The sequence below is a fragment of the Lissotriton helveticus genome, chromosome 1_2 (assembly GCF_964261635.1).
Source record: "Lissotriton helveticus chromosome 1_2, aLisHel1.1, whole genome shotgun sequence".
Classification (NCBI taxonomy): domain Eukaryota; kingdom Metazoa; phylum Chordata; class Amphibia; order Caudata; family Salamandridae; genus Lissotriton; species Lissotriton helveticus.
Window position 1 is genome coordinate 136,475,689 of NC_136058.1, and position 144,179 is coordinate 136,619,867.

General features: G+C 42.5%; 1 long non-coding RNA gene across 1 annotated transcript; it reads left to right on the forward strand.

The window, feature by feature from the left end:
- The first annotated feature begins 25,436 nt into the window (after window positions 1–25,436).
- Window positions 25,437–92,960, forward strand: LOC144807791 (uncharacterized). The gene is made up of 3 exons (XR_013606448.1): window positions 25,437–25,571; window positions 67,383–67,488; window positions 92,435–92,960. It is a non-coding gene; the product is annotated as an uncharacterized LOC144807791 (long non-coding RNA).
- Window positions 92,961–144,179: the final 51,219 nt, after the last annotated feature.

A 144,179-nucleotide genomic window follows, 5' to 3' on the forward strand; every position in this document is an offset into this window, starting at 1 on the left:
CGTCGGCCCAAAGCTCAAGGGAGCCATTATTCGAACTCTTCAATGAAAATATCACTAACTATTACCTTTAACCTCATCTTTTCATTACATAGCTTATGTAGTCAAATCAACCATCCGATAATGCTACCAGATAACTGCTGCAGCGGAAGAAACTATATTTTCCTTACATGGATATTTACATGGTATTTCATACTATATATCTCAGCTACCATTACACAACAATTTCCTAGAGTTTGGCCCATAAAAACTCTACAACATCCTTCTTAACTAAAAAAAAACTTCACAAACTATGTAGGTCCTCCAATGGATCTTTTGATCGAGCTAATAGGGACTCAGGTAATTCAAAGACGAAATGACCACTTCTCCTGAGGACCTCGACTAGAGAAGAAGTTTCCTAATATACATAAACATTATATCATATTCAATGACACACCTTTATATAATTTAAAAAAAGTAATCTTTATCTAAACTTCAAATTTGAAGGGTCAGAAACAGAATTACATTTAGAATTATTTAATTTCGATTATTACAGGTAATATCACAATTCAAAGTCAAATACATTTAAATCAGATACCTGGTAAGAATAATAGAGAGAGAGAGAGAGAGAGAGAGAGAGAGAGAGAGATAGAGAGAGACATAAACACAATTTCTGAATACAGAATAAAGGTCATACAAACCAAGAATCGGCTGTAGATAATCAGGAATACCAGAAACTCAAAGTGAGACCAAAGAGACGCTAGATAATAACATGCAGTAGCCGGAGTCTTTCAACCCTTCAGCCGAAAGGTTTTGCAAGCCCTACCTCACCAGGCCACAAGGTGCAGGTAATCAGGAAAGTTCTGTTCAAGAAATATCAAAGTTCAGTTCGACAGCATGCCAGGTATAGGAAATTTCAAAGACTGTCAGCCGCAAGCCCTCTTTCTCACGGGGCAGTTATACTTCCAAGAATGCATAGTTCCTTCCCACAAATGTATTCTTTAAGCAATTTGCACAATTTCTATTGGTCAAAGTCTATGGTGTGTCCATGGGGTGATCATAACCTTTACCCAAATGATCCAGAAATTATACGTAATACCATTCATCCGATGACCATCCTTTTTTAAAAATTAAGCGCTCACTTCTGAGCTTGCAACAAAGTCGATACAGTTTTGTGCTAGCAGAAAGAGTGTCCTTTATTTGAAACAAGAGAAAGGAAACTTTAGGAAAAGTTCTCATGACTGATACATCAGGTTTGATTAAATACAGTTTCATTTGTGATCAAATACTTTTCTCCATGAAATTAATAACCAAAACATCATGTTATATTTCTTCAACCATTAACTTTTTGCGAAAATTATTATTAGTGAAGAAGCACATTTTCTCCCAACATTTTGAAATTGCAAGGTTTTCATGACAGTACTGCTACATAAACAGAATTAATTTTCTTATTTTCACCTTTAGTTTATCCATTTTATCTACTAAATGAACATATACTTTAACATTTTTACACTCATCTGGTTAAGTCTATCTCATTACTTCACACATTTTAGCATTTATATGTTTTTATAGCACTTATGTATTGTGAATTTATTAATATTACAAATTCTCTTCTCTCATGATTAATTTTCATCTCAAACAGGTTTGCGATCATACTGCATGCTTTTACAATGCAGACTGAACTCCTTATGTGCATAATGTTAGTTAGTGTCACACTAACTAATGAGCAGGAATTGACTGAGACAAATCATATTAACCCCTTCACTGCGGCGGCTATTCCGCCGCAGTGCTAAGGGGGCGGGGCGGAAGAGCGGCGGGCGCATGCTAGTGACGGAACCGCTCCGTCACCAGCGTCGGTTGCGCTGTGCTTATGACGGAGCGGTTCCGTCATGGCCCGCCCCGCTCAATAGAACGCTCAGCGCAGGCGCAGAATCTGCGCCGCGCAGGCGTGCCGGGCAGGCCATGACGGAACCGCTCCGTCATCTGCACAGCGCGACCGCGGCTGATGACGGAGCGGTTCCGTCATCAGCAGGGGAGGGGTTAAGATGAGAGAACGACAACAATACCTGGGTTATCAGTGAGTAACGATAGAAGCGATGTAAATTGTAACTGTAACTGAAATTGAATATATTTTTTTTTTTTAAAGTTGTATTTAGTTGAATGTGTTTAATGGTTGTTAAGGTCTGGGAAGGCTTTATTACTCAAGCTTCAGGGCACCGAGGCTTTCAGCCTTCTGCCCCAGGCTCGATGGTTATGTCGGTGAGCGGTCTAGTTCTTGGCCTGTGAGTCAGCTGCTGCACAGCAGAGCTGATTGGAGGGGTGCGGGAGTGCGACGATGGCGTACCGAAAGCAAGCCAAATGCAAGCCTGTCTGCGGCCCTCTGCATCTGACCGGATGCAGGGGCCAGGACCCCGGATCAAAGGCGGGTTTACACGGCAGAGAAACTTTGGAACCTGAAAACCATGGACAGGTCTCTACATGAACTGGTAGGAAAATTAAGGGCAGATAATCTGTTACTCAATAAGGAGGTGACTGAGAGGAGTTAATGTTAATGTTAATGAAACTTGTACAGTGCACAAATACCCTCGGGTGTCTTGGCGCTTCCAGTGCAAACATACTGTGCTAAGTGCTACCATTGCTGAAAAAGCCAGGTCTTCAGCTGATTCCTGAATTACAGAAGGGAGGGAACTTTTCTAAGATGTAAGGGAAGAGAGTTTCATTCCTTGATAGTGTTGAAAGTAAGACTCCCCCCCCAATTAATTTTTTTGATCTTGATTGACTGCATCAAATATGCATTAGCTGAATGTAGAGTTCTGTTTGGTGAATACAGCTCCTCTAAAAACTTCGGTCCTTCTTTATGTAATGCCTTAAAGGCTACGCAGATAGTATTAAACTATATCCGCTGGCAGACTGGCAGCCAGTGGAGTTGTCGAAATGCTGATCTGACCAACTGATACTTTGGAATATCCCGAAACAGACTTGCGACAGCGTTTTGCACTGCCTGTAGCTTCCTAAGAAGGGTGAATTGCACCCTAATGTGTAGTCCATACAATAGTCAAGTTTAGACAAGACTAAGGAAGTTACTACTGACTTTCTGCAAGTTTTCAGGATAAAAGACAACATTTTCCTATTAGTCTTAATCATAAAGTACGAAGAAGACACAACCTTAGAGACTTGAGCTTTGAAGCTGAGCTTTTCATCTATAATGACCCCTGTTTTTTGCTTTGTCAACCGGGGTAGGGGGAGGGCCAAGATTATCTGGCCACCAAGCTGATGACCAAGGAGGAAAGAGATTACCGAACATAATCACCTCGGTTTTGCTTGAGTTTAATTTCAAGCAATGAGTGCTCATCCAGTGACTTTAGGAGAGCATGCAATCATGGAACTTTAATGAGTGATTAATATCCTTATCCACTGTCGAGATCACCAGCTGGGTGTCATCGGCATAGGATGATGGGATCAGATTAAAACTTCTTATCAGCGGTGCTAATTCCGCTACATAGATATTAAAAAGTGTAGGGCTCATCGACGAGCCCTGAGGAACACCACATGGGGGAGAAAAAGGTGCTGACTTAAATTTGCCCAAATGGACTGATTGGATCCTCTCTGCTAGGAACGATGTCAATAAGGAGATGGCTTTACCTCCTATCCCAGCTTCTTGTAGACGATGAGTCAGTAACCTATTATCTACCGTATCAAATGCAGCGGATAGGTCAAGCAGCACCAACGCTGCTGACCCACCGCTGTCTAGCGAAGTACGGATTTCTTCTGTGGTCTTTTTTAGAGCTGATTCTGTACTGTGGTTAGCTCTAAAGCCAAACTGGCTGTGGTCTAAAATTTGATTTGTTGCAACAAAATTAGAGAGTTCCGTATTCATGGTCTTCTCAATTATCTTTGCCAGAAGTGGAATTCTCGAAATAGGACGATAGTGAGCTGTATCTGATGCATCCACATTTTTTTTTAAGCAGAGGCAGAATACAAGCCTGCTTCCACACAGTGGGAAAATATGCTTGTTCAATCATCTGGTTGAATATCTGTGAAAGGTGGCGTCCTACAAGATGGCAAATGTTTTGTAAACTTTTCGGGGGGGAAAGGGTCTTCAGGAGAGCTTGACTTAGCCATGGAGATAAGCTTGGTAATTTGAAAAGGGGAAGTCAGAGAGAATTTGAGCAACAAAGGATTTTTCGCTGATTTCTTGTTCAGATTTATTAGCTTTTAGTGTGGAATGAGTAAATTGATCATAAATTTGATCTATCTTTGTTCAAGCAAGAGCATCACAGAATTCCTGAATAAAATTGGTGGAGTCATCTTTTTCTATAGTGGTTAGATTTTTAACAGTGCAAAATAGTTCTTTACTAGAACCACTAGCATTTTCTATCTTTGCTGTATAGTAATGAATTTTCTCTCCAATCAGCTCTTTTTTTTTTTATCAGAAAGCATGAATTTATATCTGTTCTGTTCTAGAAGTTCATAATTTTTGTCCCAAATCCTTTCTTGCCTTCTGCAAGCCTCTTTCTCTATTCTCAAGGCTTCAGAGAACCAAGGCGCTGATGGTGATTTCCTGTTTTTATTAATCTGCTTACTAGGAACTAGGTTTGCAAAGTTGGTCTCAAGCCAGAGGGTGTATTTTTTAGCTGAGATTTCTACATCCTTCTCTACCTCCCGTTCGCTTTTTACCAGCTTGTTGACCAAAGTTGTATGGTCAATTTTTTGTCATGCTCTGCCAATAGTCTTTGAATTCATATTGTTTCGACTATTAGTTCGTGGGAGCTTATATTTAAAAAGGATTGCATGATGGTCCGACCAAATTAGTGGGAGAGTAGTTGGATTAGAGATGGCCGGGTTATTGGAAAACATGCCATCCAAGGTGTGACCTGCCGTATGCGTGGCACCCCAGATCATAATATAAGTGGGACATTGCTTAACCAATCATCCAGTAAGGAGTATGTGAGGACTTTCCATAATGTGACCTCAAATGTGAGTCTTGAAGCCCACATAGTAGTATTGGACACAGATAGATGAAAAGAACTGTGAATATGAGATGTGCCCAAACCATGCATGTTTTGGTGATATATATGAAGAATAGTAAAGAACCCTTGGTCCTGTGTACTCACTAAGAGAAAAAGTGTAAGCCTATAGATATGCCAACGGTAAAAAGATGCAATCTAAGAATGTGAATCTGTGGTCTTTGTAAAAATACTGACTCGAATATGTTTACCAACAGGATTCTCATGTATGAGGCAACCACCCAGTGCCGCAAAATAGGAGAGACTCAATTTTCAGTCTTGAGAAAGATGGCATATTATTGAAAAAAGGCATCAAAACGCGTCGACGCCCAAAAAACTGCACAATTGAGAAATCGAGCTCATCCTTTGAATAACACGAATTAAGCGAGTCTAAGAATGAGTTTTGAATTATGGTCTTGATGTGCAAACCTTCATGACAAATTGTACTGTCTATGTTTGTCTCTCCCTTCCCCTTTTCTAATCAATAACTCTTTCATGTTATTGTTTTAATTTAGTTGATACTTTGTGCTTGCAATAAGAGGTGTATCATGAGAATTTGTGAATCATAGAACAATTTTAGATGAACTGCGACTGTGATGATACTGTATAAGATGAATTTTGTTTTTAATTTGTTTTTAATGTGTTACTAGCCTTGTTTTTAATATACAAATACATTTCAAATATTTTATATATAAAAATGTTTTGTTTATGATTAATTAACAGTAGTGTCCATTACTAACATTTGGGCTGAATTTCTCAGTCATTTCGCCAAGGGAATTTTCTGTTTTCACCCCAGATCATCTGACTGAGGCCATATTCTGATGTTATATCTAACATTTCCTCAGTATCTCTATCATCAGTAATTTCTAAGTGGAAATTCATATAACCTAGTATTGTAAAAAAATTTGAGTGAAGACTAAGCTCTAACAGAGAGTGAAAGTTAACTAAAAAGTCGGATCTTTGGCCTGGAGGGCGATAGATCAAAAGACCTTTAAAGGAGTCTTGGACAGAGAAGGTGATTTTAAAAGACTGTTTCTGAACTAAAGGCACTTAATTCGGCCTTGTAGATCAAAGGCAGTCAACAGCCCCTTTTTTGTCGCCTGTCTAATCTGAAGGTACTGTAACCTTGTGGCATCGCTATCTTAAAATCGGAATCTGATGAATCATCCCCCCAAGTTTCTATGACAAATAATACATCAATTTTATAGTCTGTAATAAAATCTGTGATTTCGAATTTATGTCTGACCAGAGATTTAGCATTAATGAGTGCGAGCTGTAGATCAGTATGTTTTCAATCTTGAGTCGTTGGCCATTTCAGTGGATTAAGTGGTAAATCCAGAAAATCCGGTATTTTGATATCACATCCAGGGCATTGGGGGTGATCAGGTTCTTTTACATGTTTACAGTTTAACTGATAGCATTTCTTATACAATGGCAGACATAGAAGAAAAAGGCTGTTACCGGAATATGAAATCATAGGTTTATTTCCCGCATGAGAGCCAGAATTTCTGGCCCTGCGCCCATTCCAGGCGCGGACGGGCCCAGACGGGCTTGCCGTTGACGGGCCGGCTGGGCGCGTCCACTGCGCGGCCTTTCCAGGGTGTCCCTAAATAGGAAAATCCAGGAGAACTGGAGCGCTAACCACCGGAAGTGGGTGCGCGGTAGTAAGTGCCTCGCAATTAATCTAAATGAGATTCTTCCCTCCGCAGCAATCGGTATAGACCATGGCGGACCGGGGAAGCCTCCTTAGTGAATTACAAATAACTCAGGAGCACAGTTTTAAAAACACAATAATCAAAGATTTAAAAGTCTTATCAGAAAGTAATGGCCAAACTGAAGTTAAAAACTTTATCAGGACAGAGTATGTGCAAAATAAGCAGGTAATACGTTCCAGCGCTAAAGCGAATCAGAAGAAGCCCTGTGCACGTAGCAGCATGTCATGGCTTAAGCAGCAGCAGTATGAGACCGCTGCATGGCCTTTCCAGCGTGTCCCTAAATAGGAAAATCCAGGAGAACTGGACCGCTAACCACCGGAAGTGGGTGCGCGGTAGTAAGTGCCTCGCAATTAATCTTTTTAAATGAGATTCTTCACTCCGCAGCAATCGGTATAGACCATGGCGGACCGGGGAAGCCTCCTTAGTGAATTACAAATAACTCAGGAGCACAGTTTTAAAAACACAATAATCAAAGATTTAAAGGTCTTATCATAAAGTAATGGCTAAACTGAAGTTAAAAACGTTATCAGGAGAGAGTATGTGCAAAATAAGCAGGTAATACGTTCCAGCACTTAAGCGAATCAGAAGAAGTCCTGTGCACGTAGCAGCATGTCATGGCTTAAGCAGCAGCAGTGGGAGACCACTGCGTGTCCCCTAAATAGGAAATTCCAGGAGAACTGGAGCGCTAACCGCCGGAAGTGGGTGCGCGGTAGCAAGTGACCTCCGTATCTTCAAGAAACTCTTCAAAACTCATCTTTTCAACCCTCTTAGTTAATTTCATTGGTGCCCTCTCTGCCTACGTCCATCCGCGCCAGGATACTCCTGAGTAGTTTTGCGCGTTACAAATCATATATAACATAACATATAACAAGTGCCTTGCAATGAATCTAAATGTGGTTCTTCCCTCCGCAGCAATCGGTACAGAAAACACATTTTTAAAAACACAATAATCAAAGATTTAAAAGCCTTATCATATCATAATTGCTAAACTGAAGTCAAAAACTTTAGCAGGACAGAGTATGTGCAAAATAAACAGGTAATACGTTCCTGCCCAAAGCGAATCAGAAGAAGCCCTGTGCACGTAGCAGCATGTCATGGCTTAAGCAGCAGCAGTATGAGACCGCTGGTCCAGATTCCAAAGGGTGTGGCGAAGGGCGACCCCCCAGGTCTAAGGTCCTGGTATTGAACACACGGTTCCTTCAGAAACATAACCTGGAAGTCTTCTCACTCCTGCAGGAAGAAGTGCCGGACAGCCTAGCAGTAACAGAATCCTGTGTGGAGGATGGCTCAGGGTCAAATATAGTGGCAGCCCTCCCCACTGACTATGATGTCTTGATGCACAATAGGCAGTAGGGGAAAAGAGGGGGTTGGCATTGTTTGGCCACAGGCAGCTGGTGATGGAAGGGCTCGTAGCAGAAAGCCTGGACATAGCAGAGCTCCTTGGAGCAAAGATAAGCTCAAAATATTTCTGCCTGGTAGTGGTGGTGGGATACCGCCTCCCCGGCTGACCCCCCCTTGTTAATGATCTGTTTAAAGAAGGGGTCAACGACTTACGTTCACAATATCAACAGATCCTGGTGGTGGGGGATTTCAACTACCACTGGGATCAGGTGCCAAGTCAGCTTGGAGAGGCGATGACCACGCTGGGGCTGCAACAAGTTGTGGAATCTCCCACCCATGATAGGGGACAAACACTAGACCTTATCTGGATTACTCAGCCCCCGACTAATCTGACAGAAATTAGACCATGTAGTTGGTCGGACCACCACTTGATCAGTCTCACGATTCCACTGCCCAGTTGGCCTACGCACTTACCCCCATAGTGGAGGATAGTATGGAAGCGGAGCAAAATTGAGGAAGCCAGTTTAGGGGAGGCACTAAAAGAGACATTCATTCACGTTCATAGGGAGACAGCTTGAAGAACTTGACCAGGAAAGTAAGAGGGTTACAAATAGGCTGAGAAAAGCTAACAACAAAGTGGCTCCTGCACGGAGGGAAAGGATAAGGAACAAAGGAAAGGGTGACCACTGGTTCACGGACGAATTAAGAGGAAACAAACAACCTTATGCCAGTACGAAAGGCAGTAGCGAAAGTCATATGACCCAGAGGATCTCAAGGAATGGAATATAAAGCCATGTCAGCCCTCTACAAGAAAACCATCATCATAAGGAAGGCTGAGTTTTATGAGGTCAGGATTAGGGAGGTGACCAACACGCAGAAGGAGACCTTTAAAGTACTGAGAGACCTAAGCCAAAGGCAGGAACTGAAGGCTACTGCCAATTCAGAGGACTGTAACAGGATTCAGACCTTTTTTCTAAATAAGGTCAAGGACATTTTAACTGACATAAGTAACACCCATATCAGTCCAAGGCCGCTTGGTAGTGGAAGAACCACCATGAAACCATTGGTGAAAGTGCGCGGTATAAATAATTTTAACGTAACGTAACGTTTAACGTAACGTAACCACCGATCGCTCAGGTCAAGAAGCTCCCCACATTTCGGACGCTAGACCTAGAATCTCTATCTCACGTTATGGCAAGATTTAAGTCTGGGTCACCAGAGGACCCCTGTCCACCAAGGTGACACTCCCAGTGATGGGGAGGGATCTGCTATCCTTCATGAACCAATCCCTGACAACTGGGAAGGTCCAACTCAATCTCAAGGAAGCTATTGTAATCCTGGCTCGTATTCAGAAGTTGGAAATCTTTGGTGTGGCGTATGAATGGATTTCCTCTTTCTATAAGGATCGGACACAAAGGGTTCAGCTAGGGGGCTGTGTGTCTAGTAAAGGTGCACTATCATGCGGAGTTCCACAGGGTTCTGCATTGTCCCCACTTCTTTTTAACATCTACCTCCAGCCAGTGGTGGCAGCCTTGGCACAAATAGACTATCGAGTGTTCAATTACGAGGAGGACACTCAATTGATTCTTCGGATCGACAGTTCCCTTCAAGCGCAATCTTGTGTAGAGAACATCTTACGGTATACAGTGTACTGGATAAACACCAACTCGCTTAAAGTAAACCCTGACAAATCAGAGGTACTAGCCATGACCACGGGAGGCATCCCCTGGTCTAATCTCTTTTGGTCACAAGAGCTGGGTACTACACCCACACCGGTTTCTGTCGTGAAGAGCTTAGGCATTAAATGAGATGCTAAGCTTACAGTGTCAAACCAAGTGACCACCGTGGTAGGGACCAGTGTGGGGATTTTGAGGCAACTCAGGAAACTGGTACCCCTCCTATTACTCTCAACTATGTGCACTGTGGTGATGGCACTGATTGTGTCGCAATTGGGCTACGGCAATGCATTATATATTGGTCAACCAGACAAGCTGTTAGGTAAGCTGCAAGTAGTAATGGACGACGGAGCGAGATTCATTTTTAAGCTCTCAAGACATTCACATGTCACACCACAACTGCAGCAGCTTCACTGGCTCCCAATTGAGCAGAGGGTTGGGTTTAAAGGCCTAAGCATTGCACACAAAGCTCTCTTTGGCAGGGCACCGGAATACATCAAGGACTGCCTAAGGAGATACATTCTGGGACGTGACCTCCGCTCGTCCAAGGCAGGTCTGTTGCCCTGCCCACAGTTTGACAAAGCTACCATGGGCAGACAAGCTTTTTCAGTTCTGATCCCCCAACTGTGGGAATAAGATGCTGGAAAGTCTGCGTAGGGAAGCCTCTCTCCTTTCATTCAGGAAAAAAAAAAACTTTGTTGTTCACACAGGCTTGGGGACAAGATGTGCTTTGACCGGGTAGGTGTGGTGATAGGTAACTGCTGGTAGGTTTCTGCAATTCTCTTATGAGCGCTAAGAGATCGTTGGTGATTATGCGCTATACAAATGCCATGTAACATTAACATATTTGCGCTCCATCACGAGAGACAAGGAAAGGGAAGGGCAAAAAAGTGTGTTTCCCGTGTTAATTCAGATAGGAATTTTAGGCACGACAACAGCCCGAACCTCTGAACAGAATTTAAATCAAATTTGTCAGAAAGGTAGATGTTGGTCCAGAAAGCGACCTTTTCATAAATTGGTGTAAATCTGTTCAGTAGTTTTGGAGCTATTAAAATAAACAAATTTGGATATCTATGGATGTGAAGGCTCTGTGACCCCCACCCCCCATCAAGTGCTGAGATCTGATTGGCTGCCTACACTTCAACCAGGAAGTGTTGGCAGCCATCTTGGGACTTAGCTTCAGCCAAGTCCCAGAAAATTCTTTTTTTTTTTTTAAAAAGCGGCATGGTAAGAATACCCTTACCCCTTCGCTCTGGTCAAGGGGACCCAGAGGGACCCCGACAGGGCCAAAAAGCAAATTAAAAACAATTATGCTGCGAAAACGCAATGGAGATTCAAATCCATGGCAAAAAGGTGAAGAAAAAAAAACCAAGCACAGGCTTCCGCTCTTGTTTTGAATACAGCCCCCGGGAAGTCCATGTCCCAGGGGCATTTTAAACAAGCATTTACAATGCAATAGGTCTCGCATTATTAAAGTTTGAGCCGTTGGCATTGTAAATGACAATGCCTTTTATTCATTAGCATCGGTGCATAAACAAGCACTTTGCACTTATAGTCCATGCTTATGAGAAGCATGGCTGGCAGTCTCTTTTAATGCCAGCCCTGCTAATCTTAAGCAAGGACTATACGTTCAAAGTGCGTGTTTATGCACCGATTGCAGGTTTTAAAAACATATGAATAAAAGACATTGTCATTTACAATGCCAATAGCTGGTTTCAAGTTCTGTGTTTATGGATCTGCGGCAGACATCTTTATGAAAACCTGCAAGGTGCAAGTTTAATTCTGTCGAGTTGGGGAGTAATTATCACTTTGTAGTACATACATTGCATTAATTAATAAATGAAATTAATCTATACAATACATACAAATATATACAAAAAATCTGTAATGTGTACAATAAAATGGCCATGGCTGGGGTAATTACACGCACAGACCAAGATGCCTCACATAAATACAGGGCACACAGAGCCCTATATATACAGAAGCTAAAAAAGTAAAACTCCTAAATGTGCAATTCTTTTGGCCAGCTTTTGAAGGGATGGCGGTTTTATCTTTGTTCCTCCTGATGGCCGTTTGATTCTGGAGGAATTGAGAGGCAAAGTGACCAGTTAATCTGTATTTAACTTCAAACACCTGCTCCCAACTTGAAAAAAAAGCATTTGCAATGCAATAGGTCTCGCATTTACGCGAGTTTAAGCTATTGGCATTGTAAATGACAATGCGTTTTATTTCTGTTTCAAAAAACAAAACAAATAAAAGGCTTTGTCATTTAGAATGCCAATATCTCAAACTCGCATAAATGCGAGACCTGTTGCATTGCAAATGCTTTTTTTTGGTAGGCATGGAGAGATTAAGTGATTTGCCAAGGATCACAGGATGTTGAGCCCACAACGAGACTAACCTGGTTCCACAGCTCCAAAGGCAGCAACTCTGGCCGTTAGGCCACATCCTGTACCCCACTGGTGGGAGTGGGGATAGCATTCCTTTGATGGTTCATGTCCTTTGTGCAGGTTAAGCTGCTCTGTTGCCAGTTCTTTTTGATGTGAATTAGTAAGCTGTTGACAAATCAGGTAGTTCATGGAGAGTGGAGTGTGCATTTTAGGTGAGGTAGGCCTCTGGTAAAAGGTAGTGTGGTGGTCCATTAACACCCATGGGATTTAAAAGATCTATCTTGCACTTAAGTGTTGACATACAAACCGTAGGTAACAATTGATTGAGTCTGAAAACGTTCTGCACTGATGGATTGATCAGCTCTTCCAGGTAAAATATGGCCTTCATGTTTGCTGTGTCATGTCTGGTCGAGGGTGATTGTTTGGGTAGCACCAGGGCGCGTCCTAAAGACAATTGTGAGGGTACTAATTAGCTTATGTAATTACATCATATGCAGTGACCTGTGGAAAATGCAACTAGAAGTGATGCTGCAACCCTTTACTATTCCTTATGTAAACGGAATTAACCTACTTTACAGCCGAAGCTGTTAGAACTTAGATAGTATACGTATAAGAATGTAAAATGTATGCAAATCTAAATCAAACATATATGTAATATATGAACGCAAGACATGCTTTCTAAACCTTTATTCATGTGCTTATTATGAATTAATGTGCCTCGTGGAAATAAATTCTTGACGCACAAATACAAATTATAAATACAGATACTGACCAAGGATTTATGCATTTTTATCACTATCATGTAATTTAATGATGTTACAACATTAATGCTGTATTTAATTTGGGCCTGTGGTAGCCGGTACTTTTTTTGAGGAATAGGAATTTCGAATGTTTGTCCCACAAGAAGTCCCGATCCTGAGTAAACAAATGTCTCTGGCTTGGTGCTGCCTATCTTTATCCCATTGGAGGCCTGTCCAGGCCCTGGAATTTGGCAGACTATATCAAGGGATGGGGGACAAGTCATTGGTGCCCCTTTTATATTTATTATTATGAAACACATCAAAATCTGATATTTTGCAGGCAAAACAGACATTGGACAGTGGGATTAATGGAGATTAGGGAGAGAAGTAGGTGGACAAATGAAAAGTGAGAGAAGGTGTTTCAGAGAGAAAAAGGAGGAGAGAATCCTGGACAAAGGAGGGATGAAAGAGAGAACAACATATGGACAGTGGACAAGAGAGCAAGAACGAGATGCAAGCATGGTTAAATGGAGGGAGAAAGATAGGGCTCGACGAGAAAAGAGAAGACAAGTACTCTTGACCGTCTGTGGACAGTAAAGTTCAATTTAAAAAAACTACCATTGAAGTGACTAAATTAGCATCGTGGTACTGCTTTTCACAAATAGCCTGCATACCTTCTGAGGAAATTCTATCCGATAACAAATCACCAGTTCCGGCAGTTTATGTCAATGTAGGAGTCACAACAGGTTGATTCTGTACGAAAAACCGGCATCCCTTTCATCAGTTATCTAGCCAGATACGGGTGGACTTTTGGTTAATTGCAGTCATGCTGTTCTTACTTATGCACGACAAACCATCATTTTATTAAAAAGACTTGTCAAGTCGCTTGGCCGTCTACTTCCAAACTCCTGAATTATGCCTCCCGTTCTGAAAAGTAATAAAAGTGCGCGTCATGTTCCGACCACGCATGACTGGCATCTCTTTACACGATTTTACACCCCGTCAAAGACACGTTTTAACTGAGTGGGGAACTTAGTTATGCTGGACATACCTTTATGAAACTCGGCGTATCAAATACTGAAGCTATTACCGTCTACTTCTCGAAGCCACTTTATTTATCGATTCCTGCAACGTAATGACATTACAGGTCATATTGGGAACCATATGTTTATCACTGTGCCTCTTTTGCTCTAAAGCATAGATTAACGCTCAAATGCTCACCTCCAGTTCTTTTGGGTCAGAGCTGCCATATCTCCTCAACTTGCCAAGTGGTTCCGTGACAGGAAACACTATCTGGCGTGTCCTTCCGGCATTAAGTTGTGTCACGCTCGCGCTTCTGGGAATTGTAGTCTAAATTCGTGTCACGTGATTTTAACGTCATGCTGCCAGTTTTTTACATTCGAAAAGAGACTATTATACTTATAATCCTCAAATGCTATTTAGCCTGTCTGCCTACCAAACATTAATACAAGTGTGCGGCTAATATTGCGACCAGTTAGTTTATTAAACAACCAGAATTATTGCCCACCACTATAGTTTTATTCATAAAAATTACTGGAGACCGGTGGAGTCGGATAGTCACACCCCGGCAGGCAGTTGATATTTTCAATCTAAGAGTTTTCAAGTGTAAATCAACAAGGACAAAATCACCGTTGCGGGCGGGGGCCAAACAAGGAAGTCAGGCATACTTGCCCGTGACATGGGCGGAGCCTGTGACGCGGCCGGAAGAGGCTGGTGTTGCTCGTTAATGCGGGGCTCCCATGAGGAAGGGAGAGCCCCGCAGTACCGGTGAAAATGCAGAGAAGTCCCGGGGGCCCGGGTGAAGTGGAGAGCCCGGTGAGCGCCGGGGGGGGAGGGGAGGAGGAGAAAGAGAAGAGCTCCGGACCTTGCCACAGTGCCACCGAGCGGCCCCACCTGGTCAGCAGGGCCGCTCCAACGAGGCCCCAAGAAAACGCTGTATTGCCCTTGCAGGCCGGTCCTGGCCTGCAAGGCATTATGGGCTGCGCCGCATATTAAATGAGCGGCTCTCCCGCTGCTCCGGGGAGAGCCACGCTGGCGCTTCGCCGCTTCCTGGGCCCTAGGTGGGGGGTCTCTGTGTGTGTGTGTAGGTGCGGCGGCGACGGGGGTGTGTGTGCCTGTGTATGGCTGTGTATGTGCGCATGCGTGAGTGGCGGTGTGGCTGTGTATGTGCGCATGCGTGAGTGGCGGTGCGCGTGCACGCAGTGAAATCCAGCCGGAGAGAAGCTCGTGGCAGTTTCTTGTCCTTCATTCCCCCGAGTCAGCTAGCTATAGTTCTCCACCTGGACCCGCATCCTACGGATGCGTGTATTCCAGGCTCGACCTAAAAAAAGGAGGGGGGTGCACCAGCCCCCTTCCTCAGGCTTATTGAGCCCCAGGGACCACCACATCCCAGGAGCTTTACTGGTAAAAAAGGAGGGAGGAAAACAGGCCCCCCTCCATGGGCTCTCTAAGCCCCGGAGATTACCACCTCCTGGGGGCAATTTAAACATTGATGGGGGTGGGTTGCATGGACTCCGCCCAATCCCGGGGGACCACCACCTCTACAGGGCTAAAAAACACCTAATGTGAGGCCCCGCAGACCCCCCCGGACCCTGGGGACCACCACCTCCCTGGGGTCAAATATTTTATCCTGGGAACCACAAACAAAAACTCTAAAAAGACAAGGGGCCTCATTTATGAGAAATGACGCATCGCTGCGTGAAAGCAGCGATGCGTCACTTCTCAGTGCGCACTCCTTGCAACATACCTGATGTGTCATGTTTACTGTATGACGCATCATGTCGCAAGGAGTTACAGATACGTCAGTATTTCTGACGAATCTGTATGACGCAAAAGTGACGCATTGCTGGAGTGTGTCACAAAAGTGACGCAACTCCAGCACTGCGTCCTTTCACATGGGGCAAAGGGCCTGCATCAGTCTTACGCCTGCTGTGAGGCAGGCGTAAGATTTTAATGCAACAGCATTCTAGAAGTGATGCAGTGAAATGTCATAGATTTCACTGCATCACTTCTACAAGGCTTTTTGCGGGGGAACGCCCCCCCCCTGCATACATTATAACTGACGCAGGTATAATGTAGAGCAGGAGTTTACAATGTGACGCATCTGCTAAGATGCGTCACTTTGTAAATAGTGTGCAACAGGAGGCATGTTTTACGCCGCCGATGCGTCACAAAAAGTGACGCATCGGAAGCGCAAAACTGACGCAAGGCCTCATAAATGAGGCCCAAGGTCATTAGTGCCTCTATAATGCCAACCAAGTAACAAAAAAAATGCAGCAAATTGATAAACGCAATTAACAGGTGCAAAAGATGGAATCACCCATTGAGGAGGTGCACGGACACCCCTGAAAAGGTAATGAGGGAAGTTGAAATAGCAAAATTAAACACAACGGGAAAATACCATGCTTCTATGAAACACTAACAAATTGTTAAATGTTACGAGGAGCACTTTTAAATGCTGTGGAGGAAGACTATCACACATTCTTGGAGAAAGAAAAGTATGGCTAGAAGGAGCTTCTACAGTGTTCCACGTGAAATTATGAAAACCACAGAGGCATGTTGAGCTACAAACATTTCTACCATATTACGTATCCTTGGCAGGGCTCTGTGTGTTACAGAATGATACGCACACAAACCTTTTCTGTACGCACTTGACATTTTAAATGACTTTTCTTTTCACAGAACAAGCTGACCTGGCAGAGTACGCACCATCCCTCCCTTTATAAACACATGCTGACTACTTCACCTTGATAATTATCTATCTCATTGGTAACATTTCTTTCATACCTGCTTCCCCCACCGAGTGATAAAGATGTTGCAATCATACAAAGGTTCCTAACTGGAACATTATTTAGCACAAATGCGCATTATCAGAACAGCATCATAGTGTTTTGGAACTAGTGACGTACCCTATCCCAATGCCAACACATTTTGACAAAAAAAGGGATGTATATGAACTCGTAGACGTTCAATTATTGCTGAGCACGTAGGTCGCGGTGGCCGCTCTGAGCTCTATCTATAGCGTCCTTCTAAAAAAAAACTAAATCTAGTGAATTAATGATGGCAAAAAAGGCACACCACAAGCTAATTCTCCCTGCCTCAAAGACAGCTTCACTAGTGAGGAACTCTGGCAAAGAGCAATCATGGAGTATAGCCAAGCAGGCCCGCCCACACTGGGTTTGCCAGTGCTGTATGCTTTTAAAATGCACCAGCAATGCCTACAGAAGTAACCATGCATTCTAAAAGTATAGACAACATTCTTGTCTATACTTCCAAGATGGCTGCCACTTTGTGAGTATCTTGAGATTCTGACAGAGACCGGAAGCAATCTTTCCTGTTTGTTAAAGGAAGAATCTATTTTGCAAAGCTGTGAAAAACATTGTCCCTAAAGAATTTCAACGCAGCACCAGTCGGTTAGCTAAGCACCATAGTGTATATATGCGATGCAGATGGGGCACTAAGGGACGATGATGCCCAGGCACCATCACCCTTGAAGGATTGCAAACTCGAGAAATTGCATGGGCCTCTAAAAAATAGCAAAGCAGCAGCATCCTGCCATAGCTGCATTGCCAAAAAAAATTGTTGAAGGTGAACTAGAAGTCATCTGAACAACATCAGTGGGACAGTAAAGGCCGTTTATCATTGTATTTTTTATTTTTTCATCTCTGTTATGTTATGTTAAAATTATTTTTAGAGCGCACATAGACCAGGCAGTTTCTTGGTGCTGGATACAGGAAAGAGCTTGCAACTCATCAACTTATTCATATACCTAAGAGAACAGCCAGGTTTTCAAGAGTCATCTGAATCTAGATAGCACAATGATGATCTAATATTAGGTGAAAGTGAGATCCAGAAACGAGGGGCCAGAATAGAAAATCTAGCTCCACCCGGACTCTTCTTCCTAAAGGTGGGAATGACCAAGAGGTCAAAGTATGAGGACCTCAGGTTACGAGCAGGGGTATACCTGTAGATGCGTGACAAAATAAACTCAGGGCAGGGCTGTGCAAGGATTTGAAAATAATACACCCGATCTTAAAGACAGTGCGCTGTTTCCGTCGTAACCAGTGGAATGTCCTTATCAGGGGAGTGATGTGACACCTTCTTAGCTGTTGGTAGATCAGTCTGGCTGCCTGATTTTGTACCAGATGTAATCTCTTTATTAGGTATGCCGGAAGACCGCAATAAAAGAGTTTGCATAGTCGATATGAGAAATGACTTGTGCGAGAACAACCTGAACAAGAGCTTCAAAGGTTAAGAATCTTCCAATGCTTCTAATCTTCCAAAGATGGAAGAAGCAGGATGAAACTACGGACCCAACCTGAGGCTTCATAGAAAGATTATTATCTATAAGGACTCCCAGGCTCTTTGCTGAGCTAGAGGGCTCTGGGGGCATGCCCAGGTCAGTGGGCCAAAAGTTGGCATTACATGGGTTTTGGAAGCCTCCAACCAGGACAAGTTCTGTCTTGTCTGGGTTTAATTTTAAATGATTGCTGTTCATCTAGTTACTGATGAACAGCATGTTTGTTTGAAATTAGAATTCGAGTCCGGAGTATTGTTGATTGCAAAAATAAGTTACATCTCATCAGCATAGTTAAAGGTGCACACATTCATTTTCCTTAAGGACTGTATCAGTGGAAGAATATACAAGTTAAACAGGTGGGAGGGTCACTTTGACTTTAGGAGATCTGTATTGGGAGAGTCGGACCGATTGGGAGAGTTCATCCAGAAAGGACACAAACCATTCCAGTTATGTTCCCTGAACACCCGCCGCCTCAAAACTATCCACCAGAAGTTCATGGTTGATGGTGTCAAAGTCCTCGGATAGATCGAGAAGGACTAGTGCCTGTGAAGTGTCTCTGTCAACCTCTTTCCATATTTCATCCAGCATGGTCAGAATTACTAGCTCAGTTGAGTAATAAGGGCTGAAGCCAGCTTGGTGTAGAACGAGAAAGGGAGATTGCTCAATAAAAGAACAGAAGCAGTTGGCGACATAGGCTTTCAGCGCTTTGGTAAAAAAAAAAAAGAACCAGTGAGATGGGCCAATAATTTGTCAAAACCAATGGGTCTGCACCAGTTTTCATAGGAAGTGGAACTATAATTGGTACTTTAAAGGCTCTAGGAACAATGCAGTATGTTAGTGGGAAATTAAATAAAGATAGAGCAGGGTCAGGGAGTGCAAGAAATGCTTTCTATAAGACTATGAGAGGTAGAGCCAGATTTTGTTTTGGTCAGCAGGTTAAAGAAGAGTTCCTTGCTTATAATTAGGGCTCCTGGTTTTCCGTTTAAACTAATTTTTACATATAAACACAGATGGAAAACAAGTTTTCCTTTATCTGTATTTATATATAAAAACAGGAAAATACTAGTACATTTTGCTGCCCTGCGCTACACCCCTCAAGTAAGGTCTTCATTGACATCAATAGAATCACACCCCCAACCATCTGGTGTCTTCCCCTCCTTAGAGGGTTAAGAGTGTTAAGAGGTGTCAGCCGGGGCTGAGACAGCTTCCCGGGCACACACACAGCCGCACCCGAGTACTTCACAGGTTAATGAGGCTTTGCTCTAAGAGTCTATCCTCTCACCTCTCTAATCGTTTTCCAGTGACTTGATACTCATACTTGTAGCACATCAGCTGCAAACAGCTCATTCTTAAATAAGTACAGATAAATCCCGGCACAAAACACACAATGCACGTTATTCTGAAGCCCGAATACTCAGTTTAAACTCTTCTATCTGGTTAAGGAAGGGAAAAAATACCTGTGCACATAGCAGGGCAATGCAAATCAACAAATAAAGAGACAACAGCATAAACACAGAGGAACTTGAATGACAAATTTAGACGGGGAAGATCCATGACAACGCGGTCAAAACACCGAGCTGCCATTACCACGCGTCTTTAACGACTTGCGCTAGAGGGCGCTCTAGACTAAGGAATAGTAGATTTACTATTCCAACACCTTCCTTACTGTACGTAGGCTGGTGTTGGAATAGTAAATCTAACTATTCCTAAGTCCAGCACTCTACAGCGCAAGTCGTGGTAACGACTTGCGTTGTAAAACCTGTGTTGTGATGTACCGCGATCTAAAAGATCGCGTTGTAACATCATACAACCATTTAGACACAGCTGCGTGTGGACGCTGTCGACTTTGGGACTTGGGAGCCAGGTTCGAGTCTCGGCGTCGGGTCAACTTCCTGTGATTTTGTGCAAGTCAATTAATCTCTCAGTGCTTGCAAAATTATTGTGTCCTTTTGTAATGTAACTGGTGCTCTTGTTAAGCGCTCCAGTACTTTCAGGTCCAGTTCATGTTACATAAAACTGGCCCAAAAATGTGCTGTGAAAAATGGTACTCCTGGGAGCTGTTCCATTCAGCAGGGTGCCCCCATCATTTGAGTTACGCCACTGATGTTCCTATCCAGGTGCCCTTAACCAGCTGGGCAAACAGACGAGTTCCAAAATGTTGCCTTAAAACCAATTTCTTGAGGTGCGCCAGAAGCGGGATTTTAAATGTTATAAAAACCGCCCTGGTCTTAACGCGGTATTATTAACAGTTTCCACAGAATGCCCCGATTCTAGGACTGCCACTGTGGAGGGGCACGGCAGGTGAACAATGATCGCCTGCGTGCGTCATTGTGTAATTTATGTTTTTACGGTTCTTACTGGGCAATTTATTACGCAAGAGTTACTTCCTGGGCAAAGAACAGGCAGACGGGTTAAACGGCTTACAAATGGGCAAATGCTTCCAAAGTGAGAAAACAAGGCGCTTTGTGAGCCCTGCAAAGCTAGAGAGAGAGAGAAAGAAAAAAACGTACCTCACACTTCATTCAAAACCCCTTCTTACCTTTCTTTGATTCAGACACAGTACTGAGGTATGGCTGGTCACTGGTGCTCTGTGTAGACACCAGGGCCGGACTGGGAACTGAAAGCAGCCCTGGCAAATTTCTGCAGACCAGCACCCGTCCGTCGCGATAGCGAGCGAGCGAGCCTGACCGCTACTAGGGGGGTTTTGGAAAACAACAGACCAAAATGGTGAATTTTACAGCAAATTTGTCATTACATATTCAATAGTATCAACTTTCAAAGCACAGTAAATAGTAGATGATGACCTTAAAGAGCACCAAGTTTACCCACCCAGTCATATGTACCCATAGACATTCTTTCAGAGAGCACCAAAAATAGTCACAAGTAGTGGAAGTCGGATCCTGTGCTTGATATTAAGGGACTGAGGCATCACATGCTAGGGATGAGTGTGTGTCTGTCTCGTGTCTCTCTCCTCTTCTCACTCTTACAATTTGTTCGGGCTAGCTGAGACTTTGGGTCTGATTGGAGCTACTATCCAAGATGGCAATATACGACCATATTACACATATTACCTGTTACGTATTTTGGAGTAAGTTGAATTGAAAAGGGGCTTTGTTGAAGCGGCTATCTTAAAGAGCCTTTGCCCCAGGAACTCCTTTGATGTTGTGTTTTTAAACTGTTTTCGCATTAGTTATTGTGTACCTCAGTCTGTGTCTGACAGGCCTTCAGAGATTAACCAGCAGTGTATCACTTTTCTTTTGCATTTGATATCTACCTCCAAACGCAATTGTTACATTTACACCTCCATATTAACTACAGGGATGTAATCCATCCAGCAGCCATGTTGCATATGGGCTGAAAGATTCCAGCTTGTGTGACCTTATGCACATAAATGGGAATCGCAGCTTTTACTGTACAGATCAAGTTTCATCTGACTATTAATTGATATTTATGTTATGACTTTGCTATAGCACACCCCTAGCTCCAAGGGGACCTCAAGAGCTTTTAGAGGGCCTTTCTGTTGTCAGGATTAACACCAGCTGCTATCAATTAAACTGGGATCTGTGTCTGTGGGTTTTGCTTCAGACTAGATTACAGAAATTCAGAATGTGAGTGGCAGGTGAATGGGAATATTTTATTCCAAACTACTTCATACCTTCAAAGGTGGTCGTCTTGGATGTGCTTGCAACCGTGGTTTGTCATCTTTAAACACTTTTTAATTTTTTTTTACAAATTCTGTTTAAAGAATGCTACCGTGGATGCATGCACATCCACAGTGGCCATCTTTGCACTGGTTTTGTACACCTGAAACAAATCCATTTAAAGATGCCGGATGTAAATGCTTCTGCAGGAGGCCATCTTAAAATGATGAAACATTTTACCAGCCACCAATAGTGTGGTGGGCGACATAAAATTAGGTGGGGCGGGGCAGGTAAAGTGGAAGCATAGTGAAAAAGGAGAGGGAATGTTAAAAGAAAAAGTGCAGGCACTGAGGCTAGGAAGAAGAGAGGAGAGAGAGAGAGAGAGAGAGAGAGAGAGAGAGAGAGAGAGAGAGAGAGAGAGAGAGAGAGAGACGGGGAATCAAAATAGACCCTCATGTGCACTGCAATAAAAGGTCTGATGTCAGCAGTGGAACACCACATCAACCAAACAAAAAGCTGTGAGACCGAATGCTTTCCGGTAGGACAAACAGAAGACCAGACAAAAACTACTGAAACCAGAGGAAAGAAGTGAGCTTGAATACAAAACTTCCAGTCACAAGAAAGGGGCTGACCCAAACTCTACCCAATCTCTACAATGTGTAGGAGTCAGACTCCAAAAGAGCCTGTAGCCGAGGCTTAAAATTATTGAATCCTGACAAGTATTAGTAAAGTTACTAATGACACTAAAGTCCCACAGCCTTGAAATATCGCTGATCAATCTGAGCTGACTCTAATAATTATTGCCACATTGCAGGACTCCTAAAATGCCAAACTCCAGGAAAAAAATAATTCTTGCTCAACTTCAAGACCACAAGTCCTAAACACAAGCCAATCTGGTTTCCACTTCAGACAAAGAATACTACATTGATATCAGTAGGGGACAACCTACTGGAAGAAGCAGACCTGAGCCTTCCTCCTGCCCCCATGTTGAAATCAGTAGCTTTTTTATCTCAGACCATTCCACCAAGTGTTTCAAATCATTCATCTCGGACTGCAGCCAACACGTGGGAGATGATATCCCCCAACTCCAGCCTACATGCATATGAAGTTCCTTGACACCCCTTCTAAATTAACATAATACATCTCACAGACCAAACTTTCTCTCACATCTTTATCAGAGACTTAGAGTAAGGAAACTTGGTGCTGTATGGAATGCAGACCTCTACTTCCAAAGTGGAGATTTAGTCAAATGTACCCAGTTAATGGAATCTCATTAAAAAATTGCCTTGCATCACTCCATAAAATCACCACGTGGTATGGGGCACTAGTCAAGTCGTAAGTGAACAATGGGTGCACTATCCTGGCCTTCTAGTATACCAAGTAATTTACTAGGGAGGTTGCAAGTGCCAGTGGCAACACCAGTGGCCAGTGAAAAACAAAACATTTATGTAAAAAAAACACTAGAAAGCCCTGTTGTCTGTTTAAAATATATATTTTAAGAAGACTTGCTGACCCCAACCTTTGCCCTAGTTACAGCCTCCAAGAGTTATGTAGCACAGCACAGCGCCACCAAAGGGAGCACACGAGTCACAACATGTATCCTGCCTGCTGGCTCGGAACATTTCATCTGGCCTGGACCTGCTCGTAGTCGGAGACTCGACTCAGACACACACACACGAACAACAGACAATACCTGACGGCTGACCCTGACGAAAAGAAAACCCATCATTTTTACAGAATCTGACCTGAGCAGCTGAGCTCAACAGGGTTTGAGCCTTAGGTTAGTGCTGCACTGCTGGGGGCGGCAGGCGGCCCGTGGCAGAAGGAACCAAAGCAGGAAGGCCTGCTCACAAATAAATACACACTCAAGGGCCAGGGGCCATGCCGATGCGGGAGGCTGTGCAGAAAAAGCCACCTTGTTTTAGCGCTATGTTCATCACAGCACATAAACAGCATTCCTGATGTAATGTCATGTTACAAAGGCAATGGCAAACAATAAAAACGTGCAGGCACGCTTTGAAATTATCTCTCCAATAAGCTGCCTGCCCCCCATAAATGACAATCGATTATGGAGCTAATACAAACATAAATGCACGCTTCCTGTCCCACTGCGGTGGCCCTCTGGTCTTCAGCTGCATGACGAATAACTATGCAGCGGTATGAAAGAAAGACGCAGAACTCCCAAACACAGATCATACTCGGTTTAGTGCAAACATCACCAGAGAAACGCCTATCATTCTAAACGAGAACAGGGTTTACTTTTCAAGAGAGTATATTAATAATTAAAGGTATAATTTAAGATGGCAGAATTCAAAGAAATTATGCACACGTTACATTTTTGAGAATTCCTGCACATCTGTCTGTACTGTTACTTTAGCTGTCATGGCCCAGTCTATCAGGACCCATTCATTTGCAACTGAGAATTACATGATGTGTTGATCTCTCTTTATTTACTGGAAGATCAAATGACTTGTCACGTGGATTTATGTAATATGTGATAAGGAATTGAGCAGATGATAATGACAGCATAATACAGCTATCCGAATACAACACACAATTATTACCCATAGTGTTTGTTTCCAACCTGCTTGGATTGAATTTCAGCTCAAGCCCAAACAATGGTGGACACCACAGATGTTCCTTTAAAGTTGCCCTTGCCAATTCAGGTTGTAAAGTGTCTGTCCTGGTAGAGTACAGTTATCAGTGAAAGCCTTTGGTATGCTCCATTTGTTTACTTTTGCCTTGACTTGAAATTCTCTTTAGTAATTGACTTACTAAAGAGGCCTTGCTGGTATACCTGACTGCATCAACTTTAGTAATTTTTAAAACCGTTTCTCAGTTTACAGCTGACTAACAGGCAAGATCGAAGGAAATTAATGCAATAAACTGCTTGGTATGCAATGAAATGCAGCATACATCTGTTCCCGTGGTCTCAGGTGTTTGGAACAGATCCAATTTAAATTAACCTATATCTCTGGGAATAAAATGTTCACTTTATCAAAATGAACGTTATAGGACGGAACAATGCATACAGTTGCTCATATGTCGTGTTCACCGAGCTCAGGTTTGTAAATGTAAGTTACGTAACAGTAGAGTAAAAGTAATATCCAGATTCTTCTTTTGCTCCGTTACGTTATGTAACTTACATATACAAACCTGAGCTCGGTGAACACGACAATCAGAGAATACCAGGTCGATCCCTACCCGTTGAGCCCCGCTCCTACTGCTGTGCATCATCTGATTACAAATGCAATTAGAAAAAATGCAAAAACAACACTCACCTGGCGGCGGGCAGCATTGGCAGACATTCGGGGCAGGCGGGGGCCAGGCCTAGGCTAGGGGGGCTAGAAATAATTAAATCACGGGTGGCGACAGAGGGCCTCTCGTCAAGGCCTCAGTCTCTGCTGGGTTTTGGAATCAGGGGTTCACGCGCACTTTTTATTGCGCGAGCCCCCAATGCGCATGTGTCACCTCACCACTAACAGCTGTGCCCGCCCCACCCCCCTAATGTGGGTGAACGAGTCTGCGACTAGGAGCAGGCCGCGCAGACGCGGCAGTGGAGACTTCAGCGCGCCGTGCGTGACCCCACCCACCTCCGAAAATGGCACTGCTCCGCCTCCAATAAATAATTATTTATCCAGCACTGACCAGCACTGACCAGCAGTCAGCAGATTAAATACATTCTTAAGTTGTGCTTTTTTCCTCGCACCGAGCGAGGGAGATGCAGTCACGCAGCAGATGCAGCAGAGACAGTACAGAGCAAACAGTAAGTAAGTGACAGTGTAAAAAAAAATCGCCCCCACCCAGCAGCAAAACCGGCCCCCGGCCAAAAAACCGGCCCCCACCCCTGGCAGCCCACCGGGGGATTGCCCGGTGCCCGGCGTTGCCAGTCCGGGCCTGGTAGACACTGTACCGAAGGACGGCTGATGCTCGGTGTCTGTGCAGACACAGTGCCGAAGCATGGCTGGTGCTCTCTTTAGGCACCTGTTATACTGTTCTCTGAGTCTGCCAGCGCCAGGATGCCTGTTAGGTGACTGTCCGCTCTACAAATAAAGGAAATAAAAAAATAATTTGCAGACTTTGGGTGGTACCTGGCCCATTGCTTTATGCTTCTCCATATATCTACACAGAGTTAGGTCATTTTGTTTACTTGGACTCGGTGTTGCATGTTGATGCAGTGCTGGTGCTGACACTTGGATGCCTCTCGACTTGCTTCTAGGAGCTTCTCTGAAGAACACACGCTTTTCTTTCTACGTACATTTCATAGTTACTTATTTCACATCCTGAGTCCTCCGATGTTGCCTTCGAAGTCCGATGTTGGCAGTTGTATAATTGGAGCAGAGGGAGGCAAAAACATACCTCTTGGTGCTCTTCAGAGGTCTGTGGTGCTATATTATTTAAGGCTCATAGTGTGTGGGCATGCCACTGGGAGATAATGTACTGCATTGCTAAACACTTATAAGGTCCCAAAGGCGAGACCTATTGGCTATGCCAATGCTTGTTCTCTGTCCGGTCCTCTACATCCTTTCCTTCTATCTTTTCTCTTCTTATTGCTCCCTTCTTCACATCATGTCTGCTTTCTCTTTGTCTCTGATTTGCCCTCCTCCTTTTCTTCTATTTTAGCTCTCTCCTCTCTTGTTTTTATTTCTCCTCTTTACTCTTGCTCTCGCTCATGTAGAACACTGCTGCTGTCACCCCTGTCTCCAACCTGTACATGTCCCTGCAATTGTGAACACTGCGTTTTCTTGTTGCCAGTCCTTAAGAAGAGGGAGTTGACCAATAACAACCGAGCGCATGTGTGCATTGTCAATTTAAATAAATGTGGAAAAATACTAGCTGTAGCGTCGTCTTTTTTCTTGTGGCAAAAATAAATGTGGATGAATACAGAAAAAATGCCCAAAAAATTAATATGGATAAATACAGGCGGAAATGGCAACAAAATAAATACCATAAAACAAGGAGCCCTACTTATAATAGGTAGTTCAATCAAAAAGTGTGGGTTCCTGGCTGTGACCAGTTGGTTACCAGGAAATGAACTTGAAAGAATACTAGCTTTAATGGCAAATATTTTGTTATTAAAGAAAGAATTAAGCATATTACAAAAAGAGTCAGGGGTATTTTTTGTGTCATTGGTCAGGATTAGATAGCTCAGAAACAATAGCAAATATATTTTTAGATTTGTTGGTTGAGTTCAAAATCTTGCCAGAAAAGTAGGTAGCCTTAGTTTGTAAGATGGAATTTTTATATTGCTTTAGTTGGTCCTGGTAGAGATCCTTTGTGGCTGGAGAGTAATTTCTTCTCGAATTGCGTTCAGTACAGCGTAGAGCTAGTTTTGCTAGTTTAAGGTCTTCCGAGAACCATCTCTCTGAATCGATCGTGGCACCAGGCCATCCTGACTTTCCTAGGAGGAGTATAAAAGCTGCTGGCGTCTGCTAGCCATGCAGTGATGTTTTCTTCATTTTGTTGATGTTAGAGCATTTCGTAGGCAGAGCGGTCGCTAGGGACTTGCAGAAAGCATAAATGTTTATATGAATCCAGTTCTTAGCCAGTAGAACCACACTGGCTGGAAGTTTGGCAAAGGCCAAATTACTAAGGATAAACATTATTAAGAAATGATTGGACCAAGTACAGGGGCTGGCCATTAGTAGGCACAGTAAAGTTAGAGATCCAGACTTGGTCGAGGGTATGTCCTTTTCTATGAGATGGGATGTCAGATGCCATTCAAATTTCAGCCAATTCAATAATTATTTTAGTTCCAGGGATCTTGGGCCACCAGTCTCGTCATTAGCCCAATAGTTGAAATCTCCAATTAGCAAAATGTTAGCATGGTTGATTACCAGGTGGGATATTTGTTCCCCCAGAGAGTGGGGGGAATGTGGCATATGATGAGGGAGTCTACAGACCAGCATGCAGATTAAGGGAGTAAGGATAGAGTCAACTTTGATGATCAAACTCTCGACAGAAGTGATGTCCAAGGCGGTTTGGGTAGTGAACTTCAAGTCCTTATGCATAATAGCAGCCACGCCTTCATCCATCTTGCCTGTGGACTGATTAGCCTGAGGTATGTAGTATATTGGGGTAGGACTCAGGGGAAAGCCAGGTTTTTGTTTGTAGTAGCACGTCCGGCTTTACAGAGTCTAACAGATGAAACATTTCTAATTGGTGTTTCGCCAGTGACTGTGTGTTGAAATTAATGTTGTTAATTGGGTAGTCCTATAGTTTGCATGCTTGGGAGAAGTGTCTTCAATGATAAGGGGTAGATTAAGTTCGGGATAGAATACCTATTGTTTAGAATCCCTAAATCAGCTAATTGAGACAAAGTAGTGATTTCAGCAAATAGCTTGTTAAGCGACATTGTCTCAGTTGGAGTTTAAGTAAGAATCTCGAAAGCTCGTATATATGCCAGGACTTGCATTTATTATATGTTTTGTTTTTGTGGTAAACATGAAAAAACATGAACACATTTTGAAACCAACGCATCTGTTTCAATGTCTACTTAGTTATTTTGATTCAAGAGAAACAATTACCTTAAATGTAATTGTTTGGGATGCCTGTGTGTTTCCTTCTTCTGCGACTTCTGCTTGTTGTCCATGCGGTGAAGGAGAGCCTGCTGCATCTTGTCCGTGCGGTGAAGGAGGGGGCGGTCATCATCATTTGACTCAGGATCTTCAGGCAATGTTTGTACACCTTTCCATGTAGCAATTCTGTGTAGCATAGCACATTGGGCTATTATTTGCCAGGATGTTTCTGGGTTGTATTGAAGTCCACTCTTATGGCTGTATATAAATCTTCCTTTCAAAGGTGTGCTTAATAGCAGATCGTGTTCTCTTGTGTGCTTTGTTGTATCTGTGCTCAATTGGGATGGTGGACCTTAGTTATGGTGGGAGTAGCTATGGACAGAGGGTATATATATGCACTGTCACCTACAACAGAAAAGCATTTAGCTCTCATATGTATATGTATGAGAAATATGAGTATCAAACATAGGATTTTCACATTTTCATATACCAGAAAAAGGCATTATCAACGTGTCCTCTTGCTTGGCAGTTGTATATCCAATTATGCTTGAAACTGGTTAAGAGTTGTGGGTGGAGCCTGGAAAACAGGCAACAAGGTCTGTGATCAGACACTGCATAATCCTCTACCAGTTCATTGAGTGATTTTTTATTTTTATGTTTATGGCATAGAAACTCTCTTGCAGATGGTAGCTTGTTGGTATATGTGTTTCATAAATACAGTCAATTTCCTTGGGAAATTGTGCATTCCTATTGAATTGTATTTTGATATTCTGTATTTCCTAAGGGATTTAAGGTAACACAGTGCTGTAGTTAATTCACCAAACCACGGCTTTAAGGAAAGTTTGAAAAACCTTTCCTAAAGCATATTGCAGCACCCCACCAACTGCAGCTATGAGACCCCGGTGGCTACTGAAGGCCAGGAGGTGTAGTAAGTGCAATATTGTACAAGTATCCACGTGGTCTGGCATCTGAGCATGCTTCTTCATGTCTCTGGGTGCAACTCATCAATGAGTTCTAATATTACCTGACAAATTAATATACATTTAAAACAAATCTCATCTGTCTGATCAAAAATAAATAGGTTTTTCTAAAAACTCCTTTCCTGTCTCCTTCTTCTCTTCTGCTGTCTCGTCAGTATGTATATCCTCCTCACTACTACATACAAAGCTATCATTGTATTTAGACACCCTTGCATTCTGGGGCCATATAGGTTGCAACTGATTACCACATGCTGCTACTTGGCAATACATTTCACACATAAAATATAATTTCTGTGACTAAAAGATCATTTTGAATGTTTAGTACACATAAATAAGGGAATATTACCAGCTATATCAAACGTGGAGTCACGATTTAGATTTGTGAAACTCAGGGACTGCACTTTGTTCAGTTCCCAAATGAAAGTCAGAATGACATTTTATACATAGCAAAAGGACCTTTTAGTGATCACCAATCAGTTTGCAGACAAATATTCAAATTTCTTCTGTCACTGCAGTTCGTCTCAGGTGTGGGATTTGAATTATGATATAGGGCATTGTAAGAAATTGGGCTACTGGTTGGGGGAGGGTTGAACCCCTACTCAAGCAGGAATCACAATACTTTTCAGGGTAAGGCACAAGCAAACACCAAAATAACCTGGGCTCAACCGTCTTGTAGCTGTACACAGGACTGTCAGGCTTAACTCAAGAAGCAATGTGTCCATTAGATTTCACTGCGTCACTTCAAGGACCCAAATGCGTCAATATATTACGCCTGCCTCACAGCCGGCATACGACTGAAAGCCGGCACATATGTAATGGAACTTGCCCATGTGAAATGACCCATTGATGGAGGTGCGTCACTTTCGTGACACACTCCAGAAGTGCATCATTTTTGCGCCTACAAGTATGTCAGAAATACAGACGTATCTGTAACTCCTTGCAACATGATGCATTATACTGTAAATATGATGCATCCAGCATGTCGCAAGGAGGGCGCAATGAAAAGTGATGCATCGCTGTTTTCACGCAGCGTGCGTCACTTTTCATAATTGAGGGCTCCAACGGTTAGGATAATAAGATGACAACTTTGTAAAAGTGGCATTTTCAGAATTGTGATTAAAAATCTGATGTTACCATTAAAGGGGGGTTTTAATTACAATTCTTTAGAGGCCAAACTCGAGCTGTCTACTTGCTTCCAATTGAAAGTTATAGCTTATTACATGTAACAATGTTATCCTATGGGAAAGGTAGATCTTGCATTAGTGAAAAACGAATTGAGGAGTTTTTTTCCTGCTAAGACATGCAACACTTAAAAGTACATGTCCAGCTTTTTTAATGCGCTAACCCTGCTTCATGGGCTGTTCAGGGCCTACCCTAGGGATTACCTATATGTATTAAAAAGGTAGGTTTTGGCCTGGCAAAAGGCTTCTTTTGCCAGGTTGAAATGGCAGTTTAAAACTGCGCACACAGGCTGCAGTAGTAGACCTGTGCTATGTTTAATGGGCTACTTAAGTCGATGGCACAATCAGGGCTGCATGTCATCGGGCGCATGTAGTACCACTTCACTAGGGATTTAAAATTAAATCAAATATTACACTAGGGTGTAAGCCGGATCTACAATGTTTAATGGGAAGAGCACAAGCACCTCAGCACTAGTTAGCAGTGGTAATGTGTGCAGAGTCCTAAAGCCAGCAAATCGAGTCAGCAAAAACAGGAGGATTGAAGAGTAAGGGGGAGAGCCCCCCCCCCCTCCAAGGATGCCAGTTCTAATGGGCTTGCATATTTAATCAATCTTTCAATCTGGTGATGAAGGAGATCAGCAAACTGTTGACTACATTTAGGTTTTGAATTTGGAGATTTTCTAAAGAACATTTGTTGCGTGTTTAGCACCATTTTAGGCGACATAGCACAGAAAAACATGGCGTGTGGCTCCATGCCATTCAACGTCTCTAACAATGCTTATCTTTTAACTGTAACTTTAATGCAATCCAAAATAATACATATGTGTATTTCACAAAATGAATTTATTTTGAAAAAGCTTATTATTTGTACTCTCATTAATCAATGTCACTGATATAAATGGACAAGGTCAAGTTTATGTTATCAGGTATAGCTGCTGAATAGGTTTCCTGTGCGTCAGACCCAGATAACACATTGACTCTGCTCTTCCTTTCCCTAGAGAGGCGAATACTGAGAACTCATCCAATCTTATCCCACAGTCATTTATTTTGGAAATATCAAACTGGAAATGAATTATTCCTAGCAGTGTGCACAGCCTTTTCCTGAGGTCACCTCCTGCGTTTTTTGTTTAAAGCAAACAGGATAGCACCTAAGAATGGACTAGCAAACATCTGAGAACCTGAGCTATAAGTAGTTCATTCAGAAAATGCAACATTTCTTCCACGCCAGTAGGACTTTACTTATTTCCTATTTATATATATATAAGGACATTGACATTTAGCTTTTGCTAAAAACACATTTTAACTCCTTGAACTTGACAGTAAGTTATTACTTGTTTTGAGAATTCATCCTATTTGTGCAGAGTTATAAATATGAGTCGTGGAAATTAAGAGTGCCGCAGTGTATTTTGTTACAAAAAAAAGATTAAAATGACAGGTGTACATTAGGGGTTAGTGTGCTACCTTTTCTGTTAGCAGGCTAAGGGGTTCAGTTTTATTTGCTGACAAACTTGAGTAAGAACGGGTATGGGTCCATGCCTACCTAGTATTTTAATTTTAAATAACACCATGTTGTTTCCCTTGTTTCTTTGTGATCGTCTGTTGTCCTTGAAAAACTGTGAGGAAAACAGATTGGCAGCTTGCCTTCTAGCAAGTCACTTTTCTTTCTTTGTGATCAGCTGGAAAACAATCAGACAATGAGATGACCTGTTCTGCATAAAATATCCTTCTGCTTTTTATCGAGGTGATGGCTATATCCAATGTTTATACTCTTGCCCCTTTTTCTGTCTTTTTCTCAAACAATGGCTGGATAGAAATACACAAAACCAATCATCTCATAAAACCTTTGCAATCTGTTTGCCAAATTGGGAGAATTTTAATTTCGCTGGTTTTGAGTTTTTCTTATTGAAAATCAGGGGGCATATTATCAAGAACGGCGATAAAATTATCGCCACTTTAGGAGAACAAATGGGCTTGATAATATGCCCTTGTGAATTCCCATAGAAGCCCAGGTTAACACCAGAACGTGGGCTGCTATGGGAATTCACAAGGACATATTATCAAGCCCATTATCGCCGCTTTAGCGATAATTCTATCGCCGTTCTTGATAATATGCCCGCAGTTCTTCCAAATGAAGAGTTAGAAAACGAATGCGCACTTCTGGAGAAGTGGAGAAGTGTGGCTCAGTGGTTAGAGGCGGCAGACCCGGAAGCTGAGATCAGCCGTGGACCAGGGTTCGATTCCCCGCCTCGGCGGGTCTCGGGCTCAAAAATTCCACGGACTTGACAATTCTCGCTCCGGTGCCTACTCAACTCACAGGGTCACACTCTGCGACTCTGGGCAATAGTGTCGCAGGGTTTCTGTTCTCACACAGAACTGTGCACAGAGGAGTGGAACCTCGGCAAATTAGGGTGTCCCAAAACTCACCTTAGCAACCAACTCACCCCTTACCGAGCTAGCTACAGTGTCTCATTGGACATATCAAACTCCCAATGTTTAGACAAACCAGAACATGAACTTACAGTACCTCAGGGTACGTGGGACTCATGAACACTCTTTCGTTTTATTATCATTACAAACCAGAACATGGAGTAAAGAAGACACATGTGCATTTGAAATGTTTATTTACTAATGCCGTCTTCTCAGGCGCAGTATCTTAGATAATACAAGTATACTTATTATCAGTAGCAAAATTATCAGCATAGTTACTAAGACATAAAAAGCGAATGGTGACAGCATGTTAACATACTGTAATGAATAAGAGTTAACAACACTTATATCTCACCCTCCCTAACACATATATTATATTATTAGCTAAGAAGGTCTCTTTGGGTTGTTTCAGGGCGGGCCCATACCTTAGTGTCCTAGCATGAAGGAATCACATCAGCATACACCAGCTCTCTCTGCATGTGCACCGCATCAAGTGTGTTCTATGTGCCTCGTGCAAAGCAATATCAATCCCGCCTGAAGCCAGAGTTGGCAAAGGCTGCACTTGTGTTATGACTATGAAGGCGTGGAGATCAGACCTCATAACAATTCCATATCGTGTTGTTCCTGAAACTTCAGCACTCTTCGTGCAGACATAGTTTATTAAGCAAAGCTGATATCAGAGCAATAACATATTATTCTCACATACACCACGGCAAACTACTAGGTTGAAAGCTAAGTCAACAATTAAGTGTCGTGTGCAGAAGTTGCAAGAAAGAAAAATGGCGTTTAAACCTCAAATGTACCTATGCTAACTTAACACGATATAAGGATATACAGGAGCTATATGACACCCCCCCATGATCCGAGAACGGACTAAATATGATAACAGAAGTGCCATCTCATGAGAGCAGAACTCAACAGTAAACGAGCATGAATTGAAACTAAAGATCAAAAAGGTAATGCTAAAAAATAGCCCAAAAATATAATGTGGCTCAAGCCAATAGGCAAGAAAAATTAAAAATTCATGACAAATAAGTCAACGAAATGCTATAAATCAGCAAGTCAATTCGAAGCAGTGTCTATGACAAAACTGTATATGAAAAATAAGTAGCAACAGCCTCCAATATGAAGTCACTGTCCTCATCCGAAAACAGTTCAGCCATCCAATTTAAAAGATGAAAGGAACATACGTGTTCCTCCAGCACCGGATCCTCTATAACCATCAGAGGACAGCTCGGTGGGTTTTCAAGAAAACTCAGCTCCAAGAAATTCCGTGCTGCCGACAACACATCCCAGGGACCAATTAGTCCATGCGCCACTGCTAAGGCCATAATCCTCTCGTCAGAACAAACCAACTCGTGAGCAATGATAGGACTCATCAGTTGATTAAAATCGACGTCAGGAGAAACCGGTCCGCAGAGACACAAATCAATGGCCCACTGGAAATCACAGGTCAGGCAGTGAAATACAGGCTGGACACAGGTGAAGTAGGAGAATCGAAAAGATAATCCATATGCCGTGCTCAATGTCGCCAACGGCAGTGTGCCATAATATTCAAGCATGCGGTTGCGAAACCGCGTCAGTAGCTGTTGCGCGGGGTCTTGCACAGGATGGACATCCATATTTAAAGAGACAAAAAACCACTAGCGCGCCAGCTGCTAATGCAAGTAAAAAAGGGAACCCTCCAAACAAGGATGAAAAAATAGAATGGAAGAAAGCAGGGATGACTCCAAAAATCTTTTCAAAGGAAGTCACGAGACCACTGCTAACAACTTTAAAAAAATGTGCAAGGCCTTTTGTGGAGGATGCGTTAAAGATAGTTCGAACCATCGCTCCGAAATGCAAAGGCAAATCAGTATTCAAAAGAGCCTGAACCTCTGTACGGGTGTTTGCAATGTGAAGCACGAAAGTTTCACGGGCCGAGCTCAAGGCCACCTCTTTCTGGGACAAAAGAGCCCTTATTCTTGCCATGCCGCTGAATTCTGCTCCCAAGGTCGGTATCTGTGGCCAGATGGAAGACTCCTTATGTTCACGTGTGGGAGGATAAAGCACATTTCTGCAGCAAAAAACCCGCTCACTTACTGTTACTATGAAAGGAATACCTTTAATTAACCCACAACAGTCCTCATTATTGAGCATTAAATAACTACCATTCTCTAATAATTTAAACGTGGGGATGATAGCAGGAACTGGCGTGCCCTGTAAAACGCAAGCCATATTCGGTCGGTCCTTGTTGCATGAACCGTGTAACTGTATATGTCTACACATTAAAGAATGATCTGGCGTCTCAGTGCACTCCTCCCCTGTCAGATAAACTTCCTGGTCATCCTTAAAACATCTGTATGTGTATGGGAGTGACCAGACTTCATGAAGGAAACCGCTACCTAAAAGTTCATAACGACCTATGGGTACATATTTCATGCAATTTGAAAACTTATATAAAGCAAAAGGCAGCGTTATTAAACCGTGGATAAGCCACGTTGCAGCAGTGGCTTCAGCCACGGAAAAAGGTAAAGATTCTAACCTTTCAATATGTAACATAGAAAAGGAAGCATCACGCATTGAAAGTAAGCGTTGTTTGTCAGTCAAATTAAACGGTGCAAATAAAGAAGAAACGTTCATGTACCCCCAGGGAACTATACCCATTTTCAGTGTTTGAAGGGTCCATGCAAACTGCATGATTGATCGTAATTGATTTTGACCATGGTATAATACTGACACTTCATCATGTATAATATCGACGACTGACGACACAATATTATCCAATGTGTAAATTCTAGAGGAAAGCACATTAATGCTATTGTCAACAACTGCAAGCACTTTCTCAAGATTTGCTTGATCAATGGCCCTAAGGCGTGTAGCAGCCTCAATCTGTGATAGCTTCCAAATTTCATTGTAAACCCCATATAACCACCTTTTCGACCTGCCACTAGCCGGGCCTTTAATGAAATCATTCAAGTCCACGTCTGCATTTAGTTTAGAAAGGTGATTCTTAACCGCAGGTAAAGTTGAATGTTTCAGCCAGTTTTGACACAATTTGCCTACAGAATACGATGTGACAGTATGACCTAAGTCAAAACGGGGATCAGATCTAACAGTTTTAAAACCGTCAGTTAAATTCAAAAATCTATGTTGGCAAGAATCAGCACTACGGTGCCAAAGCAGCCAACCCTTAGGATTCACACTGGAAATGTTAAAGGAGGAATTAAGAAGTAGAGTCTGTAATTCTCTAATGGATAACTGAGTAAAATTACTCCAACCATCATATTCCTCTAACTCCGGGAAAGAAGGAGCGTTTAATTTTTTAGAAGTAGCCAATCCAAAGCATGTGGTCTGGGAAATTGTTTCATTCAGAAACAGCATATGATTCGGGATGAGACATGCACGGTGCAAAGCCTCAGTGCCTTGTACCTGCCAGGCCTTTGAACCCCAAACTGATTTAAGGTCTATCGTATCCTTCCATAACTCATAGCCTCCAGTAACTAATTGATCAAGGAAGGACTTGGAATACAACAATTTAGTATCGGTAAGTCTAACCTTGGACATTGGCATTTTTCGAAACTTAAAATAAAAGGACTCGGGATTGGACTGATTAAAGTCAGTGAAGTAAGTATACTTTCTCAGAAATGTTTCAGAACTCCCCTGATGAGGCGCTGGGCAATGTTCCCACTGAGTAAAGTTAACAGCATCCCTTCTGGATGATGTTTTGTGTAAGAAGTGATTGCCATAATGTTGGTAACAGAATAATTCACCATAATTAGCAGATTCTAAATATAAATCCTCAGCATCAAATGCAGCATAGTATTGCAAATCAGAAAATAAACTTTCTACAGCTTTGACATCCCAGTCATCAGAACGAATGTTTTGTTTCACCACATCCCCCATATTCACTCTAAGTACATTAGGGACATTAACGACTTCCGTTGGGCCATGAATCTGAAACCGAACTGCATCCCACACGATTCCATCAAGGACAGGCCATGCTGTGATGTTAACCAAAGTCAAGTCTCTTTTTAATCTGTGTGTAGAATGTGAAGAGGAAAGTGGGGCCAAAGTTCCATTTAAATGAGTAATGCAAGTTCTCTCCTCGACATAGTGTCCATTCATAATTCGAAAAAAATAAAACACAAAACCAATTGACATAAAAAGGTAAACTGAAAAAAGGACCAGCCAAATGTAAGTCCAAGGGGGTATCAAAAAATGTTTTTTACACAGGCTAGCATAAACTGCAATTCGAGAGGGTTTCGTCGAGGCAAGGGAAGCAGAGTCAAATGAAAATCTGGATTCCGTGGCTAAACGAGCTTGCAGGTCAGGCATGGACAAATCAGTGGGGTAGGTATAGTCTATCTCATCAATGTTAGTTCCGGGTAAATTATTTAATAACGGACTGGAAACAGCAGGTAATTCGATGGCCACTTCAGGTTCAATATTAGAAGCAGTGGGCATAACTGAATTCCTCACAATGGAAGGACAGGAAACAGCCGGTGTCATGCTAAGAAGAATCGGCCACTCTGTGTATCTTGACATTGTCAATTGAAATAAACCTGTTTTCCTTACGTCCAGGAAGTGGAGGTAAAATGACAGTTCTTGTGCCTTTCACTCCAAGGACTGGAACCGGAGCTCGATAGGAAGGACCAAATTCTTTCTTGTTATCGATCTTCTCCCGAACCAGTTCTCCAACTTGGGGTAGCCAGCCAACTACCGGGATCTGCAACGCATCATCCGACGTGGAGGGCAAATGTTCCTTTGCAAGACTGTCTCTGGTCTTTTGTAGATTCTGTAATACATTGCAATGTTCATCTGCGTCAAAGGAAGTGGCGCGAACCACATAGTCTAGACCGTCAAGGTCAGGGACGTACATCTTGATGCCAAAGAGCATTTCGTATGGGGTCCGCCCACCCAGAGACCTTCTAGGGAGATTATTAAGAGCACGCTGCACGCCATAGAGGTGAGCCAGCCAGTTTCTGCCAGTGCCCATAACTCGGGCTGTCAAAGATTGCTTTAAATCACGGTTCATTCGCTCAACTACACTGTTACCCTCAGGTCTGTAGGGAGACGAAAACTTGACTTGGACCCCCAACGAAGTCATGGCATCCTTATACGCCTTAGAGGCGAAAGCCGGACCCTGATCCGAATGGAAGGTACCACAGGCAAAAATCCCTATAAAGATATGCAAATCTCTAATGACAGTCCGTGAATCAGCGCTGCGATGTGGCCATACCCACACAAAGCGTGTGCATGAGTCAACTGCTACTAAGATGTACTTATACGCAGTATCAGATGAAAAAGGACCGCAGTGATCCAAATAAACACAACCTAGTGGTTTATTAGAAATGTACAACTGAGTCTGTGGCGGACGCGTAGCAGTTGAAGGTTTAATCTGCTGGCATATGTCACAAAGAAGGACATAATCACGCGTCTGTTTGTACAGTCCCCGCCACCAGAAACGTTGTTGTAATTGAGTTACAGTGGCCGAGACGCCCGCATGCGCAGACGCCACACCTTCATGTGCCGCTGTAATCAAGTCTGCTCTGCGATCCGAGTTGGGAATCAGCCGTTCCCCAACGTCAGGAATTGTCACAAAAGGAACCTTTTCGGGACTTAAGTGGTATTTGTACTTCGAAGGGAATCCCGCAGGATGCTTATTTCCCTTCTCAGAGGCAGCAACTGCTGCCAAGATGTCGCTATCAATCTTGGTTTTTGACCTAGTAACCGCTGCAACTAAGTATGTAGATACTGCTGATTTCGCTGCTTCATCAGCAAGCGAGTTGCCAACAGCGTGAACTCCTACGCGCTGATGACCGAGAGTATGAATCACATAAACGAGTGGCAACATAGCCTTAAGCTCTGCCACTCGAACCCAGATCATTTTATGTTTTATTGTGCTACCTTTGGAATCATGAAATTCATTTTGAATCCAAAAGAACAAGTTCTCATTGTAAGACTGGACACAGTAGAAAGAATCACTTACAATCAGAGTAGTAACACTTGGATCTGCGTACTCCAACGCTAGTAAAAGAGCACGAAGCTCAGCTAATTGTGCAGTGCAATCGCCCAGGGGCAACGTGTGTACCTCCCTGGAAATGAATTCATCGTTCAACATAGCACCAACCACAATAGCGCATGCGGAAACGTAGGCATGTTTAGAGCCATGCGCAACCTGCGCCGACCCATCAGTGTAAATGATGCAATGGAAGTCCTCCAAAGGTCGCATAGCCAGAGGAGCAGGATGAACGAACTCATACTGCAAGTACTCTTGCGACCGTAAAGAGGCGTCAAAAATAAACGTGACATCCGTGGACGTCAATGACGCTGCCCATTGAATCCACCGTGGGTGCAAAGCCTTCGAATTTGGTACACTGGCTTTCGTGACTGCCTCCAAATGAGGACAGGGTGTTACCACTAACATGCGCTTCCCCTGTGACAGAGCTCGTTCTTTAAGAATCGCCATCTGTACAGCAGTTAAAACCTTTTCCACAGTGGGAAATCGCAATTCAGCTGAAGTGTACAAGTGTGACTTGTAAGCAATAGGTACTGTGTCTCCTTCATTAAAAGTGAGGTACGTGAAACCCACTGTCCCAGGAATTATTCTTATTACCAGGTTGGTGTGGTTATCACGAGTCAGTAAGTATTTAGAAGCGAGCAGATCGGCCTGCAAAGATTGCAAAATGGCCGAATGCTCAGGCAGCCAGCATGATTTTGAAAAAGTTGGTTGTATCAAAGCATACAAAGGCTTGATACGCTGGGCATATTCCGGAACATAAGTTCTGCCGAAATTCAAGAAGCCCAGTAAAGACTGTAATTTCTTCAGTGTTGTAGGAGTGCGCAACTGTGCGCATTTCTCCAGGAAGTGGGGAGCCAATCCTCGACCTTCATTGTTCAGCTCATAGCCGAGGAACAACACTGTGTGTTCTGCAATGTGCGATTTTGCAAAATTAAACTTGTAACCCATATCAGCAAAGTTACAAATTATTGAATTCACCCGACACAGATGCATCCAAATTTCGTCGTCTGTGAGATAAATGTCATCCACATAAGAACATGCATCTGGATCGATACTCTCCAATATAGTGACTATTCTTGAGGTGAAGACTCCAGGACTATTTTTGTAGCCCATTGGAAGTTTGCACACCAGCGGACGTAAAACTTGTCCATTGGGAGCTGAAGCTATCCAGTCTGTGTGCATAAAAACCGTTAGATATGTCAAGCGTTGTCTTGAAACGCTTACGCACTAGACTATCCACTAGCGCAGAGCCGTGAGTATTCTGTACCGCACAGTTACGGCAATGCGAGTTCAAATGACGGTAATCCAAAACCAAACGATATGATCCGTCAGGTTTGGTCACAGTAAAAAGGGGATTATTCATCGGTGACACACATGTTTCAATAACTCCCTGATATTCCAATTGTTCAAGGATTTCTGCGACGGCAGCTTTAGCTTCACGCCGTATGGGATATTGAGGCTGAGGCTGAGGCTCAGACCGCAAAGGAATTTCGTGGGAAGGAGACAATTTATCCCAACCACATTGGTTGCGGTACAGAGCCCGAGCCCACTCTTCTGCAAAATGCTGCGCATGCTCAGTCGAGACAGTGTGCGCGAAACTGGGAAGGATTACCTCCTCCCCTCGCGGCGCTGCGAGCACAAAAGGTGGGGGCCAGTCAGCCTCAGAAAGCAATATGTCGTACGTAGACGAAAGGTTCTCCCAAAATACCCCTCTGACAGTATGCTGTATGTCACCTTTAATTAACAGGACAATTTCAAAAAGTCTTTCAGGGGGAGCCAGTCTTGTATCGGCTGTTTCAATTACAACGAACACTTCAGTCGCTGTCACCCTCAGTAGTGGACGCAGCGCCTCTCTGACTATGGTTATCTCCGCCGCGCTGTCCAGCAAGGTCAGAGCCCACGTCAGATTCCGAAGCCGCGTTCTCACTATCTGTGGCATATCGATGCGCTGTTAAGGCTGCGACTTTCTTTTTCGCAAACTGCGGTCTTTTAGGCGTAGAATCCTCCTGCTTCACTGCGCCGTCAGCTTGGCGGGACTGACCACGTCCCTGTTGGCCACCACGTCCACGTCCACCCCCTCCTCCACCGGTCTTCGGGGCCGATGTTTCCTGTAAGGAACGAGGAGAGCGTTGATCAGAACCCTGAAAACGATCAGGTGATTTAATCATCGCGCGATCGCGCAAATCATATACTTTCTCTGTCGGCGCAGGAGCCTGAAGCACAGGAAAAGAATCCTGAGTCTGCTTATATTGCTTCCCCTGTGTCTGTTTTTTAGGCCAATTCTGTTTTTTGGACTTGGGCGGGACATCTGCAACTGCAGATTGTCCCTGAGGTTGTTTTTTCTCCTTTACTGCAAAATATTTCAGACCTCTACTTGTGCGGCCAATTGTCTTATAAGCGGCCACTACAATTTTTGGGTTTGTCGGCATCGGGCAGAGCAGCCAAAGCATTCGACACCTGAAAGTTAACTGCATCTCCTTTAACATTGGAGAGAATGAGATCACATACAATCTCAAAAGAACCACACAGGCGCATACCCAATTCAACCGCTGCCTCTGGACCGTGATCATTCTGAACACGTCTAATGATGTCAGGCAGGGCAGTCATAGACGGGGTGCCGAAGCACCTTGTATAAACTGCCGCAAATGTTTTTCCCCAGCTTTCACAGTCAACAAGTTCAGGAGTTAAATCCTTCGGTAAAGTAATCGTCAACATTCTATGCTTATCAGCAGGAGTAGAATTCGGAAAAACCGCCTCCAGTTGATCAAACTTCTCAGCTAGCCAGAATGGGAAGTCATCGTTGTCAACTGGACGAGCACCAAAAACCGAATTAACCATCACTGGATTGAGACGCATTCCGCCTCGATCCATGGGAACGGCCGCACCCCCCTGGGGACCACCAGGCAGGTGGCAACCGATGTATTGCACTAATGCACGAATCACGGAAATGGAAACAACATGCAGCCTACGAATTTCCTGCAGGGTACAAGCGCCGTGATTCGGGTGCGGGGTAAAGCCACCCAACGCAGGCCAATTTGTACCTGGAATTGAGAGTGGACCTAACCTCGCAGCGGACAAAGAGTGGGGGAGGGCGCCATCAAACCAAACTCGACGCTGCCAATGATCAATAGGTATTTCCAATGCCCTGTACGGTGTATACTCAGCCGGGACAGCCGAGGCGGTGTAGGAGTGGAACAAACCAGAATTAGCGTCCACAGCCGGAAACGTAACCCAAGAGTAAAACAACTCGTGAGGGAACGCCGGATCTGCACATACCACGAAAATCACAGCCATCCCATCCACCGGAACCTGGTACGTCTGAAGATGGTTGCGTACCGCTACGCGACTATGCTGCGCAATGGCCACCGCCGCCATGACAACACTGGAAACAAGAAAACACAAAGAATACTTTGTAGCACAACTGGGTAGTAATTCAAAGAAACCGTTTAAGAAAGAATCAAGCTTGAATAATACCTATCTCAAAAATAGGTAGGTTTCACCGACACCCCGCTTTCCGGAAACGGAGGTGAAGGGGTTAAGGTATGAACGATAAACTACTCGAGTGTCATGATATAAGACCACCGAAACCGTTGGGCGCCATGTCGCAGGGTTTCTGTTCTCACACAGAACTGTGCACAGAGGAGTGGAACCTCGGCAAATTAGGGTGTCCCAAAACTCACCTTAGCAACCAACTCACCCCTTACCGAGCTAGCTACAGTGTCTCATTGGACATATCAAACTCCCAATGTTTAGACAAACCAGAACATGAACTTACAGTACCTCAGGGTACGTGGGACTCATGAACACTCTTTCGTTATATTATCATTACAAACCAGAACATGGAGTAAAGAAGACACATGTGCATTTGAAATGTTTATTTACTAATGCCGTCTTCTCAGGCGCAGTATCTTAGATAATACAGTATACTTATTATCAGTAGCAAAATTATCAGCATAGTTACTAAGACATAAAAAGCGAATGGTGACAGCATGTTAACATACTGTAATGAATAAGAGTTAACAACACTTATATCTCACCCTCCCTAACACATATATTATATTATTAGCTAAGAAGGTCTCTTTGGGTTGTTTCAGGGCGGGCTCATACCTTAGTGTCCTAGCATGAAGGAATCACATCAGCATACACCAGCTCTCTCTGCATGTGCACCGCATCAAGTGTGTTCTATGTGCCTCGTGCAAAGCAATATCAATCCCGCCTGAAGCCAGAGTTGGCAAAGGCTGCACTTGTGTTATGACTATGAAGGCGTGGAGATCAGACCTCATAACAATTCCATATCGTGTTGTTCCTGAAACTTCAGCACTCTTCGTGCAGACATAGTTTATTAAGCAAAGCTGATATCAGAGCAATAACATATTATTCTCACATACACCACGGCAAACTACTAGGTTGAAAGCTAAGTCAACAATTAAGTGTCGTGTGCAGAAGTTGCAAGAAAGAAAAATGGCGTTTAAACCTCAAATGTACCTATGCTAACTTAACACGATATAAGGATATACAGGAGCTATATGACAATAGCTTGCTTAATCTCCACTACGGCCCCTCGCAGCGGGATGCCTGGCTTTCACCTTGTGAATACCCTGCCGGGGTATCTCACAGGGGAATACCAGGACGGGTTCCCTAAGCAAGCGCCTTGAGACCCCTGGGTGATTCGAGCGCTATATAAATCGAAATACATTTACATTTACATTTACATTCTGAAACTGCAAGCCTTTAACCTTGCCTCACATTACCAAACAAGGCAAAAGTATTTCTTTTGCATGATCACTTAGTTCTAAAGTTGGATGTAGATTTATTATAGGGCGTCAAAGGAATCAAGGACTCGAAAAGTGTCTTTCCAAAGAAGCTCACGTCTCAACTTTAACTTGAGAACTATGAATGCTACAGCTGAAATATATGACTCTGTAAAATGTATTATGAAAAGAGAAACCTGGCATAGAGACAATAATTCACTTTTCATGTGCAGTTTGCTTTTTCTACGCCTGGTAAGCAAATGTACCTTGCCTTTGATTTGCAGCTGTGCTCATCTGGACAATCACAAACTTTTTTATTTCCATTGACCCATACCCTAGTGATGTCCCAGCCTCTCATTTCTGCTTTAATGTTCACACTCCTCTTTGCTATCCAGGAAACACATTTCATTGGGTTTGTTTTCTTTCTGATAAAACATAGTTTGTTTGTTGTTCCATCTGACTACCAATGAGCCAATGACAACCTGCTAAAGGGGCATAACATGAAGTCAGCAATGAACCTAATACTATCTTGTGTGAAAAGACTTAAGAGCTGTAGAAAGCTTGAGTTTTTGTTCACAGGATATTTATTTACATAGGAGACTCCGTGCCAGAAACAGGATTGTACATGTTGGGACTCCTCTCTAAACACAGCATAAAGTAGGATTAAAGGAAACATATTGCATCAGATGAATCGTCTCGAAAGGCTTAAATATGTTAAACAGTTAGCATTGGATGTCTGCAGTCACTTTTTATGGAACAATCTCTGCCTCATGAGAAAAGTAGCCTTGACCAATATAGTTTTGCCTTTGTACACTGCATGCACACTGATGCACGCATCATACAGGCACTCATGTATGGTAAGGGAGTATTTGTACAACATGCAGCACTCTCCCACCCCAAACAATGCCTCAATGTGCTATGTTGGTTGTGAACTAAGGCCCAGATGTCGGTAATAGCAATTTACCGAATGGTAAATACTGAATTTTACCGATTCAGTATTCACTATTCGGTAATTGCTATGTAGATAAAAAAATTGGTAAAAATACTGAATCGGTATGATTCGGTATTGATCGATTCTGTAATTACAGAATCGGTATTTGCCATTGATTCCTATGGGCCTTGATTCAATGGCAGATACCGATTCGGTAATTACCGAATCGGTAAAAATACCGATTTTACAAGGGGGACAGGGTGTCACTTTGACACCCTGTTGCACCCCTGTTTCTGGGTTGTGTGCCATGTGACACACAGACATGCCCTTAGGGCGTGTCTGTGTGTCACATGGCACAGGTGTACATGCACAGATGTGCATGTATACAGGAATTCGTTATTTACTAAGGAATAGTATTCCATGGTAAATAACGATTCGGTAAGGGCCTGTGGCACTGAATACAGTGCCACCTACATATTGATTTACAGAATCGGTAATTTTACCGATTCGGTATTTTACTGACTCTGTATATTTACCGAATCGGTAAAATTACCGATTCTGTAAATCAATGGCCCCCTACATGTCAATTCCCAATTACCGGTCGGTAACGGCCGAAATCGGCAGTTACCGACCGGTAATTGGCGAGCTACATCTGGCCTTAAATTGCTAATCTGTTCACTGTGCATGGTTGGTAGAGCATTTTTTTAAGTGTGTGGTACATTGGGGTAAGTAGTTTGGTGTTGTGCATGAGATTAGGAACTATGATGATCTCGGACTTCAGAGATCAGTGCATGAGACTCGACGTGTGGCGATTGCTCCAGCCGTGGGCAGGTGCTGCCTCGGTTTCTTCAGTGGCACAGTGGCGATGCATCAGAAAGGGGTGTGGATTCATCATGCTTCTTTAGTTGCGTCTCTTTTCCAGCTCCCAGCAGCAGGAACAACCTCCAGAGGCCCAACACAGGAACATGCATTTCTTGGCAGGTCAGAATTCCCAGCAAGGAAGTTCAGGGGAGCTGGTGGGGAAGTCTTTGTGTCCCTGGGACTTTAGAACAGGAGGCAAGCTCTACTTCAAGCCCATGGAGATCTTCTTCAAGCAGGATACACATCACACAGAAAAGTCTTTATCCTCTCCTTGGAAGAAACAGCCACTGCAGGCACACAGCAAAGGGGCAGTACTTTGCCTTCATTTTTTCCAGCTCTTCTCCTTGGCAGAGGCTCCTCTTGAGACCAGACGTAATCTAAATCTCTGGGGTCTTGTCCCCAATATTTACATTTCATTTTTCTTTGCCCTCTGGTGGAAAAAGGGGCTCTGTCCTCATTCAAAAACCGATATGTCCTCTCTGGTCCAGCTTCCTTGCAGGAGGTAGAGGAGCATTGCGTAAGGCAGACTAGGCCAATTCAGGACCATAGAAATCTCCCCCTACTCTAAATGCAGCCCAGGTCTATTCAGCCCAGCTCTTACTCATTCAGGAAAGGCAGACACACATCAACACACCCAGTGGCTGTCTGAGAGAATGCACATCCCCAACCCCTGTCACTCAGCCAGACAGTCAATCCACAAACTAGCAGAGGCACCCAGGATGGCTAAGCAAGCAAATACCCACTTTCTAAAAGTGGTATTTTCAAACACACAATATAAATATAATCTTTACTAAAAGATGCATTTTTATATTCTGAGTTGAGGCATACTAAACTCCATCTTTCGATCTTGTACCAAATAAACTCCCATTCTATCCTATATAACAGATAGCCTTTCAATAGTGAAAATATGAAATACACAACATTTCACTATCAAGACACGTCACACACATCAGTACATGCCCTACCTTTCACATACACTGCACTCTGCCCACAGGGGTAACTTGGGCCTACCTTAGGGGTGACTCATATGTAATAAAAGAGAAGGTTAGGGCCTGGCAAGTGGGTGCACTTGCCAGGTCAACATGGCAATGGAGACTGCGTGCAGACACTCCAGTGGCAGGTTTAAGAACCGTTTGAAAGGCTGCTTGTGTGGGTGGCACAGTGCTGCAGGCCCACTAGTAGCATTTGACTTACAGACCCTGGGCACACACAGTGCACTGTACCAGGGACTTAGTAGTAAGTCAAACAAGCCAATCATGGAAATACTAATCCATTATAGCAATTTACACAGAGAACATATGCACTTCAGCACTGATCAGCAGTGGTAAAGTGTCCGGAGTCCCCAAATCAACAAAAACAGGGTTAAACACAGGAGGCCAAATAGCAAAAATTCTCGGGATAAACCCACTGAAAAAGCACGTCTAACAACCACAGATGCACCTCAAGGTGGTACTGTGTGATGGTCACCGAGGTACACATGGTAAAGCACCTGATGGGAGCCCTGGGTCATTTTTGTTTTCTCTTAGGTTCACTGCATATTTGGTGAGCATTTGACATTGTGCACCAGATGATCACTCGGTAATCTACTGTTCAGGGGTATAGAGGTGGTTAAAAATATGGGGGAGCACAGTGACACAGATGTAGGGCACATGGGTAATGTATAACGGAGGCACATTGTCATTATAAGGGTCACACATCACTGTACCGTAGTTGACTTACAACATCATTTTCTGATGCATTAGTGTGATTGCTTATAGGGATTAGAAGAAGCTATGCGTGGGAGTAAAACAACCAGTTTTGTACAATCATCAATGGACCAAGATAACTCGCAAGAATTTGTAAGCCTATACCTAATTTGGAAAACACAACACTACTCTCCCAGGGACAACTTTTTTCACTAAACTGTCGCTCTTTGCTGAAAGTGTCATGCATGGCATTGGCGTTTAAACTCATGGATGGAGGAATGAAAAAATGTAAATGGCAGATATTTCCTCTGAATGAAGATGAAACTTTGGATGCTTTTTCATTTTTTGCCAATATTGTTATTGGCAGCATTTACTTTCAATTCAGGCACCTAATTGAGAGCAAATGTGCGAAAATGTTTAAATTAAATGTGTGAGAATCAAAAGTAAATGCATGAATGGTAAAACACTTTGCCCTTTTGTAGGGCTAGGTTGTCCTGTTGACGCTGGCACCTCGATCAGAGACACATCACAGCTCTGAAGAAAATGTTTCTTTGTGCTCTTTCTGAATTTTGCTCCCAGAATCCTCACATCTTTCTGGACCCTATTTTATATGATATTATGAATCAGTGCACTGTGATATAAAGTTTATACACATGGATGGAGGAATGAAAAAACAAAAAAGGCAGATATTTACTTTGAACGAAGATGACATTTAAGATGTCTTTGCTTTTCATTTTTTGCCAGTATTGTTATTGGCGGCATTTACTTTCAATTCAGGCACCTAATTGAGAGTAAATGTGTGAAAATTAGAATTAAATGTGTGAGAATCAAAAGTAAATGCATGAAAGGTAAAACAAATCACAGTTCATATTAGCTCTGAAGAACATTTTCCTTTTTGCTCCTTCTACATTTTCACCCCAGCTATCTCACATCTTTCTAGACCCTATTTTTTATGATATTACTAGCTTACCCGTCGCGCATTGCTACGATCTCCTTAGAAAGGAAATTCAAGGAAACTCGTTATGATAACATTCAATTTACATTGTGTCATTTTTATTGAAACATATTCATTTTAATATGGAAAACATTTCAAAGTGTTGTTTTAATTCTATTTATTTATTCGAGTGCTTGTGGATACACAATTTTTTGTTTTTCCGTCTGATGCGTACATCAGTATTCGAAAGATTATGAGGGCCCTGAGGGGGCCGATATTTTAAAAAAAAGTATGCCAGAAACATTTGCGGGAGTGTACTCAACAACTTCCCAAAGTTTCCTGGCAATCGGATGAATGCTGTTTTAATTCTATTTATTTATTCGAGTGCTTGTGGATACACGCTTTCTTGTTTTTCCGTCTGGTGCGTACATCAGTATTCGAAAGATTATGAGGGCCCTGGGGGGCCGATATTTAAAAAAAATGTATGCCAGAAACCTTCGCGGGAGTGTACTCAACAACTTCCCAAAGTTTCATGGCGATCGGATGAATGGTGTTTTAATTCTATTTATTTATTCGAGTACTTGTGGATACACGCTTTCTTGTTTTTCCGTCTGGTGCGTACATCAGTATTCGAAAGATTATGAGGGCCCTGGAGGGCCGATATTTAAAAAAAATGTATGCCAGAAACCTTCGCGGGAGTGTACTCAACAACTTCCCAAAGTTTCATGGTGATCGGATGAATGGTGTTTTAAGGCATAAAGGACAAACAGACAGACAGACAGACATACATTTGTTTTTATATATATAGATGAATCTGTGCACTGTGAAACAGCTCTTAAGTGCCACAGTGCTCGTGGCTGGCCCTAAAATGGAACTGGTAAAAATGATTTCACCAGAATGGCCTATTTAGCTGTCCTACAAGTCCAGAGTAGATGGTGCAGAAAATGCACCATTGAATTTAGAATAAACGTAATATGTGGCTGCAATGTGTATTTACACTACCCACAAATTAACAAATATGTGTCTACCAGAATCACCTCTGTGTTCTGGATCACCTGCAGTTTAAAGGCACTGCAGTAACACAGCAAAGATGTGTCTTTTTTATGCAGGAAAAGCTATATTTTATATTTTAATAAGTCATCCCTAAGGTGTACCTTGTAAGCTCACAAGGCATGGCGTTTAATATAGAAAAAAGTAGCACATAATATATTGAAAAGGAGTTCCTTTACAATGGCTCCTAAGTCTAACAGCTATTTAACAATGTGGATCAGTGCTTTTTTCCACAGGACTAGTCTAGGTGTGATTAAAACATTTCATTTCATATCTCCACTTGGGGAAATGTTTGTAAAATCTTTAAAAGTTGTTTCTTATTTACATTTTTAAAATCTGACTCAATTGCCAGGTTTTAAAAAAATGTTAAGGGAAAGGGAAATGTATAAATATGTACTTTAGGCTGCATGAACCAGAACTAGCTTAAAAAACATTTTTGCCACTCATCACACCTCCAGAGGAGGAATATGCATCCGTAACTAGAAGAGCTAATAATCTTGGTTCAGAAGACAATGGACTTCATCTGAATCCAGGAGGAACAGTTAGTAGGAATAGCTAGTTTCTGCTAACTGCTGATCAGTTAGTAGAGATTAGCTTTCATTGAGTGAACAGGAACAGTTGATAGAACAAAGGTAAGTTTCAGCACTACCTTGTTTCACTTGAAGATTCAAGGGATGGCTTCTCCCATTCATTCCCAGAACTACCCAAGTCTGCCAAGCTCCTGCCAGATGGCAGGAGAGCTCCCTGAAGTAGGTATGTAGCCAATGAGATAAGCACAGGCCTACCGAGTTACATAAAGGTTCTGGCACATTGAAATGGGCTCCTGGGTAATTTTACAGGAAGACAAAGAGAAGGTGTTGCAAAGGGTGGTGGTGGACTGAAAAAAATATTTACTACTTAGTTGCAGAGATTCTGTAATAACACCTGACTCCTGCTAGAAGAAGAAATATCACTCAAAGACTCAAGGATTTCTGACTTGGCCCCTGCAGGAGACTTGACGGAAGTGAGACTTTGTATCTAGAAGCTTGCCCTGACAAGCTAGGGGCTGCAGAACTGAGCAGAAGGAACTTTCTCACCATTTGGTGATAAATTGAACTTAGGCGCTTTTTCATCTATGGAGGACCCTGGCAAAGTCTGAGGTGTGCCCAAGAAGATCGAACCAATGGCTGGCAAGAAAACTAGGTTTGTCCCTGCTGAAGCTTTTTGCTGGACTGAAATAGGGTTCAGCTGGATTCTTTAATAAATGTATCAGGCAGCAACTTCCAACATTGCCCCTCAGGAGGATTTTGACTTCCAAAAAGTGATTTTTAATGTAAAGCCTTTGACAGCAACCATATTCAGAGCTTATGCCATCATGACTAATGACTTCAGGGGGAGTTCAACCACAACATATCTGACTTCAAGGGAACCTCACCACAGCCTTGTACTTGACCCTCTAAAAAGTTTGAATTCTACTTCAGAGATTTAGTCAAAAGGTCAACCCGCTTTGTATATCAGATCTCTGCTCGATTGTGGTTGGCTTGAAATTGTGCCTAGATCTCAGCCGACTGCAAACTTGTTTTTTAATTGCTATACGATAATGAGTGTATTTTACCCCAAATTAGTGTGATCCAGTCAGATGCATTTAAGTGCAACTCAAGAACAAGTCCTTCAAAGAAAAAGTATTTTCAAGAAGACAATAGATATTGAATCACACTTTGAGAAAGTCTCTTAAATAGCTGCATAATGTTCAATAGCATTTAACAGTTAAAAGCCTGTGTCAAAATCCCTCATAAGAGTGCTATTATGACTGTAATAACGAGACTTGTCTATTCTATGCTTGGGATATTCAGGACCACAACAAATGGCATTTGCAAGGCATCATGTTATGAGAAATAAAATTTGTTCTTTCTGAACAATATTTAAGAAAGGTTCTCAAAGTATAGATACTGACTACTGAGAGGAGTTTTTGGCCCAGCCCTTCAATGAATGCCATAACCCACCCAAATAGATTTTTCAAGAAACCCAAGAAGGGTATTAGTTAGGGGTTCATGAGTGTGTCGGGCATCTAAAAGGAATTGTTTTCAATTGTGCTTTACTTTTTCTAGGTTCTGTTTTCCTTAACATTTTGAAAATTCATATCTCTTGTTTCCTTAATGATCTTTATGTCTTTTTCACATTATTACTTTTTTGGTGCTGACATTTATTGTGTGATGTTCTTTAACTTAGAATAGTTTGTACTGCACCTAAAACACACCTCTGCGGATTGCCTAGTGCTTGTGCCATAGCTAATAGGGGTTAAGGAGAGATCCTCCCCGAACTTTAGGGCTGATTAGGATGGTAGGCAGACGTACGTCCACCCGTCACCCTATCATAAACAGGACGGCCTGACAGGTTGTCGGTAGTCCAGACAGAGGCATTATGATGCGACCACCACCATGGAGGTCGCAATGCCTATCTTTTGCATTGAGGCGGGTGATGCTGGCTGCAGCACCCGCCGCAATGCAGAAAAGGGACACCTGACATATCCCTACACTACGTGGCATTCACCATGGTGTGCCTGTCACATGGTGCAGGGATATGTAGGGGGGCACCATATGTGTCCTTCAGTTCCCAGGGATAACGGGGCCCCAAAGTCCTTTTCCACCTGCCTCTTCATGGCGGGTTAACTCACCATGCGAGTAAATCATAATCATAATCCCTACAACGGTGCCTGATAGGCACCACCGCCATTGTAGGGATAGGGTTCCCCTCCGATGCACCGGCTGGCTCAAGGAGCCCATCGGATGCATGGCGATAAGTCTTGCCGACCGACAACCATTCGCACGCCATTGAGATATGGCAGGCGGATAAGATGCTTCCAATGGCTGTTGGTGGCGGTCTCACCATCATCACAATCAGCCCCTGTGTTTTGACCTAACCAGATTGTGTTTATTCAACTGGTAGGCGTCACAGCCTCTAATAACCCAATTACTGACCAGCTCCTGTACATTTTTGTATGCAATTATAATAATGTCAAAACCCCTTTCAGAGGGCTGAAGGGCATGCAGGGACAACTGGCCTGAACCGTGGTGTTTGAGGCATTTTACTCCCAGTGTTCCTGAGCTCGATCTACTAAGGATCCTTAGCAACTCAGCCAAGTACCCCTTCTACACTTTACTCTCAGTGGTAGCTGTGGATGAGCAGTCAAAGGCTCCTGTGGGGGTAGAAGTGTAGATACAGTTATGAGAACATCACTCGTAACTCAAAGTGCATACAAGACTGTCACTACATCAATGTCCAGTCAAATCCTCCCTTTTATAAGAAAAAGCAACATTGTTTTTCTATCACTACACATGCAATAGCATAACAACATCCATAAGCAATAATACAAATTCCATGAGATAGGGGCTCTAGAATTTGTCATTTAAATCATTGTCCCACCCTCTACGGTGTAATGTGACTGAGAATATTCCCTATTTACTGGTGGCATGATCACTAGTATGCCATACTCAAAGTTACCCTTTAAGTCTTAGGAATTGGTAAAAATGTCTATGGTGCTGCGACACCTTCACCAATGAATCCCCTGGGGTCTCAAAGGCCCAGTTCAGGTCTTACCTGTTCTGCAGCAAAGAATCTTTCAGGGTTGCAGCAGATGCCCTTAGTGTGGGCACTCGCATGTTCTGATTCTGCACAGAGGAATCAAGCTGCTTGCGGTACAGGTGGAAGCACCTGTCAGGCACAGGCTCACTCTCCTGAGTGGTGCAGCCGACTCTCCCCAGTGATCAGAGCACTATATGGTGTCACCTCTAAGGCGTTCACGAATACTGCCATTCTGGTCACACAACTATTTCTATGGTGGCCCCTTCTGGCATAAGGGGTCACTGCTACAAGGCATTAAAAGCAGTAAAGACTTAGCATTCCTCTACAGTGCTCAATGTGGGGCTCAGCCTATGACAGCCCTCTCCTGGCATACAGGGATCGCCAAAAACAATCATGCGCATGAGCTCTTACCCAATTGTTGCACAGCTGAATCCTCACACCTCGTGCAGGGAGCCCTGAAAGTAGGGCTCCCCACTGTACTTTGCTGCCTCCAGCACTATCCTCTTCTTCACAGGGCACACTGGTATTGACATGCAGGCAGGCACTGGTACTCCAGGTTCCAGGGCATGTGGTCTTGGTTTCCCTGGGTGTCCCAACAAGGAGATAGCCAGGCCTTGGCCCCCAGCCTGGTCATAGGCAGATGTCTGCCAATGCTTCCCCTTCTCACACAGCCTGCCTGGCTGCTTGAAAGATGACAAATGTTGGGGTCTCAACCTCCACTTCTTATAGTCCTTTTTGAGAGGCCAAATGTGATTTAGGTTCTGAGACTTTGAAGTGTTATGTTTTGCTTCTTTTAAAGTGTGCATTTTTCCTTTTCTTCCTTCTCGAAAGTCATCTGTAACAGCAGGAAAAGACTCCAAGTTGATAAACCCACAACTCAGTTTGTGGGAGTGACCAGAGTTCACACCTGGATGTCAGCCACAGTGAAACATGCATCAAAAGATTAATACTGTGATCCTACCCCTACTCTTTCTTATTCCCTTATCAGCACCATTGCTTTCCTGAAATGTGTCCATGCCCCTTCCTTATTATCTATCACTGAATCAAAGAGCACCCATGTTAGAAATTGGGTCTCTCAGGTTGGCAGAGAATTGCCAAGTAGAGGCACAACATTCCTAGTCAGGGATACACACTCTAAATTAACCTGTACTCACCCTCTGGTAGCTTGGCACAGAGCAGTCAGGCTTAACATAAAAGGCAACATGTAAAGTATATGTGCCACACTTTAATTACAGTCACATAGTGAAAACACCACATAAAGACTCCACACCAGTTTTGAAACATAAATATATTATATGAGTAAAACAAGACTAAAATGACAAACATCCAATAAGTAGAACTTGAGATATGAATTTCTAAGGATTTATCTGCAATATAGTGATTAAAAGCAAATAGCACTTAGGGTTTACTTGAGGTTGTGCTTGACCAGGGCAAATCCAAAGTTCAGTCTGACTGCGATGAAGGGCAGGCCAGCTACAGGACCCATGCAGGTCCTGCTTAAAAAGTAAATTTGATGGAGCAAGGGTCAACATCGAAGACTAGATGCATCTTTTCCAATCCATGGAGTCGGGTAGATGCATAGTCGTCGATCCTCACAGTTGGGTCCTGCATCATTGTTGAACCATTTATGATGCAGGCTCTGTGTCAATATTGAGCCTCACAGTCGTGTATTGCATGGTAATCAAGGAGCGCAGGGATATCATCTAAGTAGCAATGGATTGGCGTTGAACGGCACTGCGCCAGTTTGATCAGAGCAAAGTAGCCGCTATGTCAATGTTTGTCGAAACACATCTGCAGGATCCACTTTCAGGGTCTAGGACTGGATTAACACCTCTTGGCAGGGCAGGACTCACATTTGGAAGAGTCCTTCAGCTGAAGCAGTGTTGAAGGAAGTCTGATGGCCCTTAGACTTCAAAACAGGAGGCAAGCCAGCAAGCACTTGACGTCATTTAGGATGTAGAGATGTAGATCCAGATACAGATCCAGTGCCAGGTAAGAGGTAGCAGGCCAACACAGCAAAGCAGTTCAGCTGAGTGACAGTCCCTCCTGGCAGCATAGCAATCCTTCTTCCTAGCAGAATGTCCCCAGATCCAGAGTGTACTGAGTTGTGGTTTCGGGGGTCCAGTACTTATATCCAGTTGTGCCTCTGAAGTCGGGATACTTCAAAGAGGCCTTTGAAGTACACACGTTCCCTTCCTTTCCTGCCCTGGCTGCAGACTCACTACAGGTGGGTATGAAGCTCTTTGTGTGGGGACAGGCAGAGCCCTATTCGGGTGCAAGCAGCAGTTCCTCCCTGCCAATCTAGCTCAGGATGTTAGTGTCTCACCCCAGCTCCATTTGTGTGTGACTGTCTAGAGGGAATGCACAAAGCCTGGCTGTCACCGACCCCAGATGTGTATTCGAAGACCAGCACGGGCACAGAATGGTTAAAGTAAAAAAAGGCCAACTTTCTAAAAGTGCAATTTTCAGGCTTACAATTTAAAATCTGACTTCACTATAAGGTGTGATTTGAAATTGTGAGTCCAAAGACACCAAACTCCAAAATTCTATCTTTTCCCAATTGGAAATCCCAATGCTAACCTGTAGGAGCGATAGGCCTTGCAGTAGTGAAAAATGAATGTAATAATTTTCACTACCAGGACATGTAAAACTTAAAATTACACGTCTTACTTTTTAAATACACTGCACCCTGCCCTCAGGGATGACTAGGGCCTACGTTAGTGGTGACTTAAGTTTAATAAAACAGAAGGTTTGGGCCTAACAAGTAGATGTACTTGCCAGGTCGAAATGCCGGATTAGAACTGCAACAACATGCTCTGCAGTGGCAGGCCTGAGACATGTTTAAAGTGCTTCTGAGGTGGGTGGCGGAATCAGTGCTACAGGCTCACTTGTAGCATTTCATTTACAGGCCTGGGGCACATATAGTGCACTTTACTAGGGACTTATAAGTGCATTACATATGCCAATTGTGGATACGCCAATGTTACCATGTTTAGAGGCCAGAGCACATGCACTTTAGCACTGATTAGTAGTGGTAAAGTGCTCAGAATCTTAAAGCCATCAAAAATGAAGCCAGCAAAACAGGAGGTCAGAAGGTAAAAAGTCAGTGTTAACCACACCAAGGATGTCAGGTCTAACAACCCTTTTGAAGGGTAAATGGTGAGTCTCTTCCTCCCTTCCTATAGTGTGTGTCCAACCCAACTCAAAGGAATACCACAATACACAAATCTGTCCAAGGGGATTAATCTACTTCTAATGCCTTCACTAGCCAGGCAGGCCTGGGCTTCCCAAAATAGAAACCAGGTTCCTCCATGTAATGTACCATTGCAGGCACACTTGCACTAAGTGTACTTTCACAGCACACAGACCCTTGAGTACTGGTACCTCGATGTATTGTGCCATTACAGACCCACATAAATTCAGCACACTCATTCAATGTGACTGCACTGTTCAGAATTGCAGCCTTTCTGTATTGCAGCAGGGAGCGCTGCTTATAAATACACACTCTGTCAGCACACACACTCACCATGTGACTGCTGCACAAGACTTCTCTCAAGCACACATACACCCTACACATACTTTCCTTGGACACACACTGCACAGCACTACATCACTCATTTAATGCATTCCTTGCAGGCATACATACATCCTGGACATGCACTAACCACACATATACTAAACAGTGCTGCTCTAACCCTGTACAATACAGGCACACATGCATCCAGTGTGAGTCACTACTTCTGCACTACACATCACTCTACATCTATCTGGTGTAGGCCAAGGGTGAATTGGGCACACAGCAGTGGAACTTTAAAAAGGTGAGTGAGCATGTATGTCTCTCTTTAATTACACAGGGTAAAAAGGACCTGTTCACTCCTACTGATCACTACATGGTATGTTGCCACTAGCACCTTCATAGCCTTTCAGCACTACGAGGGTAGCACTATGGGTGCCTGTCCCAGTCCAAAGAGACTGCAATCCGTGAGACAGGTGTATGTCATGGCTCACACGTATGATCAGTGCTTCCTTATTATTAAAAATCAATATCCGGGATCCAAACAACAGTACATTTTGGCACTCAGGTCAGGGGTACACGACTTTTACAATGCAGAGAACTTTTCTGGCCCAACAAATGCCAAAAGGTAAAAGCACAGACTTTAAGGGGTTTAAAAATTGGAAACGTGGGGGCGTGGCTTAGGTGCCGCGCAAGATGGACGGCTAGGCGAAGAGCTCCTCCGTACCGCAGCACCTCCCTGTAATTTTCCGACGGTGAGGACGACCGTCTTCGATGAATATCAGCAGTTTCTACCACCGGAGCATGCCCTGAACAGTCGGAGCCCTTCTGCAGCCTTTCCCGACATGTTCTGACGCTTCTTTGTCGGATTGAAGTTCTGAGACGCACGGAACCGCCATTTTGTCTGCTGCCTCGGCTCTGGCGGTTCCTTTGACGAACTTTGCCTCTCCCAATTCCTGCCACAGTGCTCACCGCGCCAACGCTGTCTTCTGCCACATCATCATGCAGGTGAGCCTTTGAGGCCGTTTTTTTGAGGTTATTGGTGCCTTGCAGCCTCTTGTTGAAGCGCTCACGCGTTGCCTATTTGGAGATATGCAGCCACCATTTTCGAGTTCCCGCGCCTGCTGTGGAGATCACGACTTTTAGTTTTTCGCAATTTAGAAGTCTCTCATGCTTTCTTTGTGACTTTCAATGCCTTCTGCCTCATTGTTTTTCGGAACGGAGCTGTTGCAACGTGCTTTATTGTCCCAGGCTTAATACTACGGTGTATGCCCCTGAGGCTTTCCACTCGTTTATGCTGGCAGAATTAAGTCGTAGTCACCATCTGACAGGAATTGAATTGCATAGTCATCTGGCTGGTTTATTCAAATATGTGCAGATGATGTTTTATTTCTCCTCCTCTCTCCTCCAAACTGAATGCAGTCCTATGCTGGTAATGAAGCCTTTCAGGTCAACTCGTCAGTGAACCATTTTATTGCTTCTACCGGCAAACTGACTCGTTAGAACGGAGCTACAGTTTCTTTCAAGATACTTCTGGGTGATTTTCTTGTTTGAAGTTATTCACAGTCACTCGCATGTCTCCTTCAACGCAGTAGTTTCTCCTATAAAGCACAGTTCAATGGCCGGTGCGTGCTGTGGCGAAGCTGGTGTAAACTGTCCCGCATTTCAAAATTTTATTGTCTGGTAGTGTCTCACTACCGGTCTTGTGCAGAACGTTCTAGAGGGAGTGTTCCAACGTAATATAGGTGGCCCGTTGCTCTCTTGCCTTCAGTGGTCAATATCTTTTACATTAGCACTTTGGTCATCTATACTTCTCTGGCCTGGTCTCTTTTATGGTGAATCTACGCAAACCCAAGTTTGTGTTTCGTCCTTCTGCATCTTCTTCTGTGAACTCTTCTAACTTGGGTCCCTCACCACAACCCCCCAAGATGGCGACCTCCTCCTCTCAACGCTCTTCATCGAGCCACTTGCCATTAAATAAATCACCACCATCAACTAAATCACCTCCTGCTGCAGCGTCATCTAACAAGAGGCCAAAGCAAGACTCTCTCTCATCGGAATCACCTCCTCCATCGCATTCTATGGACTTAATTTTAGAAGAAATCCGCGCCTTGCGCCCATTCATTGAGGAAACAAGTAGAGATATGCAACTTTTGAAAGACAAGTGGGAGGTCATGGATACTCGTATTTCCTCTATAGAACAGCAAATTCCGGAGGTCCATTCCAACACACAACGCATTGAAGCTTTAGAAAAGACTGTCCTATCTTTACAACATCACACAGAGGATTTGGAAAATCGAAATAGGAGAAACAACCTTCGTGTTTATGGTTTGGCCGAAACTATTGAGGGTGATGACCCAGTTACCTTCTTCACCTCCTTCTTGCCGAAACTTTTGGATATGCCACCTTCTACATCTATCAGCATTCAGAGAGCACATAGACTGGGATCACGTTCAACCACCTTTACGAAACCTAGAGGTGTCATCATCCTTTTCTTGAAATTCACAGACTTACTGTCCATTCTATCTGCAGCTAGGTCCAAGCGACAACTGTCTTGGCAGGGTCAACGGGTCTACTTATCTCAAGATGTTTCCAATGCCACAGCTTCTAGGCGTAAAGAATTTCTAGCTCTCCGACCATCTCTCCATTCTCTGGGAGCTCGTTATGGTCTATTCCACCCTTGCACCTTCAGAGTTACTTATCAAAACAAATCCTGGTCCTTTCAAGATCCTGGCGAACTTCGTAATTTCCTTCTTCTGCACAACAACGATGGAATGGAATCCTCTCCTTCTAACAGTGGCTAACCAATGTTGCGTTACTCATGCATATGATCTCTAGATGTCTCTTTCTTGTTTTGTTGTGCTGATGTTCTTGCACCTCTTACTGTTTTGTACGGTTTTTCTCCATTTTTCTCATTTTTCTTCTCTCCCTTTCATGTTTCTTCGCTTACTTCAGGCTCCCTGTTGCAAATTCTTCTTCCCTTTCTTTATCCTTCTCTCGAAACATGTTCTCCTTGGCTTTTTATCTTCTCCCTCCTTCTGCTATGATTGTTTACTATTGTTATCATTATTATTTGTAGTGTTTGTCATGTATATTACCATGTCTTTAATCACAATGTATTAATCGTTACTTTTCTCCCCTTATGCAGCTTTGTTTTTGATCGTCTCCCTCATCATCATGTTTCACCCTCTGTACCTTTGTGAGGTCTCGGTGCGGTTGTACCTCTGGCCCTGGTCTACCCGTCTTGTTACGCATCACCACCTCCCCACTTCCCTTTGTGTATCCCCCTTCCAGGTATGTTTTTTACAGTCATCCTTCTGGATTTGTACTGTCTTCTAGACTTTCTTACTTTTCTTTCATTTCCCCCCTTTGCTATACCTCTTCTCTCTACCTTCTTCTATTCCCCCCCTTCTCCCTTTCTCTCCTGCTCCCACCTATTTTTCATTCTACTCCTCCAATAGTTGTGATAATTTTTACCCTCTCTGATTTGATTTATTGCATGTACAGTATATTTTTGCACCTGTTGTTTTTGAACAGTTTTATGCGTTTTCATATTTAAAGTTATTTCATGGAATGTGAAAGGATTTAATCATCCTATTAAGCGGCAGAGAGTACTTTCCCACCTCTCCTCTTACAACCCTGATATTGTCCTCATTCAAGAAACCCATCTTTCTGATGCTGAATCTTTGAAACTAAAAAGACTTTGGGTGGGCAATGTTTTCTTTTCACCTGCCTCTCATAAAAAGAATGGTGTTGCTATCCTAGTTCACAAACGTCTCAAATGTAAAGTACTCCTTGAGGAGAAGGATGAAGAGGGTCGTTGGGTTTTAGTTAAATTACTTATCAATGCTATCCCGATTACTTTATTGAATTTTTATGGTCCTACATGCTTTGACTCTTCCTTTTGGCCCTCGATCACAGCAAAATGTATCCAATACAAAGATGATTCCTTTTTACTAGGCAGAGACTGTAACCAGATTGTTGACCCCTTTTTAGACCGTATGTCTTCTGTTCGTTTCACCCCTCACAAGCCCCACAAGCAGTTCCTTGATACTATCTCTCAGGTTCATCTCGTAGACTCATGGAGGATCACACACCCAGAAACCATAGATTTTTCCTTTTTCTCTCCCCCACATGCTTCCTTTTCCCGCCTGGATTACATCTTCCTCTCTTCCTCCTTATCTCAAAACCTTCTCTCCTCTTCCATTGAACCTATTGTCATTTCTGATCATGCTCCTATTATTACTATCTTTGATCTTCTTCCTCCTGCTCTTAAATCCTCTCGTTGGCGTTTTAACTCCTCTCTTCTCACTGATCCTCTTTTCTCTTCCTCCTTTCGCTCTTTCACCTCAGAATTTTTCCAAATCAACTCTACCCCTGACACCCCTCTGCATATCCTTTGGGATTCCTTTAAAGCCACGGCCCGCGGCTTCATTATCGACTTTGTCTCCAAAAAAAGAAAGCATTCCTTCAAAAACGCAAGGTCGCCCTAACACATATTAAGTCACTAGAACACCAATTTTATACCTCCTCTCCAAATCAGATGTCTCCTGAACTTCTTCGATCTAAAATTGCCTTTAACAAACTCACTACAGATTCAGCCTCTTCCTATCTCCTCCGAAGTAGTGCTCGTTACTATGGCGGTCGTAACAAATCAGGTAAACTGCTTGCTAACTATCTAAAATCACGAAAAGAACGAACTATTATTGATTCTATTTATTCCCCTTCTAACACTCTTTTACATACAGACAAAGACATTTTGGAACAATTTCAATCTTTCTATGAATCTTTATATTCCCCTGAAAATCCCCCTACTCCAGATCTTCTTCAATCATACTTTGATCGTTTACCTTCGCCTGATACCTCCCAGCTCAACTTTTCTACTCTAGACTCTGACCTTAGCCTCTCTGAATTGTCCACTGCGTTGACGTCTCTCACCAAAGGCAAGACCCCCGGCCCCGATGGCTTCCCGGTTGAATTTTATCTGCATTTTTCCGACATTCTCTTACCTCATCTTCTCCTCCTTTTTCAGTCTTTTTGTTCCGACGGCCTGGCTCAAGGCTCCTTCCAAGACGCTACTATATGCCTCATCCCTAAAGAAGGACGGGATCCTAAATTTTGTAAAAATTATCGGCCAATATCTTTAGTCAACGTAGATTATAAACTGTTTGCTAAACTTCTAGCTCTTCGCCTTGATCCCCTTATGCCACACCTCATAGGGAAGGAGCAATGTGGCTTTGTTAAAGGTCGCCTCACTTCGGACAACTCCAGACTACTCCTCAATGTCCTTAGTAAAGCCTCCTCCCTATCTATCCCTCTTGCAGCCATCTCAGTTGATGCTGAAAAGGCTTTTGACCGAGTTGATTGGTCCTTCTTGATAGCTTCACTGAAGTGGCATGGTTTTGGCCCGAAATTCATTTCCTATATTTCCTTAATCTATTCTATGCCCAAAGCAACTGTTTTAGTCAATGGTAAACTTACTTCACCCTTTACACTTAAACGCGGTGTCCACCAGGGTTGTCCTCTTTCCCCTCTTTTGTTTATCCTGGCTCTTGAACCCTTTTTGACCTCCATTCGCAATAATCCTTCCATCTCTGGCTTTCCGTACGGACCCCACCAACTTAAATTATCTGCATATGCTGATGACATACTTCTATTTATTTCTGACCCTACTACCTCGGTCCCTTCCTTATTAGCTGAATTTGAGAACTTTTCTTTGGTCTCCGGTTATAAAATAAATTCGGATAAGACGGAGATTCTTCCCTTAACTAAATTCTGCCTTCCACACTTCTTTTCTTCCACTGGTTTCGCTTGGAATAGTAAGAAAATAAAATATCTTGGTGTCCTTTTTTCCAACTCTATTTCATCTTCTGTCCAGCTTAACATGAACGCAGTTATATCTAGGATAGATGCTCTACTTTCCTCCTGGAATCCCCTTTTCCTCTCTTGGTGGGGTCGTCTTGACTCCATCAAAATGATGATTGCCCCAATCTTAATTTATTTACTTTCCATGCTCCCTATCCATATCCCGGCTCTTTACTTTCGTCGTATTGACTCTGTTTTGTCCAAGTTCCTCTGGAAACAGAAAAAAGCACGAATATCACTCTCATTCCTTCGTAAACCCAAAATTAATGGTGGAACTAATTTCCCGGATTTCCGTCTTTACCACAAATCCTTTTCCCTCCGTCAAGCATCTCGTTGGTTGTCACAGGACATTTCCCTTTTTTCACCTCTTTGGCTTTCTGTTGAACGTGACCTGTTACTCCCTTATTCATTTCAGGAAGTTCTCCATTTTACCGCTAAAGCTCCATGTCTTATCCCCCCTTTATTTAGGCACACTTCCTCTCTTTTACGACCCTTGGTATCAACTGCCCCTATTTCTCGTGAATCCTTTCTGTTATTACCCATCTGGTATAATTCACTCATTCTCATACGAAACAGACCCATTGCCTGGCCTACCTGGAGGTCGAAGGGTATTATCTGGGTCCACCATCTTTTCGATGGTTTATCTCCTCGTTCCTTTCTTCAATTTCAGTCCTTCTTCCACTGTCCTTCCTCCTTTGCAAAGAAATACTTCATTCTTATGGAAACTGTTCTTGACCGGTACTACTCTCTTGAATCGGGCATCTCACCCTCATCATCCTCTTCTCTACTTACACTTCTATCCAATGTTCCTAAGGCCTCTCTTATCTACAGATATTTCTCTGCTCCTGACCCTGATCGCCCCAAATCAAAACTGGAACTCTCTTGGGAAAAAGATCTAGTTTCCACATGGCCGATTTGTCTTTGGGATAAAGTCTGGGCTAAATCTCTGAAAACTTCCCGCAATGCCTCTCTTACTCAATCCCTCTTTTTCTTCTATCATAGACTCTACCTTTCTCCCCTCTCCCTGTCTCGCTTTCTCTCCTCTTCTAGTGCTAATTGCTGGACCTGCAATGCTACCAATGCGGATTCCTTTCATCTTTTCTTTCTCTGCCCTTCAGTTCGTCTTTTTTGGACACAGGTGTGGACTCGGATTTCTCATATCTTTCACCTCTCTATCCCTTTCTCAGCCTCTTTGGTATTTCTGGGGAGTCTTTCAGAATCTCTTGACCTCCCTCCACACTCACGTGGTCTCCTAGCCCTCATGCTTGCCCTTGCACTCCAACACATTTCTTCTAATTGGAAGTCTCTAACCAAACTTTCCATAATATGTTGGTGGAACTTACTTTGTCACTCCCATAGGCTCGACGTTGCCTTTGCAGCCTCTTGCAAACCCTCTCGTAATGTTGATTTGTACTGGTTACCCCTTACTCTCCATTTGGATCAATCTGCCAAAAAGAAACCCTCTACGTTCTCCTCTGCCAATTTTAAACCCCCTTGAGAACTTGTACTCCTGCTTATAAGTACATTCCTTAATCTTTCACTTATGCTGTTTTTATTAGCTTCATGTATATTTTCTCTAATGCCCTTAGGCCATGTATTTGCTGTTATTTGTGCATTTACTGTACTTTATTGTGATTGCTGTTTATGATTATTGCAATTTTTCCATTTATGACTTATTAATAGGTTTTTTCTCATCCCCCCTCCCCCCTTCTCTTAAAATTCAAAATGCTTTGTCCCTCATTTGTGCCATCGGCTTTATTATGATTATCTCCTCATATTTCCTCTTCCTCATTTATTTATGCTGATGTCACCTTGCTGTACTGATTATTTACTTTAATAAAGCTTTCAAACATAAAAAAAAAAAAAATTGGAAACGTGAGGTTTGCCCTACAGCAAGATCAGAGGCATGATTCTGACAGTCTAACCACCATTTAAAATTCGAAATCCACTCGTGCTTATTTATTCATAGTCATGGTGATTCAGAGAAAACATATTCAATGCACATAATTCCCCCACGCCTCATGACCACCCAACTTTGTAAAAAGTTATCTTCTATGACACCTTCCCATTCTCGTAAAAAAATCTATACAATAAAACTAGGCATGTATAGATAGGTAAGACCCAGTTGAACCCTGATTGACGTGTAACAACCCTTACATAACAACAAAAAAGAAGTGAAAGTCATATTTTGTTTAGGTGCAAACTTGCCTACCCATTCTAAAGCTATGCCTGGGGCCTTGTATATTTTTCCATAGGTCAGTCTTTAGGGCCTATTGGTCGCTGTTGATGTGCTGGTGCAATACTGTGAATGACAGAGTAGCACTTTGTAGCTTAGCTCGCGCAAATAGAACATCTTTGGGTAAATTGTTTTTGTGAGTATTTGTCAAGTTCCCGGCAGCATGCAATGTTTGACTGGTGGCTAGAAGAGGCTGTTTGAACATCTGTCAAAATTTAGCAAGTAAGCAAACAGTTCTTTGAACTCAGCCTTCTGAAACATGTGGTATGTCACAATCCAAGCTCAGTTTTGAGCAGGGGGTCATCATTTATTTCAAATTACACTCAGAGAGGCGGACACTCGTCCTTAAATGAAGATTCATAACGCATAGGTCTGGTTCAAGCTTGGACTTTTTTGTACTTTCATAACTTAACAGTTAAGTACATGGAAAGAACTGCACTTAATAAGTTATAATGCACACTTTAGGTAAGTGTCACTAACACAGGAATCCATAGAATGAAAGTGAGAAGGAGAGTGACTTCGAAGAGTTTTACCCCAAAAATGGGAGTTTTAGCTCAGTTTAGTTTTCCTTCCGAAATATGCAGTAAACCGTGAGTTGAAGTGCATCAGTCACTGCTCAAATCACTGGACGAATGTTTGATTTGGTCAAATAAATGGGGAAAAATGTTTTCATAGCGTAAAATAAAAATATAATCGACTTTAAAAAGTAGCTTTTTGCCATTTTCGAGCCGTACACATCTATTTTTTTACATAATGCAGAAATGATGCATGAATAATGTTACTGGAATGTTGTCATATTTATCCACGAAAATTTAGTATAGAAGCACTCATATTTGTGCCATGTATAAATGAATACTTTTCAACTGATGTGCTAATGACAACCTTAGTCATTTATGTATGCGAAACTCAATGTATGTTTTCCTTTATTTATTGTAGCAGCAAATAATAGCTTGATTGTGTCCAATGATTTTTGTTGGGCAGCCGATGAAAAGGGAGGTGTGCCCCCAGGTATTTTGTTTAAACGGAATATCCCAGGCTGCAAATGGTCTCTTTCTGGGCTATATGTCTTTAGTAGGCAGCCCAACATAAATACAGCCATTTTAGGATTAAAGCTGAGGTAGGCCGCATTGATTTGATTGCCCCAGGAGTGCGAGTGATGACATGTGTGCCGCACCGGGCAGCTAGCGGGTTGCCAAGCCAGAGAGGGCTTGTTTGATGCCGGGCGGTGTGGCAGATCATAAGCGCTAACAGGTAGATGCGAGAGGGCGTACTAGAGGGAGGAGAGCAGTATCAGGGTGATTACATGGCAAGCGCAGCGCCTGTAATGCGGTGCACTGGCCCACTTTACTATTTGTGAAAAGAAAAGGAGGGGCCCGGGCAAGCTAGGAGGCGAGTCCTCCAGGGCCGGACTGGCCGTAGCATACACCGGGCGTTTCCCTGGTGGGCGGAAAGGATGGGGGCCGGTTTTGGACCAGTGGGGGCCGGTTTTGTTACTGGGGGCTAGTTTTGAAGCAATGCTGCAAAATCAGCCCGAGTAACAAAAGTGCAGCAGCAGTGTTCCTGCCAGCCCCCGGCCGGTTGGAATTAATTGCCAGGGCTTGTTTGTGATCCCAGTCCGGACCTGGTGTCCATGATGGCAGGTCACAATTTGCTTGGGAGACAAGGAGCAGCGGGGCCTGCAGGAGATGCAGCCTACTAGAGATTGCAGAAGGAGGGGGTCAGAGGCAGTGGGAGGGGCTGGGCCCAATAATAAGGTGGCCGCTGGAACAAAACTGCCTGGAGGAAGGTACGAAAGTGGCATGGAAGGTAGGAGAGGTCAAAGGAGTGGACACCAGGCACTGGCAGGAGCGAAAAGAGGAGGAAGGAGATGGTTGGGAGGAAGGTAGGGAGGGAGGAGTGGAAGAGGGTTGGGCAGCCCCCGGCCCTATCAACAGGTGGTGGAAAGAAGGGGTTGAGGGGGAGGAAGGTTGGCAAGGGGCAGAACGCAGAGGAGGGAAGAAGGGAAAGCAGCCATACCAGCTTTTATTTTGGAGCGGACAGAGGGAGCAGGAGGGAAAGGAGGGTGGTGGGGTAGAGCAGGAAAGGGGTGGGGGGGCCAGATAACTATCTCAGTGGAAGTGGAATGGGGGTATGGACCCAAGTGGACGGGTTGGGGGAAGGCATGGCAGAGTGGTGGTTACTCCCAGGGGCAGTAAATGTGAGGGATAGAGAGAAGGCAGGCAGGAGGTAGTGCGCGCTGGGTGACAGACAACATGTGAGGACAGGAGGGAACCCTTGTCTCCGATACTGCCAGTGAAAGGGCTAGCAGTGATGTACAGTGGAGCAAGGGAGAGGAAGAAACATTACAGGGGGTAGGCAGGTGGGTTTTTGAAGGAGCAGATCGATGGCCAAACAGGTGCTCAGAGCTTATGGCACAAGGGCGGGTAAAGGGGTATGGCACTGACGCAAACAGGGGCCGTTCTGCGATACACGGGAGGGGTGAGCGGGGAGGGGTCATGCAGAGGAGTCACAATGGGGCAGATGTGCCAGACAGGCACGGATACTAACCCTGACACACAGACCTTCCTTTCTCTTACAGGCAACAGTACATGGCTCAGGAGAGCTGGAGATGGCTTGTCCAATCTGAGGTGAAGAGAAGGTAGTCTTTGGTGGCCAGCCAGATGATGGCTCGGGAGGGTACATCCACTGCCTCAAGAAGGTCTGGGGTGATCTTTGCAGTGCGTTGGCCCCGACAAATCGGTGGGGTTCCCAGGGTGGAAGAGTGTATTGTGGACAGGCACAAAGAAAAATTCCAGTCAGCAGGGTGTAATAGGGCTTCCTGGCACAGTCATTACATCACAAGGAGACAGCAGCGTGCAGGATACAAGGGAGAAGATATGCAGGGTGTTTTGCAGGCAGGGCACATGAGTATCAGGGAGGGGGCAATGCAACGGGATTATGATGAAATGAGCTTGGAAGAAGGTGAAGTGGTGGATGACGATCCTCATGGGCAGGGAAAAAAAAGTTGGTGGCCGAGCTGTGCATGTGGGGCAAAGGGGTGAGTGGTGCAGTTAACACAGTTGTCAGTTGTGTTTTGCAGGCACAGGTGACGGATCGGATGGAATGTGATTCTACGGTGCATGGTGATGGCCCATCCCGATTGGTTTGGCGGCTGGAACAGGAGTGGAGGCCAACTTTAATGCCAAGTAAGGGTGACGAAGGTGCAGTCGCAGTGAAGGGGGGAGTAAAAAGAATGTCGACTGGGGTAGTTGCAGGGGGACTGGTATAGTCATGATGTGAGTCTACGGAAAGATTTGTAAGTCAAAGATGCAGGGGTAGGAACAGGGGTACAAACGATCGATGGGAAAAGCAGGGAGCCACAAGGCACATCAAACAAAGTGGGAGGGCAGGGGGAGAGAGCACAGACAGTGACACTGGAAGGGGACAAAAGTGGTCAGGACAAAATGTCAGACAAACTGGAAGGGAAGAGAGAACAGGAGGGACAGACAAGAGATGGGGATTAAGGAAAGGAAAGAACTCCAGATATGCCAGTAAACAAATATGGGGGTGACAAATCCTCTGGGCGCCCACCTAGTGTTAGCAACTAAGTAGTGGATATGGAAGGGGGAGTATGTGGAGAAGATGAAGGTATTACACAGGTAACTCAGAGCTAAAGCATGTTCCATGGAGGAGAAGCACTAGTTGTCGAAACAGCTTTGAGTGCTGATCACAATAGAGAACTGGACTGCAGCGTTTTTGGTTTTCGCAAGCATGTACTGCAAAAAATTCCCAGAAAGGTGTGTGTCATTGTTCAGATATATGGGTGCAATATGCAATATGATAAAGAGTTCTGGGTATGGATGGCATGGGACATGGAGGCAAAGTGGAGGAAATGGATCTGTGGCAATAGATAATGGGCCCAGCCAAGTTTGGAAAATCCATATTTACGGCAAGTGACCTTCCATTAGTGTATTGCCCTTTCAGCCCCATCCCACCGAGGGGAGGTGGGAGCTGAACCACAGAATCAGGGCGGGGCACTCGGGACTTGTGTCAACTCCTTAGCATGACATGCTGCATGCATTTAACCTGCAATTTCAAGAAACCAGACCAAGATAAAATCCAATTAATTTGAAAATTAGTCACCCCGGGTGAACTATTTTCTGAAAAAGTTGAAGGGATACAGAATTGCTGAACCAACATTCGACTTTCGTCCTCAATTCCGAGACCACTGGCCACTCAGGACTTTTTACAGTTGTGCAAGCAATCATTAGAAGCTACTTGTTCACAGTTTGCTGAGGTTATCCCATGCAACTAAGACTGACACGTATATGATTGTGGATCCTTTTACCTCGGTAGTTGCTCTCTGTCTGTGGATATTTCCCACACAATTTAGACTAACATATCTACAGTTGTGGGTCCCTGTACCCTAATCCTTGGCTACTTGCTTAAAGTTGACAAAAGTGCTCCTGCAAAGGAGTGGACAGATCCAGCCAGCACACTCCATGCATTTAACCTGCTATTAAAATAAACCAGACCTAGATAAAATCAAATAAATTTAAAAGTCAGTCAAGTCAGGTGAACTATTTTCAGAAAAATTGAGGGGAAACAGAATTGCTGAACTGACATTCCACTTTCGTCCTCAATTCCGAGACCACCGGCCTTGGAGGACATTTCCAGTAATTGTTGAAAGCTACTTGTTCACAGTCTGCTGAGGTTATCCCATGCAACTAAGACTGATATGTATATGATTGTGGATCCTTTTATTACATTATCTAAGAAAACTTGATAAAAAGTCATTAACTTTCTCAGCATTGTTTGAATTCAATTGCCACAAATGAAAACATTGATTGCATGAAAGAAGTACACTTGATAAAAAGTTCCTTTAAGTTTCTTTATGATAATATTGCAGTGGAGGTTCAGGGCTACAAGGCTACACTTCCCCCATAGGGACCATCTTTTTGACAATAATTATTCCGCCCAGGTTCCTAGGTTACTGAGTGGCCCCATTGTATTAGAATATTGCCAGATCATTTCTACCTCTTCCTCATTTTGACATTGATTAATTGGAGCATATTGTCAGACTTCAGTGTGGTTCATTGTTGGAACTTCAATCAATCAATCAATCATAATACTTGCATAGCGCACTACTCACCCGGAAGGGTCTCAAGGCGCTAGGGGGAAGGGGTCCGCTACTGCTCGAACAGCCAGGTCTTGAGTTGTCTCCTGAAGGCGAGATGGTCCTGGGTCAGCCGAAGGTGGATGGGGAGGGAGTTCCATGTCTTGGCCACCAGGTAGGAGAAGGATCTGCCTCCGGCGTTGGCTCTTCGGATGCGTGGTATGGCGGCGAGGGCGAGGCTAGGCGATCGTAGCTGGCGGGTGGGCGTGTAGAAGGTCAGGGGGTCGTTGAGGTACTTGGGGCCCAGGTCGTGGAGAGACTTGTGTGCGTGGGTGAGGAGCCTGAATGTGATCCTCTTGTTGACGGGGAGCCAGTGCAGGTCCCTCAGGTGGTCGGAGATGTGGCTGCGTCGGGGGATGTCCAGGATGAGTCGGGCGGAGGAGTTCTGGATGCGTTGGAGTCTTTTCTGTAGCTTGGCTGTGGTTCCGGCGTAGAGGGTGTTTCCGTAGTCCAGTCGGCTGGTGACGAGTGCCTGGGTGACCGTCTTCCTGGTTTCGGTCGGGATCCATCGGAAGATCTTGCGGAGCATGCGAAGGGTGTGAAGGCATGATGAGGAGACGGCGTTGACTTGTCTGGTCATCGAGAGGGAGGAGTCCAGGATGAAGCCCAGGTTGCGTGCGTGGTCTGTTGGTTTGGGGGCGGTGCCCAAGGCGGGGGGCCACCAGGAGTCGTCCCAGGCGGAGGGCGATGGTCCCAGGATGAGGACTTCCGTCTTTTCTGAGTTCAGTTTCAGGTGGCTGTTCTTCATCCATTCAGCGACGTCTTTCATCCCTTCGTGTAGGCAGGTTCTGGCGGTGTCGGGGTCTCTGGTGAGGGAGAGGATCAGCTGGGTGTCGTTGGCGTAGGAGATGATGTTGAGGTTGTGTTGGCGTGCGATGGCTGCAAGAGGTCTCATGTAGACGTTGAAGAGGGTGGGGCTGAGTGATGATCCTTGCGGTACTCCGCAGATGACTTCGGTGGCCTTGGATCGAAATGGGGGAGGCGGACTCTCTGTGTTCTTCCGGCGAGGAACGAGATGATCCACTCCAGTGCCTTCTCTTGGATGCCGATGTTGCTGATGGGTGCGTGGATGGTGCGCCGAAGCTGTTGTGGATGTCGGCGATCTTGCGGTGCAAGAACGAGGCGAGAGAGTCACAGAGATCTTGTGAAGGAGTGATGTCGTTGTTGCCGGTGCTGGGGTTGGAGAACTCCTTGACGATGCTGAAGAGTTCCTTGCTGACATGGGCGTTGTTGTCCAGTCGTTCCTTCAGTGAATTCTTCTTGGTGGTGCGGATAAGCTGGTGGTGCTTGCGGGTGGCGTGCTTGAGGGCGGTCATGTTGTCAGTGGTCTTGTCGAGGGTCCAGGCTTCCTCGAGGGTGCGGCAGGTCTTCTTGGAGTCCTTGAGTTCGTCGGTGAACCAGGAGGCCTTCTTGCTTCTGGGTCTGCTGGGAGGGTTCTTCAGTGGTGCGAGGTCGTTGGCGCAGGCGGTCAGCCACTGCGTGAAGTTGCGGGCTGCTTCGTTGGGGTCCGTTGTGTTGGCGGGTGGGTTCTGGCTGAGGGAGGTGGTGAGCTGGTCTGTGGTGATCTTGCTCCAGCTCCTGTGAGGAACCTGTTGCGGGTGGTGGTGGGTCGTGGTTCTTCTGAAGCTGAAGTGGACGCAGCTGTGGTCGGTCCAGTGGAGTCCAGTGGAGTGGCTGAAGGTGATGTGCTTGCTGGAGGAGAAGATGGGGTCAAGCGTGTGGCCGGTGTCGTGGGTGGGGGTGTTCACCAGTTGCTTGAGTCCGAGGTTGGCGAGGTTGTCCAGCAGGGCGGCGGTGTTGCGGTCCTTGTTGTTCTCCAGGTGGAAGTTGAGGTCCCCTAGGAGGATGTAGTCAGCGGAGGGGAGGGCGTGCGGGCTGATGAAGTCCGTGATGTCTTCGCTTAATTGTGTGCGTGGTCCCGGGGGTCTGTAGACGAGGGTGCCTCTGAGGGTCGTCTTTGGGTCGGTGTGTATCTGGAAGTGGAGGTGCTCGGCGGCAGCGAAGGTGTCGTCGGAGTCGGTCGTGATGCGGATGGTGTTCTTGTGGATGATGGCGATGCCTCCTCCGGTCTGGTTGACGCGGTCCCTCCTGATGATCTTGTACCCGTCCGGGATGGCGATGGCGATGTCGGGGGCTGAGGAGACGTTCATCCAGGTTTCCGTGAGGAAGGCGATGTCTGGTGATGTTGTGTCGAGGAGATTCCAGAGTTCCACGGCGTGTCTGTGGACGGAGCGGGTGTTGAGCAGGATGCACTTGAGGTGGTTGCTGCTGGTGCTTGGCTTGGCGGGTGCGGTGCAGGTTCGGAGGCAGGTGAACTTGCAGGTCTTGCAGGTGAAGGGTCCGTGGGTGTGTTTCGGGGTGGCTCGGCAGCAGGCGGGGTTACGGCCGGCGTTGAGTGCGTTGAGAGCGGCGGCGTTGTAGGTCTGTCGGGTCGTCTTGCCTCGGCGGGGGCCAGGGGTTCTGGCGCTGGGTGTGGTCCAGGCACGGACGGGCGCAGACGGGCTTACCTTTGGCGCGCCTTCGGCGCGCCCGCTGCACGTCGACGCTGCGCGTACGCTTGCACTCTGCCATAAATGGAGATTGGCGGGGGAGGGGCGAGGGAGGAGCAGCTTGGAGGCGGGAGCGGGGTGGCGGGAGGGGGGGCAGCGGTGCGGTGATGCTGGAGGGAGCGTGGGAGGGGCCGCGGGGGAGCAGCGGCAGGGAGCGGGGTGGGGCAGGGGACAAGCGGGGCACAAAGCGATCAAACAATGACAATAAAATAAAATAAAATACAATTTAAGGACAACAGAAGAGAAACTGACAATGATACGCTACCACAGCTTCACACAAGGACGGCGAGAACGGAGCGACAAAAGGGCAGCGATCCAGGTACCTAGCGCGAGCAGGTACAGAGGGCAGGCAGGGTCCAGGGCGGGCCAGAGCACAGAGGCAGCAGGAGGAGGCCGGGCACACTCGGGGCGGGGCACGTGGCGGGAGGAGGGAGCGACCGGGTCTTGAGCCTGCTCGCATCCCTGACAGGTACTGACAGACCCATCTACTATTGGCTGTATTCTAGTTTCATTGACTTACTGTAAGGGTTTGTCATTGCCGCAATAAACACATTGTTCTCTACAGGCTAATCGAGGATGTATGCGCATCACCTGAATCTGAAATGTGTCCTCCTTTTATTACTGACACTTGGCTTCTTTATTCTTTATTAAAGGTCGGTTGAGCTTCGAATAAGCTGGTAGGGTCAAGCTTGGAGACGCTCCTACTGGCTTCTAAGGAGGAGCTCCCATCAGAAGTGGAAGAGGCCTCTTCGGCCTATACGGGATGGATACAGCAAGCTTGTGCTAAGTTAGTACCATTAAATAGGGGCCGTACTCATAGAGCTTCCCCCTCGGCCCCTTGGTATATGGATGACCTAAGAAGGCTTAAACCAGGCTGTAAAAGGTTGGAGAGAGATTGGCGTAAAGGCTATACGGAATTAGATAAACTGAATTTAAATCAGAGCCTCCTTGAATATAAGAAAATGATTTTTCGGGCGAAACAAGAATACGTTACAAGTCGGATTAATTTGGCCAGTAATTCCTCAAAGGAGAAGTGTGGCTCAATGGTTAGAGCGGCAGACCCTGATGCAGAGGTCTGGTCCGGGACCAGGGTTCAATACACGCCTCGGCGGGTCCTGGGCTCAATTTACTCGGACCTTATAATTCTCGCCTCGGTGCCTATTCTAATCATGGGTCCCACTCTGCAACTCTAGGAAATAGCTTGCTTAATCTCCACAACGGCCCCAACAGCGCTGGGAAGCCTGGCTTCGCCTTGGGGATGCCCAGGAGTGGACATTTCACAGGGATAAAGCCAGGAAGGGTTCCTAAACGGTATACGGACAGTGCCGGGACACCTCCGGTGAGGTAGCTGTGCGCTTTACAAATGCCCTCATTCATTCATTCAAGAGTTGTGCGAGGCCTTGGCCAAGTTTTTCCTGACCAAAGTAAATACTATTTATAAAGTCTTCTTGGATGCAGATAGGAGTGACTCACTTGATGTTGATATGGGAGAGCTCCAGGGACCCGAGTTACAGCAGTTTATATCGGTGAGCATGGAGGAGATAAGTAAATTGCTATTTGCGGTGAAATCAGGCTCCCCCTATGACCCCTGCCCGGCAACTGTAGCCAAGATGGCATCCGGACCTATTGCCGCAGCATTAACAACGATTTTCAATAATATGTTTACGACTGAACATTTTCCTTCCTGTTGGAAACAGGCTTCTGTGCTTCCGTTGCTGAAGAAAGCAAATTTGGATATAATGGACCCCAATAATTATCGTCCTATTTCGAGGCTTCCATTACCAGCCAAATTAATTGAAAAATTATGAACCATCCACTCAGTGCATTTCTAGGGGCTGCATGGGCCCTAGACTCCTCCCAACATGGGTTCAGAGCCGGCCACAGTAGTGAATCCGATCTGATTAAAGCAACGGAGGAAATCAGAGAAGTACTGGATCTCGGAGGCAGAGCGGCTCTGGTCCTATTGGACTTATCCGCTGCCTTCGATACGGTACATCATGGGATTCTGATGGACAGGATACATGGGAAAGCATGGGATATCGTGAAAGCTTTCTTAACCAATAGAGAGCAGTGCGTGGCAATGGGTGACTATGTATCAAAACCATTTGTGTTGCCCTGCGGTGTGCCGCAGGGCTCTTCCCTAAGCCCCACACTGTTTAATATATATGTTACCCCGCTGGCTCCTATTGTCAGGTCATTTGGTTTTGATTTAACTTCCTATGCAGATGACACACATATTATCGTGTTGCTGCTACCTGGCAAGGAAGAAGGAATAGCCATGCAATTTCAGGAATGTATGCTGGCAGTAGATAGTTGGATGGCGGATAACTGCTTCAAATTGAATACAGCAAAAATGGAAGTCATTATATTTGGCGCAAAGGAGTCCTCGCTGGTGGCTGGAGGAGATGGGTCCCTCGCCCCTACTGGTTGCCAAGGTGAAGAACCTAGGTGTCTTAATTGATGATCAACTCACTTATAGGCCCCAGGTCAACGCCTTATCATCGTCAGTATATTTTATACTTAAGATGATTTGAAAGATCCTCCCTTTCCTTCAGGAGTGCAGTAAAAAATGGTTATTACTGCACTACTGCTGTCCCGCCTAGATTATTGCAACAGCCTGCTTCTGAATGCCGAACAGGGGCTGCTTAATAAAATGCAGGTGTTGCAAAACGCGGCAGCGAGGCTGCTGACGGGCATACCGAAGTATGCCTCCATCTCGTCAGAAATCACAAAATTACATTGGTTGCCAGTGCGGAAGCGAATTTCTTTTAAGGCCTTGTGTTTGGTCTTTAAGGCCTTGCAAGGCCTGGGGCCTGCTTGCCTGAAGGAGTACTTTCAATGGTACATTCCTCCCAGACATCTAAGATCATCTGGGCTACGGTTGGTGAAAGTCCCTCGTATAAAGAAAGCGCGGTGGGGAGGTAGGAGCTTTGTGCTGGGGCAACGAAGGCCTGGAATGCCCTGCCGTTGGCCTTGAGAAATATGACAGATTTGATGGCTTTCAGGAGGGGCATCAAAACTTGGCTGTTTACACAATAATTTCCTTTCTGGCCTGAACCTTGAGGAGTATTCATCTAGCGCCAGGACACCTTTGGGTAAAAGCACGCTGTATAAATGCCAAAAATAAATAAATAAATTAATTAATGAATGCTAATTCATTTGATTGCATGTTCTTTGAATTACACAGGTGGGATGGTGAGTAAACAGAGAGCCCACGTGGCTCACTGTACACAGTTGTATACAGCTTCTTTTAAGGACTGTGCGATCATAGCTCTTGTTATTTGTGATGAAAAAGCTGTGATGCTTGTCAGTTCTTAAATATAATGTAGATTTTCCCAGTAATTTATGAAGGAAAGTCTTAATTTTATTAAAGACAAAGAGGAGAGTATTATGCTTCTCTGATCTTGCTTTAGTCGAATAGCAGCAGTCAAGAATTTAATAAAAACCACAAATCCCATGAGGACTGTGAACAACCAGCCAATGGGGTTACAAAATGTAGTACAACAATGACCAATATAAGAACAGTACTACCTATAATACTTAGCTTGACTGCGAACAGTCCTCTTTTCTTGTGCAAGATGTTGAGGATAAACATTGAGCAAGGGAAATATGGATAACAAAATTGAAAGTGCCAATTTAAAAGTAAACAAATCTTGGCAAAAGTCAATACCTCTGGCTACCATGTAAACCAGTGGAGAAAATGGAGATCCAGGAATGCTGGGAAAATCCTTAGGTGGAGAAGTTGGAAATGAAGAGCCAGAGAACGTTATGGATTCCTTAAGAGGAAGAAGGAGGAGGTCCTCGAGTCGCTGTCAGGGTGAGAAAAGAAACATGAAGTTAAACAGTGTTGAGGTGGGATAATACTCTGTTTCTGATTAAGAAAATCCATTCATAAATTACTAGGAAAATCTACATTTTATTGCAAAACCGGAGGCTCCTATTATGCTTGTTTAAAGCATGTTCATTACTACAGAAGACGCAGTATAAACAGGTTTGCAGTAGAATGTGCAAAAAACATTATCATGAGACCAATCAGCTGATCTCAGAATATCTTCAAGACGAGAGATGTCCCAAAAAGATTTGGAAGCCATGGCTTCTCTGTAAGAATTGGCACACAAAATGGAAGTATCAGTACCTACAGGAAAATTACCCACCTAACAAAGTGAGCTGGTTTTGGGGGTTTTCTGAAGGAGATGAAATGTTGGGTGTCTGAGGACGTTCTGAGGCAAACTGTGTTCTGCTCATATACCTTGAGACATTGTCCAACACAAAATTTAGGCTGATCAGGAAAACAGAAATACAAAACAGAGGTTAAATCTGTTTTAGTACGTTTACAAACTGTAAAGAGCACACCTATTGGACATATCCAAAGCCCTAACGTCAGACAAAAGTTTCATGGCTATTAGATATAACAACATGGTAATCTTTGATGATAATGTTTTCAGTGAAAGGCTAGCATTATCCAGCCATGAGATAAATACATTTAAAACCACATTTACCACCCACGTTGTACTCTACTTAGGAACAGGCGCATTACAAAATTGTACTCCCTTTCCAAGTCGACATATGAGTGGTTCTCTCCCTCTGGTTTTCTATTGATGTACGGATGATTAATAGAGATGGCAGATCTGTAAAGATATATAGCAGGGTATGTTTTCCTGCCACTAGCCACGGCTGCCAAGAAATTAACAATGTAGGTTATAGCCCCTGAAAAGGGGTTGACACATTTCATACAGACCAAGCTGACTTGTAAGCCTTGGTGTGACCTGGGGCCCAGGATTTTTTATCATACTCTAAGGCTTCTGGAAAATTGAAAAGGAAAGACATGTGGATCCTGCTATATTCAAAGCCAAAAGATTAAGGGAGTTTTTAACACCAGATTATGGGAAAGGCAGTATGGATCCAGAAGAATGATGGGAAGTGAAGGTAGAAGAACTGGGAGATCAATCGCTAGCTCCAGCAGAGGAGGGAACCAAATCTGTGATTGCCAGAATGGGGGCACCAAGACAAGAACTGCTTCTTGGCATCTGACCAAAGTCAAGACCCTGTTGATCATGAGAAATGGAGGAAAGACATAATTTGTTGAGAGGGACCAGTCCTGCAGAAAAGCACATGAGGCTAAAGCTTAGGGATCTGGGCACAAGCTGAAGAAGCTGGCAATTCAGTCAGGAAGCGAATAGGTCCATCTGGAATGGACCCCATTTGTGAAGCAAAGACTTGAACACCGAAGGGTGAAGCTTCCAAACGGTTGTCTCGAAGGTGACGGGAATGTCAGTCTGCTACAGAGCTTAGATCTCCTGGCAAGTATTCTGCGTGACCAGAAATATTGTTTAATGTGCAAAATTCCTGCAAACCTTTTGCTAGTTCCATCAAAGGTTTCGATCTGGTGCATCCGAGGTGATTGATGTAACAGACTGTGGTAATGTTGACCATGCAAAGAAGAATGGAGTAGAGTACCCTGTTTTTTGCTAGGCTTTTGATTGCAAAGGAGCCTGACAACATCTCTAAACAATTGATATGCAATCTGGACTCCTCATGTGACCATGTGCCCCCAGTCGAGATTGGTCCACAATGGGCGGCCCAACCCGTTCACTTTGCATCTGACTCTAACACACGATCCGGGGCTGACATGAAGATGGTTCTGCCATACTTGGTATCTAAATGGTCTATCCACCACTGACGTTCTAATTCGGATTCTGGATCTCTGTTGATGAAATCGGAGTAAGCTAGGCCTCTGAACAAGTGGTGAATTTGTAATCTTTGAAGAGCACCATAATGAAGAGGACCTGGAAATATGGCCTGTAGAGAAGATAAGAATTCTTGCTATAGTTCTGAGAGACATTACCAAACTCCAAAGGGTCTGCAGAATTTCGGATTTGATGGTCTTGATTTTCACCGATGGAAGGTGAAGAGTTGTGCTGGAAGAGTTTATCAGGAAACCTAAGAACTCTATCTATTTAACATAGATTTCTCTGTGTTTATGAGTAATTCCAGAGCTGATAGAAGAGAGCATGTAAGATGCACCTGTGTCTAAAGAGTGTGTACGTTTTGGCCCATTATAAGAATATCATCTAAATAGGTGATGAGCCTGATGCCTTGTGCACTGAGGAAAGCAACCACAGGTTTCATTAGTTTGGTGATGCACCATGGTGTTGAAGATAGTCTGAAAGAGAGGAAAAGTGATAAGTTTGACTTTGGCAATGAATTTAGAACATTTCCTATGTTCTGATAGAATGGGGACATTCAGGTAAGCATCTTGAAGATCCAATCAAACCGTCCAGTCATGCTGGAGTAAAGAATATCTGAGTCTGAGATTGATGAAAGGTCTCCTTTTCTTGTTTTTCTTTTGTACAAAAATAGGGAACTGAAGAAACCTGAAGGATCGGGGGAGGTAATATGAATGGTCTGTTTTTGTATGAGAGATTCTATTTCCAGAGAAAGTAGGTTGGATATTTCGGCAGAGAATTTTGGAAGGGGAATCAAACATGATTTGAAAAGGCCTGGAGTAGAGTTCTATAGCATAACCTTGGGTGCTTATTAACACCAATTGATCTGACAGTATGGATTGCCACTTTGGTAGGAACAATCAGAGACATCATCCCATGGAAGGAAGGCCAGAAGAGAGGCTCACCTGTTTGGAGATTGTATCTGGAGCTTTTGTGTCCACGGCCTCGAAAGCCTCTACCTCTCTGGAGATAGAACTGAGGCTTGTAGTCTTGATCATTTGAGTTGAAGGAGCCTCTGAATCCTTGGTTGTGATACTTACGGTCGGTAAAGTGGCTCCAGCCTCTACTGCCCTGTCGAAAACATGTTGGGAGAAACACCTTTTTAATCAACTGTTGAGACTTGTCGAGAGATTAAATTGTAGACACATATTTTCTGAGTTCTTTCTTGAAAGATTCCCTAAACAAAAGACCTCCCACTTTTTTTTTCAGGATCCATAGACGTAAGGTTCACTGGCTTTGGGTCCAATTTTAACAAAAGACCTTTCCTTCGTTCATGTGTCATGGCGAATTAGCTTTGTCTAGTAAGCAAAAGGCTCTTGTACCCACAAGGAAAGTCTTCAGACTCAATGGATGAATTATCAAATCTTGCAGATTCCGCCAGGTCAAAAATACAAGCCAGGAGACTGACAATATCTAGTAACTTGTCCTGACAAATGGACCAGGCTTTATCCATCCCTTTGCTGGGGTCCTTATCAAATAAAAAAAAAACATGAGCATAGAGGGGTCAATAGCAAGAGTAGCAGTGATTTTGGAAGATAGAGAAGATCTAGTACATTCTGACATTAATTTGGTTCTAGTTTTTTTGTCTAGAGGTAAACATAGTCTAGAGACAATGTACTCTTTTACATGTTCAGCAGGGAATCGCTTGGTGGTATTGGGATCGAGAATAAGATTGGGATCAAACATTGGAACACCGTCAGTGTCTAACATTGTTTTGGCTGCACAAGGATCATGGGAAGGAAAGGCCAACTTGGATTTCGTAAGAGGTGGGGCGGAAAACCGATCTCCGATTCCATCTTTGTCATTATCTGAGTCCAGATTACCCATGTCATCATCTGTGTCCAAAATATGAAATATTTTAAAAGGAGAAGATTTAACATTAGAATGTTTCAATTTTGCTTCACATCATGCATGGGAGGAACCCCATCCTCTGCCTTGTGTGAGGAAACCGCACCAGTCAGTAGAGCAACATTAGCTTTCATTGTGGCTTTAACATTAGCCATCCTAGGAAACCCCATAGCTTTGCGCTTTCTGCTTTCACCTGCAGAATGGGCCAAAATGGTCATCAACAATAAATTAATCATAGAATTCTCAATTTTCTTAGTCACTTCTGCAACAGCCTCCTCCTCCAAAGTCTGAATGAAGTAATTCAAATTATCTTTGAGAGAATTCTCCTCCTCCTCCTCATTCTCCTGTAACAAAGGAGCACTGTCAATCTCCCTGGCTGTATTTCGAAACAAGCATTGAACATGCAATAGGTCTCGCCTTTGATTAAATTAAAGCCATTTGCTTTGCTAATGGTATTGTATAGTTACCGCCCCATCTCCCTCCTGCCCTATTTGGGAAAGGTCTTAGAAACCCACGTCACGAGTACCCTGAGCACTTATGTGGAGGCAAATCATTGCCTTTCCCCTTGCCAGGCGGGCTTCCGACCTCTACACTCCACAGAGAAGGTAGTGATCTCAGTGATGGACGGACTCCGCGAGGGTATTGACATCAACCTCCCGCAAGCCCTTGTTCTCTTGGACCTGTCTGCCGCTTTTGACACGGTGGATCATTCCATTGTTCTCACTCGTGTCAGGGCGGCGGGCATAGAGGGCTCTGCCCTCTCCTGGCTCAATTCCTTCCTGTGTGACAGGGCACAGGCTGTTCATCTCGCTGGTTTTACTGCCTCCTCACGAAAGGTGGAGTGCGGCGTCCCTCAGGGCTCTTCCTTATCCCCTCTTTTGTTTAATTTATACATCTATCCCCTCATTTTTTCATTGCAGCAGCTCGAGGTCACGGTGTTTAATTACGCCGATGACCTCCAGCGTATCTTTAATCTCTCTCACTCCCCCTCCTCTGTTCAGAATTTTCAAACCGTTATGTTATTCATCCAAGATTGGATGAACTGCAACCACCTTAAACTCAACCCTGACAAGACAGAGCTGGTCTTGACAGGAGGTGATTGCAGCCCCTGGTCCCCCTCGTTTTGGCCCCCTTCACTTGGTGTCCCCCCCCTCCCGGTTCCTACAGTTAAAACCCTTGGGATCTTTCTCAATTCCCAACTATCTGTAAACCCCCAGGTCAGTTCGGTGGTTTCCTCTTGCTTTTTTTCCCTCCGGATAATTAGGAAGATATCTCGCTTCTTCTCCCTCCCGGCACTGAAAATAATTGTGATGGCAATGGTGCTCTCGCGCCTTGATTATGGGAACATAATCTATAACGGCGCACCGGCCTATGCCATACACCGATTGCAGCTAGTGCAAAATCAGGCTGCCCGCCTGATCCATGGGCTGCCCAAATTCCATCGAGCAACCCCACTGCTGAAATCATTGCACTGGCTACCTGTGAGGGAGCGGGCCTTATTTAAACTAGGTTGCCTCACCTTCCAGGCTAGGATGGGCACTGCCCCCGAGTTTATATGCTCAGCCATCAAACCCTACCTGCCGGGCAGAGAACTCCGCTCTACCCACATGGCACTCCTGGTCACACCTCGCTTTAAGAAAAAGAAAGCAGGTGGGGCGAAATTTGCAGTCCTTGCACCTGTCTTCTGGGACTCCCTCCCCATGACACTCAGATCCGCAACCTCCCATTTGGAGTTCCGGAAGAATCTAAAAACCTTCCTTTTTTCCAGAGCTTTTGCTGCCTAACCTGCCCCTCTTGCTGCTGTTGCTAGTAGTAGCTCCTATAGCGCCATGAAACCGCTGGGTATAAGCGCGCTAAATAAATGCTTTTAAATTCAAATTAAAATTCTTTAACTTAATAAAAGGCGAGACCTATTGCACCTCTGCTTGTTGTCCAGGGCATCACTGCTGCCAGTGAGCCCGGCCACCAGGGGATGCTTCGGACGGCGATGCTCACTGGCTGACCACAGTGCAGATGTGTACACTGACCAGCGACTAGGCATGGCGAGATACTGCATATTCTGACTCGCCACTGAAAGTCATGCCTGGTGATGCCACCCCCAGACAGGTTACCGCGCACTCTGCTCTAGGCTGTGGGCAGGACCACAGGAATTATGTGGCAACGGATGGCCACCTTATGCAGCAGGGGTAAGCAGCAAAAGAAAGCCGAAGCAGCACAAAGGCGAATTATGAGGCACAATGTGGCAATTGGGCATTTCAGTACAAGTTACACAAAAGGCGTCTCCACCTTTAAATGAGAGGGGAATTCTGACGTGCTTTGTGGTTTTGTCTGGCATCAAAGCACTTCACGTCATTCTGTTTACACTGCCCAGCCTGCCACCCAGACTAAGGTGGTTCGTGCTATCCTGCTGCCATTGGGGTGCTGGCAGTGTCCTCACTAACTTCTCTCTGGGTGACCCAGGGGCACCCCCTGAAGACGGGGGTCTACAAAGGTTCATGGGTGGGAGGGAGCGCTTCAAAGAGAGGGAGGTTAGGTCTGCATTTCTTACAATGTATAATAAAAACGTACCGCAAGTATTGCCACACAGATGAAAGAGTAGTTTCCAAACGGGTCAGCCGGCAACTAAGGGGTGAATGCATGCACGCGCGTCGATGACTAAGGAGTGAACGCACGCGCGCACTTCGATGACTGAGGGGTGAACGCATGCGCGTGCATCCATGACTAAGGGGTGAAAGCATGCGTGCGTGTCCATAACACACTCGCGCAAGTGGGAGGTTGCCTCGTAAAACAAGGGGAGTAACAGAAGATGTGCACGCGGGTATTGGCCCCTTTACTGGCAGTGGAAAAAAAAGTCCACAGAGTATCACACCACCAGTAAAGGGGTCAATACCCGCGTGCACATCTTTTGTCTCATTTGTCTCCCCGCATGCACGCTGGAATCGTATCAATTCCAAAAGGTCCTCTGAATGGCAGAGCAGCGCATGCGCAGCTTTTTGCCAGGCCGAGACCTAAAAAGGACCCACTAATGGGTTAAAATATAGGAGACAAGGAATAAAAACTATTCTCTTTCTTATGGGCGTACATGAAGCTGTGTACCTCAGAGGAGAGAGAGTTGCAGGACAAGGGGGGAGGGGCTGAGGATGCGCCTCCCTGAGGTCCAGAAGTCCATGGCAGAGAAAGTCAGCAACTGGAGCAAAGACAGGAGGTAAATGGATTGATATTTCAGTGAAAAGGGCCCCAAATACCACAAACGAAGAAGACAAACATGCTGAGGAGAGAAGCTCGTCTCAGATGATGTAAAATGGTGACCATGGTCTGAAATGTGTGAAGCACGAAGAACTGAGCTTTTGAGGACAGTGTGGCAACATGGGGACGGGAGAAATGAAAAGCAGTAAACCAGTACGTAGACACATAGTAATACCAATATAATGCAGATAGATTTGTCTAATAGCAAAACAGTCAGAAAGAAAATTAATATACAGTGCTTATCATGACTGCCCGCAGCAAGAAAAGATGACTGTTCGTAGTCAAACTCAGTATTATAGGTAATACTGTCCTTCTAAAGGACATTGTTGTACTAAGTTTTGTTGCCTCATTGCCTGGTTGTTTCTAGTCTTCATGGGATTTGCAGTTTTTATTAAATTAATGACTACTGCTATTCGATTAAAGCAAGATCAGAGAAGCATATTAGGAACATCCGGTCTTGCAATAAAATTGCTTGTAAACCATAAACATTATTTACACTACGCTATTCCTGTAGTTTATCGACTGTTATGGTCCTGGTTCTAGGAGGTTAAAAGGCTACTGGGTTGTCTAATACACCACCCTCATAATAATTGCATAAGCAAGCAGGGCATGAGTACAATGAGCCTAATTACATTGCATAGTTCGACAGCTGCTGACTCATAGATGTTGCAAAATTGCATACTCTTTGCCATACACTCATTTATGATTATGCATATTATATATAATTCATACTGATGGCAATGCACCTTCTCCGTAGTTAATGACTTATGGAATATAATTCTATATATAAATGGCAATCAACGTTACGTTTTAGTTCCACTGATCCTGAACATGCATTATGTAAGCATGTTTAAGGATTATTCTGAAATGTAAAATTTACTGCCAAACACTGTTATTCTTCAAGATAAATATGCTTACATACAAAGCAATCCATTTATTAACAAGCTATTTGTTTAATTTGAAAGAATGGATGTACTAATTTGAATAAATGCATGTAATGTGACTCACTTTGAACTAAAAGTAGGCATGCCCGATTCATTCTGGTATAAACTAAGGCCCAGGAGAAAAAAGACTAAAGCAATGCAATGCTGCACAGACATTTGCAATTTTGTATTAGGCAAATGGTGAATAATTGTCAGGTATGGCATTCGCTACACTTTGGGCATTGATGATGTCATTGGTCACGCATGGGCTAAAAACATGTTGTTTGTGCAGTGTCAAACATCATTTTCCATTGCTGTATAATGCAAAATTAAAAGTGGGTGATGCCTTGTATGAACTTTATACTCAAGAGACACACAACAACTGTTCAGCAACAATAGTCTGTTGACTTTGCGATTTTAAGGATGAAACCATCAAACATATCTTATGCATATGTCCAGCACTTCATGGAACTGAGGAAAAAGTTTCTGAAGGTACTATATTACCGAGAATCTTCTCATAATCAGGGAAGCAGTAATGTACTGCTTCACACCACAAGACTGTGAAGCCATAGGGAGGCCAAACAAATTCTTAGGATATTGCCTTTTTTCTGATAAGGTGCCTGCAAACTGTTAGTCAATGCTATGATCCGGGATTATACCCCTTATGGTGTTTGACTTTTTCAGTGTATCGCTATTGCATACCTTTTAAGAATGTCAGCCTATAATATGAACAGGAATTTAATTCTGTTGTTAATTTGAACCTTTACTATCCAGATACATTTTAATATTTCTAATACAGTAAATGTATTCATTCATTCATTCACTCAAGGCACACTCTTCAAAATAAGTCTCTCGACACACACATCCACATAAGGATACATTATGCAGCGAAATGGCACATGATTTCTCTTTTTCACATTGGTGGTACCTCCATTTATTTGGTGGTAAAAGCCCACGCAAATCAAACTCAAGCCACAGTGCAGGAATTTAGTTGATCTGGCTCTGTTCCCATCAAGTTTCAAGTTTATTTATTTGTGCTCGGTTAATTAAAACCCTTGCATAGATGAAAACATTGAGAAACATCATTAAAAACAGATTCACTAACAAAGGACAACAAATTACAACATGCCTCAATTTACTATATCAGCTCCAACAAATGTAGATGAGACAAAAAAAGATGCCAATAAATAGGTAAAACGCATATAAAATCTTAAAGTGCATACTGAATGAATTTGTGATATTTGACTACCCTCGATAGCAGTAGATTCATTAAAATATGTGGAAACCCTTTGGAGATACCAGGCACTCACAGGAAAGTGCAGCGTCCCACAAACAAATGAAATGCACGTGACTCTACCCCTAAGACTTTGTTCAAAAAAGGGGAACATGCAGGATCACGTGATAAAGTATAGCTGCCTAACAGGTGAAAGATAAAATTATCATATTAGAACAAATACATTGCATAAAAGGGCTAATTTGCTCTCGGCTCCAATACGGTTTTTAACATAGTGAGCAAAGCCGCAAGGGGGATCAGAAGGAGGGATATGATTGGGCTCAATGCGATGCAACATTCCCGGCAAACAGGTAAAGTGCTAGGGACGATCTAGCCCAAGGTCTTTAGTAGGCACAGCTAGAGTTCTGGCTTCCCCTCTCTACTAGATCTTGTTGATTAATCCAAAACCAAAGGGGTATCTGGGAAGGTGAGACCTAGACAAAGAGGTATTTGACAAGGATGTGCAAAGGTACAAGCGGAATCAGAGGCGGGAATGAGGAAAGGCGCATTGAAGAACAGTTCTCAAGCAAGTAATTAAAGTGTTATAGGAAATCTAGTCCTGGGTCTTTCCATGTGCTAATAGTATTCAAGCTTTTCCCTCTCTTTTAGAGTCTCTTTGGGTTAAGTAGGGTATCAGGAATATCTGAGACATTAGACCCAGGCAGAAAAATACTAACATCATTCAGGGGTCACAGCTACAATCCCTGGCTTGCCTCTTGCAGCCCCTGGCCACTGCCTTTGTGACCTAAGGCTTATGAGGTGTCAAAATAAGTACGATGAACACAAGGCCACCTCACATTTACGGTCATCAGTGCTCCTCTGTTCTTGTTTTGAACCCCTATTATATTACACTAATAGTGAATACTGCTTTTTTATTTAACTATTTGTGTAAAACACGGTTTATCGGCCGATAAGGCATGTATACATGGTTTGAAATTTATGTTGTGTATGTGCTTCAGAGTGAGAGTGTGTTCTGACATACTTGAGGAAAGTCTTGTGAATGGGGCACTCAAGGTCAAATACTAGTGCGATAGGTACATTTTGACGTAAGGGTCGCCCATATAATATGGCGGCAGGTGCGGCTGGCACCAATTGGAGGTAGGAGGTGGGGGTGGAGGACGCATAAGGTGGGGGGAGGATGTGGGGGGAGAACCTGGAGAAGCGGCTATCAAAAAATTTAATAAGAAATTTTAAAAGTACCTTTTTGGCAGTTCCTCGCACGTCTCTCCTCTGTAGTCCTCCCTTGCACGCCCACAGGAAGCACACCCAGGCTCCCATTCAGCCAATCACAACGCTGCCTTAGCAGCATTGTGATTGGTCTGAGTGCCATTTTTCGACAATCAGACGCTGACTGGAAGCCTGGGCATGTTCTCCACATAGGCTGTAATGCAGCTTGCATGGAGACCATGCGAAGTGCGCAAGACTGTTTTGGGTGGCCCGAGAGGGCCGTCCAAGCAGTCATTTCACACTTTAGGAGGGTGCTACCACTCCTCTTCTGTCCCACCCCCTCACGCAAAGCTGTGGGTGTAAGTAGGAGAAAATACAATGATATTAACGCAAGTTATTATAATTTTATTTTCTCTGTCTTTCACTTCAAAAAAGCAGTTGGCGACGCTCCTCCACCTTAGCAGAGGAGCCGCCACCACTGTATGGAGGACATCAATGGCAATATTCTGCCACTGCTACATTGTATGTAATTGTTGGCATAAGAGGGTCCCATGGCATATGGAGGTATGGAGGTATTATAAAATGCTGGCCCTGCAACAATAGAGCTACTTTTTGACATACGGGGCACCTATAGCACATTTTGAAAAATCAACCCTTGGTGAGCAACAAGTTTCACTGGCTTTGTACATCATAAAATAACTTGAATATTTAACAATTGGCCTTTCTGAGCCTACAGCTTTTCTGCAAGTATATGTGGAAATCGTGCTTCTAAATGCTAAATTTGACTAAATTATGTCAAAATATACTCAGTATCAGAAAAGATACAATTTACAAATTTGGCAGTAATGGTCCTGCCTCACCGTACAGGTCTCAGTCCAAATAATATATCAACTATGGTGCTTAGTCCCCCCCCCCCCTTCCCCCAGGTTCAAATGCCAAATAGCCCATTTATGAAACAATTATGCAAATAGTAAACACATGCAGCCACATGCATCATTCTAGGATTTTGCAATTCCTAAATTGCGAAAATTAAGGAGTTGCAATTTAGGAATTGCAAAATCCTATGCATCAAGAAATCTCAAAAGTTTTTGCTATTTCTTAATTTTCTGTATTTGCGATTCCTTAATTGCGAATCGCAATTAAGGAATGGCATTACATTGATTCCTATGGGCCTAGAGGCCCATAGGAATCAATGGGAAGGCATTAACTATTTGCGATTTTCATTTTGCGAATCGCAATTTGTTAATGCATTTCAAGGGTGCTTGAAATGTTTTTTTAAGTGTAAGTTTCACACACACATGTCCAAAGGACATGTGTGTGTGTGTAACATGACACTTTCAAAAATGCTTTTTTGAGCATTTTTGAAAGATTTCGCAAATTAACACGAGGGTCAACCTCGTGTTAATTTGCTCCTCCTATTTGCGAATTCACATTTTTTTAAACATTCATGCATTGCATTTAAGGAATCGCAAAAATGCGATTCCTTAAATGCAATCGCATTTTTAGAAATCGCAAAAAATTTGCGATTTTTGAAAAATTGTTTAATGCACCCAAAAAGTGATTTTGGAATCGCAAACGGCCGAATTTTCCGATTCGCACCGTTTGCGACTCCAAAATCGCTCGATGCATGTGGGCGATACATATGCTTTTATTTTTCACTTTTCTTTTCGACTTGCCACAATCAATGAGGCAACCCAGCTAATGCATTTTGTCCCTTAAAAGGACCTCACCAGGGATCATTTCAGTAGAACATCATTGTTAGACCTGGCATCCCTGGTGTGGTTTCCACTGACTTTTTGCCTTCTGACTTCCTTTTCTGCTGACTTCATTGTTGGTGGCTTTAGGGTTCTGGTCACTTTAACACTGCTCACCAGTATTGACGTATCCACAATTGGTATATTTAATATACCTGTAAGTCCCTAGTGAAGTCCACTATGTGTGCCCAGTGCCTGCAAATTAACTTCAGTGGGCCTTTGAACATGTCTCAGGCCTACCACTGCATAGCCTGTGGGTGCAGTTTTAAATTGCCATTTCGACCTGGCAAGTTCCCCAATTTGCCAGGCCCAAACCTTCATTTTTAAATACATGTAAGTCACCCCTAAGATAGGCCCTAGACAGCCCTGAGGGCAGGGTGCAGTGCACTTAAAAAGTAGGACATGCACTTTTAAGTTTTACATATCCTGGTAGTAAAATACTTTTACATTCGTTTTTCACAACTGCAACATTTTATAAGTGTAGTTTCCCGTTGGGGAAAAGATAGGAAAATCACATTGAAAATATATTGTGAAGTTGGTGTTTAAATTGTAGTTCTGAGTTTTAGAAAGTTGACATTTCATTTTCTTGCTTAAACCATTTGGTGCCTTCTGTTTGTCCCTGGAATACATGTCTGGGGTGGGCAACAGCTGGCTTCCTGCATTCCTTCTAGACAGCCATACACAAAAGCAGAGTAGGCATGACTGAACAACCATCTGCATGTTTAAGGGCCATCCTGAGGCAGGATCAGAGGGAGGAGCAGACACTTGCACCTGAACAGGGCTGTGCTTGTCGCCACACAAAGGGTTGCGTATCCCCCTGTAGCGGGTCTGGTGCCAGGGTAGGAAAGGCAGGGCCTTGTGCACTTCAAAGTACTGACCCCTGACACTGTGAATTCAGAACATTGCTGGACTATGGACATTCTGCCAGGAAGAAGAGATGCTGTGGTGTAGGAGGGATTGCAACTTTTCTACCTGCTTTGCTGTGTTAGCCTGCTGCCTGCGGCTTCTTAACTTCTAAAAAGGTGATGGAGCAGGGTTCTTGCGAAAATAAACCCTGCTTGGATTGAACCCTCAGTAACATTCATTAACAGTGTGATGTGAAAAACATTAAAAATAAAAACAAAAGTAAGGGGAAATGCTTTTGCGCATGTGTTAACAAATGCCTCTACTAATGCATGAAACTAGGCCGCATTTGATTTCGACTTCAAGAAAATAAAAAGACTAATGCTGCTTTTGTGCACTTTAATAATATATTGGATCAATACAGGTTGGTGCATGAGTTAGTGCAAATGCTGGGATGATGTGAAATGAAATTACATTTCATGAATGTAATAATTTTATGGGTTTGTTTTCTTTGGAAAAAGCAAGCATGGGCCAACTTTCCTGCATGCCAGTTTTGATTTAATATTTGGTAGAAAATAAAGATGCCCAAAGAGGCTTCTTTTTGAAATGAGAAGAGAGAACACAAAGCTTACGAAGAAAAAAATGACCTTCGTGGTGTGCTGTATGACTGCCGAGCTACGGAAAAAAAATTTGATAAGCAAGTGGAAGCATGTAACTGCCTTATCAAATGGCAGAGGCTAACAAAGGAAGCATAGAGATTTGCAACATATAATGGATGTAAAAGCTATATGAAGTACTATTGTGCTCAGATTTATTTCCTTGGTAGAATCTGTTGTAATGCTGAACGTTTTAGACAAAGGAATATTTAAAAGTGATCACGCAAAGATTGGTGTGACAGAACACCTCTCGTTCTTAGCCAATGAGAAATGGAATTATTCTAACATTGAAACAAAGGTGGGTTCGACATTTAGGTTTTAGGGTATAATTGAGGTGCTCCAGTGGGTGGAGTTTAGGCATTTAGGTGATTAGTCAGCGGGAGATCGTCGCTGTCGTTGGTTTGCTGTTTCCAGATTGAGGCCTACCTGTTTCCTGATTCCTGACTTAATCTTTGCCACTCAACTCTTCTCGAAGGTCTTGCTGTCCTTTTTGGCCAGAGGAGTTGTTTTTTTCTTATTCTTACTTGGGCTAGTATACATAAAACTCTGAATTTGCATAATCATTTGAAATGTATTTTGTCTCTGAAACTTTTCTCTCTTCACCTATCCACTCCTTCAATGCATTTGTTTATTTGACATGAGTTTGATTATGTACATTGCTAATACTTTTTCTCCATGATATTCTATGATTTGCACCGTATAACTGTACTTGATGAGCATATATTTCACATTATTTACGATAAATATTATACATTTCACACTGAGTATGTTATTATTTAATAGTTATTGCTAAGGTTCATATTTTCATCCACTTTTCAACTACATGGTTCATCGCCACAAGTAATATATATTGAAAATACTAATGCAGGTTTATTGAGCATTTTGGTAAGTTGTGCATAAAACTGCATCACACTGACCTCTGGCGTGAAAGGATCAGCTTGGGTAGTGAAAATGGGTCTTTGGTTGTGAAAAATGATTGATCCCTGAATACTGGATCAAAGGCTTCCTACCTTGCCTCCTGTTTTGAAGTCTCAGGGCCATCAAAGACTTCTTTCAACTCTGCTTCAGCTGCTGGACTCCTCCAACTGTGAGTGCTGCCCTGCCAAGAGGAGACAATCAAGTATTGGGCCTTGAAAGTGCGTTCTGCAGCCGTTTCTCTACAAAAATTGGCACCGTGATGACTTTGTGGCAATCAAAATCTACGCAATGCCCTTTAAAGCAGTGTTTCTTCGAGGACATCACTGCGTGGCTCCACAACAATGAGGACCTGAATGCAGGGCTCGATGACGACGCAGAGCCTGCATCGTAAGGGGTTCAACGATGATGCAGGGCCTGACCGTGAAGCTTATCGACAATGCAGCACCTGCATGATGAGGGGTTTGACACAATGCAAGACCCGATTGGGAATATGATACATCTACCCGACTGCATGGATCAGAGCTGACTCATTGAATCTTCAACACCAACGCTTGCTCCATACAAGGTACTTTATGAGTGGGTCTCGGAACCATCCAGCCCTCCGTCGAGGGCTGCCTGAACTAGCCACCCCTAAGAGCAATTGGCTTTTAAAGAACTATATTGCAGTTTATTCTTTAAAAATTCATATCTTATATTCTACTTTCTAGATTTTTGTTTTTTCGGTTTTGTGTGACTGATAACATAATACTTTTTTTTACTTAGCTAGAGTGGAGTCTTTTTTGTGTGTTTTAACTGTGTTACTGTAATTAAAGTGTTGCATAAATACATTACACATTGCCTCTTAAATTAATCCTGACTGCTCTGTTCCAAGCTACCAGAGGGTGAGCACAGATTAATTTAAGTTGTGTATCTGACTTACCCTGACTAGGATTGTAGTCCCTACGCGAACAGGGTGCATACCTCTGCCAACTAGAGACCCAATTTCTAACAATCATTAGTAAATCATCATTAGTATGAATCTTCTGGATATCATTATCCAAAGTTGCATGTTATCAGTAAAGAGAGTGTAGTAACTGTGGCCCCTGCTATTCAATCTGGCAATTGGCTGGACTGACACATTGAGTGTGACAATGACAAGATGAAAAGAAAAATGAAGAATAAAATTATTTAACTTTTACACTAGAATGTGGTTGGAAATTATTAGATGGATTCATCAAGAACTGAAATGCTTTCACGTCATTACAAACTGTTGAAAATGTAATGAATTAATGAAAGTTTATCTTGATTAAGTGACCAAGGACTACATCGAATTTAGCGAGTTTTTCTCTATTTATGTACTACTTCCTTAGAAGGGGTCTTGTTCATGTGCCTTTCTTGCTACAATTCAGGGCAAATATTACTCTCCACCACTGTCAAAGATCATGTCAGCACCCTAATATAGGTGGAATCTAATTACTCAAAAGAAAAGTTCTCTACCTGTATGAATCATAAAGTGCAATGGGCCATAAATTTATACACACCTGAGAAGCTGGCCTGCTGACAGAAACATACCTAAATTTAAGTATCAAAACATACCAACATTTTATTGTCAATTCATAATATTTTTTTAGGTGGAATCTAAAACAGTAGCTATGCGGTCAAATGTCATATGATGTTCCTGTAATGTCATAAGTGTCAAGGTGTGTGTGTGATATCAGTTCTGCTACCCTTGGCATTTTGGTGAATAGATGCCCATGCACTCATCATTATTACTTTACATAGATAATCTGGGGTTTGGTTTATGGGCTGCAATGCTGTTTCAGTGTTGTCCGCATATCAACGTTTGATGCTAGATTCCTTTAGCATGCGAAAGTTGATCAACAATGTTGTTTGCACCACTTCACATTGCATAAAACCCTGATGAGTTGTCCAAGACACTGAACTAAAGTTGAGTAAATCCCATCCTAGGTTTAGATATATTCTATCAATGCATTCCAAGGCCTTTGTGAATTATTGTTTTGTACGTGCTCTGAAACTTTGCATTGCAAAATAATAACAGCGTTTTATAACAGTAACACTTTTTTCCAATTTCAGAGTTCTGTAGGTACCAGTTCAAAAGGCACCCATTTTATGTGGACCAGAAGTGCGTACGCTGCGTTGCCCTGTTGGATGTCAAATTTGTGACCTGCAAGATCCCACCAGAAGTCTGATGAGCGAGTCATCTTGCAAGAATAAGATTAGTCCTCTGCTGACACTTCGGTACCCTCTCTTATATGTGGACAGTACAAGCATGTATTGTGTACATAAGCTCCTCTATTGAGTCATGTAGATGCGTAAGATAGTAAGAAGTAAAAACACACTCTGGTGCAAACAATATTATAAGTAATGGGAAGCAATAGCAATGTGAGAAAAAAGGTTTTACTCAATTTAACCTTTTTTGTATCCCTCTTTCACTGTTTTCCATGAGCACATGCCCTAAGCACTTCTCCAGCAGTTCTGTTTGTGCAAAAAATAAGCAAGTGCCATGCACTTAGCCTCTAATGGTAACTGTAGTGTTCGGGAGACTGGAAGAGTCCACGTCTCCTCTAAAGTTAGGGGTGGTCCTGTTGACCCCCCCCCAGCAACGTAACAAAAGTGTGTCGGCTGAGCGTACGCCAGCGCGACGTGAGAAGAGTTAATAAATAGCCTGGGGGACCCTGAGCGTGGCAGTTAAGAGCTGGCCACTACCATAACAGTGTCTCCAGTGTCTCATTGTTAGTCAGCACTTGGCCCCCTAGCCAGGAAACTACAGTAACCTACCTCTAAAACTGGATTAAAGTGTATATGTACACATTTAGCACACGTTGACTGATCCCACCAAGAACACACTTATGTTTGTAAATTGTTCTTCCATTTTGTAAATTAGCCCTATTTCACATATGCATGAATTGGCCTTTCCCTATGTCCCGAGCTGTAAATCTCTGAATGTTGTCTGATTTCCCCAAAATTTGCAACAGCTTTTACTTGGCAATATTTTTGAAAGGATAAACATTGGTATGCTCATTCGACGTTGACATGCTCCCACTTATGTACAAATAAGCACTAGTTGGCCTCCAGGGAGGAGGAGGACCTAAGGGGCATATTACCAAGGGGGGCGATAGGCAATTATCACCGATTTAGCAGCCGTTTTCGGCTGCTAAGCGGCGATAATTATATCGCCCTATTAGCAAGCTGTCGCTAACAGCAGTTAGCGACAGCTTGTAGGCGATAGCGAGCGGTTTGGGGCCCGCTTTGCATATCAGCGATATTTATCGCTAATGACATGCAAAGTGGGCGTACCCAACCTGTTAGCGACTGAAAGCAGTCGCTAACGTCGCTATTGCATATTAGCAAGGCAGGCGTAGCGATGGAAATATTCACGCTAAGCGTGAATATCTCCAAAAACTAACACCTGCCCAGACCAGTTCTTAGCCATGCTATCCAATGGGAGGTGGATAACATGGCTAAGAGCATTTCGTCGCAAATGCGTAGATTTCGCTGTATTCTCAGCGATATTCACGCATTTCCCCGCTATCGCCGGAAAATGTATCGCTTTGGAGATAAACGTTGTTAATAGCAAGTTATCTCAGAGCGATAAAAAAATCGTCGCTAAGCCTATTTAGCTATACATATCGCCCCCCTTGGTAATATGCCCCTGAGAGTGTATAATTAAAGACAGAAATGGCTGAACGCCCCTAACCTCACAAGCCCTTGAGTGAAGAAGTGTACCAATGCTTTGTGTTCACTAAAACCCTCGTGCCACAGCAGTATGGCTCCTGAAGCACTGGGTGTTCTGTGTAGAGTCACATTTCTGGTTACCCATCACCACAAGGACGTGGTGTTTTTGCTAATTACTCAATCCCAATATATACTTAAGAAAAAGTCCACAAACTTTGTTTTTCAGTTCAATAAATTAAATCTATGACACTTCTGAACGGCTCTATGAGAAAAAAAGGTTGATATTATTTTCTTTTCCATTTTGTTTCAACAATGCATCTTAAAATCAACAGTTTCCCGTTTCTCAGTCCATAAGAAGGTTTAATGTTTCCAATTAAGACTTCGGGATTTTTGACATACATTGATACGTCACCCATTTCATACTTTGAGTCGAAAAAGCATGGTTACAATTAATGTCACTCTGCACTGTTTCAAAGGAAATGTGTAATGCTTTATCAGCCGGTGCCATAGTACCTAAATGGAAATATCTCCCAGAGGAAATACATTACAAATCTATCACATCAGTCACATAAATCAAAAGACAATTCCATAGATTTCTTTCACTTGCATGTGCTGTGTGTTGTTTCTTCAAATGATGTATGACTTCAGAAACCCTTGTAAATAGTAGAGATTGAACTATTTTAAGTACTGAGGAAAGAAATCTGATTTCTCACACATCATGCGAAAACAACGCAATGCAGTTTGGTTGAGTCGAAATATAACACATATTCAATTCAACAATAAAAGTTCATTTTCACTTGCACTATGTACAGTATTTTAATCGGCAAAATCATTCTAGTAGTTTCTGGTAAACCACGAAAACTATTTCCTTATTTAATACAGAAACATACAATAAAGGAGTAAATCAAGAGGAGATTAGCAGTGGCGTGTATTAGGGGGCCGCCGGGGCGGCACGAGTTTAGGAGGGCGGTGGCATCTAACCCGCCAACCTCCACCCCCCCTCCCTTCCCACCCCCCACTCCTCCGCAACCGCAGGAATCGCCAGGGGGCAATGCACTGAAGAGAGGAAAAACTTTATTTACCCAATTCCGTGTCACTAACATTCACCACCAATCATCATACAACAATGTGCCTTATTTTAAGAGGTCAGGTTAGGTTTCGAAATGTCCTGCTGGTGATTCACAAGAAACACTCAAAACATGACAGTAAGACTAAAATACTTTACTCGGCTGATTCAAGGCTCGATTCACAATGTGTCAAACCAGTGTCTGAAGGGGGCTCACCTAAGCAAGGCAATGGTTTGAACAGGCTGACACAAAGCTGATTCCCTTTGTAATGAACACAAAACGTTAGTTTTGCTAGACCTAAAGAGGACAGTCTATAATGTAACCATTGCGTAGAGACCAGCATACAAAGAAACACATTATTCGAGCTGTGGTCTGAAATAGAGAAATGTGATGTTAAGTATGGCTTCATAATTGTACCTAGCAGGGGGTGGTGCTTTACTGCAGCAGATGGTTTGCACTTAAACCCCATGCTGTTTCACAGTTTGATAATGGGTTTCTTATTCCTACTATACAAAGTGCTATTGGTAAAAAGTCAAGAGTGTGGCAAATGACCTTTCGTCATCCATAAGACCTTGGGTTCTCATCATGCACTGTTTAATACCTCACATATTACATGGCGGAGCACGAGTTATAGTTACTTTAGGGCATGAACTATAAGACATATAGGGTACGAGTTATAGGTACTGGAGATAACTATAGTTGGCGAATTGCCGTGGTTTTGTTAATTTAATGGTATGTTTTAAGTGAATTTTTCACCTAATCATAATGTCCCTGTAACGTTTGTTTTTTTCAGTGAATTTGCAAGTTTCTTAAAAATGTAAAAAGTAACATTGCTACTCCTAACTAAAGTATCACTTTAATCTTCTTTATTTCTTCAGTGAATATATATACTCAGATACTCAGATCTTCCGAAAAAACTGGAGAGTTTTAAAGCTAGATAACATTATAGGAAAAGAACTCCCAGAAGTTCCCCTGATTACATACAGGAGAGGGCCGGCAATAAGCACCCATCTAGTGAGAAGCCACTTCCCTAAGAATCCCAAAAAGAAGGACGTAATAACAGGATATTTTCCATGCATGAATTGCAAAGCATGCAGGAATGGGCAAAAGGTAAAGGAATATACGATCCAAGGCAGGAAAACGAAAAGGAAAATAAACAAACTGATGAACTGCAACACTGAGTTCGCAGTTTACTGCCTAACCTGCCCTTGTGGATTGAACTATATAGGGAGCATGATCCACCAAGCAAAAAAGAGAGTACTCGAGCATAGGAGAGCCATAAAAAATGGAGATATGGTATATCCTATAGCACACCATTTTCTGGAGCATCACAAGTCCAATCCTGAACTACTGAGGTACTTCTGTATGGACTACATCCCCAAAGATGAAAGAGGAGGGGATAGGGTCAAAAAATTACGGAAGTTGGAGTCAAAATATATTATACAGATGCAGTCCAAGAGCCCCACAGCACTAAACAACGAGGAAGAACTTTGGGTACACATAGGCTAAGTCGAGACATATCAGTATTCAGATATAGATTAACAGTGCTTGAACCCCATAGCACTAACTTTGTACTTGAAAAAACAGTCTGCACATGTGTGAGATGAGGGAATAGGGGAAACAGGTTAATGTGACTTAGCGGGTACCGAATATTGAGAATAAGGAGGGGAGTGAGGAGACACAGAGATAAGGCAACATGCCCATTCAGGGCTAGATTGACATGAGATGAACTTAGGTCTCCAACCCATCTGGATGCAATAATGAACATTTAAAACAAGATGTTTGTACTCATGTAGCTAATGGAATAAGCTACATCTTAGCATTAAGTATACCATTATTACTGTGGTCTACAATTGACTATAAGATGTGTATATATGTAAATAGCAATAGACCCTATGAATTCAATGTAGAGCAATAATTGAATTATAACACACCTTCCAGGGAGAAAGAAAAATTTAAAAACTTAACTAGATCCTACCACAAGATGATTTGGAGTGGGAAAAAATCCTATCTTGAACGTCGGATAGACGAATCTGTAAACTCCTGTAAGGAACTCTTTAAAATTGTCAAGGATTTTACTTCTCCGTCCCTAGGCATCTCTGCTCAGTTTCACTCAGAACCTTGGCTGACTGAACTGGCACACTATTTTGTAGATAAAATAACATCTATTCAAGCTTCTCTTGCTATTTACTCAAAACAGCCTCAGGATGCCGCTCTTGGTGCCCTCGCCTCTTCACAACCCACCCTCTCCTCTTCACAACCCACCCTCTGGGAATTCCCGCAGCTGAGCCTTGCTGCCTCATTAGACCATCTGACAAGCTTGATGTCGGGCTCTCCTCTAGATCCTTGCCCGGTCTCTTGCCTTAACAAAATAGCCCCTTTGCTAAATGGCCCCATAAATTCCATTCTCAATTCTTCATTGTCTTCTGGCGTAGTCCCCCAGGCCTGGAAGAATGCTCTCATCCTTCCACTCTTAAAAAAACCAGCTTTGGATCCCATCATACATGCCAACTACAGGCCTATTTCTCTCCTCCCCGCTCTGGCAAAGGTGGCGGAAAGACATGTGCACAGATCTATCTCTGACTTCATCGAGAATAACAATCTGTTGCACACCACTCAATCTGGGTTTCGTGCGAATTACAGCACAGAGACCGCCCTACTTGAAGTCACCACTGCCATCAGAGAGATCTTGGATACTGGAGGAAAGGCCATGTTGGTCATGTTGGACCTGTCGGCGGCGTTCGACACCGTTCCCCATGATACCCTCCTAACTCGACTCTGGGATTGTGGTCTCCGGGGGACGGTGTGGAACTGGCTCAAATCATTTCTAGCTAGCCGTCGACAAACAATCTGGGCGCCACCTCACTCCGCAGCTATGGCAACTCTGGAAGTGGGAGTCCCTCAGGGGTCTATTCTTAGCACCCTGCTCTTTAACATCTTTCTGGCCCCCCTTGCAGAGGTTGCGGAGTCGTTTGGCGCTCAGATCGTGTCTTATGCTGACGACACCCAGCTCTTGTTCACATACGACAGGAATGAGGTGTTCGATGGGATCTGCATTAGAGGCTGCCTAGAAGCAGTTTTTGATTGGTTCAAAAGACACGGCTTAAAATGCAACTCCGATAAATCGGAGCTGCTTTTTTTTTGGATGTGTCTCTGAACCAAACTGGAAAAGTTGGTGGCCACAAGACCTGTTTCCTCCGGTTAATGCAAGTACCAAGGCTAAAAATCTAGGTATCATCGTTGACAATGAGTTAACCTTTGGGCCTCAAATATCCTGTCTTTCGGGGAAATGTTTCGGGATCCTGCGGATGCTCAGGAAATTCCTCCCCTTGATTTCTTTGAACCACCGAAGGGTCACTGTCCAAGCACTTGTCGGGTCGCGCCTGGACTATGCAAATGCCCTCTATCTAGGACTCCCTAAATATCTCGTGAGGAGACTTCAGGTAGTCCAAAATTCAGCTGCCAGGGCTATTTATGGACTTCCTAGACGAGCTAGTGCGTCTGACTTGCTGAAGGAACTGCACTGGCTTCCTATAGCCAAGAGGGCTCTCTTTAAAAGCCTGACGCTGACCTACAAGGCCCTTCATGACTCAGGCCCTAGGTACATTAGGAAGCGCCTTACTTTTTATAAGCCGAGCAGAACCTTGCGATCTGCCTCCTTGTCTAAAATGGTTGTTCCATCCATCAAGCGAACCAGACAAGGAGGGCGCTCTTTTCATTACCTGGCCCCGCGCGCCTGGAATGAGCTTCCCATTTCTCTCAGACAGGCCCCTAGTCTAATGTCTTTCAGAAAAGCATTAAAAACCTGGCTGTTTACCAGTTAACCTCGCTGTTCCTCTTATTCTGCAGTTATGTTTCCTCTTCCTAAAGGACCTCTTCGCTAAAGCGCCGGGACACTCCTACTGGAGTAGCCGTTGCGCTATAGAAGAACCCAAATAACATAACATAACATGAGCTACAAAATGCCCCCCCCCCCTTTGCACCAAGAAAGGCAACTACGAGTTTGTCCCTCATCGATTTTCACTATTGACCAGGAAACATTTTTTTCATGGCATGAAGTTGTTTGTTAATAAATATGGTTTGAAACATTACCCCACCGACATTGACAAAGGCGTGTAGCCGAAACGCGTCTGTCGGGTGTTTTTGTTGCGGAATAAAAACTGAAAAGACATCCTCCTCGTGCGCGCCTCATCTATGATCCACAAGGGGATTATCGTACAAATCATATATATATGGCGATATACTGGCGATAGCCAGTAGGTATATATAGTTAGGACCTAGCTACCATAGGAAATCAGCAACAATCTATTGGGAATAACTTTGGCGCCGGTTGAGGAATTTGCGTGTAATTTTCAAAAATTTTAGCCAGCTCCGCTGCTCTCCGTCCCTGAAAGTTTCGGTGGGATTCGTGAAGTGGGGGCTGAGAAAAAAGGGGGGTCCCAAAACGTGTTTTCCCCATGTTAATTTCCATAGGACGTTCTGACAAGGCTACAGCCCGAACCGCTGAACGGAATTACACCAAACTTGGCAAAATTGTAGGGACTGGTACGCAGAAGTGCCTTTGCTATATTTGGTAAAAATTGCTCCAGTGGTTTTTATGAAAATTAACTTCAAAAACACATATATATCTGGGCCGAGCCTAACCACACATCTCATCGTGAGATCTGATTGGCTGTCAGCACTTCATCCAAGAAGTGTTGGCAGCCATCTTGGGACCAATATACATGATAGCACCTCATTAAAAAGCATTGTAGTAAATAGAGGGTTTTAGGACTTCAGTTACATTATAAATCATTTGTTGATGGTACCATACTCATTTTAGGAATTGTGGTGTGTTCTAAGGTGATTTTACCATGTGAAAAAGCCTTCTGCTGGGATATCATGAATCAGGTTTGAAAGAAAACTATTATCTCATGCTTTTCCCACAGTGGTTTGGAAGGGGATCTATAAGCTAAACTGAAAGCATATTTTCTGTAAATTCACATTATCTTTCTCAGTCATGTGAGAATGAAGTCTGACATTCTCAGTAAAACATGTACATCCAACAAGGACAGAGACTGTCAGTTGATTCCTTTGTGTTCTACTGCATCCTCCTAGAGTGTTCTAAAGAACAACTAGAGCGCTAACAGTCCTACTTATTACAAAGGTATGGCACACCTGAAGCCATCTTGATTGGAATAAAGTGGTAACTCTTAAAACATTTAATTTAAAAAGGAACAAAATGAGGGGGTAAATTTTGCCATAGAAAGTATGATTAGTGCTGCAGAAAAAAAAATTAGGGCACATTTTGAGTGACTTCCCAAATCCTCTTCTATTTCATTAAAAAATTCTGACATGCAGTCTGCCAAGATAGCCACCAGAGACAAAAGAGCCCAAATGTAGCCCAAATATCACCCAGATGTAGCCCAAGTATAGCCCAATGACAGAATGTCCCAGAGTGTTCTAAAGAACAACTAGAGCGCTAACAGTCTTACTTATGACAAAAATATGGCACACCAGAAGCCATCTTGATTGGAATGAAGTGGTAAGTCTGAAAACATTTAATTTAAAAAGGAACAAAATGAGGGGGTTCATTTTGCCATAGAAAGTATGATTAGCAGCAGACTTCCCTTGTGAGCAGTAGCTTTACTACAGTGATCTATGAGCATCTAGAGTGCTAACATTCAGAATTTATGGCAAATGTGTGACACATCTGAATGTCTTCTTTACGGAACCAAAGTAAACAAGCATTGAAAATGCAATAGATCTCGCCCTCGTTTAAGTTAAAGCCATTCTGTTTGTAATGAGGTGGCTTTTTATCTTTGCCTTTATTAGTGTTTTTAAAACTTTCATGTAAATAACATGCATATGTATGCATATATGTACATGTAGGAACAAAAGGGGGTGGTGATGGACGGAGCATCTGAACCAATCAAACACTCACACCCAGTCAAAAGATCTGGGTTTGATCCATCACTGTTCTTTAGCCCACTCTGCCACCCCAGTTCAGACATGGCTATATGCAAATCAGTCTGACCCTGTGCCTCATGGGAACAGTCCAGCCCGAACTGCCAAGCCATGCCTTCCCTGGACCGGAAACAAGCTTCCGTGGACGCGGAAGGGGCAGAGGCCGGGGAAGAGGAGAAACCGGAAGAAAAGACTCAGACAACGGTGGGAATACCGACAAAACAAAGGGCGCAGTGGGAACCAGAAAGACACGCTCCAACAAGAACTACTAATGGATGCACAAACGGTAAATAAAACTGTGGTCAATCTATCTAAGAGATCTCTGTCTGACATTGACAAAAAGACACTCTGTCTAGGTCTTTCTTTCTGCCCCACAACTAGACTAAATTTTATTGACACCCGTATAGAGGTCTTTAAATTTGTACGAAAATTAAAATTAAGAAAATGGCATAAACTGAAAAGATCTAGCCAATTCAACACTAATGATAACAGTGCTAACAATGTCTCTTCTAATTTAATCATTGGAGATGCTGATACTTTAGCAGTTATGTCTGATTTAAATGAGATCCATGACATTTCAAATGAGGACCAACCTATCTCTATCACCCAATGCCTGGATGATATGAATCTAACACAAGATGCACATGCGAAAAGTAACTTCAGAGCAAAATCGACTTTTATGCCTGTACTTCCACATGACTGCATAGACACTTTTCACGATTGTATTGTGAAAGGGCTGGTGAGCCTCAGGAAAAAGAATAAGATCCAACGTAAGAGGGGGTTTAGAAACAACCTAACATTTTCTCAAAGAAAGGCACTCAAGGCACTCTACGATGACACTAATATAGTGATACGTCCTGCAGACAAAGGTGGGAACATTGTTGTGTTGGATCGAGAGAACTACATCAATGAGGCAATTAAACAACTTAGTGATACTAAATTTTATACACCTGTTAAAATTGATGCCTACAATGTAAGTATTACTGACATTTGGGAGAAGCTAGAGACGTGGAAAGACAAGGGGCTCCTTGTTTGGGAAGAATATCGTTATCTGAAAAAGGACTTCCCAAAGCTACCCATCTTATACTTACTACCTAAACTCCACAAAAATGCCACTGATCCACCAGGATGCCCCATAGTGTCCTCCATCGGAAGTATCAGTGAAAACATTTCTAAATATGTGGATCACTTCCTTCGAGACTATGTTATCTTATTACCCAGCTATATAAAAGACACGAAAGATTTTCTCTGTCAGATTGAAAAAATAGTATGGGAACCTGAATTCATGTTTATTGTGCTAGACGTCCAATCTCTGTACACTATCATTAACCACCAACATGGCATTGAGGCTTGTGAACATTTTCTAAAAAATAGACCTCTATGTTATCGGGAACACTCCAAAATGGTAATTGAGATGATGCATTTCTGCTTGACAAATAACATCTTTTCCTTTGACGGCGCCCTCTACAGGCAAATCAGTGGTACTGCCATGGGTTCTTGCTTTGCTCCTAGTCTGGCGAATCTGTTTATGGGATACTGGGAGCAGGAAATCCATGACAGTGCCACTTTGAGGGAAGACTTTGAGAAGGTCGTCGTGTGGCTACGCTACATCGACGACCTCTTCATTGTCTGGAAAGGCACCAACATTGAAGCACAAGACTTCATCACCAAACTGAACTGCAACAGCTATAATATCTATCTATCTGGTAATATTAGCAACAGCCAGACTGAATTCTTGGATGTTAAATTAGAGATCAAAGAACAAAAAATTTGCACCTCATTGTATCGCAAGGCTACAGCCGGGAACAGTGTTTTGCACGCCCTTAGCAGTCACCCTGAGGCTCTCAAATGGAGCATCCCCTACGGGGAACTTTTGAGGGCTAAACGTAACTGTAACACCAATGATTCTTTTTTAAGGGAGCAGGAAACCATCATGATCAGGTTCAAAAGTAGAGGTTACCCCAGTTGGGTTCTCAAAAAAGCCAAGGAAAGAGCAGAGAGAATAGAAAGATCTGAGACACTGGGTAATAACCAAGTATCAGACACCACTGAAAATGATGAATCTACCAGACTCATCCTAACTTTCAGCTCTGAATCTCAACAAGTCAAAAAACTTCTTGCAAAAAATTGGGAGATACTCAAAACTGATTCTGTTTTAGGTAACAGTATCCCAGATCGACCTATGATTACTTACAAGAGAAGCAGGAACATACGTGATCTAGTGGTCAGAAATGACATCACCCTATATACTAAGAAAGACACTGAACATGGTCTAGTAGGTTTTTACCCATGTGGCCACTGCAAAGCCTGCAAACATAGTAAATATAGAGGATCTGTGGAATATAACAACATTACAAAAAATCTGACCTCTTTTCTCACCTGCAGCACCACTTTTGTAATATATGCCATCGAATGCTCCTGCAAACTTTGGTATATTGGCAGCACCAGCTGCGCTGCCAAAAAAAGAATCCTGGAACATCTCAGGGCCATTACCAACAAAGACCCCAAATACCCTGTTGCACGTCACTTCGAACAACTACACTTTTCCAATATTGCTGATTTAAATTTCTTCATATTGGAACAGGTCCCCAGGCATCCGAGGGGGGGTGACCGGTTATTAAATTTGAGACAACGTGAGTCCAAACTCATTATCGAATTTCAAACCAGATTCCCGGGAGGCCTGAACATTGATGAGGAATTAGCAATTCATCTAAGAGAATAATCTATGTTATTGACTAGCACTTGTCCTTTGATACCTGCAGTATTCTCTATATGTATATATCCTGTTCTGACATTGTATTTTTAAGTATTTTCAAATGTTTACATTACTTTTTCTCTCAATTTCACTTATGCATCTTTATCTGTATTTCACAAACTTTATTCTTTTGCTGTTTTCCCTAGGAGGAAAGGAGGGGGCCCATCACTGGACTTCACCTGCACGGGCGTACCCAACCTTTGCACTCCAGGAATCACTGCTCGTGGTTATATCACATTTTGAGACACCAATTACCAAGGTCAGACCCTTTCATTATTTAGAAATATTACAGCCCTTGGCTGACATGGCACTCCTGACTCACCCGGACAGTAGCAGGCTTGTTACTGCCTTCTCACTACGAGAATCATCTATGGAACTTTTTTCTCGATTTGGCACTCCTCATTAATAGGACACTTGTAGCAGTAGGAATTACAATTTCATTTTATTTCATATTTCTTATTTTGCAACACTACATCGGAGTGCATGATTCCAACCATATTTGCACTATGCATTGTTATTGGCTTAGTGTTGGATTTTCCTTCAGGCTGCATGCACTATTGCGCCATACTTATGTCATATTTGCCGCATATTTACATAGATGCATTGTGCCGCACTGGGCGATTGATTACATGCATTGACGCATATATTATTAACTTCAATTCGTGTTACATATTTGATCAATATTATTGCAAGTATGATATACGGCTGCTAACATTGTTTTTTCTAAAATTTATTTATTTTCCTTAAATTGATTCATTGTGACTGAGTTAGCATAACGTGAAATTCGTCACACATTGCGTCCTCCCACTTGGCCATTTCGGGACAGACTAATGTTTTGAGGCTTCAGAACACTAGCGGTACAATCACACCGTTCCAACATACATTTGCAATGGTGATATTTATTTGTAATTTATATGTTGACAATCCTGCTCCATTAACACTATTTACAAATTGTTATTTTACATGCAGGCATCTTTGTGACCATGAACAAATGTGGGTGTTTGTTTTTTGTAGTCAGGAACAACGTAGTTAACACCACTCCAATATGTCTGCCATGTATTATCTTGCAGTCCGACCTTTATTTTCACTATTGGTGTGAAGTATGAAAACTTTATTTAACAGTTGGTGTTCCTGTGTGAAGGTACACGTGAACAAGGCTTTCTTGCTGAAACGCGTTGTGTATTAAACTGCTTTCCTAAGATCTTTGGATCCCCTGTTGCCTTTTTGCCCGAGAGCGCAAGACATTCAATTTGTGGATTTACTTTGGATATTAATGACCCGGACTGCTTCGCCGGTATCTGAGCCAACTTCCAGTGGGTTCCAGCACTCCAGCAGAAGCTGTTTGTTATGACCATATATATATATATATATATATATATATATATATATATATATATATATATATATATATATATATATATATATATATTACCTACTGGCGGTCGCCAGTAGGTATATATAGTTAGGATTTTTTCCCTATGGGATTTTTGAAAATTCTATGTCTAATAACTTTGGCGTTTGTGGACGGAATTGGCTGAAATTTTCAGGAAAATGGAACATTTTGTTTCTGAGCAGCCCCTGGAAATTTGGGGGGGGTTCGTCCAGGGGGGGCCGAGAAAAAAGGGGGGTCCCAAAACGTGTTTTTAACATTGAGTTTTCCATAGGGCGGTTAGCCTCACTTTTAGCCCGAACGGCTGAATGGATTTGCACGAAACTTGGCAAAATTGTAGGGACTGGTAGCCCGATGTGCCTTTTGTAGGTCTCAATATATGTGCTGCAGTGGATTTTGAGAAATTAACGTTCAAAAAAAGATATATATCTGTAAGCGCGGACCAGGCAGCGCCCCGGTTCGCGGACCTTACGCGTATCGGAACTTCGCGTAGCGAAGCTGATTGGCTCTCCGGTGTCTGTCAACATTCTAAACAGTCCGGAGCGGCCGCCATCTTGTCTCTCGGTAGGATCGAGAGACAAGAGGAGGCCAAAACAAAGGGGGAAATAACCATAAGGGGGCATAGTAGATCCTCGCTGACCCCCTAGGTTTAATGTGGAGGTTTTAAAAGGGCCCCGCAGGGCAAAACATTTTTTTTGTTTTTTTTCGTGGTTAGCGCCCGGTCCGCGAACCGGGAAGCGTTCTGGGGAGCGTACTACAATGAAAAATGAATGATAGTCTTTTTAAATGCTGTATGTTAATTGATTGTTGGATTTGTTGATTATTTTTTATTTCCTTTATCTTCCCAGGGAGCGACCCGGTACGCGAACCGTTGAGCGCCTCGGTTCGCGGACCTTAAGCGTTCCGGGAGTCCACCATTTTGTGTTTCGGTCGAATTAAGATACAAGATGGAGGGCAAATAATGTTCAGAATGGGTAGAAGGGGGCACGGTAGAGTTATCTTGACCCCCTAGGTTTTCTGAGGGTGGCTGAGGAGGCTTATATGTGCGAAAAAAAAACATTTTTTTAAAAAAATTTCGCGAGGTTAGCTCCCGGTACGCGTACCGGGTAGCGCCCCAGGGAGCGTACTTTGTTGAAAATTAGTGAAAAAAGTTAGAGTAAAATAATAATTGTGAGTGATTAGATGTAGGGTAGCTCTGAGAAGAGCTTTTGGGTTTATGGTACATTTAGGTACTTATAAGTAGGTACCAATGCACATTCTTAAATTCAGAGTGAAAACTCTGTTGCCCTCATCTGAGAAGTGAACTCCATCTCCTCTGTAGATATCTTGCATGTAGTAACGCAAGTTATTGTTGTACAGGGAGCCCATTCCATGGTCTCTCATGTAAGCTGAAACAGATTTGTTTACATGCTTCCTCGACTTCTCAATTTGTGGACAAAATTGGTTTGACCACCTCCATTTCTGTCTTTGGCATATATTTGAATATACCAAGGCAGTCTGAGGAAAAAGTGCCATTAATTGCTCAAAGGTGTCCTTTAAAAGCATTTCCAGACCTACACCAGTCAAAGTGCCCAAGTCATTACCTCCACAGTGCACAATTAACAGGTCAGGTTTTGGCAAATGCATAAAGGTTTTCACCAATGGTATCAATTGGTGACATTTTAATCCTCTGTGGCCAAACCACTTAATTTCCACATCTTGTAAATTGAGGTTAGGTAAATTCCTGCTTTCAACGTACCTTTGAGCCCAGTGAATATAACTATGACCAACAATCCAGACAGAAAACATGGTGAGAGAAGGTTCTCCTGCAGTCAGATGAAGTGTGGCAATGAAATGGCAGTTGAAAAAATGAGAGTGTAAAATGAAAAAAAAACTGTGGAGTTTCTGTGTTCATGAAGCAGTAACAGTGATTGGTGGATTTTGATTGATGAAAACAGAAAGTTAGGGTGCACAGATGTGTTCTTTGAAAGATGTATTTTGAGTGGTCAATAAAAAATCATTAAATGAAAGAATGCACTGGATATGCAGGTGCACCGAGAGTTCAGAGTTCAATTGCAACATTGTTGTGTGAACTTGCAAACACCAGAGGTATTCCAGGAGGTGGTTGCTATGGAAAATAGGCAGAAAGGGCAGAGGGGGAAGGGTTTTCATTTGAAAAAAAGTGAGGGAAGAGTTTTGATTGGGTGACATGAGAAATATGTGTGAAGAATTACAGCATTTCTGTGCTTTTGATAGCTGCAGACTCTGGAGTGCATACCTTTTGCTCTGCTGAAGACAAATTGGTGTGTTTCTGAGACTGTTTTCAAACTCAAAGTATTTGCTAAGGTGAGAAAATATTTCTTTAATTTAGATAGAGAATAGTGTGCTTTAAGGAGAAAATTATGATTTATGTGGCGCAAATTGCTTGTAGATATGCTCTCACATGTGTATGGAAAATTTTGATTTTGAATGTTTGTGTTACATAGCCATGTTAAAAGTGACCCAACCATGCTGGAAAGGCAATCAAAAAATGCTTTCATGTGTTTTAATGACATTTTAAGTCATTTTCCCATGTGCAGTGTTTTGAAATTATGATTTGAAAATCGTTTTTGGGGAAAAGGAATTGTTTTTAAATTCATGACAAGGACATAATGGTGTATGCTTCTTTATAAGGCAATTGACTGTCCCTGATGTTATTTTTCTCATTTTAGTGTAAGACCTTTCTCTGTGGCGCAAATTGCTTGTAAATATGCTCCCACATGTGCATGGAAAATTTAGATTTTGAATGTTTGTGTTACATAGCCATGTTAAGAGTGACCCTACCATGCAGGAAAGCCAATCAAAAAACGCTTTTATGTGTCTTAAGGACAATTTAAGTAATTTTCCCATGTGTAGTATTTTGAAGTTATGATTTGAAAATCGTTGTTGAGGTAAAGGAATGTTGTTAAAATTTATGTGCGCCATATGCCCCCAAATTTCTTTTTTAGGGGTGCAGCAGGGTGTTCTTGAGACACCCCTGCACCTTTGGAATAAATTCCTAATTTGTGATGAGCAAATTGTTAATCGCAAATTGCACCTTCATTTATATGAGCCTCCTAGCCCATGGAAATGAATGGGTAATTTGCAATTAGCAATTTTCTCATCGCAAATTTGGAATGGTAAAGAATCGCTATTTATTCCTTAAAAATCGCTTTTTTGGAAATGCAAAATAGTTATATGATACATATGGCGGTTGATGTCTAACAAGATAAGAAGCTTATGGATTCATTTATGGTGACTGGCGCAATGAAGTAGACATCACTTACTTCATTGGTAGAGCTTTACATGTATTATCTCCTCTGTATTCTTCATCAAGCGTAACTTTAATCTGCAATCCTGAGTAGGCCTCACTTTAAACAAACCTCTGGATAGGCTACATCTTATTGTTATCCTGTATTAATCATTTAAAATGCTAGGGACAGATTTATGATAGGTGTATGCCTCTTTTGCGCCACTTAGAAAACATTGTCCATGGGGAAATGACTTAAAATGTCCTTAAGACACATGAATGTGTTATTTTAAAACGTTTGCAATTTTTTTGGGTCACTTTTAACATGGCTCTGTGACTCAAACAGTCAAAATCTAAATTCGCAATGCACAGGTGGGAGCATATTTAGAAGGAATGTGCTCCATGGGGAAAGGTCTTATAATGTAATATGGGAAAAATGACATCAGAGACACTGAAATGGCTTATAGAGAAGCATACACCATTATGTCCTTGTCATAAATTTGCAAACCATTACTTTTCCCCAAAAACGATTTTCAAATCATATTTTGAAAACACTGCACATGTGGAAATGACTTAAAATGTCAATAATTCAAAATTTGCGATTCCTTAAATGCAATGTATCAAACAAAAAATATGTAAAAAATGATATTAAGGATTTGGAAACTACCACCAACTTCTAGTTTGTGGTAATTTGCGAATTCTTTTCAAAAAGCATTTTAAAAAAAAAAAAAAAGGTCCCATATGACGCCCATACATGCCCTTAGGGCATGTAGGTGTGCCATATGCTCCCAAATTTCTTTTTCAGGGGTGCAGCAGGGTGTTCTTGAGATACCCCTGCACGCTTGAAAAAAATCCTATTTTGTGATGAGCTAATTGCTAATCACAAATTGCAACCTTCATTCCTATGAGCCTCCTAGCCCATGGAAATGAATGGGTAATTTGCAATTAGGAATTTGCTCATTGCAAATTAGGAATAGTAAAGAATTGCTATTTATTCCTTAAAATTTGCTATTTAGGAAATGCAAAATAGTTTGATGGTACATATGGTGGTTCATCTGTAACAAGATAAGAAGCTTAGGGATACATTTATGATGACTGGCGCAATAAAGTGCACATTACTTACTTCATTGGTAGGCCTTTATATGTATTATCTCCTCTGTATTCTTCATCAAGCGTAACTTTAATCTGCAATCCTGAGTAGGCCTCACCTTAAACAAACCTCTGGATAGGACACACTTTATTGTCATCCTGGATTAATCATTTAAAATGCTAGGGACAGATTTATGATAGGTGTATGCCTCTTTTGTGCCACTGTGCGTCACTTTTATGATGCAGCGGTGGTGCAAAAGATTTGCTATGAGGCGACAACATTACAAATTGATGCATTTAGGCAGATATGGCATGGTGTAAAAAAAACGTACCACATAAAACCCAAGCAGCAGTGATGCAAAAGATGCACCATGTCGCAAGACAGGCCTCACTTGGGGCCATATGTATCAAGCTAATTAGCATTTGCAAAGATCAAAATTCTACGAATTTCGGCTTTTGCGAATGTTAATTAGACAAATGGTATGTATCAAACAAGTTTGATGCAAAATAAGGAGTAGCAAAATTTGCTATTCCTTATTTTGCAATTGCACTGAAGGATTTGCAAATTTTGTGACTACTTAAATGCAATGTATCAAACAAAAACTATGTAAAAAATGACATTAAGGATTTGGAAACTATTGTGGTAAATTGGTGGTAATTTGTGAATTCTTTTCAAAAAGCTTTTTTTCAAAAAAACAAAAGGTGCCATATGACGCCAACACATGCCCTTAGGGCATGTATGTGTGCCATATGCCCCCAAATTTGTTTTTCAGGGGTGCAGCAGGGTGTTCTTGAGACACCCCTGCACCCTTGGAAAAATTCCTAATTTGTGATGAGCTAATTGCTAATCGCAAATTAAACCTTCATTCATATGAGCCTCCTAGGCCATGGAAATGAATGGGTAACTTGCAATTATCAATTTGCTCATCGCAAATTAGGAATGGTAAAGAATCGCTATTTATTCCTTAAAATTCGCTATTTAGAAAATGTAAAATATTTTGATGATACATATGGCAGTTCATCTGTAACAAGATAAGAAGCTTAGGGATAGATTTATGATGACTGGCGCATCACCAGGGATGTGCCAGTCATCCTGCGCCGCTGTTCCGCCACCCATGGTGTGCTGCATTTACAATGCGGCGCAGCATGGGGCAAAAATGGCACAGATGCGTGACGCATCTGTGCCGTAAAGGTGGCGCATTGCTGGAGTTGTATCGCAAGTGCGATGCAGCTCCAGCAAGGCTCAGGGGTGCCCCATCTCCACAATGCTGCGTCAAGACCTATGCCAGCTTCAAGCAGGCGCAGGGTTTTGACGCAGCTTTCTCCTATCTGATTGTAAATGCGGCACACCATGGGTGGTAGAGCAGTGGTGCACATTAACTGGTGCATGCCTGGGGATGTGCCATTTAATATAAATCTGCCCTTTAACATTTAAGTATGTGCAGGGGACACAGAGTCGGTGAGGCTTATCCAAGGTTAAGAAGAGATGAGTCCTGTTCAGTGAAAAATTAGACATAGGCTTCACCTGCTCAGCATTGCTGGACATGGCTAAATAATAGCTGCAAAATGTTAATCTTGTTAAACAATTTTACTATTATAATCTCTGAGATTTGTTTCTTACTCTGCAACATCTCATTGTTGTTATCTTTCTTTAAAGATAAAGACAACCTCAACATGAGCGACAATCTGCAATCAGTTGATTTTGACCTCATCATTGAACTTGTAATTGAAACATCAGTGGATGTTGATCCTTTGGATGATTTAAATCCTGAGGATGAAGAAGAGCGTGATGAGGATGCAGATTTGTCCGAATTATATGATATAGGATGGGAAGCTGACCTGCTTGAGCCTTTGGAAATATAAACATTTATTTTTAAAATGTATAATCAATAAAAAGTAAAAAGGTAAACCGTTTAATTTAAAAATAAAGACACCTTCAAAAACAGGTTATGTGTAGTGTCTTCAATAAAATATTAAAATATGCTCATAAAATTAGATCAGATTCACATATAAAATAGCATAGGTAACATAAATATAAATGTCATTTCTTTTCTGGTATTTCTGTATTGTAAAATTGCCAATGACTAAAAAATCTTCAAATTAAAATGTCAAGTAGTGTGTTAAGTTTTTGATCACTGTTACTGATTTACTGTTTGGTATTAATGTTTAATAACATTTTTTATTATATTTTTCCACAGATTCAACTGCAGATCATTTCAAGATTTCACCATGCCTACAATACAAAGACAGATAAAGGCTGCAAAACGTCAAAGACAGCAGGTGAAAAAAAAACGCAGCAGTCCTCTAACAAAAAGATTTCTCAAGCCACGAAGAAAGCACCGGGTAAGAGCTCTAAATATTTCATAAGAAATATTTGTAGTAAAAAAAATATTACTACAGAAAATGTTTCAGTCCATAAAACGAGAAGGAAATCAAATGGAAAGAAAAGGACAATGAAAAATGTTACTGCTAGAGCAAGAGATAAATCTGTGCATGATAGTAGAAGGAAACAACAGTTTAGGGAGATTCGTGAACGAATGTTCCGCAACAGGATAATTGGCAATTTGTTAAAAAATATTAAGAAAGGTCAACAGAAACTAGTTTTTTATAAGAGAAAAAAAAAAGTTGAGAAAGTTATTGATCAGGCATTTGAAATTAAACGTAAGTTATTTATTTTGATAATCAATAGAATTAGGAAGCTAAACAAGGCAATTTTTGATTTCAAAAGAAATAGTAGATGGAAGAGAATAGTTAATCGTAGTAATTTTTGTGAAGTTTTTTCTGGAGAATGGATGCATAGTTCAAGCTCTGAGGCATTTTTTAATGAGGAGAGTTATTTCCAGGATAATGATTTGGTGCATGCAGTTGACACTAGTGGTCGTGCTTATGAAGTGAAAGATGGTTGTCCAGTTGAAAAAGAAAAACTTGTGACAACAGAGGCAGAAGAGGTGTTAGGTAATGAGGTTTTAGGAAGACGTGCTAAGGGTCTTGTGTACACCTGGAAGTGTAGTAGTATTTGCAGTGTGCGACAGGATTCCATCAATTTGCTTTGTGATTTTGTACGGTCATTTAACAAAAAAAGTTTGAAGCAGAAAATGATGTTGTTGCAAGAATTAGATCCTTGCAGAGTAAGAGAAGTGACAGGTTTGCATGGTCATTCACTGGCTTGTCTTTCCAGGAGAGTATGCCAGAGTGTTTTTCATCATTTCAGGATGCTAGCAGTGCATCATAACAAAGTGAGGAAATTAGTTAGAATGTTGTATTATGCTAAGAGTCCAGCAATTATGCTGAAACAATTATGTGCTGCTCTTTTGCATGGTTCTGAAATAGATGTGAAGAATATATGTGAAGAAATTGAGTTTTGTTACTTTGGAAGTAAAGAGGAGAATGTTGAAATTGAGCAAGAAGTAGAGGGTCATGTGGAAGATAGTGTACAGGTTTCCAGTACAGATAATTTCCAGAGGGAAATTGCGACGTTTGACGTGAAATCAAGTGAGAGGCCTAATTTCACTTGTGTGTGTTGTCGACGCACTTATTATAAGAATCAGACTAAGTTAGTGGATTTATATGCAAAAAGTGAAAGGGAAAATAATAGTGAATGGAAGGATTTTGCAACATACTTGATGGTAGAAAATTGTTTTGATTTGGGATTGGATCAACGTGTGTGTACTTATTGTTGTAACAAATTAAAACAAAACCAGATGCCTACTAGAGCAGTTCATAATAATCTGGAATTGGTTGAGATTCCTTCTGAATTGAAGGACTTAAATACTTATGAATCTATTTTGATTCAAAGTATCCACCCCTTTCAGGCTATTGTAAGAATGGAGCCAAAGACAGGGAAATTGCCTCCATCAGATTTACAGAGAGGATTAAAGGGAAGAGTTGTTTATTTGCCTCTAGATTTCAAGAAAAACATTAACACAATTGGAGTAGAAAAAGTGGAAGAGGAACCTCTGGTTATCTTAGTTAATGGGGTTCCGACAAAGAATAAGAAAATATGGCAAGATTTAGTAGATGTTAGGAAAGTTAAAAAGGCAACATTGTATTTGAAAAAAAATAATAAATACTATAAGAATGTATATGTTGCAGAAGAGGAAGTAAGTGAGGAAGAGGATAGCGATTTGTGTGCTGGTCAAATTGAGAAAGTAGAACCCTCTACTAGTGAAGAAATATATGAACATTATAGTGTTCATCCTTTGCATTCCAAGGAAGTCATGGGGAATGCTATTGAGTTGTTTCAAATGAAACAAGCCAAAGGGAGTCCCATTAGTGTTTGGGAGGAAAGTTTGGAAGCTCGGTGTTTCCCACAGCTTTTTCCAACAGGTCAGGGAGGAAGATATGATGAGCGACCTCATCAAATTCCTGCTTCTGAATACCGGACTTTGCGATTGTATGCAGGAGATGCTAGGTTTCGACAATGCATTCCTTATTTGTTTCATCTCCTGTTTGAAAGCGATCTGTCTGGACTGTCATATGCAGTGAACCACATCTTGAAAAGTGGTATACACATGCAAAACATCTCGGCAAGTGATTTTATGGATAAAGTCAATGTCCAAGATAGTATTTTGGATTCTCACCTGATTAATCTCATGGCGTGTCAGCGTGGTACTAATGAGTACTGGTACCGTCGTCATGGTGATTTAAAATGTATGCTGAGGAACTTAGGTACTCCCACATGGTTCCTCACTCTGAGCTGTGCCGAGTATGGCTGGGAAGACTTACTTGAATTTCTACGAGAGGCAAATGCTAACGTAGATAACATCGAATTCAAGACACCTGGAGAACTGTGCTCTTTGGATCCAGTCAATGTATGTAGGTACTTCAATCATAGATTTGAAGCTATGATGTCTTTCATCATGAATAAGAAGAATCCACCTCTTGGAGAGGTGTTGGATTTCTTCTGGAGAAAGGAGTACCAAGCAAGAGGTGCTCCTCATATACATATGTTGCTGTGGATCAAGGATGCACCTAAATTTGGAACGGATCCAGAAGACTCAGTGATGAGTTTCATCCAACAGTATTCTACGTGTGCTGTTCCAAACGCAAAGGAGAAGAAAAGCCTAAGAGAAAAAGTTCTGCGTTTCCAAAGCCATCGATGTGGAAAGTACTGCCGTCGTAAATTCCGAAACAAAGACAAGTTCTACACTAAATGTCGTTTCGGCTTTCCACGACCGGTGATTTCTAAAGGAAGAGTAAACAGTTTGATGTCTTCGTTGCGACACAATGTCATGAAGAAATCACCTAAAAACACTTACAATTTGAAGAGGAACGAAGAGTCCAAGTACATCAACGACTACAACCCGGTGATTTTGTCGATGTGGAATGCTAACATGGATATACAGTTTGTGGCTGATAACTGTATGGCTGTGGCTCGGTATGTGACGTCTTACATCACCAAAAAAGAGAAGACAGAATTGAAGGATATGTGGGAGGACATTTCCCATGAAAAGAGCCTCAGCAAGAAGTTGTACAGTTTCAGTCTGAAGATGTTGTCGCATCGAGAAATCGGAGCGTACGAATGTTCTGACCGGTTGTCTTCAGCAAGTCTCTATGCCAAGTCCAGGAGTATCGTTTGGGCGAGTCTTGGTCTTGCTGCAACGCGTAATCGAGTTCTCAAACCTGTGCGGGAAATTGAGTATTTGGCGGAAAAGGAGCCAAACAGTACCGACATTTTGAAGACAAACATGTTGGATACATATTATCCAAATCGAAGCAGTCATCTCGAGAATGTTTGTCTGTATGAGGTTCTGCAAAATTACATATTCAAGAGGAACATCAAAGAAGATACTGAGAAAGGAGTGTATGCTGTAATAGGAAGTGAGGGATGTCTGGTCAAGCAAAGAAAATGCCACTTGGTAAACCATCGAAAATTGAGTGGCGAATCTCCTGAAAAAAAGGAGTTTTTCTATTTAGCACTTTTGCAACTTTTCAAGCCTTGGCGTGCAGAAGAGGAACTGCTTGGAGATTTTCTCTGTTACGAAGACTCTTTCAATGCCGCCAAGGAGACCATAGAATGTCCTGCTTTTCCCAAATATGTAGAAATGTTGAATGCGGAAATTGAGCAGGAAGCAACGATTGCAGCCGAGATTGCCAGAGACAGTTCTCAGGACAGTCAGAGTTCTGCTTCATTGAGTCAGGATCCACTAGGAGGACCTCTTATCGAAAATGAAGCTGCCACTGCTATGAATGAAGTGGAAAGAGCCATGGCACATGCTCAAGAGGATGCGGTTAACTTAGAAGAGTTGGAAAGGCAACTCAACGTTGAGCAGAGGAAAATATATGACGAAGTTACCATGCAAATTGATCATGGATTAAGTCATGATAAGAAAGAGTGCTCATGTACGTCGTTGAAGCCTGTCCGACTGTACGTGAGTGGAGAAGCGGGAACTGGAAAAAGTTTCCTCATTAAAGCAATTTCATGCTATTTGCAGGAAAGGACAGAGTCATCGCTGTCTTGTGTTGTCACTGCTCCAACTGGACTGGCAGCACATAATATTAAAGGGATTACTTTACATCGTTTACTGATGCTGCCAGTGGAGCATGACAACAAATTAGAATATCACAAGCTATCTGGAGATGCTTGTTTTGAAGTTTCAAGAATCTTGAGGAAAATGAAACTTCTTATCATTGACGAAGTAAGCATGGTTTCCAATGTCATGCTTGCCTTTGTGCATTTGAGGATGCAAGAAGTTCTCAAAACAGAGTATGATGTGTTATTTGGTGGCAAACACATCATTGTTTTCGGAGATCTTCTGCAGCTGACACCAGTGAAAGGGCAACCTGTGTTCAAAATGCTCACGCATGAAGATACCAGGCAGTGCCTAGGCAGCATTGGCAACGTCAATATATGGTTAAACTTCAATTATGCTGAACTGCATGAAAATATGCGTCAGGCGAAGGATGAAGTTTACAAGACTATTCTACAAGATGTTAGAATTGGAAAAGTGACTGAGCATGGGAAAGAAGTTTTACATGCACGATTACTGTCAAATTTATATCCAGAACAAGATGTTGTGCCTGAGAATATTTTTCAGAAAATTACTGAAAAGAAATCTGGAATATGTTTGATGCCAACTCTTGCAGAATGTGCCAAATTTAACAACAAAATGTTGCATTTAGAAAAGCAAGAGATTGTGAAAATGGAAGCTATTGATAGAGTAGAGCATATGGGATCAACAATTATTTTGTCTGAGAATCTGAAAACAAAATTGGATTCATTAGAGAAGAGTATATCTAAAACTGCAGGTTTTGAAAAGACTCTGAATGTGTGCTTGAACTGCCGTATAATTTTAAGAAGGAATTTACATGTTGAAAGAGGTCTGGTAAATGGATCAATGGGTAATGTTGTTGATTTTGTGAAATACAGAAATAGAGATGGAATTGAATTTTTAAAAATTAAATTTGATGGCATTGAGGAAGTACAGCTAATTGCTCGTTGTTCTGCTAGATTTTTGCTTGTAAAAGACTTATATGTTCGCCGTAAGCAGTTTCCTGTTTGCTTGGCATATGCGGTGACAATCCATAAATCGCAAGGTTTAAGTGTAGACAGTGCATTGGTGAATATTGGCAGTTCTGTGTTCAAGGAGGGTATGGCATATGTGGCATTGTCACGAGTTAGAACTTTATCGGGATTGTACTTGATTGAGTGTGATGTCACAAACATTTGTGCAGATCTAGATTGTGTTAAGGAATACAATAGGTTAAGAAGAGAGTATGCGCCACATTTGCCTCAGTTTCCTTTGTTTGAGAAACGTGTGGTAGGCCGGAAACGAAGAAATGAGAACAATACTGGGGAGGTTGTAGCAAAAAGACAAAAAGTCAATGAACCTAAAATTACAAGCAGAAACAAAAAGGATTCTGTTGAAGATGTTGTTGGTTTTCAGTTTGAAAACAGTTCTGGTGTCAACTGCTATGCTAATGTAGTAATTAATGTTTTGTTTTCTCTAAAAAATGTAAAAGAAGAGATTGTGGTCAATTCTGATCAAAGATTTTGCAGTTTGTTAAATTCTGTGTTAGAGAAATGTACCACTGATAGAAGAAACATAGAAAGTGTGTCTGAAATTCGAAATCTGTTAGACAGATGTTCAGGCCAAACACAATTCTCTCAAAATATTCAGCAAGATTGTCAGGAGTTTTTAATGTATATGCTTGATGTATTACATGCTGAAGGTGTAGATGTAGATCAGCTGTTTGGGCTTTCTTATCAATGGCAGCATGACTGCGAGAACTGTATGGTATCAAGTACTACTAGTGTAGACTCAGAAAGATTTATATATTTAACTTTGCCAGACAGTAAATCAGTCTCCTTTAATAAGCTAGTAAAAGCTGCTAATCACAACATGGAGTGTAGCCAATGTAAATCTGAAATGATGTCCACATTATTTATACGAACATATGGCCAGTACGTCATTTTAATGTTCCAACGATGTAGGCCTGATGGAACAAAATTGACAACTTTAATAAAAAATTTTGTAGCTTCGCAGTTGTCAATATCAGGAAGCACTTTTGTAACTACAGCAATTATATATCATGACGGCCCTTCAATAACATCAGGACATTACACAGCTTATTTAAAGTCTAGAAATGGCTGGTCATTCTGCAATGATTCTGTTTTAATTTTCAAAAAAAAATTGCCGTATGACCTTAAAAACTCTTACCTGGTGTTTTTAAAACCAAAATTTTAGGGAAATAATCTCGGGATGTGCTCTGTGGAATTTGAAGAAGTTCTAATGGCTCCTACACAATTTGGCCTTGAGGATAAGTGTAGTTCAGAGACATAACTTCTAATCATAGGACTGGACATCATGGAGATATATGTGCACTTTGAATGAGTTCAGAAAAACTGTTTCTTTTTATAAGCTAATTGAAGCAGCCAATCAAAACATGGAGTAGAGGGAATGTAAGTCTGCAATGCTGTCTACTGTTTTACATTGCTTTATGATTAAAAGTGATGTAGAGAATTAAATAATTGTAGTAGTCATAGAGGTAGTGTAAGTCTGCTTCATATTAAGCAGTATCAGTGTCATAGGAAATGTAGAACATGACTGAGCAAGAAGGGGAAGATATTACTATTCCAGGATTGTGAAAATGATCTTCAACATTTTAATTCTGAAAGTTACGGAAATGCCAAATGATGGGATTGGCTTGCAAGAAATCCAAGAGTTATAAATGGCTCTGACTAGATTTGGCCTTGTGGAAAATAGTGGTAGAGAGCAAGAAGTCATTTATTGCATGTAACGTGTTTTTAAAAACGATGGAGGTTTTCTTTCAGAAAGTGGCGGGCTGAAAGTAATAACAGCACAAAAGAGTGTAAGCTGTTCATAGGACATCCTTGGACGTCATGGAAAGTAAGTTAACTTTAAGGAGTTCTGAATTTTGATTTCTGATGTTGTATGGGTTTTTTAAACACAATCATTTTGATTGTGTTTTTTTTTCCCCGCTGTTACATGATGAATACCTTCAAGTCACTGTTTTTAGTGAATTTTGATACATTCTGAGAACAGCAAAAATAAACCATTTAACATGTATAATTAATTCTGTACTGTTTGCATTTATGATGTATATGTAGAACTGTGTAGGAGGCATGGAGAAGGTGAGGCTTCTGTAAGTGTGAAAGTTGTTGCATGCAGTGCTGCACTTCTACGTATTCTTTCATATGCTGGACTACATCTGCACAATGAGATACCTAAGCAAAGGAAACACAAGTGATGTGATTGTGAAATGAACAAAATAAATTGCACATATTTCAATTACATCACCTGTGTTTCCTATCATTATGAATCACATTGTGCAGATCAAGTTTAGGTCTGTCCAGGGAAACATAGGAGGTTTCTACTTTGTTGAAGAGTGCAGTGGACATGACTCACTTCATTGGTAGACTTTCACAGATATTATCTCCTCTGTACACTTCAACAAGTGTAAATCTCATCTTGAACTCTGAGTAGGCCTCACCTCAAACAAATCTCTGGATAGGAGACATGTTATTGGCATCCTGAAGCGACACTTTTCTGAAACAAGAGCAATGCAAAAGATGCACCATGTTTTAAGATAGGCCTCACTTCATCTGCATCAAGATACTGTTAGTTTAAAATGTATATCTTTAGGACTGTGTAGGGGACCTGGAGAAGCAGAAGCTTCTGTCAGTGTCAAAGTTGTTGAAAAACTATTTGTCCTTCAATCTTTTCCCTTGTCTTTTGTAATTTTTAAATACATGTTTTAATATTTTTCAAATGTTGGTTCTCTCTTTCACAGATTGAAAGTATAAAAATAAAAAGTGATTAATTTAACGGCAATTATAAGGTAAATAGTTGTACTCTTTTCGTTACATTTCTATCACATTCACCTACTATTAGATCCACTGCTTCACTTCTTTAACCCTCAGTTTCCTGCCTTTGCTACTTTCCTCATTCCTTTCTCTATTACCTACTTACTCAACTCCTTCCACTCTTTTTCTCAGTCCCTCTGTTCTCATAGTTCCTCAGTCTTGTTCACTCACTCCGTCTCTATTACTCTTAGTGTCTGTGAATTACTTTCCCACCTTTTTTTTGGACCGCTTCCCGGGAAGTGGCCCGGTTCGCAAACCAGCATCGTTACGGGAGTCCACCATTTTGTGTTTCGGTCGAATCAAGATACAAGATGGAGGGCAAATAATGTTCAGAATGGGTAGAAGGGGGCACGGTAGATGTATCTTGACCCCCTTGGTTTTCTGAGGGTAGCTGAGGAGGACCATAGTTCTTCACTCTTGTTCACTCTCTCTGTTTCTATTAATGTCACTGTTTATGACTGATCAAAAAAAATGTTTTAAAAAAAGAACAGTAACTATAAGGGAAGGAAACAGACAGTTATGTTAAAAGAAAGACAGCTATAGGGAGTAAACTAAGAATACTGTTACCCGCAATCCACTGCTGTTGATGTTACTGACCATGTCATGAATGATGTAATATGTGACATCATCAGCAGTGGATTGTAGGTAACAGTATCTCTTGTTTACTCCCTAGAGCTGTCTTTCTTTTCACATAACTGTCTGTTTGCTTACCTTATACTTACTGTTCTTTTTTTAAAAAAATATTTTTTTTGGTTAGCTTCCGGTACGCGTACCGGGTAGCGCTCCGGGGAGCGAACTAAGAGAAATAGAGGTTGGCAGAGTTCCAAATATTCTACCAATTTTTTTATAATGGGGAGGTAGTTCTAAAAAGAACTTTTTTTTTATGTTTTTGTTGTTTTATATTTTTTTTTGTATTTTTTAAACATTTTTTTACTTTTTTTGTATTTTCTGAACGTTTTTATATTTTTTTTGGTTTTTTTGGGGGGGGGGAAACAAAAACGATCCATTGTAAAGGGCTCAACAGGAGCAACAAAAAAAAAAGAATTTATTCTTTGGGGCGTCTCGGACAAACATTAACATGATTCTGAATAGCTCTCATAATCAAAATGATGCTACTTTCCCTGTAGCAGATGAAATCGCCGCAGTGCACGCACACTTGCTTCACGTGCCCAAACAACATTTGGATGTTTGGGATCATCTCCCTCGCCTCTGGTCCCGACACCTCTGGAACAACTGATCTTCTTGCCATTGGGAGGGGATTTTGTTGCTCATCACGTAGCTGGGCAGCACTATAATTATTTGGGTGCCACCTACTCATATGCCGATGCATAGTGTGATTGCCGTAACTGTATTTTTTTTCAGTTCCCCTTGACAATCTATCACCGCATATACGGCAAAACACGTAGCGTGCATTCACTTTTTTTTGCCCCTCAGGAATTCTATAGAATTGCCAAATGTAATTCTCCTTTCGATTGTACCTCCTGGGCTCCTCTGGCAAAAACCTTGGCTCTTCCTCCTCTTCCTCCTCTTCCTGTTCTTCCTCTTCTTGCAAAATTACTTCAGCAGGTGGTCCTCTCTTTCTTGGATTTGGTGGAGGTGGTGGGTTAGAACCAGCTGAAGCTACTAATGAAGCCATGTCAAAGTGTAAATAAAGGGTCTTTCTCTCACCAAGGTGAAAGTCAGAGTGAGGAAAGAAGGAGGGGTTTTCATCATTTGGGAAAAGCAAAAGTTGTAAACCAATGAAAAGTGTTCATTTTAGATCACATGACCTAGTATTACATCATTAGGAAACCAAAAGTGAAAGGAACCAATGAAAAGTGTTATTACCGAGTCACATGACCTGCTGTGTTTACGTTACGCGGTCGGCGCCGCGCCGCGGATCGCTTCCGGTTCGCGTACCGGTGCGCTTCCGGGTACGCTAACGTAGCACGTAATATCACGTATTACGCGAGAACGCGAAACGTCATGCTGACGCGACGCGTCACAATGTTGTTTTCTAACGCGAGAGGTGCGCAAACGGAACGTTTACCGGTTCGCGGACCGGGTCGCGCCTCCGGATTGAGCTAACGGGAAGCTAACCGGTACGCGTACCGGGAGCGAAACAAAAAAAATAATAAAAAAAAAATTGTATTAAAAACATGTAAAAAATATTTTTCTATTTAAAGAAGAATACATTGTAAAGGTTTTGATATTAGCTGTTAAAAAACCAATGAAATTCACTGAAAAAACCATAGGTTATAGACCATATATAGTTAGGAATTAGCATTTACAAAACCTTGAAAATTCACTGAAAAAACCATAGGTTATACACCATATATAGTTAGGAATTAGCATTTAAAAAACCTTATTTTACTCACACAAAACCAATGAAATTCCATATATAGTTAGTTGTACTAACTATATATCACGCACCCGCAATCCACTGCTGATGATGTCACATATTACATCATTCATGACATGGTCAGTGACATCACTGATGACATCACTGATGACATCTCAAATGACATCACTGATGACATCACTGATGACATCTCAAATGACATCACTGATAACATCACTGATAAAATCTCATTTGACATTACTGATCACATCACTGATGACATCATTCATGTGATAATACGATGAACCTCTTCAGACTCTAATATAACCTTAGATACACTCAGTGTAAACAGACACTCACAGACTGTCACTCATCCATGGAGTTACTTACACACCTAGTCAGTCATGCAAAGAATCAATCACAGCTCCATTTTCACAACTATACAGTTATACACACCTTACTTATTCAAACATATACTAAAACATATTTACTCACTTATACAATCCTGGATACAAGAGCACAATGATCCATACAGCCACTCACACATTCACTGGCTCTTATGCACAGTTATTTATATATGTCAACTCTCACATGTACTGTATTTTACATATGTACTTACTTTGACATGTAGCACTGAGATATCTATTCACTCACCAATACAGTCATGCACACAGTCAACCGCCCATACAGCTGTTTCCACATGCACTTTTGAACCCATACATCTATGCACAGAGTCATACACCTCCCAGCCACCCACACACACACTCAGTCTCCCATACAAATGCTTGGGCAACCAATCAATAACCCATATAGTTACTCATATAGCTACTGATCAACACATGCAGCAGTTTACAGAACAACAGACATAATGATGCACAAATTAAGACAGTTTAGTCACTAACCCATGCACTCAGTGAGACACATTTAACCACTCACTCATACAGTCAGTCATGCACCTACTAAATCCTTCATCCAGACACTTATACATCCACTCATTCTTAAATATGTAAGACATATTTTAACTTTACAGAAAAATACAGTCACTGGATGTTGTCATCAGTGATGTCATCAGTGATGTCATTTGAGATGTCATCAGTGATGTCATCAGTGATGTCATTTGAGATGTCATCAGTGATGTCATCAGTGATGTCACTGACCATGTCATGAATGATGTAATATGTGACATCATCAGCAGTGGATTGCGGGTGCGTGATATATAGTTAGTACAACTAACTATATATGGAATTTCATTGGTTTTGTGTGAGTAAAATAAGGTTTTTTAAATGCTAATTCCTAACTATATATGGTGTATAACCTATGGTTTTTTCAGTGAATTTTCAAGGTTTTGTAAATGCTAATTCCTAACTATATATGGTCTATAACCTATGGTTTTTTCAGTGAATATATATATATATATATTCACTGAAAAAACCATAGGTTTCAAACCAGTTATAGTTAGGAATTAGCATTTAAAAAACCTATTAAATTCACTGAAAAAAACATAGGTTTCACACCAGTTATAGTTAGGTGGAAATTTTACTCGCATAAAACCATTGAAATTCCCACGTTATAGTTAGTTGGACTCACTATAACTTGCGCGTGCAATGCACTGCTGATGACGTCACATATTACATCACTCATGACATGGTCAGTGACATCACTCATGACATCACTGATGACATCTCAAATGACATCACTGATGACATCATCCAGTGAATGTGTATCTTTCAGAAAAATAAATATTTTTTATATATGTATATCTAAAGGTTGATGGAAGAATAAATGGGTAAATAAATGTCTAAATGGATGTTTTTTTGTGTAAAATTGATTGGTTAACTGACTTATTAAATGTATCTTAGTGAATACATATATTAGTGAGTAATGTTTAAATATTTAAATATCTGTATCTGTGTCTCACTTTGTGTATAAGTGGCTGCATGGGTTGGTGAGTAGCTACATGAGTGTGTATATGGGTTATTAGTTGTTTTTTGAGTATCAGTATCAGTGTCTGTATGGTTCGGTGGGGGATATTACTTAGAGCACAGATGCATGAATGAGTGACTCACTACTTGTATGTATTTTGAAGACAGCATGTGTGCAAGACTGTATGGGTGGATGATTGTGTGTATGGGTGGGTTAGTGAGTATGTGTTTTTATAATTGATTGTTTAAGAGAGTAAATATGTTTCTGTTTCTGTAGAAGTATGTGTAGTGGTGTGTATATAGCAGTATAATCAAGTAAATGCTTTTTTGATAGTTTATTTGCATGTGTGAATTTGTGTGTGAGTAACTATATGGATGAGTATTAGTGTGTAACAGGATGTGTAGGTGTATGAGTACATATGATGAGTAAGTTCATGCATGAGTGACTATATAGAACTGTTGGTGAATGAGTGGATGTGTATGTAGATGTTGGAATTACCTAATAAGTTGTTGTAATTGGTATTGGTTTCTCCTTTTTTAAGAAAATGTTAGTTTCTATATTTGAATGTGTGTGTGTCAAGGGTTATTTTATGCTGATAGGAGGTCTGCCACTTTGTCACAAGGATGTTGTCATCAGTGATGTCATTTGAGATGCCATCAGTGATGTCATGAGTGATGTCACTGACCATGTCATGAGTGATGAAATATGTGACGTCATCAGCAGTGCATTGCACGCGCAAGTTATAGTGAGTCCAACTAACTATAACGTGGGAATTTCAATGGTTTTATGCGAGTAAAATTTCCACCTAACTATAACTGGTGTGAAACCTATGGTTTTTTCAGTGAATATATATACACATACATAAATGCATATGCATCTATATATGCATATATATATATATGTGTATATGTGTGTGTGTAGAAAGAGGTAGAGAGGTAGAGGTGTAGAGGTAGAGAGGTAGAGGTAGAGAGGTAGAGACTAGTAGAGAAAGAAGTAGAGAGAGGTAGAGAGGTAGAGAGAAGAGAGTAAGTAATAGAGTAGTGTGAGTTGTAGAGAGTAGTAGAGGGCAGTAGAGAGAGTAGCAGACAGTGAGTAGTAGAGTGTAGTAGAGTGAATAGTAGAGTGAGTAGTAGAGAGTAGTAGAGAGTGAGTAGTAGAGAGTGGTAAAGAGTGAGTAGTAGAGAGTAGTAGAGAGTGAGTAGCAGAGAGAGAAAATAGTAGAGAGTAGTAGAGAGAGAGTAGTAGAGAGTGAGTAGTAGAGAGTAGTAGAGAGTGAGTAGTAGAGAGTGAGTAGTAGAGAGTGGTAGAGAGAGAGTAGTAGAGAGTGAGTAGTAGAGTAGTAGAGAGTGAGAAGTAGAGAGTGAGTAGTAGAGTAGTAGATAGTGAGTAGTAAAGAGTGAGTAGTGGAGAGAGAGTAGTAGAGAGTGAGTAGTAGATAGTAGAGAGTAGTAGAGAGTGAGTAGTAGAGAGTAGTAGATAGTGAGTAGTAGGGAGTGAGTAGTAGAGAGAGAGTAGTAGAGAGGAGTAGAGTAGTAGAGAATGAGTAGTAGAGAGTGAGTATTAGAGAGTAGTGGAGTAGTAGAGAGTAAGTAGTAGAGAGTAGTGGAGAATATTCCAAAGTTTGTCACAGCACCACTTGCACAATAAGTCCAATCAAATCATATCACTTAGAGTCCTTATTGAAGCGCTGACTCTTGGTGTATATTCAAATGCTTTTATTTTCCTTAAGTTTATGTACCACAGCCAGCTGACGCGTTTCGTTCTGTATAGGGCGTACTTATTTCCTTCAAGTTATGTCGGTATCCTGTTGTCATGTAACTAGATATTTCTTCCAAATGTTAGACGAGACGTAAGTACATTCTTATTCAAAGTGACTAGGTATCAATTTTACCCACACAATTCGGGCAGACTTGAGTAATTTATAGCATCCTCAAAGTCAGTCTTTCAAAAATTCCAAAGTATAGGATATGATAATCCAAATCCAAATGTTTCTCAAGAAAAGTCATTTTCAATCGTTCGGAATTTCGGCGTTTGGGCAGATATGACCCAGGGACCCCCAGTATGCAAGGGGAATTAGTCCTCCCTCTGCAAACGCGCCAGTGGCCTGCGTTGCAGAGAGGTGTAAAAAGAGGCTTAGCCTCATTACACCTCTGTGCAATGCAGCCCCCTGGCGCATACTGGAGGCTCCGGGTGGGCTAGTTGGCCCCCAGGGACCCCCAGTATGCTAGGGGAATTAGTTCCCCCTCTTCAAACATGCACGGGGGCTGCGTTGCAGAGAGGTGTAAAAAAGGGTGTGGCCTCATTACACCTCTCTGCAATGCAGCCCCCTGGCGCATACTGGAGGTTCCTGATGGGCTAGTTGGCCCCCAGGGACCCCCAGTATGCAAGGGGAATTAGTTCCCCCTCTGCAAACATGCACGGGGGCTGCGTTGCAGACAGGTGTAAAAAGGAGCATGGCTTCATTACACCTCTCTGCAATGCAGTCCCCTGGCGAATACTGGAGATTCCTGGTGGGCTTTCAGGTCTTATATAGTTAGGAATTAGCATTAAAAAAAACTTTGAAATTCACTGAAAAAAACATAGGTTTCAGGCCTAATAGAGTTAAGAATTAGCATTTAACAAACCTTGCAAATTCACTGGAAAAACCATAGGTTTCAAGCCTTATATAGTTAGGAATTAGCATTTAAAAAACCTTTGAAATTCACTGAAAAAACCATAGGTTTCAGGCCTTATATAGTTAGGAATTAGCATTTAAAAAACCTTTTAAATTCACTCAAAAAACTATAAGTTTTAGGGGTGTTATAGTTAGCTGGACATTTCACTCATACAAAACCATTGAAATTGCTCCTATATAGTTAGTTGTACTAACTATATTTCGCGCACCCGCAATCCACTGCTGATGATGTCACATATTACATCATTCATGACATGGTCAGTGACATCACTGATGACATCTCAAATGACATCACTGATGACATCATCCAGTGAATGCGGTTTGCTTCGTTATTTAAATATGCATATGCAATCTAGATTCCAATCTTCTAAGTTTCAGTACCCTGTCCCCTCCTCTAACATGCAGTGGTACATGGTCTAATCCAAAGTATTGCAGTAAATCTCTATTACTTTGATGTTTGATGGCAAAATGTCTTGCCACTGATAGCTCATGGACTTGTTTACAATTGCACACATGTGTTCCAAGATCCTTACTTTAACACAGTGTATGGTGCTCCCTATGTATTTTAGTTTGCAGGGGCAAATTAGACAATAAACTACATGTGTTGTTTGGCATGTTATGAACTTATTTATGGTTTTTCATTCTTCTAGACCCGGAACCTCAAAACCCAACACCCTCTTGCTAAATGCACAGGCTTTGCATCTTCCACAAGGGAAGAAACCTTTCATTTCGGCTAGGGTGTTAAGTTTAACAGCATGATTGTTCAGATGGCTGTGAACCAATTTATCTCTGAGGGACCTGGCTTTTTAAAAGTTATTTGTGGCACTGGTGGAATGCCCATGCCGATGATTGCATCAGTTTTTAAGACATGCCAATTCTTGCGCAAGGTCGCCCTTATAAAATTGGTATCTTCAGAGTAGGTAGTTATTAAGCGGAACTTTCCTTCGTTTGCTTTCATTTCATTTTCATTCATAAGTAGATGTTTTCTTGGTATTCTGTTGACCTTTCTTAGAGTATTTTCAAGGAGTTTTGAATCGTAACCTCTAACAACAAACATTTATAGGCTTTCTTTAGCTGCTTTGGTGAAATCGCGTTCACAGGAGCAATTTCGCTTGAGACGTAGAAACTCCCCATAGGGGATGCTTTGTTTTAATTTCACATTATGACTGCTGGTAGCATGTAATGTGCTGTTTCCAGCAGTCGGTTTACGATATAGGGCTGTGGTGATTTTATCATCCCTGATTTCAATCCTCAGGTCGAGGTAGCTCACTGCCACTTAGCTAATCTCGCCCGAGAACCAAAGGTTGGCATTATTATTGTTCAGGTGATCTACATATTGTCTCGCACTTTCGACAGATCCCCTCCACACAAGGAAGAGGTCGTCGATGTATCTGTGCCACGTTATAATTTTGTCTGTCCATGTTGAATTTCCTGAGGACCAGGCCACCTGCTCCTCCCACCAGCCCACGAATAAATTTGCGTAGCTGGGGGCGAAGCAGGTACCCATAGCGGTCCACGAGACCTGTCTATAAGGGTCACCCTGAAAAAGAAAGATGTTATTCAACAGGCAAAATTTGGTCAGTTCTATTAACATGATGCTATGTCCAGTGAATTTCAACGGTCTTTTACCAAGGAAATATTCAACAGCCTTCAGACCCTGTGTATGGTCTATACATGTGTATAGGCTTGTAATATCCAAAACCATTAAAGTGTATGATGGATCCCACTTTAAGTTCTCAATTCGTATAATAAAGTCTGTGGTGTCCCTGATATAGGAATATAGCTTTAGTACTGATTGGAATAGAAAATGATCTATCAAGACAGACAAGTTCTCCATAAGGCTTCCCATAGAAGATCCTATGGGCCTGACTGGCGGTTGCGTTCGATCTTTATGTATCTTTGGCAATTGATAAAAAGTCGGAATGGTGGGATTCAAAGTTCTCAAGAAAAGATATTCCTCAGTGCTCAACATTGATTTATTGTGCCATTTTTGAATCAAGATATGATATTCAGTTATACTTTCATGGTATCTTTTGTTCGTTGTGGGTTCATAGTATCGATCATCAGTTAGTTGTCTGAGAGCTTCTCTCACGTATTGTTCCCTTGGTAACAGGACAATATTTCCGCCTTTATCTGACGGTTTGTAGATAATGTCTGGATCCTTTTGTAGCCCCTTTAAAGCTGTTGCTTGGGCTTTAGTCACATTCCCCTTCCAGGTTCTTTGGTTTCCTTTCTCACAAAATTTTACTAAGTCTTTATTTACTCCCTCCGAGAAGATGTCGATTGCGTCCTGGGGCTTTTGTGGCAGGAATTGAGAAGCAGGTTTGAAGTCACTGCACGGGGCCTCGTGCAGTGAGGTGAATCGAGTACCCCGGGGCCTGAGAATTACTCTGATGCCGAGTCACCAAGATACAAGTAATGATCTGTTAAATGAGTGGGGTGAATTTATCTTACACACCTCAAGAGGCTTAATGGAAATACTTGTTAAACATTTGGAAATAGCATTAAATAAAATCAAAGATCGACTCAAAATTCTGGAAATTGAAATTGATTCACTTGTTCTAAACCCAGAAATGTCAAAACTGAAAGAGGAAATGGAAAAACAAATAGAAAAACACGAAGAGAGTGTTCAAGAGCGCAAACAAACAAAATTCTTAAGAGATAAAAGAGATTATTCAGAAGGTCGCATTTTCACTTTCTCAAGAAAATACGTCAGTCTTAAACAACGGGATCAATTGGAAAGTGAATCAAATGCCTCAACAAGCGCGTCATCGGTAGCATCAGTAGAAAAAGGAGATGAAGAATTAGATGTAGATGGAGCCAGATTGGAAAGGTCTTTTTTAGGGGATATGCGGCCACAATTTTTCAGAGGAAGGGGCAAAAACAGAGGAAGAGGTCGCGGAGTAAACAGACAAGGAGAGGAAGAAGAAAGAGGTATACAAGAAAAAGTAGGAACACAAACACGCAGCATGAGGAAAAAGACCTAAAAGAAATGCCAGATGAGGGTGAAATGGAAGATTTGAATGTAATAAACTTATCAAAAAGAGAAATAACGGAAACAGAAAATTCACTCCTACAGCGTGGACTAAATTTCTGCCCACAAAACAGCATTGATATAGCACAAACTAGAATTGACCTTTACAAATATATAAGGAAAATAAAACTGGCTAAAGTTTTCAAAGAAAACGAACAAACGCATATTGTCATTTTCAAAGAAAACGACAATATGCGACAGCAAAAAAACCAACGGAATTGACAACAGAACTTTTGGCAAGTGACACAACAGCATATTTAGCCTTGATAAACTTGGATGCAATGACCGATGATGAGCATATTGATCTGGAATCGGCACAGAATCAAATTGGATCAGGCCTGAGTGGTCTCAAACCAAAATCTCGCTTTTACCCACATTTATCACCGGGCAATAAAATTGACATTTTCAGTGGATCTGTCATCCATGAATTATACAAAATCAAACCTAAAAAGTATCATGACAATCTACAAGAAAAAGAAAGACAAGCATTGAAGGATCTGACACAAGATGAACAAATAATTTTTAAAATAGCAAAGGAGGAAATGTCGTTGTTTGGGAAAGAACGGAGTATGAAAAAGAAGCTCATCGCCAATTGGAGAATACTCAATACTATAGCAAATTGAAGATAAATCCAACATCGAGCTATAAGAGGGAATTGGATACTCAACTTGAGGAATGGAAAAATGCGAACTTATTAGACAATGATGAGGTCTAATACTTGAAAACGGAACATCCGGTAATGGCAACAATTTACTTTTTACCAAAAGTACATAAACATCAGAAAAAACCACCTGGCAGGCCGATAGTATCGGCCAAAGGATCTCTGTATGAGCCTATGGCAAACTATGTGGACTATTTTCTAATGCCATTCGTCTTAAATTTAACATCATATATAAAAGACACCATTGACATGTTAAGACATCTGCAAGATATACCGTGGCAAGATTCTTATAGTCTGATTACAATGGACGTAATCGCTTTATATACAAACATCAAAAACAATATAGGAAAGAAATATCCAATACACAAGACACAATGAAATGATTTTGAAAGTGATTGAGCTATGCTTAACACATAATGTATTTTTATTTGGAGAAGAAATATACAGCCAAACAAGTGGAACAGCTATGGGTTTTTCCTCAAGTCCAAGCTACGCGTGCCTTGCAATGGGCTGGTGGGAGCAGCACTTTGCTTGGCACCTAGACAATGACATGTATACAGAAAAAACCATCACATGGTTGCGTTTCATCGACGATCTCTTGATCATATGGGATGGAAACAAACAGGATTTCAGAGAGTACTTTAAAATTCTAAATACAACGGAGGCAGGTTTCAAATTCACATATACGATTAGTAGAGAACGTGTAACCTTTCTGGATACAGAAATATATATCAATGATGGCAAAATTCAAACTACCCTACACCGAAAAAAAACATCCACAAACTCTGTACTACATGCGAATATTTTCCACCAGAATTCATTAATTCGAAGCATCCCATATTGGGAATTTTTGCGAATCCACAGAATCTGCGCGGAAGCCAGCGAATGGACAAAGCACAGCAACAGAACAGCAAAAAACTTTGAACGAAGAGGTTATTCCACAAAAGTGATCGAAACAGGCTTACAAAAATTGAAAGAAAAAACAAGGGATGAAATAACAAAAATTAAAACACCAACACCAGAAACCCCAAAAATAAGATTCATAACCACCTTCTCCCAAGAATCAAGCCAAGTTACCAAATATTGAAAAAAAATTGGAAAATATTGAAAATGGATCAAACAGTGGCAGAAATTGTAGGGGAACATCCCAATGTAACACACAAGAGAGCTGGAAATTTAAAGGACAAACTCGTACATAGCCATTATTGGAAAAACCAAAGCAAGAAAAAACATTGGCTGAAAGCAACTGGCTTTGTGAAATTTTCAAGCTGTAAAGTATGTCAAATTGCAAAAAACACCAAAGAAATAATAGGAATTAACCAAAGGAAGTGGAACATTCGACAGCTACTAAATTGTAAGACACAATATGTTGTATACATCATAGAGTGCCCCTGCCCATTAAAATATGTGGGCAGCACGATTTGTGAGGTAAAAAAACAAATTCTGGAGCATGTCAGGGCCATTGTGAAGAATGACAGAAGTAATACGGTGGCCAAACACCTGGAGGAGAAACACAGTAGCAACTGGAAAGACCTAAAATTCTATGGCATAGGGAGTGTGGAGAAACATGCTAGAGGAGGCAACCGAGAAAAAAGACTTCGGCAGTGTGAGTCACGTTGGATTTTGTCTTTACGAACATTTGCCCCACATGGTCTGAATCAAGACGAGGAGATGTACGTACATCTGGAGTAAAGCGATTTCATGAAAATAGTTTTCACCAATCCCTTTTAAAAAAATTTGCACCGGTTATCTTTAATGACTTCCTCTCCGGAAAAAGAACATTATTATGGACTTATTATTGAAATATATTAAGATGCATAATGGAGGGGTCATTGGAAAAGAATTTAATTAATTCATAATTGTATTACTTATTATTTTATTTTTATTTTTATTTTCCTTTGAATATCCCTTTCCTACCCAACACCCCCCTTTCCTCTCCTTCCTTCTTTTGTTCACCTTCTTCTTTTTTTCAATTTAAAATTTTGTAAAAAGACTAAAACGTATTTTAAAGAGGAAAGGTTTGCCTTTTGAAAACAGTTTTGTATAAAAAGAATAATGAATAACTAGAACCAAGTGGGAATTAAACATCGTAAGAGAATGAATCTTCTTATGCACAATAGAACTGTGATATATAGCTTGAATATGATTAAATATATTGAAAGCCCACTAGAGGGCTTAAATACAAAGTTAATAAGCCATGAAACACAGCTTGTGTAATAGATGTTGAAATCTAAATCTAAAAAATGAGAGGGAATTGTATATCGTTATAAAAATGTTTGCTTATATATAACTACATGTACCAGAATTCCACCTGTGAAGAAACAAAAAGTCATGTGATACCTATCTTGAAAAATAATATATGCCATGAACAGAGTGATTACCTCCAACCGTGATCAAGGTGTCAGTGGACACTGAAACGCGGTGGTTGTGCGATTTACTTGGAAACATGGAAAAATAAATTAGAACACTTGGAAAGTGCTCATTGCAAAAGGAGGGTGGAAGAATATATATATATATATCGTCGTGATGGCTGGTGGTGTTTCTGAATAAAGAATTTGCACTGAATCTGGGTCTACCTCGTTTACTTCACAAGTCCTACGAGGAAGTTGTGCTTGGAGCGGGCTTTTCAGCATATATATATATATATCAAGCCTCGACTTGGAGGCGAAACGCGTCATGGCGGATGGCTGGCGAATGATTTGCACAATAAATCACTGAAGATCTTCACTAAATCTGGGCTTACTCAGCGTTGTTCTTTTCGGGTGAGGAAAGGCTTTGGAATAACGGTTTCGTTATATATATATATATATATATATATATATATATATATATATATATATAGTCCAATCCCACTCTCCACAAAAAGGGTCTGACACTTGCTCGGTGAAAGAAAATTAACTTTTAATGCTGGTCTTCAGCACCAAGCGTAGAAATGCTGCATCTGTGAAATGCTGGGCAGACTTGTTTCATCCTGTTCCACTTCCGCAATGATTTTTCAGCTGGGGGCCTTATTATATTCTTAGCTGTTCACTCCCATTGGAGTGTGATGTTACGCCCATTATCCCTAACTGCAGGATACGCCGATCCCAGATGCTGTTCTTGCCAGGTTTTGCACTGCCCGCTGCGAGGGCAAATTCAATGACTTGTCACCCGTACACCAAGTGATGTCCCAACCTTGCTTGCTACGTTGCAAAACCCTCAAAGCAGCCTTCACGGGAGACATAGATGGTGAGCCTCTCCTTCTGTCACCTTCCCGCAGTTCGATACTGTTACCTCTCTCCCCAGCGGCAGTATTATGGCAGTGGATGTCTAATCCCGCTGGGGGGACAACGTGCTGTATTTTTCATACCAAAGCCAAAAAGTACAAGCCAGGCGCGTTGCTCCAGACCGAGACGGGGTGCCAGTACTCGGTGCTTGTTTACCGATTTGACATGTAATCCAATCCCACTCTCCACAAAAAGGGGGCTGACACTTGCTCGGTGAAAGAAAACGCTGGGCAGACGTGTTTCAGCCTGGTGGCATGTTTTGTGTATTTAAAGACCTTGCATTTAGTGCACTGGTAATAACCCCGAATTGTGCTGATGTTGGGTCCTGTGCTGATAATATTTTGACTCATACTCAAACCCATCTTTAAAGGCCAGCAGGTACATCATGGAACTAAGAACAACTAAACTGCTAGCGCCTAGCGGGGAAGGGGTGCAAGTTAGATTCGACATCCTTGGTGTGGTTTCCTCTGCCTTTTTGTCTCTACCTCCTGCATTTTTTTAAATATGTGATGGATTTCGTTTTGGCTGGCTTAGATGCTTTGGGCACTTTGCGACTGCTGATCAGTGTCAAAGTGAAGGTACTCCCTGTGTAAATTGTTATTATGATTGGTTATCCATGGTTTGCCTATTTGATTAACTGGTAAGTCCCTAGTAAAGTGCACGGTGTGTGCCAGGGCCTGTAAATCAACTGCTACTATTGGACTTGCAGCACTGATTGTGCCACCCACGAGTAGCCCTGAAAATGTATCTCAGACCTGCCACTGTAGTGTCTGCATGTGCATTTGTAACCTGGCAAGTGCACCCACTTGCCAAGCCCCTACCTTCCCTTTTCTTACATGTACGGCACCCCTCAGAAAGGCCCAGGGTACCCCCATGGGCAGGCAGCAGTGTATGCAAAAGGTAGTACATGTACGGGTGTGTTTTACATGTCCTAATAGTGAAATACTGCTGATTTCGTTTTTCACTATTAGAAGGCTATCTGTCCGATAAGCTAACATGGGATTTGCCTGGTACCATTCTACAAGTATAGCTTTCCATTGGGACAAGACAGGGAAATGAAGATAAGGCTCTCTGAACTCAGAATTTAATAATACCTCTTTTTAGAGAGATGGTTTTTAAATTGTGTGTTTGAAATGCCACTTTCAGAAAGCAGGCTTATTTAACCATTCTGCATGCCTCTGCTGTTTGCGTATTGACTGTCAGGTTTTGGGGTGAGAGGAGTTGGGGACGAACATTCACTATAGACAGCCACAAGGGGCGTTAAGGTGGGTCATTCCTTTCTTGGGCGACTAATAGCTCGGCTGAATAGACATTGGCTGCAGTTAAAGCGGTGGGAGGAGTTTCAGTTGCACCTGAATAGGCTGTGTCTTCCTTCCACAATGTTGTCTCCACCTCCAGTGGTCATGCTGCACCAAAGCGGTCTATATTTAGAAAACAAGTGAACCCCAGTATTATGGCCATTGGTGATTTAACGTGGTTAAAAAAAAACACAGGTCTAAGTGAGGCCACTAAGGTACTCTGGTAGCCTAGGCTACAATTGATTTAAGCAGCGTCAGTCAAATGCAGCAGCGTCAAAAGTCCAGGTGGGACTTGTTAAACAATGTATGAAGGAACACAAGGTTTTGAATGACATCGCATTTATTCACATCATAAATGGAGTATCATTCGTTATTTAAAGGTAATAGTTCTGGTGCTCACACAGGTACGTGAAAGTGCGTGAAGTAAGGTGCTGGTGACAATTAAAATTAACATTGCATTGACAAAGACAGAAAAACAAAACTCCAAATTAAATTATGAGCAGTAGGGAGTTTAGGTTGTAATGGTCAACGGCGTTTCGATCTAAAAAATTGGAGAGCATCATCAGGACGAACAATGTGTGAGCATGTAGAATTGGTTGCAGCCACGAGGGGTCAGAATGGATGAATGAACAGAGTAATTGATTCCTCTGATGACACCGCCTTGTGAGTGCGTCCCACGTCTCAGAAAATTATCTTGCGAGTTACCCACGCTTGTCGGGGTTCTCCTTCTCAGCATAATTGCTCCTGAGTACCTCTCCTCGCCCCATACGGCTTTCTCAAGTTCCTCGCACACCCACGCAATACAGGTTGCAACCTCTTGGCCCTTCTGACTATGGGCTCTCCCCCTGCCGTGCCCTAAACATCAGTCTACGATTTTCCTCCCATGCTGACACCAGAGCATCACAGCGTCTCAATTACACCATTCATTTATCCATTCTGACCCCTCGTGGCTGTGACCAATTCTACATGCTCACAACTTGTTCGTCCTGATGATGATCTCCAATTTTTGAGATCGAAACGCCGTCAACCATTACAACCTAAACTTCCTACTGCTCATAATTTAATTTGGAGTTTTGCTTTTCTGTTGTTGTCAATGCGATGCTAATTTTAATCCTCCAACACCTCACCTCCACGATGTTGTGCATCGTCTACTGACTTTGTTTCCAAGGTACTGTTACTTGGAGGTCCGTGTGATTTGGTGCCCAACTCCACGCACTTCGCAGTCGGCGCCGTACTTTGAATTTATGCCGATCACAATGTCGTAATAGCCCCAGGTGGGGGTATTTGTTTCTACAAGTGCTATTTTTTAAGTAACTGTTCTAAAAGTCATATTCTTGATACTTGCATGCTGGGTTTTTTGTCATTTTGGTCGTACATAAAGATACTTTATTTTCCCAAACTGATGTGGTGTCCATTTGTGGTGATTTCACTGTGTTAGTTTGTGTTTGTGTACAACTACTTTACATATTGCCTTTCGGATATGCCTGTGTGCTCGTGCTACACTACCAAAGGGGTGAGCAGGGGTTATCTAAAGCGTGTAATCTCCTTACCCTGACTAGAAGGAAGGGTTCCTACTTGGACAAAGGTGCATACCTCTGCCAACTAGAGACTCCCAATTCTAACAGTGCACCAGCAAGGAGCCCTCAGACTGTGCCAATTTGAAGACATCCCTCAACCAATACCAACATTTCCTGAAAGATATGAAAAGGAGCATCCTTGCAAACTGCATTGAAGACAGCTCCATCCACAGCAAATAACTCTGCAACAATGTCAGAGAGTTCTACATCCCCTCCGCCACCAAAAACATAATCACCCATTCACTGCAGCTCTGTGACACCGTGGCGGACTTCTTCCACAACAAGATCACCATTTACAAAAACTTCAAACCCCAACCCAGTGACGCTGACATCCTCAACCTCCCCCAACCACAGACTCAAACCCCCAACCACCTGCTCACCGTCTGGAACCAGCTAACCACACAAAACACTACAGCCATCGTGAACTCTGTCCACTAAGGAGCACCCACATACCCCTGTACCCACCACATCTTCAACTTCGGTAGCAAAATGACCACTAATGAGCTCACCACCATTTTCAATGCATCCATTACCACTGTCACCTTCCCTGAAGAATGGAAACATGCAAAAGTCAAACCTCTTCTCAAGAAACCATCTGCCAACCCTAGCGAACTCAAGAACTACCATCCGATCTCTCTGCTCCTCTCTGCCGCCAAAGTCCTCGAAAAGGCCATCAACTGCCAACTCACAGATCACCTGGAGAACAACAATCTTCTGGACACCTCCCGCTCCGATTCTGTACCAACCACAGCATGGAAACTGCCCCGATCACCGCCATTGACGACATCAGAAATCTCTTTGACCAAGGAGAAGTAGCAGGCTCATCCTTCTAGACTTCTCAGCAGCATGTGATACAGTATCCCACCACACCGTCATCAAGAGGCTTCACCACATTGGGATTTAAAGGGAGGACATAAGATGGATCACCTCTCAGAACACAGAGAATCCACCTACCTCCTTTCACTTTGGAACCGAAGAACTTCATCTGTGGCATCCCCCAAGGCTCATCCCTCAGCCCTACACTATTCAACACCTACATGACCCCTTTGACCAACATCATCAGAACACATGGACTACCCTCAGCCCTACACTATTCAACACCTACATGACCCCTTTGGCCAACATCATCAGAACACATGGACTAAACAACATATCCTTTGCCGAAGACACCCAGCTAATTTTCTCACTATGAGAAGACCCCTCCACCACAATGGCCAGCCTCTGCATTGGCACAAGACGAACGTTGCTGACTGGATGAAAGACAGCTGCCTATAACTCAACTCAGACAAAACAGAAGTGCTAATCTTCAGAAACAACACCTCCGCATGGAGTGAATCCTGGTGGCCTTCCGAACTAGAACCTTCACCCACTCCTACAGACCATGCCCGCAACCTTGGTATTATCCTAGAGAGCAAGCTCACCATGAAAAGCCAGTTCAATGAAGTTTCCTCCGCCTGCTTCCACACTCGTCGCATGTGTCATATGATATTCAAATGGCTCCTAGTCAACACCAGATGAACCGTCACTCAAGCCCTTTTTGCTAGCCACCTAGACTATGGCAACACACTGTATGTGGGAATCTCCTCTCACTTCCTGAAGCTACTTCCGACCATTCCGATTTCAGCAGCCAGACTCATTCTCGAACTCCCTAAACGAACACACATCACACCCCACCTCAAGAAGCTCCAATGGCTCCCCATTCAGAGGAGATTTCAATTGAAGATGCTGATTCACATTTACAAGGCCCTTCTCAATCAAGGACCAGCATACATAAACCACCCCCTGAACTTCCACCATCCCTCAGTACACCTGAGCTCCACCTACCTCTCCCCCTCGCACAGCAACAGTGGAGGACCCTCCTTCTCCTACCTTGCTGTGAAGTCTTGGTACAACCTCCCTCCACCTCCAGGCCTCACCTTCTCTGCTGGAATTCAGGAAAGGCTTCATGACCTGGCTGTTCAAATGAACACTCCTGAATAAGCAAGGGCCTCAGTGCCTGGGTACCCTCGCAGGTGATAAGCCGCACTTTACAAGTCCTGTTTGATTGATTGATTGGAGTACATAGTTGGGTAATGGCTATTTTTAGAGAATGAAAAGGCAGCCATAGTGTTTTTACGTCAATTTGGCTTCATTCAGTGTTAGCCCCTTAGATAAAAGTAAGTAATAGGCCCCTTTATTAAAGTGGTAATAGGTCATGTGTGTAAAGTCAGAATTAATCAGATTGGAATCTCTGCTCTCTGTGAACTTCAGAAGATGCCTAACGTGTTAGCTGAACAGAGATTCCAATCTGATTAATTCTGACTTTAAACACATGGCGCTCTGGGAATAGTTCAACTGACACAGGCTCTTGTAATTAAGGGCCTCCTTTTCCTGGTGGCACGTTTGTCTCAACATTTGGCTGCTATATCGTATATGGACCATTAACGATTATCTTGGATTAGTCGCTTTTCTGGCTTAGGGGCCTATGGGCCCAACTTTTATTTGCCCAATGGTTGTTTCACAGTTGAAATAAGGCGGCTCTCTTTATTCTGATGAAGACCCCAGTTTAAGGAATCATTGTCCCTCCCATACTTGTTGGGGTCGAAACATTGACTTTCCCTTACACCAACCTGTACAACAATTTCGTCCACATGTAGAAACCAGCAATTCATTTACTGCATCTCTTTATTGTGGTCCTCTTTAGTTATATATGCATAAATTGATTATCAGACAGGTTCTTTCCACTACTGAATGTATATATTGTGATATCATTTTTACCCTCATCACTGACTTCCCACGAGCACCTCCTTGAGCACTTTTTTTCACTTTTCCTTGAAGCACCTATTACCAGATTGTTGTACAAATGGATTTTGTCTTGATGAATATGATTTCAATTTGTGAAATAGATTTGCAAAAATTGTCATGGAATTTTTTTTATTTTGGCTGTTCTAGATTTTATAGTTATTGGACCAATTCTGCTGAACCATACTTGACCCAGGTCCTGCGGATTACTTGGTTTCCCCATTGCTATGTAATGGATAGTGCATCAAGAGGCATATGGACTGCAGCCTGGGGCTGCACTGCTTCCTGTTAGAAGAGGTGACCTCTGGGTTGTCCCAGGTATAGTGCCAGACTTCAGTGGTGTCCCAGGGTGTAGAATGGATACTGAAAACTTTTTGAGTATAAATATTTTTTTAGTTGTTTATGCATGATGTATTTTTGGTGGAGATTGTTGAGCAATCTTATTTGTATGCTGAACAGTATTTGAGGGAAAACAGTGCCAGACTTAGGCCCCACTCTAGAGCTACCCAGTAGACTCCCACAACTCTGGAAGAGTTGAATAAGTTCTTGGGTTTAACTTTTTTGATGGGCTTGATAAGGAAGCCATCAATGTCTTCATATTGGTCTACTAGACCCTTGATGGCATGGCCATATTTCCGGCAATCATGAGTCGTGATCGGTATTTGCTTCTATTTCGGATGTTGCATTTTGTTGATAATAGTTTAGTGTTCCCACAAGATCACACTGATTGTGACAGTCTTTTTAAGATTCGACTTGTCATTGATCACTTTGTAGATTGATTTTCTGAGAGCTATGCTCCAGGGAAAGAATAGCTTTGGATGAGTCTTTGGTCTTGTTCAAAGGCCGCTTGGTTTTTAAGCAGTACATTCCTAGCAAGAGGGCACACCATGGAATTAGGATGTATATGCTGTGTGACAGTAGGACTGGATATGTCTCTAATTTCAGGGTGTATACCGGTAGGGATTCCTCGATTGACCCCCCACCCCCGGTTGTCCGTCCACTTTTGGAATAAGTGAGAAAATTGTGTGAGAACTTGGTAGAGGACGTTTTAACAATGGTCACCATTTATATGTAGATAACGTCTACACTGGTGCACAGTTGTTCAGGTAATTGGACAAAGAGCATACTGTTGCTTGCAGCACAATCTGCTCTAACCATAAAGGTTTCTGAAAATAACTTGCTTTTCAAAAGCTTGAGCGGGGTCAGTGCAGTGCGTTGCATGGTGAGTAACTTCTAGCTGCGAAGTTTGCAGACAGGAGAGATATCTACATGCTGACTACCATCCATGATGAAAGTACTTCACCTGTGACTGCTTGGGGACAGGTGCACACACCTGTGTTCACTTTAGACTATAATAGGGGCATGGGTGGTGTTGATAGAGTAGATCAGATGCTGGAACCTTACATTGCTCTTCGTAAGGTTTACATTTGGTATAAGAAGTTGGCTATCCATCCTTTCAACTTGGCAACCTTTAATGCTTTTGTTGTATTTAAGGATTGTTCCCCTGAGTCAACAATGAGTTTTGTTAACTTGCAGGAGTCTGTGACAGGCAGTCTTGTTGTAGCGGAACAGGTAATTATTCCTAGAGCTGGAGTGGTAGAGGATGTGGCTAGATTGAAAGATCGCCACTTTCCTGATCACCTTCTTCCCACGCCCACAAAAGACTTTCCTAGATGTAGAATCTGTTTGCAAAGAGGTATGCGGAAGGAGACGTGTATGTACTGCCCGACTGTGTCCTAACCTTGTGCTGTGTGTGCCTGCTTGTTTTAGAATGTCAGTCAGCCAATCAAACTTGATTGCGGCAATTGCTGACATAAAAGCACAGTAATACATCACTAATAAGAACATCAGCATAGAACATCATGAAAAGTTTTAAAAAAAGAACAGGTTCCATAATAATTCTCTAGCGTTTTAACCCTGGATAAAAGGGGAGTAACCAATGAGGAAGGTCAACTCCCCTCCAGAGGTTAACCCTTAGGGACATATAAACATTCAAACATGTCGTGCAAGATCAGTATTTCAGAAGCAAAATCTAAAATATCATCATTTAATACAATAGGTTCTAAAAATATAAATAAGCTAAAAACTGAGATAAAATATATGATCATCAATTTATACCATTTAAAATCTGGAAATTGATCTTAGATATGGCCACAGGCTCTCAATTCCTACTTCTAGCTTCTCACTAAACATCTGCGTTTGCACCACATTGCGAATAAATATTTTGTTATATATATAGCCACAACAAAGACCGGGTGCATGTCGTACTTTAATAGTCTAAAAACCTCTCTGTAATTTCTTATACTTAGCTCGGTGGGAAGTGTCCTTTGAATAAACCGCACACTAGCAACAAAAAAGCTGTAATTTCTTATGCCTATATGCTTACACAATTGGAGAATCCATTTAGATCTAGCCATATTATACGCAGGGCAAAAAAAGATCACATTGATTTCCGTCTCTTCTAGCTCATGGCACCCCGGGCATAATAATATGTTAGCACCCACCCAGTTGTTAGTGAATGCGTAAAGGGGGACGTCCCATGCCGGAATTGAAGAAACTATTTCTTGGCTGCGAGAGGTTGAATCAAGTCAAAAACCGGCTACAGGCTATTGTGGGATTTCACATCCAAAAACCTAGAGGTTAGGCTAGATAAATTAGACGATTGAACAATACTTATCAATCTATATTCTTTCAATGCAGAGGTAAGTGACTGTTTAGAAGTAGCTGGACAAGATTCCTCGGGCGCAGACCGCAAATCATTCCCCTCAATTTTGCGAAAAGTATCCTGAATAAAGGACAGCCAGGGGATCTTCCCTGCTCCCAGAATTGACATGACTGATTTAAGTTCCTCCCTATAGTCTTCCAACTCGGGCATGCTCCAAAGCCGACGCCAGTAAAGGAGTGGACGAGAGGCGATTACGTCAGCAATGGGAGCAATACCCAGGTCCATTCTTAAGAGGATCAAGGGGGTACTTTTTGGAAGGCCCAGAAGTTGCCTTAGGAAATTGTTTTAAGTCACAATTAAGCTATTGGTTAAACAATGGCCCCAGAGTTCAGCACCATATAAAGCAGCTGCCCTGGTTTCAACCGTATAAATTTCAGCAGGGGGGCCTTTGACCTTTACGGCACAGCTTCTGTGAACTTTTAAAATCCCCCCACTTGCTTGGATTAGTTTCAAATTCGCCTTGTTGATCTGCGGCCCCCATTCCATTCTCTCATTTAGGTGAAACCCAAGTAATCAAAGATGGGGACCCTTTCTAGGGGACTAGAATCCATTTTGGGGTGTGGGCAGTTGGTAGAGTTGGCATGAAAGACCATGTACTTTGTTTTCTGTATGTTGACCTCCAGATTCCTTTTCTTACAAAACAAGCTAAATTCATCTAAGACATGCTGCATACCCATAGGTGTTTTAGATAGGAGCAGTGTGTCGTCCGCGAACATTAGTGCTGGTATTCTGCGGTTAGCAAGTTTTGGAGAATCTATGTCCTTAACAGCTAAAAGGTCCTTTATTAGCCCATTAAGGAAGAAGGAGAAAAGAGTTGGTGCAAATACACAATCTTGTCTCACACCCTTCTCTACAGGGAATGGGACTGAAAGTTTCCCATTTTTCCCAAATCTTATTTTAGCAAAGGTACCTTCATGAAGGTGTTTCAGCTGTTGCCAAAGGTAAGCTGGAGCCCCCATTTCAAGCACTAGCCCCCACAACTGGTCTCGATCCACCATATCAAACACGGATTTAAGGTCCACGAATCTCAAATAGAGAGAACCACCCTCCAGTGTTATATTTTTTCAGCAGATAAGTTGTAGTCTAAACAACCGGTCTCTAGTTGAGGTTTTAGACCTAAAAACTGCTTGTAGGGTAGTAAGTATATTATGGCCGTCCATCCAATTCTGCAGTCTTCCCAAAAGAACACAAGCAAAAATCTTTTGTGAAACATCGATTAGGCTAATTGGCATATAATTTGCCAGTTCTAGAGGGGACCCTTTTTTATAAATAGGAATGATCTCAGCCCCTGCCCACGTTTGAGGGGGAGTCAAGCCATGCAAAATCGCATTAAAAAGGCACTGCAGATAAGAGCCCCATATTATTAGTTCAGATTTGAACAGGTCTCCTGGGATCCTGTCCAGCCCGGGTGCCTTATTTGGAAGGACTTTGGCCAGGGCCGCTGTGACCTCGGCCAAAGAACACAGTGGTATATCTTCCCGGAGGAAGATAATAGAGTCAATCACAGGAAGTCCAGACTCAACGGCTTCTTTTTGGGGCTTAGAATACAACAATTCAAAATGAGATCGCCAGATCTCTTCGCTAATACTTGGCTCAATTGCACTCCTGCCCTCAGGTCTACCATTCTTCACCATGTTCCAAAACCATCTTGAGTCTTTTTCTCGTCTAGGGCCTTCTTAATAGCCTGCCATCTGTCAATTTCCCATTCGGATTTTGCTTCTAAAATAATTTTTTTTAAAGATGCTCTTGCCTCCCTGATACATGCAATATCACCTAATCGTAGTTTTGTCAACAGGACAATTTTTGCATCTCTACATGCCCTATCATACCACGGGTTGTTATTTCTTTGTTCTTTCCCTTTGTGAGGAGATGCACTATAAAAGAAGTTAGCAAGGGTGTTAATCAAAGTCAAGTGGTTTTTCCCCAGCACCTCTAGATGGTCAGTGGCTCCACTGCTATCTACAATTAAACTTGCCGTAACTAAAAAAGGAGTAATAGAATTATAAAGGGAAGCCATTGCCTTTGGGGATTGCAAGAAAGATCCCCAGCAAATTCTTCTACCT